General features: G+C 40.0%; 1 protein-coding gene across 1 annotated transcript; it reads right to left on the reverse strand.

The window, feature by feature from the left end:
* Positions 1-1,266: 1,266 nt before the first annotated feature.
* On the reverse strand, positions 1,267-79,542 carry LOC308337828 (uncharacterized protein; the record flags this gene model as incomplete). Its single annotated transcript, XM_080831366.1, is given in 10 exon segments — positions 1,267-1,504; positions 3,897-4,031; positions 10,884-11,012; positions 21,500-21,657; positions 29,442-29,604; positions 30,903-31,025; positions 73,444-73,497; positions 73,499-73,917; positions 79,097-79,109; positions 79,405-79,542. Coding segments are annotated over 10 exon segments (1,570 nt in total), but the record flags the coding sequence as incomplete, so codon positions are not given.
* Between the last annotated feature and the right edge of the window lie 53,939 nt (positions 79,543-133,481).

The raw sequence follows: 133,481 nt of genomic DNA on the forward strand, positions 1-133,481 counted from the left end.
AGCCACTGAGCCACCCAGGTGCCCCGGTTTCCTATCTTCTTAAGACACCAAATCCCAGCAGGAATATATGCCCTCAAGTGCAGAGTTGTTTTTGAGCAGATATTCAATACATGCTGGGACCTCACCACCTCTGCCTCCCAAGATTTTAATGTCAACAAGCAATTCAGGAGGCTTTCATCTCAACAGGCAGCGTGTAGGGCGAGCCTTGCTCTCAGGGCAGGAGTGATCCAGATGCCTCCTGATCCCTTCTCTCTCTCTCTCTCTTTTTTTTAAGGTTTTATTTATTTATTTGATAGAGAGAGACACAGCGAGAGAAGGAACACAAGCAGGGAGAGTGGGAGAGGGAGAAGTAGGCTTCCCACTGAGCAGAGAGCCCAATGTGGGGCTCGATCCCAGGATGTTGGGATCATGACCGGAGCTGAAGGCAGACGCTTAACAACTCAGCCACCCAGGCCCTTCTCTTTTTAATTACACCGGAGAGCAAACTCGGGGCAGGGCCCCAGTGCCCGCTCCCGCCACCTATAGCAAGCACGGGCTCCGTCCCCGGCTACCAAGGAAGCCTAACACTCGGAAACCAAAAGTCAACAGACTTGTTCTTGAAAAGAACGAGAGGCCTAAGCAGACAGTTCAGAACTCCTGTGAAGTGTGTGGCTGGGTAAGCAAATACAACAACGGGGCACTTGGATAAGACACCAGTTTTCTTTAATGGATCAGCATCAAACTTCTTATCGCCACGAGTAAACACGCTTCGTGCTAAATATACCCTTCAAATCAAATCCTCTGGATTAATTCATTTTAAATCCGGAATATGCCTGGCTCAACAGCTGCCACATTTTCCAGAAGGTTTATGTGGTATAGTACACACTTGGATCACTAGCCCTGAAATGAGTAGGTGCATCTGTCTGGCTTTATTTAAATCTGGGAACGCAGGACAGGAGAAGGGCACCCCAATTCAAGAAAGCCCTGCTCATCTTTTCCTTTTCCTGGGCTCCCGCATGTGCCTAAGACGCAGGCATTCCTCAATTCCCCTTGGGTCATGAGGAAATTCCAAACAGCTGCACTTTACTTACATGAAAGGTACAAAGAAGAGGACCCCAAACAGTTGAGGTTAGAAGGGAGGGGCGGCAGTGCGATCAGCCAGAGAGAAGAGCCCACACCCAAAGAGAATGGTCAAGTCACAGGGCTCCTGGTGGCTTTCAAGTGAAAATCCGCCAGCAGAGCAACTTCGTTTTGTTTTTGTTTTGTTTTCCAGCTTGAGATTCTTACCAGTGTGTTTTGTTTTCACATTACTTAAAAGGAAGAGAATCCTCCACGTGTCATCTGCTAGAATGGGCTCTAGCTGGGACATGGGTTTTATCGTTGATCTTGGGACTGATCTGCTGATCTGGTATCTGGGAAGGAGGCCCTCGCCGCCTCCCCGCCCACAGGTATCCCACGGCTGCACTGCCGTCAGGAGCACGGGACCGCTGGAGGTCAAGGGTATGACTAGGGCGCTGATCTTACACTAGGAAAACATCACATTAAGGGAACCAGGCTGAGAATCACAGTATTTGATGAAATGAGGCTTAGAGAAGCATTGAACACTGCCAGGGTCTGAGGGCCTACATAATGGATAATATCCAATTCTCAATTCTCATATGGCCCATGAGTGCAGACTATGTCTATAGTTAGGTATTCTTTTTTTTTTTAATTTTTTTTTTAAGATTTTATTTATTTATTTGACAGACAGAAGTCACAAGTAGGCAGAGACGCAGGCAAAGAGAGTGGGGGAGGCAGGCTCCCTGGCAAGCAGAGAGCCCGATGCGGGGCTCGATCCCAAGACCCTGGGATCATGACCTGAGCGGAGGGCAGAGGCTTTAACCCACTGAGCCACCCAGGCGCTCCTATAATTAGGTATTCTTAACATCTGTGTATATTTTTTAGTGATTGGGGCTTTTGGTCGTACTTCCTGCTTCCTGTTCTGATGTTTTTTGTGTCCTTATGCTCTTTTTAAAAATAGCTTCGTTGACACATAACTCACAGGCCACACAATTCATCTGCTCAACGTGCACGATTCAGTGGTGTTTGGTGTATTTACGGAGTTGTGTAACGATTACCACATTCTATTTCTAGAACACTTTAATTCCCCCCAAATGAAACCCTCTACCCATTAGCTGTCCCCTCCACTTCGTCCAGTCCTCTCAGCCCAAGGCAACCACCAGCCCACCTTCTGCCTCTATGGATCTGTCTGTTCTGGACATTTCACACAAACGGACTCATACGAGGCATGGGCCCCTGTGACGGGCTTCTTTCCCTTAGGGTAATGTTCTCAAGGTCCATCTGTGTTGTAGTATAGGAAGTACTGCTTTCCTTTTTATAGCCAAATAATATTCCACTGAATGGATATACCACATCTTATTAATTCATTCTCAGTGGATGGCCATGTGGTTGTCTCTATTTTTCGGTTATTATTAACTATGAAGAAATAGTCACAGGTAAGTTTTTGGTGGACATATGTTTTCATTTCTCTCAAGTTAGGAGTAGAATTGCTGGCTATGTGTAACTATGTTTAGAATTCATGATTAAAAATATTTTCAGGCTGTAATTATTATAAAGTAAACAATTTCTTAAAATCCTTCTCTTACCCCACAGGAAAAACCACTGTTAGCAGCTTGACATACAACTACGTCACCCCCCCCCCAGATTCTTTCAATGCATAGAGTACTATATAATTTTTATAATTATTATTACATAAATGGGATGACATTATACGTATTTTCTGATTCCCACTCTTGTTGCTCACTAGCTCTTGAGCCGTATTCCATGCCCATGTGGAAAGATGTGCCACATGTACTTCTCCCTTTCTTCAGGCAGAGGTCCAGTCCCGTTTTCATTATTCGCAAGAAATTATCATGCCAGAGATGTTGAATAAGGCCATTTGGATTTGTTACTCATTTTGTCTTACCGATTCCCTGCACTGCTAGGTGATTGGGTTTCTATGTATTCACTGGTCCATCCCTCCGAGGCTTCGTTTTGTTAACTGATCTACAAACAAGTGGGTCTAAACAGTGGAATGGGAAATTAAATTAGACCTAACACTAGCGTCATTTAAAAAAATGGAAGTCAGGATGGGAGATACCCTGCACGATAGACTTGGCTTACCCCTTGACAACCAGATTATTTCCTGTTGACTGTTCTATTAAGTTATAAAATCAGTATATGAATACATGCACAGTTAAAATACTGTTTTCAAATGAGACATGTAGAAAGTTCTCCACCTCTCTAAATCCTCCCTTCTCCACGGAATTTTAACAGGTTGGCATTTATCCTTCCAGATTTTTTTTTTATTTTAACAGAAACTTTTATATGCCAGGAGTTTTATTTGACATCAACACAACAGTATGCATATTGTTTTGTGATTATGTTTTTACTTGACACTGTATATCGTAAATCTTCCCGAGTCACAGATCCAGATCTCTGCAAGTTGAATCTGAAATGGCGTAGCTGAACGCCTCACAAACCCCGAAGTGTGAGAGCGCCACAGTAATTTCTTATTGTCAGAGCAGAAAAGGTCGTTTTAGAAACAGACCAAGAAATAATTTGGTGTATTTAGGAGAGCAAGCTGAAGATCAAACCACACTCTTCCGCTGTGTGAACTGTGTACCCAGCACGATGCTAGGAGCAGGGAAACTCTCCAAAGGACCTGATGTGATGAGGAGCCTAGGACACCCCCCGGAAACTCACAGGTGCAAACACACGTACCCGCGGAGAAACACTCACTGAGCAGGGTGGCCCCATCCGGACTATACAAAGAGAAGCAGCCCCTTGGCCGACGAGGCACCCAGAGCAGGGACGACAGTCCATTCCAGGTCCCTGCTACGGGGCTGCAAAGACACGCAGGGAACAGCAACACTTACTTTAGGCCGCGTGTCCACGACGTAAATGAAGTCGCTCCCCGGATTGGCTTTCCTGATGGCCTGGAGCATCTGTTCATCCTCGAGGCACCGGGCACTGAAGCCGGACAGGGGCTGGCTGCTCCGGCAGATGGAGGCCTGCGGGACACGGCAGCGTCATTGCCCACCAGCACCTCGGGACCCTGTCCCCAACAACGACCCCCTGGCTCCCTGACACCCCCCACCGGCTTGTAGACATGCCTTCCAAAAATCGAGCTTGGTGTCTTCCTAATTCAGGCCAGAGAAACCACCAACAGGGCAAGCAGTGCTAAGTTTCTCCGAGGAAGAAATTAGGAGTGAATTTGGAATATAGATAGGATTTAAGTCATGGAATATAAAGCCATTTAAGTAGCCTACTTTCCCTTTCGCTGGTATTATTTTGTGTTCCGTTGAAGGTAGAAATATAAAGCAAATAACTGTTCTCCTACGATTTACAGGATACTGCTAAAAGCAAGACTAGTAAAAAAAAAAAAAAAAAAGTTATTGTGTAATGCTTTCCATCAGTTTTTACCAGCTCATTTGGAAACATCACAAATACTAAAAACCAGTTCTAATCCTAACTGGGGAAGTTCCCGCTGTGAGAGAGGCCAGGCTACCGCTCCCTCTGCCCCCGGGGCCGGAAGGCACAGCCCCAGGCTGCCCAGGAACAGGGGCTCCTCTGCCATCAGTCTGCGTTCTATCCTGCAATCTCCCTGGTCTGCTGTGCCGACAGACAACATCTACAACAGCACGAACCTTTCCCTGTCGTGAGACCTCCTTGCAGCTCTAGAACTTACAATTTTGTGGGAAAGTACTTTTTAGGGACTTCAGTTTTAACACTTAAAGGAAAGAGTCTTGCCAAGAATCTGCACTGAGGCCGTGAGTCCACTGGACGAGAGGGCGGAGGGAGCAGGGCTCCGTGAGGAAGAGAGGCCTCCGGCTGCAGGCAGGCAGGCGACGCAGGGCAAACTCGCTAAACGTGGGGGTGGCAGAGCCTGCCGGCCTCGTTCCAGGAAGGGACAACCCAGCTCTGAGTCCAAGCACAGCTTAACTGTCCCTAAAGTTCAGCCCAGGATAACTTAGCTCGGGTTTGGGTTTCCTCCGAAGAGAGGAAGCGTTGGTGCTCCTCCCTGGAGAAGGTGGGAATGTCTCTCCCTAACCACCATCCTTCAGCTGAGGACCCGCTGGCAAGTCCGGGAACTGCCGAGCAGCTGGACGCGTAACTGGGCCACTGCCAGAGAGTTCCAGTACGGTTCTGTGACAGCGAGGGCAATCACTGAGGTCGGCCAAGAGCGCTGGCGCGCCTGGGTGCCTCATTCGGTTAAGGGTCCGACTCTTGGCCTCAGCTCAGGTCATGGTCTCAGGGTTGTGGGATCGAGCCCCGTGTCAGGTTCCACACTCACCAAGGGGTCTGCGTGGGATTCTCTTCCTCTGCCCCTCCCCACTCACTCATACTCTCTCTCCCCCTGCCCCCCCAAAATAAACAAATAAATCTTTAAAAACAACAACAACAAAACAAATCTCTGGGCCCTGTAGCCAGGTTTTCAGAGTCCAGGAGGGAAGTCCATGGGAGAGAGGTAGGCAAAGCAAAGAGGCAGCAGAGTTGCTCCAGTGTTGTGGAATTCTTAAATTATTGGCAGAAGTGCAATGCAGCCTGGAGGAGAAAGGGGCTGGGGCTCCTGAACCCAGATGAGGACATCCGCAAGAGAGAGGTTCCAGAGGCAAGGACCAAAGGCAGGCTGGAAAGAGAGGCAAGCAGCTTCAGTGGGTAGAAAGGAAATCGCCCCAGAGGGCTTCTTAGGGCTTCACCTGCGGGTTCTGTTTCTTCAGGCCCTGCCCCCTGCCCCCTGCCCTGAGGGAATTCTGGCCACTGAGACAACAGCTCTGAGCTGGTTCTACCTGAAACTTCATGGGGTTGAAAAGATTCTAGTTAACCCGGTTACCACTGGGTAATTTCTTAGACTATCAGAAGACTTAGACGGGAAGGAAATGCATTTACAGGGTGAGAATTTGAGAATGCACACACGACACCTGCAGTCCCTGGACCATTGGGACTCCAACTAGGAAATGAAGCCAGAGAGCGACAACGGCCATCAGTAATTACCTGCAGGACAAGAGCAGCTAGTCTTAAATGAGGGGTTGAGTCAGAACAGTTCCACGATGAAATGTAGTCAATAAACTAAACCAAATAGATTAAACCAACTACTTTTAATATTTTTGTAGCTATATTTTCTTCATAACCTCTAGATATACTTCACCGGGAATTCTTCATTGCCTTGGGGCTAACATATAGTTACCAATTTCGTGCGGAGCTGTGAGTAGCCTCGAGATGTGTCTGCTCACCTTCGATGTACCTCAGCCAGTCGCGCTGTTGAGAGAATGTCACCCTAACCTGGCAGCCTTGCTCACTGATTTCTGTCACCTGAGAGCAGAGGGAAAGTCTTCAATGGTAAATGGTCATGAGAGGCCCTCATTTACAACACTACTCGTAATTAAAATATCCAACATTTTTTGAATGTTTACTATATGATAAGCACTATTATAAAAACTTTGTGTTATTTTTATTTAATCTTCTCAATTACCATACCCGGGAAGATCTATGATTTGCTCCATTTTATAAATGAGGCAACCAAGGCACAGAGAGGGGAAGTAACTTCCTCAATGTCACACAGCTAATAATTAGGGAAGCCAGAAATTTCATCCAGGCGTAACATTTTCTGATCCTGGATTCTTAACCGAAATAATATAGCACTCACATACAGAAATAAGTCAGGAAGCAGAAATAAGTCGGAAAGAATTAAGATGTGGCATCCAAGAAGGTCTGGCTTTCAATCCACAGTTCGCTCTCCCCTCTTGGGTAACTGACCTATTGTCTTTGAACTTCGGTTTTCTCATCTACAATATGAGGATAATAACCTCAAAACTACAGACTGTGATAAGGTTTATAATTTTCCTAGAACTGTACCTAACACATAGTGAGTTTCCATAAACATTAGTTATAAAAGGAAGAGAAAAGGTCTGTATTTTTCTTAAGGGAAATCCCTCTTTGGAAATCTTACAGAGTTTGGTTTCCCAAAGATTTGTACTGTGAATTTGGGAGATTGTGCTATTAACCGTTTAAAGCAAAACTGCTTTCTTAAAAACAATGAAAACATTAGGACAAAAGGAGAAAGTATACGGCAGTCATAAGGGCTGGTCAATAACAAAAACACACAGGCTTCCAAATGTAAGTGACATTTACAATGTATTCATCTCTAACTGTTACCTACAAAGCTGTTGATAGTTTGCTATCCAAAGGGAGTCTGGATGGCTCTCTATAACCCGGTGCACTTCAAGGCCTATAATTTTTATTCTGGGCTGCCTCCAACATTGGTAAAATTGGGAGGGTCTCAGCTAACCAACAGCAAGTGCCCCTGTATTCCCTGCTCCTGCGGAGAAAGCTCCCTGGCTAACCTTCCCTGCAGACCTGAGGCAGCTCCTACTCATTTCTGAATAGAGGCTTTCAGTGCCCCGCCAGCCCATGGAATTCAACAAGCCAATCACATCCTCCCCTAGGAACCTGACATCACTAGAAAGTCTGCCTCCCCCGGTCCCTGCTGGGACACTCTATGCCTGAGTGCCACCCCGGGGGTGCCCTGCATGACACGCTGTGCACTCCTTCCCTGGGAAGTGAGTCCACACAACTCAGACCGCTGACAACTGCTTCTGCCCCGTGTCAGGTGTCATGTGTGCAGCCTCCCTGGAACCCTGGGGCAGGAATCCTCATCTCACCAACAAGTGACTAGGAAGGGATTACAACACCACGTATCATAAAAGTTGATCCGAAAGGAATGGTGTTTCCTCAGCAGGGACATGTATATCAAAGGATTCTCCCCAGGACTTCTCACTCAAGCAATGATGTGCATTTCAGGTCATAATCTAACACGGATCCTGCTACCACACATGAGCCAAGCCACCTCACCCGCAAAAGGGGCCCTTAAGTAACAGAAGGATACATGAGGAACTAAAAGATAAGATTTTCTTATTCACATGCATTAAGTTTTATTGGGTGAGTGATACATATTCTTTTTTTTTTTTTAAAGATTTTATTTATTTATTTGTCAGAGAGAGAGTTCACACAAGCAGGCAGAGAGGCAGGCAGAGGCAGCGAGAGAAGCAGGCTCCCTGCTGAGCAAGGAGCCCGATGTGGGACTCGATCCCAGGACCCTGGGATCATGACCTGAGCCGAAGGCAGCGGCTTAACCAACTGAGCCACCCAGGCATCCCGAGTGATACATATTCTTAAGTCTAAAATGTCTAAAATCACAAAAGGGAAGAAAGAAAGGTCAGCAAATTTACATAATCCACCCGTTTACTTTCTTTTTTTCTATCTGTTTACTTTTTTATGGAAGACTGCCTGGTTTGTATATGAGTTTTCCGGAGCAATGACAGCATGAACAGCTGCTTTGTTATGTCGCACGTCAACCGTTGAACCCCAGACATCCACCTTTGTCTCTCTTTCCCTTGATAAAAATCCCTAGCTGCACCAGAAGCATTTACATCATGAACCTTGATACTGAGACCTAAATGTTGTTATAAAACACAAAATGGATCATTCTGCTGTGTGCAGGACAGAGTTTAGTTCCTGGGGGTTGGAGGGAGGGGGTCAGCATGTGTGGGCACATGGCACACGGACTATTTTCCTGGGGTGACTGGTTCACCGAGGAACGCTCAGAAACACATCTCTATTTTGTACTTTGTAAGAAGAGCTAAAGCATGAGGCATTGTCCTCCTGAAAGTTCTAACTACAGGAAATCAATTATTTCCCACCATCCCTGAGGGCTGCAAGATTCATTTTCAAGCCTGGAGATCAAGTCAAGAGTGACAGCCAAGAGCAGGAATGGAACGAGGAGAAGCTGAAGCCGGCAGGAGAAGGGCTTCTGGGGTCTTCCTGCCAACACTTCCTTCCTGTTCCGAGACACCCCACACTTAGCCTTGGCAATACTCACACTGACCAAGATAAGAGTCTCTTTTCTCAAGAACATCAGAACAGAAGGAAAAGAAGTAGGACAGACCCTACGCTCACAATACCCAGCCCACCTTCACCTCTTAAACAACAATGAAAGAACAAAAGATCCTCCCTCTCTTACTTCTTTATCAATGAATGAAAGTGTCAGTGCTACCGGCATCCTAATTTCAAATACGATGTCGTGAAATTCCCTATTCGCTCCACTTTTTTTTTTTTTTAAAGGAAATTCACATCATTCTTTCACCACTGCTCTGGCTCTGTGTAGGCTGAAATACAGCTGGAGTCAAGGACTACAGAACATTAATAACATACTTGCCATTTTTAGACCCCAGTGAATGGAACTAAAAGTAAGACAGTTTATATCCTTAACAATTAATGGAACTTACACTGCTCAATGAATATTTGCCGCCAAAGCACATAGCACAGAAGGCTGTAAGCCTACTCAGTGCAGATGGCATTGTTCAAGGTATTTCTGGAAACCTCCTCCTAGAATCAGACACAGACCCGAGCCTACGCCCTCGCCCGCAGGTACACGTGTGTACGTGCACACTCGCACCCCTCTGCTGCAATTGTTTATGGCTATCAATTTGCCTTTGAATCCAAAACTCTATCATCTAGCTTTGAAACCCAACTTTTCACCTGGCTAAAGTCAAATGACTTCTGAAGTGGGTGGCAAAGACCATTCTTGGCTCCCCAAATGCGTTTTCTTGTCCGTCCCAGACACGGAACCCCAATTTTTAGTTGTTTACACAGTTACCCAGGAAAAGTGTATTCTCTCGCCTGCCCTGTGCAGTTCTGACCAAATGGGATGTGAGCAGAAGTGTCTTGTAGCAGTTTTCGGAGGCTTCCTCAGAAAGCCGTGAGGGCCCATGAGCCCCCTCCCCCTGCTGCTCTCTGGAAGTGCTGGCTGGTACCAAAGTCATCTGCTATACCCCTTGATGAGGACCAAAGACAAGGGAAGGCAGAGCAGACACGTGCAGGAGCTCGGGTCTCTGAGGACTGAGTAATGGACAATCAAGACTCCAGGCCTGGACGGCCCACATTTGGAGTTTTTATGTGAGATGAGAGAAAATAAAATTCTATCCTGTTTAAGACACTGTTACTTAGAATCTGTGTTAGTTGCAGACAAATCCTGTCTTGGTTTGTTTTTTTTTTTTTAAATATTTTATTTATTTGACAAAGAGAAATCACAAGTAGGCAGAGAGGCAGGCAGAGAGAGAGGAGGAAGCAGGCTCCCTGCTGAGCAGAGATCCTGATGTGGGGCTCGATCCCAGGACCCTGGGATCATGACCTGAGACGAAGGCAGAGGCCCTAACCCACTGAGCCAGCCAGGCGCCCCCCTAGTCCTGGTTTTTATAAATAATTCTGAGTAGGCTCCATACCCATTGTGGAGCCCAACATGGGGCTTGAACACATGACTCTGAGATCAAGACATGAGCTGAGATCAAGAATCAGATGCTTCACTGACTGAGCCACCCAGGTGCCCCTTATAAGTAATATTCAAAAAAGAAAACCCACTCTCCATAAAGAAAGATTTCTTATACTGAGGATGTTCAAAAGAGTGTGCCATTTAAAAAAAAGAAGAAGGTGCCATGGATTCTGGAAACTTTTCTAAAACAGGCATTTCAAAGGATACCTAGCACTGTTTAAATGAGCACAGAGCTTCCCAAGGTGAAAAGGACGGATACTTTAAAAAGGACAGACATTCGCTTGGATGATTAGCTTTAGGTATTTTCTGACAGTATCCCATCACTTTATTATCAAATAACATGAAAGGTCAACTTCTACCTGAGGTAAGAGTTTAAGCAGAGTTGTGTTGTGTAATACCACTCTCAACAATATCCACATACCTTTAAGAATTCAAACACACACACACACACAGAGCAGAAGGCTGCTAGAAAATGCCTGTTTATGATAAAACAAGAAAAGCAAAGCATAAAACAAAAGCATGCCTTGAGACTTACGTGGTTATCTTTATAGTAGTAAGAAAGGGCAGGAAATCGCCGTCTGCTCCGGAATTTGGAACTCCCCACAATGATGTGTGCCGTGGCCGATTTGGGAACATACAGTTCAGTAGGGTAAGAATCACAAACCTGTCACGGGAAACACATGGGGATTTTGAGGCCATCTCGTAATGCTTTGTGAACTGTCACAAGAAATTCCATTTATCATACTCATAAGTTGCACATTTACCTTTTCTTTCTTTCTTTCTTTCTTTTTAGGTTTTTGTTTATTTATTTGAGAGTGAGCGAGTGAGAGCGAGAGAGAGAGAGAGAGAGCAAAAGCAACAGTGGGGAGGGTCAGAGGTAGAAGCAGACTCCCCACCAAGGAAGGAGCACCATGCGGGGCCCGATACCAGGACCCTGAGATCATGATCGGAGCTGAAGGCAGACACTCAACCGATTGAGCCATCGGGGCGCCCCCATTTAAGTTTTTTTAACCAAGTTACAGAGGAGGCTATTTTGAAGAAACCAACGGCCACCTCAGAGAAAGGAAGACCTGTGGATCCTATGACATCAAAGGGAAGCAAACACTCTTTAGCAACCTGTCCTGGTGCACGGGTCCCTTCTGAGGGCACTGTGAGGGGCAAGACAGTGACGGGGAGCATTTCTTTCATCAGAAAGGGAGAAATCATAATTCGGCATCTTGGTAGCTGAAAAAAATTGACCAGCCTGTTTTGAGTGAAAGACAGCCCACCAGTAGGGGGTAAGCACCAGCCACGTGCCCAAGACAAAGCCCATGCCCTCACTGGGTACTCCCCAACCCCCTTCTTCCCGAATCGTCCCAAATCCCTTCCATTCTTCAAGGACAACCCACTCTGCCTCCTTCAAGAAGCTTCCCCCCCCCGCCCGGGCTTCCAACTCGGGTAACTTTCTAGATCTGTCTTGGTACCGCATAATATAACAGCTTTATTTTTGCTTCCTCCACATGATTTCACAAACGGTAAGAAAGTATTTTACTCTTTCTATGCATCACCAGCAGTGATTCCCACAGTGGAAACTCCAGAGCCTTGGAGCCTTGGAATGGTCTTGTGATTTAATCAGGCATCAGCAGTTTAGAACATGGCTCTGCTTTGCCAACTTCATGACCTTCAAAGAGTCACACTATGCTGACCTCTAAAACTGATAAAACACAGAAATAATATCCCACGGGGTTGAGGGAAGGGTCAAATCAGATAACACCCATGACAAAGCACTTTATAAACCAGTGCATCTGACAGAAATGTGAGTGGGGGCAACAGTAATCACTGACATGTTGCTAGGCCTGCATTTCGTTCTGACATCAGCCAATCAATCTCTTTGTGATGTGAAGATCGCTCAGATAGCTATTCCTGGGTTTCCCCCAAGTAGCCCTCTCTTTCCCAGCAGTCAAGCTTCTTCTTGGCCATTTCAAGACTCCTCCAGGAGCACCAGTGACAGGGCAATCTGTCAGCCGCATGAACTCTGTTCATCTCTGCTCTCACCTACCCCTCTGGAAAGATGGAACTGGACGAAACGAAAACCCACCTCAAGGAAGAGCCCAGCCTCTGCACCACAGCTTCTGACAACTGTCCTGTGAGGATGCCTTCCCACCCCCTTGCCTCCGTCCACTGTCTTGGTCACCAGACTGGTGAACAACATCAAGCAGGAGATAAAAGGGCCACAAAAGTGATGTTCTCAGGCTCAATGTGTAATTTCAGCAATGAGCCAAAGACATTTTAGGGAAGATTAGCAAAGACTTCAGAAATTTCCAGCTTCTGGCACTGACACTCTGATGGAAATCCCAGTCTAGGAACATGGATACTCTGGAGGAAAACCTCATACTGAGAACAGATGGCCCAGCCTAGCTGGACCCAGAGGGCCTGACGGGAATGACTACCACAAGACACCACACCTTCTTCCCCATGCAAATCTGGTGCCCGAACTTCTCTTCCGTCAGTCAGCTAGAACATTACGACACAGACCACACCTGCTTCTCTGAGGTTCAAGAGACATGTAGTCATTGCACCAGGCTTACAACACTTTCTTAAAATAACAGTTTTAAAAAGGAAACTGGGAAGTTTTCGGGAAGGTGGGAATCACCTACTGTCTTCATTAAAACAACACTAACAAACTGCAATGTTATTTATGATGAAATAAAAGAAGAAAGTAATAGGTGAGCTTTCTCAACCTCCCTTACATATAGCCTTTCTAAATAACAGAGGTGAGTTAGGAACTGGGAAGCTCCTGCTGGTTCCTCTTACAGCCTCCCAAGGCCAAACAATGCTCAGCTTGTCTCACACTGTAAACTTTATGGGCACCATACCCAGTATGGGGCAGAGAGAAAGGGAAACACTCAGAGCCCACTCCCCTTAACACTCCTGGCCCCATCCTACTTAAGGACCTGACTGCCATCCACCCTGGGTCCTCCTTCTTCCCCAGGAGAGCAGGGAAGGCTTTCCCACCCTCTAAGAGTACCAGGGCTCTCTGCCTCCAACTGTGTAGGAAAATGTAGACCTTTGAGGTTGGCATGAGCAAGGTCCAAGAGCTCAACACCTCAACCCCGTCAACAGCAGTCAGGCTCACACAGCGGTCATGGGCTCCCCTGCAGGGACACAACAATGCTGGTTACAGGGACTCCTGCTTTCCCTGAGCACTGGGTTTAGGTGAAAAGAGTTCAAGGTTCAAAACTGAAATATGGGCATTCTGATAAGCACTTGCATGGGAAGCTCTAGGAGGAGCTAAAACAGCTTTGGGAAAAGTCAGACTCACTGTGTCAGGGAGCTCAGGCTTCAAGACACAACTTCTTACTCAAGTTGGAAATAGTGACTTCATCCTGCTTTCATGAAAGTGGACAGCGCTTTCATGGAGAAATTTAAAAACAGTCCTGAGGGTGCCTGGGTGGCTTAGTCGGTGAAGCGTCTGCAGTGGGCTCAGGTCATGATCCCAGGGCCCTGGGATCGAGCCCCGTTGGAGGGCCTGCTTCTCCCTCTCCCTCTGCCCCTCCCCCTGCTCAGGCTTTCTTGTGCTCTCTCAAATAAATAAATATCTTAAAAAAAAAAAATTCCTTCAAAACAGTGGCCACTGTCATTTTTGCAACAAGCTCACACACAGTTGTACTCAAAATTCTGACAATGAATAAGGCACAGCACCGTGCCATTCATGCTACCACATTCTTTTTTTTTTTTTAAAGGATTTTATTTATTTATTTGACAGACAGAGATCACAAGTAGGCAGAGAAGCAGACACAGAGAGAGAGGAGGAAGCAGGCTCCCTGGTGAGCAGAGAGCCGGATGTGCGGCTCGATCCCAGGGCCCTGGGATCATGACCTGAGCCGAAGGCAGAGGCCTTAACCCGCTGAGCCACCCAGGCACCCCCTTCCTACCACATTCTGAAACCAATCAATATACTTCCCCAAATTTTGCCTAGTTTGGATAATCACATAAGAAATTCAGAGAGAATGGGAGAAGTTGAGAAAAGTACAAAAGGCTTTTCCTCTGAATTTTCCTTCTTTACATTGACTACCTGAACCAGTGAAAATGGAGTAAGTTAAAATCATTTCTGCATGCTTTTTTTTATTAATGAGGAAATTATTTTCCTTATCCTCCACTAAATAAACTAGTCTGCCTCGAGGGCTTGCCTATCTTGCTTTGGCCTCGCCAAGAAAAATCTCTTTTGATAATTCTTCCACTCATTCAACAAGTATTTTTTTAAATATATTTAACATATACCATTGTACACATGTTAATTTGATACATTTATATACTGTACTATGATTGCCATTGTAGTGATAATCAGCACCCCATCACGTTATACAATTCTCCATTTTTTTCAGTGGCCAGAATCATTAAATTCTAGGCTCTTGGCAAGTTTGATGATTATCGTACAGTATTTTTGTCTATCACCAAGTTTCTATTGAATACTTCCTTTGTGCCAGGCAATATATAAGGTGCTAGGGTAGTAATGTAAAACAAAAGAGTTACTGGCTTCAGGGACTTCACAGTCCCAGTAAAGCTGATCTCTGTTGACCTGATTATAACTTTGCAATCAATGCATTTACCACTGTAGGGTAGTACCCATCTGAGATGCCATCCAAGGCATCTTAATTAAACCTCTGTATTTCTTGAGGACCACTCAACTGAGCACATTGGAGAGTTAGTTGTCAGAGACTGAGATAGATCTACATAGACAACTTTCTTCTTAAACATTTAGGATCTCAAATTTATTTCAAGGAATTTATGATGTAATATTAGGGGAGAAGTAGGGTATGCACCACATAAAATGATTCATATATAAATAAAATAAAATAATACATAATATATAAAATATACTGCAAAAAACTGAAATAGACAATATTTTAAATTACTGGTTTAGATTATTCTTTAAATTTTATTCTAAGAGAAACAGGTTAAAAATTTAACCTAGTAATGAATGACAGTTATTTAAGAAAGACAATTTCAGGAGTTATGTACAGAAGGGAATCTTCACTTTGAGAGTTGGACTATCATAGACAAGTCTTAAGTAGGACTAAGAGTAATGATGATAGAGATGATGATGATGATAATTAGCCTCCCAAGACCACACAAACAGAAAAAAAGCAGCACAGGCTCTGAACTTACGTTTCTTTCTAAGAAGAAAGAAATAGGGGCACCTGGGTTGCTCAGTTGGTTAAGTGTCCCACTTTTGATTTTGGCTCAGATCACGGCCTCAGGGTTGTGAGATCAAGCCCCATGTTGGGCTCCGTGCTGGGTGTAGAGCCTGCTTAAGATTCTCTCTCTCCCTCCTCACCTCCCGCCTCCCACCTTCCTTTAAGAAGAAGATGATGATGATGATAATGAAGAAGAAGAAGAGGAGGAGGGGGAGGAAACTTGTAAAAGAAGGGAGAAAAAAGTAAACATTTTCTCAACCATGAAATGAAAAAGTAATGAAAATGAAAAGCAAAAGTAATGGATGACAATGTAACTTTCTCAAAGGACTATTAGAAAGTTTTTGAGAAAATCAACTTTTATTATAGGTCTAAGTTGGTAATAAATAAGGGTACATATCTTTCTCCCCATTTCAATGGTATTAGTAAAATCAGAAAATCCCCAAGGTTTTCACCTTTTCTGTGTCAAGACACTTTGTTGGTTGTTAGTTTTGGTTTGCTGTATGTACTTTGGAAAAGAAATATTGAGTAACTCATGTTTTGTAGTCTCTACATGTAGGACTTAAGTGACTAAATATGAGTCATGCTTGTGGCACTAATTTGAGAAGGAAATCTCATCAAAAATAGGAACAACCTGTGTTTCCAAGAAAATATTATTCCACAAGATGTAGCTTAGATTCATTTTCTTCCTGACTCAAGGGTGTGTCATATTTTTAAAAAATTTAAAAAGGTACCCAATTTTCTTTGGTAAACTTGGATTTTCCTCCCTTTCATTTCAAGGGTAAAAATTCATTGCCACATAGTTCATAATGATCGAGACAAAGAAGCCCTAAATGTCTACTCACAGTGTACGATTACGGTTGTCAGATTTAAGCATAATTATGGAGAAAATTCAGTATCATGAACATGTCCATTCTATCCCAGAAAAATCTATAAATTCAAGATATCAGAAGAATGATGTGAAAGGAACTGACCTATACAATATCAAACCTTATTATAAAACCATAATAACCATAATTAGTACTAATGTAATTACAGAAATTATATAGTATCAAATTGGGACAGAGTTCATAAGTAGGCCAGGTTTTTTTTTTTTTAACATTATGCTAAAACATGGAACAAAATAGGAAACACTAACAACTCAAAACTTCTGAGGAACCAAAGATTTCCCAGGGACAATATTTAAATATCTCTTTAGACGAGATATTTGCCACAGCTATACATGGTGATATACTATTAGCTAGAATATATAAAGAACTTCTATAAGTCATTAAGAAAAAGACAAATAGGGGTGCCTGGGTGGCTCAGTCATTAAGCATCTGCCTTTGGCTCAGGTCATGATCCCAGGGTCCTGGGATCGAGCCCCGCATCGGGTTCCCTGCTCTGTGGGAAGCCTGCTTCTCCCTCTCCCTCTCGCACTCCCCCTGCTTGTGTTCTCTTGTCTGTCTCTGTGTGTCAAATAAATAAATAAAATCTTAAGTAAATAAACAAACAAAGAAAGAAAGAAAAAAAGAAAAGAAAAAGAACCTTATAGAAAAAAGGATAAAAAATAACCAAGAGGCAAGTCACAGGGAATCAACCTGAATTACCAATGAATACAAACTCCCTTGCCAGTGATGTGCAAGATGCAAATAAATGACACTGAGATCTATTTTGCACCAATAAGACTGGCCTTTTTTTTTCCCTAATTTAACTTTTTGATTTGTTAACAAAATCACATGGTTATAAAAATGAAACAACACCAAAAGTTGCACATTCTCGTCCTTGTGTTCTGTCCATCCCATTCTCATCTACTCTCCAGGTTATCACTTTTGTGCAATTACACACATACTCTCATTTTTTTCCCTTTTTTTCAGATAAAAGAAATCACACTATATTCAATGCACTGCACCTTGACATTTTCTTTTAGGATTTTTTGAAGTAATCTCTACACCCAATGTGGGGTTCAAGATCAAGACTCACATGTTCCACCCACTGAGCCAGCCAGACATCACTCTCCCTTGCTTTTTTGAACTTAAGGATGTACTTTAGTAATCTTTCCTTATCAGTAGATGAAAATCTTCCATATTTTTTAATTTAACACATTAATTTAATTATATGGATAGAGCAAAACTTATCTAACTCATCCCCTATTAAGAAACTTGGGTTTCTTCTAATATATGCTGTTACAAACAATGCTTCAGTAAGTCCACCTTACACATTACTCTGTGTGTGTATGATGTTGACTCTTTAGAATAAATTCCCAAAAGTAGGACTGCTGGGTCCATGAGTAGGTCTATCACCAAACAAAGGCAGGACCAGCTGTCTGTGAGTCTATGGAGTAGGGAGAACTCGTATAACTTGCTATTAGGTCTATCGGTCCATGCATACACTCTGGGAAAGAATTTGGCAATATCTGGTAAGGCTAAAATCCACATACCTCTAACTCAGAAACTCTACTCCTGGATGGAAACTCTCAATATACCATGAGTCATGCATAAGCCAGTTAACAACTTCGTGATGATAAAACAAACAGAGAGCGGGAAAAGGATAAGAATAATTAAAAAAAAAAACCAAAAACTCTGGTCTATCTGTAAAATGCAGTTTAATATAATAGTGAAAAATGAAGGAATGAGAGCTATAGGTCTCAACAGTTTCTTCACTTCTCGATGGCTTAGACAGTTATTAATAAGTCTACGCCTGAGTTTCTCCATTTGTAAAGCAAGGATGCTAACAGCTACCACGTGGGACTGCTAACCTTTGTCAAGTTCTTAGAACAGTGTCTAGCCCATGCCAGATGTTATAGATGTGTTTGCTAAAAGTGACACGAATCTCACAAAAACAATGTTGAACGAAATACCAAGTTTCAGTAAACTATATTCAGCATAATACCATGTATAGAAATTATTAAAAAAAAACACTAAATAATACTACATTTTTACTACTTACATATGTAGAAACATTATAAATAGAGAAGGACAACACCAGATTGCAGTCAGTGACATTGGAGCAGAAGGTGATCTGGAGGGAACATTAGGGTGATTTAATAGCATTGATCTATGTGTCTATTTTTGTTCCAGGACCATATTGCTTTTATTCCTATAGCTAGCAATCAAATATATACATCTGTATAAATATTACATACATTCTACGTGTGTGTGTGTGTATACACATTGTATAATATGTACATTCTATGTGTGTGTATATGTATATATTTATATATAGATAGATATATAGAGAGAGTGTGTGTGTTAATTACTACTATGTGTATATAACAAACTATTGGGACTACATCAAAATAAAAAGTTTTTGCACGACAAAGGAAACTATCAACAAAACAAACTGAATGGAAGAATATCCCAATTATATAAAGGTTAATATCCCAATTATATAAAGAATTTATGCAACCCAACACCAAAAAGTTCAAATAATACCAGAGAAAAACAGGCAGAGGACCTGAATAGCTGTTTTTCCAAAGAAGACATACAAAGGGCCAGCAGACACATGAGAAGATGCTCAGCATCACGCATCATCAGGAAAATGCAGATCAAAACCTCAACGAGGTATCCCCTCACACCAGTCAGGATGGTTAATATTAAGAAGCCAAGAAATAACGAGTGTTGGCAGGATGTGGAAAAAAGGGAACTCCCACGGCACTATCGGTAGGAATGTAAATTGGCGGAGCCACTGTGGCAAACAGTATTAAGATTCCTTAAAAAATTCAAAATAGTGGGAGCCTGGGTGGCTCAGTGAGTTAAAGCCTCTGCCTTCGGCTCAGGTCATGATTCCAGGGTCCTGGGATCGAGCCCTGCATCGGGCTCTCTGCTCAGCAGGGAGCCTGCTTCTACGTCTCTCTCTGCCTGCCTCTGCCTACTTGTGATCTTCGTCTGTCAAATTAAAAAAAAAAAAAAAATCTAAAAAAAATTCAAAATAGAACTACTGTATGATCCAGCAATTCTACTACTGAGTATTGACCCCCAAAAAACACAAAAACACTAATTTGAAAAGATACATGCATCCTCCTATTTATTGCAGCATTATTTACAATAGCCAAGATATGGAAGTAACTTGTGTCCATTGACAGATAAATGAATAAAGAAGATGTGGGGTGTGTGTGTGTGTGTGTGTGTGTGTGTGTCAACCATAAAAAAGAATGAGATCTTGTCATTTCTGACGTGAATGGACTTAGAGGGCATTATGCTAAGTAAAATATGTCATATAGAGAAAGACAAATACCGTATGATTTCACTTCTGTGAAATCACAGAAACAAACAAACAAACAAACAAAAACAGAAAAAGACTCATAAATACAGAGAGCAAACGGGCTGCCAGAGGAGAGAGGTAGAAAGATGGGAAAGGGGATTTACAGGTACAAATTTCCAGTTATAAAATAAATAAGTCACAGGGATGAAGAGTACAGCACGGGACAAGAGTCGATGATATCGTAATAACATTGTGTGGTGACTATGCTTACTGTGGTGGGCATGAGACTATGTACAGACTAGCTCAGTCACTATGCCGTGCACCTGAAACTAATGTAACATTGTACACCAGCTCTACATCGATAATAAAAAACTTTAAAAATGTAACCAGAAATGGTCAAAGAACAGGAGATAAGACATAAATGGTCAATCAGCATATACAAATCTACAAATCAAGAAATCAAAGCATATAGGTTAAATTAAAATGAGAAATCACTTGTCCCACTATCAAGTTGTTAGGAAAAATTTTTTAAGAACCGACGTCTTTCCCAATAAGGGCGCAAAGAATCAAGCATTTCATACACAGCTGCTGAGAATTTATATATATTGGTACAACTTTTCTGCGGTTCTTTTTGACGACATGCAGAAAAATTTGTGTGAACTTTTTGACATAGAAATTTCACCTTTAGGAATCTGTCTTTTAAAAGAATCGTAACATGGTGAAGGTATAGTGACCAGGATGTTCTCACTATGTTTATTTAAAATAGTAAAAAATAGTAATAATCTACATGTCTAAAAATTAGAGATTAGGTAGAAAGAATAGGATATAGCCATACTATGTCATTTTATATTACGTTTTTAAATGATATAAAATTCATTTATTGACAAAAAAAAGTATGATGGGCGAAGAAAAGCAGAACACAAGGCATGTGTAATATGTTACAAATTTGTTATATATATTGGAACAGTTCCTTTTCCTCTGTATTTTCCAATTTCGAATCATTAATTGTATTACTTACATAAGAACAGAGCTATTAAACTATGCAGATAAGAAAAAGAAACAAGAAAAATGTTAAAACCTAATAGAAGAACATTGGGGCACTGAGATGGTGCGTGTTTTTTCTTTCTTCTCACTTTTGTATATTTTCTGCAATGTTCTTGCTTTGCTTTTATTACCTAAAATATTTTAAAAATTAATAGGGAAACCAACATTGATTTGTAAGCCTATCATTAGGGACAATATGAGATTGATTCTGGATCTCCTGCTTCCCTTCCTCTCCATAGGCCTTTCTGGAAGCATAGACACATTTCTCCACATTTCTCTAGGGAAGACTCTTGGTGACCTTGTGTACCAATCAAGAGTTCAGTGAGTACAGAGAGGAGCTGGTGCCAGACTGCCATCACAGTCTCTCTGACTTCCCCACTAATCACTCGGTGCACTATAAAAAGAGCTGATGGGAGAACTTGGCCCTGGCCAGCTCTCCCACCCACTGCCTGGCCATGAGGTCTGCCACTGGGCTTCTCTGGGTTTCCCTCTCCTCAACCATTGGGGGACAGTGTGTATGCGTCGGGGGGCGGTGCGGTTCTCTAAGTTTCCCTTGGCTGAACTTTCTGATTCTGGGTGCAGGTAGGAAATGCAGCTCACAATAACCAAGGAAACTTGCAAATCCAGAGATCTGTATCTACAAAGAGCTGTAAAAACTAAAGGAGATTAAACAGAGGTCATGCTAAGCTATGGGAATCATGAGTTCCCTCGGATTAAGTAACCGGATTTCGCTAGGTGCCCCCACACTCACTCTGTAGTCTCTGTTCACATCGCTGAGCTGCCAATAATTACTAGGGAGGCCCATTCGCTTGTACTCTTCACCGAGATCGATCAGCATCCAGCCCTGTTCTCTTTCTTCTTTGTCCAGCTTGGGGTTGAATGAAAAGCAGTATAACTCCTCATATTTCACTGCAAGATAAAAGAGAATAAAGCCAAATCAAGCCAGGTCAAAACCAGAACAAAATCTCCCCTAAAGCATCCTGTCTCGGCTAGAGTACATCAAGAAGCCAAACCAGCTTCTCGCCTCTCAGGATGCTGCCTGGAGCGCCGCATCTCTGGCCATAGCCAGTTCACCCACCTCCTCCCAGTAATGACACCGAGACCTTGGGAGAAGCAAACTCAACTTTGCAAGAGCTCCTTTCCTTTCAGAAACAAGGTCTGCTCCATTCTGCGCTTTGTTTTTTTTTAAGTGGCTTTTAAAGGAAAACATATTCCCCAGACCATGTAAGAAAGGAAGCTTAAAAATTAATTAAGGGGATGCCTGGGTGGCTCAGTTGGTTAAGCCGCTGCCTTCGGCTCGGGTCATGATCCCAGGGTCCTGGGATCGAGTCCCACATCGGGCTCCTTGCTCAGCAGGGAGCCTGCTTCTCTCGCTGCCTCTGCCTGCCTCTCTGCCTGCTTGTGTGTACTCTCTCTCTGACAAATAAATAAATAAAATCTTTAAAAAAAAATTAATTAAGAATGTATGTATCATTACACACCAAGAACTCAATTTGTTTCAGTATATGGAGCTTGGATTTGGGATGGCCTCTCTGAGGCAGACGGAGGCCCAGGCTGCTGCCCCTTGCTGATACTCACAGTATGAAAAAAAGAAAGAACAACTAAAAAGCTGTGGAATGTATCCAAGTGTTTGCCCTGAAAACATCTGAACTTTTAGCAGATACATCATTGTCGTAATTGCACTGCTTACACAAAATGCATAGGATTCATAAGAAAATCAATTGATAGTGTAAGGGGCAAATTCAAGGAAGTCTGATGAAAGTCTGCTTTCAATTCTGCCAGGACGTCTATGTCTTTACAAACCACTCTCTCTGCTTGTGAGGCCAGGCCCAACAGCCTTCCACATTTGGAGCTAGGATTTGATTTTCCTGCTCTGATCTTGTTATGTTGAAGGAACTGATTAGGCCAGGGCCGTTCAACAAAAATATAAGAATGACACGTGTGTCCCTTAAAATGTCCCTGAAGCCACATTAAAAAACTGAAAAAATAAACAATGAAATTAATTTTACTGGTAAATTTTCTTAGAAACCCAATACAACCAAATATTATCATTTCAACATATGGATAATATAAAACTTATTAATGTTGTCTGTATCTTATTTCATAATGTCTCTGAAATTCCACGTGTATTTCACACTTGACAGCACGTCCTCGTTCGTTCTACCCGGACTTCAAGAGCCCATCAGCCACGTGCAGCCATATTGGATCGTGCAGGCCACCATATTGGATAGAGCAGATCCAAGCACCTCCGGTAAAGATAAATCATGGCTGATACTCACTAAACCCTTATTTCTTTCCAGATTCTGTTCTTAATAAATATATTAACCCATGACGGGCCTCATTTTACAGATGAGAAATCCGAGGCAAAGAGAGCTTAAGGAACATTGCCAGGGCCACTCACCTAGTAAGCGGGGACTCTGGATTTAAGTTAGGCAATCGGGCTGTAGAGCTCATCCCCTTAATCACACACACTACCCCTCGAAGGCAAGTCCTTCTCCCTTCTCCCCAGATGGACCACTTTTGTGTCTATTCTTTCCTTGTTCCATCCCCTGAATCATCATCTTTTTCTCCAACAGATTTCTTTCTCCTCAATTTTCTTAGGTCCCCCCATTTATTCCTTAATCTGTTGATGACATTCAGATGTGGCTAATTTAATGGCTCTCCCATGCGAGTCTGGAGACCCAATAAGGGATCTTACCACCAGCAAAAGGCTACAGTAACACACTGGCAGCCTGAGATCTAAAGTCAGTTTCAGGCTTGTTGTAATTACCACGGAAATGACTCATCGCCAAGGAAGAAGAAAGATAAGGGTCATATTTTAAGGACCAGACTTTTGCATTAGACACGTACTTTTTCTTATAGAAAAAAACCGTAAGTAAGTTTATCAGTTAGATAAACGATGTTCTATTTCAGTTTCTCCTGATATATTTCTAAATGTTGAGCTATAGAACATGGATGATTTCAACCAATAAGAAAGCAAATACCCCCAGGTGTCTGTACATGCAAACATGGAGTAGTGGTTGTCAGTAGGAACCGTCTTTTGTAATCTTAGCTACTGGAGCAGGCAGCCTATGAAACTGAGGTCCTGTTCTGGGAACCATCAGCTGGACACTGACACATCTTTTCCATCTCTCAGGACCATTTCATGACTCAGGCCTCTGATATCATAACGCTAACCGCAAATGCAATTTGTTCAAGAGGCCAAAAGAATCTCTTGAGAAAGCCTCAGTTCCCTCAGTGAAAGAAGAGCTTATGAATACGGGGTTAATAATGGATGTGAAGTTCCCTTTTTCGAAGAGTTACAACTATGTTTAAAGGTAGAAGGAGAAAACCATTCTAGGGCTACACATAGTTTTCTGTGTATGAGCTCATGCCTGCTGTCATTGGGAGAGGCAAACACACGGAACAGAAATTAAAGGAAGAGCAGTTTCTAGCAGACATTAAGAAGATCATTCTCGAACTGGGAGGCATTAGGATTGGTTGCCACTAAAACTGTGAAATGTTTTCTTCGGGTTATTTTTAAGCAAAAGAGTGATCAACCATGGCCCTGGTCCAATTTAAGTAAAATTCTACACAAGGGGAAAGAAACCCACACTTTTGTCAGTCAAAATTCAGTCTACTCATTCTTATTACTGTAGGCAAACTTCTTACCCAAAAGCCAGCCCAGGGGAAGCCTTCAGCAGACAACTGTCCACTCTGAGAAACTAAAAAGTACCATTAACACAGATGTAAATTTTACCGAATAGTTCCCATTCACAATGTTCTGTTCCCCTGACCTGCATCTCCTGCAAAATACGTAGCAGAATTCTTAGTAATCAGCAAGGAGGTGAGTTAAAAACAACACCAGAAGTAGGGCTAGAGAAATCTCTTGTCATTACAGAATCTGAACTGAGAGAACACGCCTGCTTCAGAAAGGTCAGACCCCAGATTCCTCACCCTCATCCCTTAAGACAGACACGTGAAATACTCCACTGGCTTCTCACCCCACGGAGTCTGGGCCATCACACCCAACATCAAATGTCTTTTGTTGTTAGTGAGGGCGGGGTTCAACAGGAGGTGCACAGAAGGCGTCTCCCCCAAAGCTGTTCCCATAAGAAGCAAATACCCCACGTGCCTTTGCACAGTGGGAGTTAGCTGAATGCGCACCTCCAACCTAAAAAAATATTTAGATAAAGTTACGCAGAAATCATTCTAGTATTTACTTTATTTACCTTACTTAAATCTTACAATTGCTAAGCAAAGGCAGACTTGAAGGTTTTTCTATCCAGAAAGAAGTAGAACACTTTCTAAAATACTTCTTGAAATTAAGAAAGGGTAGCATTGGGGGGACATTTCTAGGAAAGTCAAATCAGTGTTTCAGGCCTCAGGAGACGGCCTGAGAGATGCGTGTGTTGACTGACTTGGCGTTCCTTGAGCACTTCCATTCATCTGGACTCATTAACACAGGGAAGCCCTTGGCCCTGTGATGGGTTCCCTACCTAATGCTCTTTTTTTTTTTTTTTTAATTTATTTATTTGTTAGAGAGAGAGAGCGAGCGAGCACAGGCAGAGAGTGGTAGGCAGAGGCAGATGGAGAAGCAGGCTCCCTGCCGAGCAAGGAGCCCGATGTGGGACTCGGGATCCCAGGATGCTGGGATCATGACCTGAACCGAAGGCAGCCGCTTAACCAACTGAGCCACCCAGGCGTCCCCCTACCTAATGCTCTTATCAATGCCTTCGCTCTTGGGCAATCCCATTTCTTACTCCCTGGGGAAGATTTCCACCATGAGGTGGCAATTTTCAACTAGGAATCACCCAGCCTCCAAATGGCCTGATCTCTGCACTGCACCCGTGCTCCTTCTCTCCCATTAAAAAGGAAAGGGTGTTCACTCCACCAGATAAGGCAGCTGTGGGTAAGACAAAGCAATTAGAGAAAAAAAGAAAAACAACCTGGTTTGTTTCCCAGGTATCAGGCTAAATGGTTATGAAAACAGAATATTTTGGAAAAAAAATAGGGGGAGAATCACCATGGGAGAAACATGGGGAGGACTAATTGGGAGAAACAAAAGGTAACTCAATATTATAATTTTAAAAATACTTTAAAAATAAAAAGAAAACTTGCAATGACCCATGTAAAACCTGAATACTACAGTTACGTTACTGATTGCTTTCCTTTTGTAAAAAAAAAAATTTTTTTTAATTGAAAGGAAAGAACAAACACAAATGAGCCTTTGCAGAATGTGGAGGTGGGTCTGGGAAGGGAAAAGTTCCTGGCAGTCAGCAGGGGGACACACATATGTGGGGTTTATTAGAACCAAAAGTAACAACTGAAAACTCAGCTGCTCCCAACCTTCTCCTTAAGTCAGACAACCTAAAATAAATGGAGGTGAAAACCAGTGAAACAGGGGTAAGAAGACAACATGCCTATTACTGGACTTTGCAGATTTAGAATCAAAATAAGGAGATGTCTGCTGTCTATTTTCAACAAGTAAGTGTTTGAATGAAACACCAGGGCTGTGAAGGCTAACTGTCAGTGGGAAAGGACTTCTAGACTCAGATTAGTGTCATCAGTAAAAAAACAAATTTCCACTGCAGACATTGCATAAGCAGCCAAGACTTAGACAAGGATGTCAAAAGTGAAATTAAGCACCCCCCCAAAAAAGTGAAATTGACCAAATGAGGTGATGTCAATCATAAGATTTTTTAAAATCATAATATTTGTGCAGAAGAACAGGGGACTAAGAAGAACTGGGGGGGAAAAAAACTATCATTTAGAAAAAAATGGGAAAATAAATAAAGATGGTTTAAATGTTAAAGGGCCCACGAACACCACAGAGGGAAAGATAATTGATAGAAAAATAAACAACAGAAAGCAAATCAGAGGGAGGAGAATGCACATGGGAAAAATGGAAGCTCTCTGAGAAATAGGGGTCTTTTCATCAGAAAAATATATATCGTAATAAGTACACTGGATCTATTTCTCATTGGGGCCAAAGCTTTACTTTAACATAAATTATTCTTTGTTAAGAATTAAAGAGCTTACTGAATTTGGTTACTTTAATTCTTCATTCTTAACCATTTGAATTCACACAAAAGACCAACCAATAAAATCTCACTAAATGTTTTAGTAGTTTGATGTACCTTATCCCCCAAATCCTAATTCAGTGAAGAGAGAATCTCAAGAGTTCTGAAAATCTCCTTTATAGGACTTGGCTTAAATGGACTCCCAGGCATTTCTTCTTTTGTAAGGGAAAAAAATATATATATATATACATATATATATATATATATATAGAGAGAGAGAGAGAGAGAGAGAGTGTCCTCTATAGGACCTTGCAATTTAGGTATGTCCATAAGGGTAGCTGAAAATAGGTGGTTTGTATTGGTGACTAACCAGAACAACTAGAGAGCTATATCGTGATACTAGAATTCAAAGGTTACCACACACACGCGCGCCCCTTACTCTGATAGACCTAGAGGGGGATGGTGCATTTTGTAAAAGATCTACGGATGGCTCTGATAAGCCACCCCTACTCCCAGCTGGGACCCCCTCCACCTTTCTCTACCTCTATCCAGATTCAAAAGCCTGCTTCCAAGGTTTTAGGCTGTAATGGGTCCTAATTTGAGCATTGCCTCTAACATTAAACTGTGAAACTGTCTGGGTTCTATTTCACCTTCCCACACTCATTAAAGTACTGTGTTTTATGTAAACTGGCATTTCCAATTCCAGTGTTTCAAGGTGCTTGTGGCTTTTTTTTTTTTTCTTTAAGATTTTATTTATTTATTTGACAGAGAGAGACACAGCAAGAGAAGGAACACGAGCAAGGGAGCAGGAGAGGTGGAAGCAAGCTCCCCATTGAGCAGGGAGCCCGATGCAGGGCTCCATCCCAGGACCCTGGGATCATGACCTGAGCCGAAGGCAGCTGCTTAACGACTGAGCCACCCAAGCGTCCAAGATGCTGGTGGCTTTCTAAAAATCTTCTGAAGTAATAGGTTTAATTCAATTAATTACTGTGATTTCTTTTTTTGCTCTATGGCTATGTCTAATACCTACCTCGCCAATGTCACCTTTAAAAAAAAGTGTGTGTTTTACAAAGTGAGAACACAGAGATTTTCCTCCCCAGGGGCCCTCACCATGAGAGTCCCGGCACTCACTGCCCACACCGGCCACAGCCCTCACAGTCACCAGGATCTGCCCTTCCAGCCACTCAGCTCTTTCCCAGTTCTCTGGGCTAGTCCTAAATCCTATTAATCCGGTCAGAGCACATTTATTATCCCGTCCAGCCATTAATCAGTGACACAGAAACTGCTGGCACACAGCTCTCCTCGCATTCCCCACTGCACGCAACCTCACATACATCTTCCCAGAACTTCTGTTCCAATTATAGTGCACCCTCTAAAAAGTTCAACTGCTTTTCTGGCTAACTCTGCACAATTCTGTGCAACACTCGGAGATGAAAAAGCCTCCACCAGCTGCTCTGGGGGGGTGGGGGGAGCAAAGTCAAGTCGAAAGGATCCGATTTAGACAGCTCCCTGGCATCATTTTCAAGAAATAACTTGAGTTCTTTGCTATCTGACAATGATACAGCCACACCGTAAGAAATGGAGGACCCAGCCACACCCCTGGCAGAGGCTACTGTCAAACTTCTTGTCCTGAATCAAAAAGCATTTAGCTCAGGAACTATAAAGCTATATTCCTTCTCCCTTGTCAGCGATTTTGCTGTAATATGACCACGGAGATTACTCTTCTATAAAAGATTTATTTTTACTGAATTCTCCCCAGAAACTCAGGGATCTGTGTCTTTTAAGCAAAAGGACACCACAACCCATACAAGCCGCACAGACAAGAAACACTTCTCTAGAAGTGACAGGAAGCCATAAATCGGAAGCCCCAAGCCGAGGGCTAGAACAGGGGAGTAACTGACAGCATCTATTTTTCAAATCAACCAAACATTCTTCCCATGACACTTAAGAAGGTTTTGTGTAGGAGGACCAACATATCCACACCGTGAATATAACCAATGCTAACCAAGTCTAGTCATACCAACCTTGGGAAACCTCTATCACCATCACAAAGCAATAAAAAACCAAACCTTAGAAGCCCCAAGAGGGGAAAGTGCCCCAGAACCATTTGATATTAATATTTTCCACACACAACAATTTGTCAGTTTTATCTTAGGTTTCAAGCAAGGTGGCTTAATTATCATAGTACGGGAAGGGCATAATTCTTTTTTTTTTTTTTAAGATTTTATTTTTATTTATTTGACAGACAGAGATCACAAGTAGGCAGAGAGGCAGGCAGAGAGAGAGGGGGAAGCAGACTCCCCGCCGAGCAGAGATCCCGATGTGGGGCTCGATCCTAGGACCCTGAGATCATGACCTGAGCCGAAGGCAAAGGCTTTAACCCACTGCGCCACCCAGGCGCCCCGGGAAGGGCATAATTCTAATATGATTTCACTCCAAAAGGAAAAGCTATAAAACTTCCCACCCAACGTAAAGTGAATACTAAGAATAATGAAAAGAGGTTCATACCGTTAACAACTCAGGGAGAGCCCCTTAAAGGCAATGAATCATTCAGAATTCTTGGCCTCACTGGAGGACTGGCGTAACATATTATTGCTAAAACACCATAATTCTTCAACTATGCAGATTTCTTGAACACGGCTTGTGAACTTAAGGGTGTGACATAAGACACGCTGAGCTCTTCTGCCCTACCTGGCCTTGCAAGGCGTATCAGAGAGATGTACACATCGTGGCAGTCTCGCTCCTGCGGGATGATGAGTTGTAACAGCTGGAAGTTCTTGCAGCGAATAAGCAGAGGGCATCCAGTAGCGGTTGTGGCCTGTTTTTCAATGGTGGAAATCTGACTGTGAAGAATCTGCAACCAAAAGTCATGTGGAGAAGCTAAGCCCTGATAACAGATAAACGAGATAAGCACAACCCAGATCTCGGAAGCAACACGGACAAGAAACACTCCTCCACCTCTAGCTGGCTCAGCACCTGCACTCAGATGACAAGAACCAATGTTTGGGGAAAGAAACCATCTAACTCGGTCGTTTTATTTTTCATTACCAAGCCTTCTGGTATCCAGGCTAATTATATACAGAGCACATAATGTTGTCCAAGTCCAGGTAAGGGAACATTTTGGTAGTCAAATGGTGAATGAACTTCATAGCTAAAATTAAATAAGGTCATGAGAAGTTAGTAAAATAAACCTCACAATCAACAAAAGTTAGAGATGGCTCCGCTGGGAGGTGCCACCATGCTCCTTAATTCCACATGGGATGCTCAAGTTCAATAGCAACTTGCAATTGCTGTTTTCTAAGCTGCTGGTGATCAGGCAGGCTGGAGAAGAGATTTATGTTAAAGAAAATCAGGCTGAAGTGCATCTCCCTCGTGCTTCGGTGCGGGGGCGGTGGGGGTGGGGTCTCTGCTCAGTCAATGGGAGCATTTGTTATCTTCTGTTACTGTGGTTATGGTTGCCACACATGGTTACATCAGTTTCAGGTGCACAATATAGTGACTCATCAACTCTATACATTATGCTAAGTGGAGTCACCATCTGTCACCAGTCCTCTCCACCCAGTAATGCCTGTCACCTTCTGCTGAAATGTAACAATATCTACAGAATATAGAAAAGGGAAAAATCTACAATTCAGGGATTCTGGTTCTAGTCAGAGTGTCCCCGTTGGGTGGCTATGGAAAATAAGACGTAGCCAGTGGTCTCATTTCTAAGTAGCAGAAATATCTGACAAAGGGACTCTTCCCTACCTTTTCTTTCCTTCGTTTGCAAATTACCGGAAAAGTGAAGAAAACATAATAAAATAACTAAATGGTCAGCATTATTGGATCCTACAAATATGATGTATTGCAGATAAGGCATGACCGAAGGGCTATATCTGGCACTGATGTTCTCGAATCTCTACTTGACAGCTGTGACATGAAACACTCACATCTCTGGCTATTTCTGGGCCTGTCTTTGATGATGTTTAAATAATGAGTGCTTAAAATGAATAAGTAGATCAAGTGGATTTGATTCTGCAAAAAAAGACAAAGCTGACCTTCCAAAAATAGTCCTCTAAACACGCAAATACCAAAAGCCCACCCACAAGGACAAAACTCATTACTTAAAACAACAGAAAACACATAAAAAGGCCAAGAATAAAGAATGCATACCCATGTTTCTTTTCTTGTGTCAGGTGCATTTTCCACAAATATGACGTGAGTAGCCGTTAAATACAAAGTTCCCAGGGCTGCTTTTTTAGAAGATATTCGATCTACCAAGCGGACATTTTCGACCTAGAGAAATCAGTTTGACAGAGTTATCATAAAGCCAAAGACTATTTGTAAAAATAAATAGTAAGTAGGTAATCTTAGATTTAATCCAAAATTATAAAATTTTGAGGGCTCTTCCAATAATAAAACCCAAACTCAACCTCTTAATTAGATCTCAGCATGTGATTCTGTAGATCAAAATACAAAAATTCACCAGTTACTTAAAATATAATTTTAAATGTATCACAAAAGTTTTATAGACCTATTCTTTAAGAACACCCTCTTTGTATTTTAAATAAGTCAGCATTTTCATATCACTATAATGATATAATTCTAATTTAAGGCAGGAAGTGTATATATCAAAGTACTGAGTTTTAACAATAACCATCTATAAATTATTTCTATTAAAAGGACTATAATGTATTTCTCTATGTATTTCTTGGTAGTAGAAACAGCCTCAAGACAGTTTGCTTCCACATAAACTGGCAGGAAATATAGGAGGGCAAAAAGTATCAGAGAAATGTTCTATATGTTTACAAAGAAAACCTACCAAATTAAGATGCTCACATTCATTTGTAATAAAAGCCCCTTAATAAGTAGAATTTTCACCACTGACCTTGATTGGGATGGTTAAGAGAGATCCCTGGAAATAATTTTCATCAAGAGTACATCTCTTATAAGCAGAGCAGTTTCAAGGATATGTGCACTGGGATCATTCCAATATAAAATATAGTGGAAATTCTAAGACAATCTCTACAGGGCAAATGGAAACTGAGGGAACTATGACTCTAATAAGGCAGGGCCATGACAACTACCAGATGAGCACTCCTGTAACAATGGCAGACTTGGCATTGCTACTTATTATAGTAGAGGAACAACCATCTACAGACAAACATTGGCTCAACCCCCACCCCTCAAGTTAAGATGGCTACTTGCTTCCGTGAGGAAGCTTCAGGGACTAGTGAATCGCATTTGCTCCAATCTTCAGTCTAATATGGAAGCTGTGGCCCTGATGTATTCAGAAGGCACAGGGCTTCCCCCACCCACCTCCCACTCTCTCACCCCCACTCCAGGAAGACCTCAGGGGATAGCAGACCTAATGAGCACCCCTCAGGGTGCTAAGGTCAAACAGCACTCAAGACATTCCATTGCCTCAATCTTCTCTGAGCCTTAGAACCAAAGCAGCCCTCTGAGAAGAGCCCCGGAGGGTCCCATCCCACTTCTGCCCAATTTGCAGGGATCTGATGAAGTTAAAAAAAAAAATTGGTATTTAAAATATGTTTTTATTCATACAATTTAGCCTGAAGCGGTTGTGTAATTCCTGAGGCCCTGTGAATGTCTACGTAAAAGATGCTCATTTAACAGGAGGGTCTTAACCTACCAGCTCATAGTTTTAAAAAAGTGTTCCTTTTGTTACTGATATGTTCCTTCCATATCATTATTCATCATTGCGTCTCTTGTAAATGGTCTTCATGTCACTGATTCACTTTCCTACTAGGTGATCATCATTTCTTATGTATTCACAAGAATTGTTTCTATTAGTAAGGAGAAGAGCCTACAGCTGAATTTTTATTTGTGTGCTTTAAAACTTCCTCTCGACCAAACTCTTTTACTGCCTCTACTAAGTTTTTAAGTGAGGTGTCTTGGATGCTCTGAGAAGATAGGAATATTTTCTATAATATTCTCTTTCTCCTTTTCCAGTATTCATATACCTTTTCCTTTCCTTGTTTACTGGCAGATTAAAGAGCAGCAGCAACAGAACTCATTCATGTTTTCATTTGTTTCTCTTTTTAATAACATATTTTTTGAAATATCTACCCCCGTAGAGCGTACTACTCTGTGGTTTTTAGCATATTCATAGCATTGTGCTTACTGTTCTCATGCATTCATCACCACGATCAATTTTGAAACATGTTGTTTGCCCCACAAAGAAACCTTGTACCCATTAGCATTCACTCGTCACTTCTTCCCCAACCACCTCAGCACGAGGCAACCAGTGGATTTGCCTATTCTGGGCTGGTTTCCTTCACTCAGCATCATGCTTTCAACCCATGTCTCAATCCAAGTTGACCCAATGCGTCAGTACTTCATTGCCTGGTATTGCCAAGTAATACCCCATTATAAAGATACAGATTTATCACATTTTATGTATCCAATTGTCAATGGATGGACGTTTCGACTGTTTCTACTTTCTGGCTATTAGGAATAATGGTGCTATGAACGTTCTGGCACAAGTTGTTGTGAGGACATTCATTTTCATTTCTCTTGGGTATACACATATGTACACACACACACACACACACACACACACACACACATCCAGATATGGAAATGCTGTGTCATACTTTAACTCTGTTTAGCATTGTGAGGAACTTCCACATTATTTTCCAAAGTGGTTGTACCATTTTACAATCCTTCTACCAATGTATGAAATTCCAATTTTCCACGTCTTTTAAAGTTTATTTATTTTTTTAAAAGATTTTATTTATTTATTTAAGAGAGAGAGAGAATATGAGAGAGAGAGCATAAGAGGAGAGAGGTCAGAGGGAGAAGCAGACTCCCCGCCAAGCAGGGAGCTCAATGCAGGACTCTGTCCCAGGATTCCAGGATCACAACCCGGGCCGAAGGCAGTCACCCAACCAACTGAGCCACCCAGGCGCCCATCCACATCTTTGACAACACTTTTTATAATCTCTCCTTCTGATTTCAGCCATCCTAGTAGGTGTAAGAGAGTATCTCACTGTAATTTTGATTTGCATTTCCCCAATGATTAATGATGTTAAGCATCTTTTCATGTGTACCTCTATTTTTAATGGGAACACTCCAATATTTCACCATTGAGTTTGATGTTGATACTTTTTGTAATCACATTGTCGAAGTGACCTATTCTTCATTCACTAAGAATTTTGATTTTTAAAAATCAAGAATGAACACTGTGCTTTTTAAAATATGTATCTGGATGATTATTTGCCTTTTACTTTAGTCCTATATTACAATAGCAATAGAGTTCTTAATCTTTAAACAAGTCTTGGATTCTCAGGATTGGTGTTTTAATATTTCTTATATTTTACCTGTTATAACTGTTCTATTTTCTGTTTTGTTTTTGCATCTATGTTTTTAAGAGAGACTGACATGTACCAGCCTGCTTGTTCTCCTTTTATCAGGCTAATTCATCATGATTATGATGACATTCATTAATCCGAAAGATTTCATCATACACATAATTTTTGAAACAAATATAGGTACTTCTTAATACAGAATTAATTCTTTAATAATTCTTTCCATTTCTGATGTAGTTATGTATCTACTCAATGTTGCCATTTTTTAAAAGATTTTATTTTTTTAAGTGATCTTTACACTCAACATGGGGATTGAACTCACAACTCCAAATTCAAGAGTCACACGCTTCATGGACTGAGCCAGCCAGCTTCCCTTCAATATTACCATTTTTTACTAAATCTCATTTTGATGTGTATTTTCTTTACAAATTATCTTCTAAAGATTTTATTTTATTTATTTGACAGACAGAGATCACAGGAGGCAGAGAGGCAGGCAAAGAGAGAGGAGGAAGCAGACTCCCTGCTGAGCAGAGAGCCCGATGTAGGGCTCGATCCCAGGACCCTGGGATCATGACCTGAGCCGAAGGCAGAGGCTTTAACCCACTGAGCCACCCAGGCGCCCTACAAATTATCTTCTAATGGATGGTTTTCAAATTCTTAGACACTTTTCATTCTTATCTGTGGATTGAATCCCTCCCTCTTTATTCTTTCTCTCATTCCCAAACTGTGAATTACATTTTTACTTTCTTGTGATTAGATAGGCAAAGGGTTTTCTTCAAAGGAACAAGTCCTGGATCTACAGATTTAAGATTTTTTTCCTCTTTTCTAATTGTTTAATTTCTGCTCCTTTGTTAGTAATATTTCAGCTTTCCTTGATATGGCTTTTTTTTTTCTTTGTTCATTTCTGAACTCTCAGGTTTGAGTCAGTCCATTCATTGTCATTCTTTTTGTTTAATAACAAGTTTTAAAGTCCAATCATTTTCCTCCAAGTATATCTTTGGCTGCACCTTATTAGTTATATTTGCAGTATTCTTGCTCCTCTTGCTTTCTAGAAGAATCTATAATTGCATTTTTTATTGCTTCTTTGACCCAGGAGTATTTAAGGAGAATATTTTTCAATTCCCACATGATCAGGTCATTTTATTTAAACTTTTGTCATTAAATGTTCTATTCTGAACTAACACGAGAAAGGTCTTATGAAAGAGAGTTGTGGGAGAAAAAAAGCAAGGGGATATATTATTTTTGGAACATTTCTATGGGAAAATACTTATTTGCATGCTAAGATATAACTACTTAAATTAAGTGGAGGTTCAGGGGTGATACAGTCATTAGCAGTATCTAAAAATGGACTGTAGATGATTTTCCCTGCCCTTAGGACTAAGGAGACAAAACTTTATTGGGATAATCAGATTGAACAAAAGGTAATATTTTGAGGCAAAAAAAAAAAAATTAGTATGGCTTATTCTCTCCATAGAAGTGAAGGAAAACTATACCACTCAGATTATTTTTAGAAAGTCTCAGTGAAACAGAACGAGGTTTGCAGATGGTGGTAGATTAGAATACTTAATGAGATTTTTTTCCATGTCTTTTTGTTAACTTTGGCTGCTGTTGCAGGAAAATTACATTTCAAAATTTGGCAATAGTTCTTATAGGTCCCATTGCTGTTAAAAGTAATTTTGAAATAGAGGGGGAAGAAAAATTAAAAAAAAAACAAAACAAGGGAAACAGAAGAGAATAATTTCCCAGTGATCTGTAATGACAACTTAAATGAGCAATAAAAATTAAAATCTAATTGTCTGAGAAGTTCTGTGGTGATAGGGAGCACTGCTCAGGGGCCACCACATGGTTCCCACTAAGATAGCCAAACATTTGTGACTAGGACTCTAGAATCAGCCAACTGTACATAAAAAGAAACAAATCTCAAGAGTTTGGGCACCATCTTGACGACCCACTGGTTCAATAGTTCTGCCTCATTGTTCCGCTAACTTAATTCTATCTTATTTAGACATACAGTTAAAGCTATATGGTAATAAAGCCTAATTCATGCATGGAGAGACAGGACTCAGGAAACTACCAGCTTCTCTAGACAACGTTATGATGATTCATTTGTGCGTTCCCAGGAACACCATGCTTAAGACACACTAGGTATTTGCGAATAGCAGTTCATTTATGCAAAACATTTTACAGCATATCACTAATTCTTGGGTGTGTCTTTTTCACATTCTGACATTTCTCAAAATGGAATTTGTCTTACAGTTAACTCGTAAGAAGCTGTTACGTCATGTAACTGGCAGTGTTTCTTTCTCTGCAAGATATAGGATCTTCGTGCATCTGACCATCATTGATGTCCTAGATTTGCTAAAATGCAGTTAAATTCGTAGTCAGTGGCACATAAATTATATTTGAAACCATGAGATCCAAAGAGGTTACCCAGGGAGAACATGGAGAGTGAGAAGAGAAGAAATCTGAGGAAATCCGACCTTTAAAGATCTGACAGAAGAAGAGGAATCAGAAAAGCAAACTAGAAAGGAATCTAGGTGAAGGAGAGAAGTCAGGGGAGTGTGCTGTCAAGGAACCATGTGCAGAGGGAGTGGTTAAGAGAATGGGAGGGTCCATTCCCAACGCTGCTGAGAGATCACGTAAAACAATAACTGTAAACTGTGCCCACTGGATTTAGTGACATGGAAGATGCTGGTGACCTTAGTAGGAGCGGTCCTGGGAGCCCAGGGATCAGAAGCCTGAACACAGTAGGAGGAGGCATGAGCTCCACAGAAGTTAAGAAAGCAGAGACTCTTCTCTTTGTAGAAGTTATGGGTGGAACTGGGCAGAAGCCAGAGTGGGAGAGCCTGACCATTGAAACTCCATCCTAGGGCAGCGGAAGACCAAAGAATAAGAGGAGCCTTCCAGAAGCAACTGGCATGTCAAGACATGTTAAAGAAAGAATCCTATTATGCTGCCAACAAGGGGGCATCTGGAGCTATGATACTCACAGAAAATACAACTCCAGTTAGGAGGAACTCATGAGAAATACATTTTAAAGGATCAGAAAAAGGAGATGAGGTTTGCTGGGCAAGGATTTATTTCTCCTGCTAATACCAAAGGCTTCCCCAATCGTATAAATCTTTTCCCCCTGGCCTTAAAAACTGGTCTTTTTTTTTTTTTTTAAATTTAAACATATACTTATTTACATTAGTTTAAAGTTTCAGAAATGTAGAAGGAAAGAAAGAAAATTACCCCTAGTTCCATGATCCAAACATAAGCTCTTCTAATTTTTTAGTATATTTTAGAAAAGATTTATATTTAAGCATTATTTGATTAGGTAGTGAAGTATCAGAAGAAATAATTCCAAGGGTGGGCAGGAAAAGTCTTTTGCTTTACTGAGCCTTGCCTTTGCCCCAGATCTTTAGGACAGTTGCTGTACACCATGATGTCCTGATGGGTTGGATGAGGACAGTGTAGCTAGGTAAGGGGTACTTCTTACTTCTCCACAGCTGGGTCATGGAATACAGACACATGAGTGGACAGTGAGACAACCTCTGACCTGACTACCTCAGTGGGAGCAAAAGATTATGCCAGAGAGGATTGTGGAAATGCAAACTTCCATGGGAATTGGCAGGAATTCCAGAGAGAGTTTTGGATTTCCAAAGGGAAAAGAAAGGGAGTGTTCAAAATAGCCTTCCCGATAGTTCATAGATCAGGCCAATCTCAGCTGTCATTTGGTTTATGTCAAAATTACCAAAATAATAATAATAAAAACAATAACAAATATTTTTAGAGTACTTACTCTATGCCATGAACTGTGCTGTCACTTTGTATTAGTGACCCCAGTTAATCTCCACGATAACCCCATGAGTTAGGTCTTTATATAATCCCCAGTTCACAGTTACTGGGGACCAGCTCCCCCAGCCCACTCAGGCAGTGTGCAGCGAGGCTCAGCCTGGAGCTACGGTCTGCCTAACTCAGAGCCCAAGTTCACCATGCACTGAGGCTGTGGGCATCGCTGAGTGCCTCTGAAGTCATTTTAGTCCTGTTCTTCAAAATCAATACATGCAGGATAATCGATAAACAATTATCTTAACCAGTTTTACACATGAAAGTTAGTATTTGAAAATTGAATGCTTTCAGACAAAATTATACTATAAAACCATATTCACAAACCACTGTCAGCATATTCTTTGAGACTGACCCAAAGACAGAAAGCTTGAGTGTGGAACACAAGAGCCCAAACGCTGGTAGGAGGAGATGTTCAGGGTTCTCAGAACTAACAATAGAGAGCCCACCAAATATCCAGTTCCATTCGACAAAATGCCTATGCGGAGCACCGTGTTAGGTCCAAAGAAGAACAAAAGGGTAAGAGTGAACTTTGTCTAGCTCAAGAATCTTACAGACTCAATGGGAGAGTCTGTGCCCCAGTTTAAGGGCCTTTTCATTCCCATCCCTGCTCTGCTGGCTTTAGATTGAGGCGAAAAAAAGGTTTCATCAGCTTTTCTAGGCCAAGGCTGAAAAGCTTCGGTGAAAACCCTGGGTCCTGCCACGTCACTGCCAGGTCTGAAACAGGACACCCGGCTACAGAACACAAGCCCTGCTCCGTACTTCCCTCACCGCCTGGGAATCAGGGGGACCTTGGAAATCAATGAGACACAGAGCCTCTCTTCAGCAACTCTCCATCACAGCACCTTCTCATTTCAGTCTTAATAGAATATGAGCTTTGCTTGACCTTCTACTCCTATTCTAGGTCGAGTATGGGATTGTGGAACATTCTGGATTCCAGAATCATACCAGACTCTTTACAAAGGTAAAGCTGCTTGGCAGGACAGCAGTCCACAGTGCGGGGTAGGATCACCTTCTACTGAAGAAGAAGAAAGGCAAACATCACTGGCACCAGCTTTGTTGGACCAAAGACCAAGTCCTCAATACCATATAAATGAGGCTGAAGGTCACTGCCAATCATCTGGGGGAAGGGATCCAGAGGCTGCTGGACAGGGAGAAATCAAAATGCCTGCAGTAGCCAAAACCTAGGACAAGTTTATGTTCTAATCTAAGAAAAGCAGCTAGATAAATAGTTTGTCATGCTAAATTTGGTATCATGACATTTTCTAGTTCTACCAACATGAAAAGTAAAGTATTTTCGAGTCAGGAGGCCCGGGCTCTGGTGCCGGTTCTGGTTTTGGAACTGAACTGTGGGGCCCTGAGCAGTTTACTTCCCGTCTCTGGGTTCCCACTTCTGTAAAGAACCCAAAGGATACTTAGTGTCTCTCTCCATGCTACCAGGTTGGGGTTAGAACTTACTGGTCCTTTACAGAGAGGCCAGACAGCACACGCAACAGTAACTGTGAAGATATAAACCATACTGACTCCATATTCAGTTCTCCAGAAATTCAGCCACTCGGTAACACGGTTGGCCAACAGAACTCTTGGGGTCTCCTAAGGAAAGGAAGCACCAGAGTCTGCACCAGCATCCAGCACTTTGTGCATCCAGCACAAAGGAGAGATGAACAGGACAAGCCCCAGCACCCCGCCCAGTAGTCGGGGGAGAAGCCGCTGAGCCAAGACGGGCTCTTTCCCAGTCTCCAGGCTCCCTTGCTCTTTCCCCTTTCTGGAGACTGAGAACCTGGCTTCCCGTGAATCCTGGAGGACTTGGTAAGACTTCCTGGGTTATTTCTACCTCTGATAATTAAGTATCATTTGGTTTTCAGTCTGAATTTATAAAGTACCTTTCTGTAGTGTTTTAAAGAAAGAACTCTGGTTGTCTTTCTTTAACAGATGATACCAGATTGCATCTTGGTTAAAGTATTATATTTGATCTTAATGCTCATAAAATTCTTTAAGATAAAATAAAAGAAAACATCCTATACAACGTATCTGTATGTCATTTCTGAAAACATAATATTTTAAAATCTATCGATGTAGCCATCCACTTTTCTACAGTCTTTAATGGTGACATTCAGGCCACACAGCGTACTGAAACAATCTGGCTTCTAATCGCCCACCCATGACATTCCCACATCCCTGGTCAGAAAGTGGCTAGGTGACAAGGGGGGACTTGAGCAGACCCGAACTTGAGACTATTACAAAAATGAAAAGCTAAAAGTCAAGGCAGACCATTTTTCCTAAAGCATTCTTCCGTCATAAGCAGAATAGGTCCTATGAGCTATGTAATGAGAGAATGGACAATACAAAAATGTGCATTATTAATTCAGTTTGAAATACACGATAGTTAGGGTAGGTCCATTACCTTGCATAGTAATTAGCACAGTGATTAGGAGAGGTGGGACATGGCAGCTCCCGGGCTGGGGAGTCATCCCTGGGCATCCACGGCAGTGCCTACTCCCTCGCATCCCCACAAGCTGACTGCTGAGAATCACAATCAGGCCAATCCAGGACTACTTTTCCAGAAAAGCCAATGGTAAAGAAGGAAGCACAATTATAGCAGATTCCTTTCCACTTCTCCTTTTAGTAGAGGGAGAAAGAAGGAAGGGTAATAAGGACAGCAAGTTTATGATTTACTTAGCAACTAGCAAGTGCCAGGTATTGTACTGAGTGTGGTCCATAAACTATTTCTAACTCAGCTGAAAGGTAGACGTGATTATCCTATTTCAAGGATGATAAAGTAGAAGTGCATGCAGAGTAAACCAATTGCCCATGGAGTCACAGCTAGAGAACAGCAGACTCAGATTTTAAACCGAAATATCTGATGCCCACATCCATTTCCCCAAGCCCCTCCTACACTCTGCCTCTGCAGTCCAGAACTAATATTGCAAATAAGGAAAGGCATCATGGCTGAAAGCCCATCCTCTATTTCCCCAAAAATGTCAATTAGAGAGTTATATAGTTAACAAGTAAAAAGCTGTGGCTAACGCTGAGGCACTGATAATTCAGCAGAACGCAGCTCAGTTGGCCAGTGAGCCCTGCTCACTCCATCTTGTCTGGAAGAGCCAACCCCACGGTACTGAGGTCAGTACAGCCTGGAGAGCCTGGCTCCCCAGATGGCCCCAGGACTAGCTGGACAGTCGTGAATGAGCACCAGCATGCTTCACATCCTACGGTATAATGTCATCCTGCAGCAGCAGGAGAACCATCCAAGAAATCAAGTTCCACTTCTTCTAGCCAGCCATGCATTCATTATAGAAACATCTACCCTATTAGAAATTCTGAATGGTTCTCTTTATGGTAAGTGTCCCTATGTTGCTAAGCAAGATGTTTTCAGTTTGAAGCCAGAGCTCCAGGATAATGAATGATCCCACCTATGAGTAAGTGCATGAGTGAGAGAAAAAGAAAAAAAAAAAAAAAAAAGCACGTACCTTGGTGGATATTAATAATAAACAATAATGGATAAACAGATTCATAAAAAAGACTTCAGAGGTTTAATTCTTGCTCCACTGAATGTTCACCTCATGTCTGTGACTCCATTTTCCCCGTTAAAGTAGTGGGAGCAACAGAACATACAAGGCGGACTATGTGATTACGGTTGCAAAGTTACCTTGATGAAGAAGAACAAGGGAAGCAATAAAACATTCCTCAGACCATTTCGAATCTCTTAAGATAGAAGAAAAGTCATTTGATTTGTCCAACTTAAAAAGAAGCACTTCTAATACCATACTGTAATTTTGAACGTTGCTAAGAGAATAGATCTTAAAAGTTCTCCTCACAAGAAAAAAAATTTGCAACGATATGAGGGGATGGATGTTAACTAGACCTGTTGTGATCATTTTACACTATGAACATACATCAAGTCGTTATGTTGTAGACCTTAAACGAACACAATGTTACATGTCAATTACATTTCAATAAAACTGGAAAAATAAAATCATACTGTATAATATTACATAATAAACATAATAAACTTGTCTTTAAAAAAAAACTAAAAATAGGGCACCTAGGTGGCTCAGCGGGTTAAGCCTCTGCTTTCGGCTCAGGTCATGATCTCAGGGTCCTGGGATCGAGCCCCGCATCAGGCTCCCTGCTCCCTCTCTTTCTTCCTGCCTCTCTGCCTACTTGTGATCTCTCTCTGTCAAATAAATAAATAAAATTTTTTTTTAAAAACCCTAAAAATAAAAAGCACTTTTTGGGGGGGAACCTTCCTACACTGTTGGTGGGAAAGCAAGCTGGTGCAGCCACTCTGGAAAATAGTATGGAGGTTCCCCGAAAAGTTGAAAATAGAGCTACCCTACAACCCAGTAATCGCACTACTGGGTATTGATCCTAAAAATACAAATGTCGTGATCCGAAGGGGCACATGCACCCGAATGTTTATAGCAGCAATGTCCACAATAGCCAAACTATGGAAAGAACCTAGATGTCCATCAACAGATGAATGGATAAAGAGTGGTATATATATACAATGGAATACTATGCAGCCATCAAAAGAAATGAAATCTTGCCATTTTCAATGACGTGGATGGAACTAGAGGGTATTATGCTAAGTGAAATAAGTCAATCAGAGAAAGTCAATTATCATATGATCTCTCTGATATGAGGAATTTGAGAGGCAGGGCAGGGGGCTGTGGGGGGTAGAGAAGGAAAAAATGAAACAAGATGGGATCGGAAGAGAGACAAACCATAAAAGACTCTTAATCTCACAAAACAAACTGAGGGTTGCTGGGGGGTGGGAGGGTAGGGATAGGGTAGTTTGGTTATGGACACTGGGGAAGGTATGTGCTATGGTGAGTGCTGTGAAATGTGTAAGCCTGAGGATTCACAGACCTGTATCCCCGGGGCAAATAATACATTATATGTTAATTAAAATATTTTTTTTTTAAAAAAGCACTTTTTTTTGCCTACTGACATAAAGTTGTTTAAACAAATAATAAGGGGTAGTCATAAGGCTTCAGGAGTTTTCTAATCTAGCCATTTGATAGAATAATCAGGAACACTAATCCTTCTCCCAAAAGGCAGATTTAATCTGTTTAAAACTATAAAACCAATGAAAGTCTTTTCCCAGGACCATTTTATTCAGAGGTCAGATATTGGAGAAGAACTAAGGACAAAAATCACAAAGCACAGTCCAAGAAAATATATGACATGTAACCAGAAGAAATACTTGGACATTCTGTCCTTCATAAAACCCCTATCTTTGATAGAACAGAGACAAATGCTAGTGGGATACATACACATTGAGACTACATAAAAATAATCCTATTTCCAAGCTGCCTCAAAATATATCCTTCTGTGAAACTAAATTGCTTTTTTAAATGGAGTTAATAGAATCAGATATAATACAAAGCAAGCTACCTATGAAAGAACCCCATGAAAATTAGATAGCTGCCATCTATCAGCATTTAATTTAATTAAGCCCTTTTAATTTATTAATGTTATTAATTTGTTGAGTGACTACTCTGTACCAAGCACCCAGACTAGTTATCAAAAGGCTAACTAGTAACAGGGCCTGTAGATTATCTAACTCCACCTCTGTGAGGAATCTTCCAGGAGCAAGAGAGAAAAATCTCAATGTCATGTTGCTTAAGCCAAAAGGGATCTTACTGAAGAATGCATCCATAAACACCTGTGGTGGGGCTGGCTTCAGACTGGCCAGGGCTTCAAAAACACCCAGCTTCTCACCCTCATCTCTCAGGGGCCCCCCTCTGCTGGCTCTTGGCTCTCTGCTCATGGCGGCTCCAGCAACCCAGCCTTACCGCCCACCATACCCATGGCCAGTGAAGAAAAGCACTAAAGGCCCAAGCAAACACTCAGTGCCTTTCACTGGGTCACATGCTTATTCTGAAACCAGCGATGACATGATGGTGGCCAGATGTAAGGTACAAGACACACCACAGACACAGGGACTGAGAACAGAGCAGGCATGCCCCAGAGAGGAAGTGGTGAGAACAGATGGTGACCAGCCCAGGCCAGCACACACCCACCACACAAAGTATTCCCAGGACTGTCACCCAAGCACTCATCCCACCACACACTCCTTTCATGTCACTCCATTCTCAAAACCCCAGGGGCTCCCCATTGCTGCTGGGTTTTCCACAACCTGGTCCCCCCTTTTGCCTTTTCAGCAGGTTCCCTTTTTCATACCCCAAATCACTGCCAGTATCCTATGCCAGATGTCACTGATTATTCTCTGAATATACACTGATCTACCAGAGTCTATGCATGTGATCATACACCTTCATTCCATTTCTTCGTCTCCCACCTAGCCGGTGGAGCTCTCATCTTCAACCTTACCTCCCCACGCACCAACTTCTCGCTGCACAGAAGCAGTTTCAACCAGCTTTACTGAAGTCAGAGGGTTCAAGTTTGGAAAGACGAAAACCCAGTTTGAAACAGACTCATAATCCAAGGGGTTTAGACAGACCCATGGGTAGATATGATTGAAAAGTTCGTTCTAGTCATCTTGATCTAATTTTCAAAAGTAAGGGGGAAAAGGACAGATGAGTCTACCCAAACTATTTTGTTACAGTAGTTGTGCAAAAGGACACTGAAAAACAATAAAGATTCTGGAATTATATACACATTAGAAGGATATTTACTTAGTGTGTCAGCTTCCAAAATGAAGTATCTACATACTTCCCCAATTTGCTGGAAATTTTAAGTCCTTTCTCCACATAGGAAATGGGGTACTTGATAGATAGACATATTTCTTCAGATTTCTAAGCCACCTACACATCTCCAAATAATTTCAACAAATAATATTATACTCTGGGGAAACAAAAACTTTGCAAAACTTGCTTTTAAAAGATAAAAAAAAAAATCAGTCAAGTTTCCTATATAGATAAGGGTATTTTTACCCAGCTTAGGTCAAGGTAAAGGAAACATCTTGTTGATTTCAGATAGCCTTGAATGTCTACAAATGGGTAGGTTGGTTGTTGAGTTCCATCTACCTATACAGTTGTTAAAACAGTAGATATGGCTGAAATTTAAGTTTTAAAAAAATTTCCCGAGAGGGATAATAAAGCTAAAATAGAGACACAGAGCCATGGCCACTTAGCTGCTAGGAATTCTTGGAAAAAGCAGAGACAAGAAAAGGGGAGACCATTTTTGCTCAGGGGAAACTACAAACGTTATGCCAGCAGCCAACTCTCATAAATAAAAAGTCAGGCACTTGAGAGTTTTGTACAGGGTCCATATAATTTATTTTGGTAGGATGACCCTGGATGTGTAGGCTTAAAAGAACATGTGCTGTTAAATAAGAGGACAGTCCCAGAATTTATTTCAACACCACCTTAAAATAACCTCTACCAAAAATACCATTTTCAACAAACTCAAATAAGAGAAAGCAAATGGAGAACAGATGCTAGGCCCATTGTAACTCAAAGAATAAATGTATGGAGTAATCTATTAAAGATTGTTGGTTTAAAAACCATAATCATTTTTAAAAAACAAAAGTCTCAGGAGATTGAGACCTTGCCATGAAGCACTATAGAAAGTCAAAGGCTTATTTTGATGATGATTTTCCTCCAGAAGTATTTCCAAAATTCTAAAATGCTTCTGAAGTTGACATATTTTTGACAAAGGCACTATTAGCAAAGCATAGAGCGTCCACTTATATAGCTCTATGGGAAAACATTTTTCCAAGGGCAAGTTGTGCCATTTGGAACTTAATGCTGATCCAAAGAGAGGAGACAGCCGGTCATGGAGAGAACCAAGTTGTATACACCCCTCCCACCATCTTCTGGCAAGTATCAGTGCCAGAGGACAGAGGGGTACAGCCGTTCCAGCTCATTTACACATTCCCATGCCTCACCCAGGGCTCCCTGCCCCTGAGGACAGATCCATAATCCACACCACATTCTTTTGCTTCTCCTCCTACAGCACAGCCCTCTGGAGGCCATCATTGCCATTCTGGGAAATAAGGATAAAGCAGAATGCCTTGCAGACACAAAGATGTGGTGGCTGCTTCTGGACCCGGGAAGAAAGGGTGCACTGTGGTCCTATCACAATGAGCTGAGGCTACCAAGGACAGTGAGGACCCACTCACCCAGCACAGCATGGCCCCTCCAGCTGAACACTCAAGACCTGCCTCGGTAACCCCACCTTTCCTTGACCACCCCACTGCACACCATTCTCTACACTGTGGATTGCTGGGACCCCTCTGGTCATTGCTATTTGCTTCACGTTTACCCCATGCTGCCTGCTATTTTCACTAGACAACTTGCACTGTTTCTAAGAATAGACACCCTCAAGGAAGGCATGGATTCTTTCATTCCCACTATCCTCTGCAGCACCATGAACAATGCTAGGTCCACACTTACATCAGAAGTGTGGGAAGAAAGAAGGAGGCACAGTCTGTGGCTTATTGGCGTCCTGAACTGAGAGACCACAGAAGTGATCTCAGAGCAATGTCCCAACCTGCGATTGTAGGACCTCAAGGGCAGGCACTATGCCCTTTTCACCTTTCTGCGTCCTGATTCCCAGCACAGGTATGTGCTAACGTATTTTCTGGTGAATCAAAATTAACAACATCATCGTAAAAACAAGTATGTGAGGGCTTGTAGGTAGAATCCGGTATGATTAACTAGGAATGCCTCATACTGAATTTGAATGTTTGGACAAGAAGATAAGAAAGGTTCAAGCATGGACGATGTTGCAAGTGCAAAACTAGAAACAGAGATGGGGAGAAAAAAAAAAACACCCTTCATTTGTGAAAGTGAGAACTAAGTGCCACATAACCAACTTAGAACTAAAACTTGTGACTTTCTTCCACAGCTCGGATATGCAGCTGCCGTTGAGAAATCAGCCTTTAAAAGCTGCTGCGAACACAAACCCACAGGTAAAAATAAAAGCTACGCCATTGAACTAGATTTGAGGGTTGTTGTTTTTTTTTAAGTCCACTAGTCTTCACACAGAGTGAAGGTTACCCCGTGGGTGTAGAATCTGAGAAGTTTCAAGTTAGTTAGTTTACCTCTGCTTGAGGTCCTAAGTTCCTTGCGGGACTGCTATATGTGAATACATGGCTCTTCATAACATCCTTTTCTATCGAGTTGAGATTCCTCAAGACACCAGTGTCATGGGCATCTGGGTGGCTCAGTCATTGGGCATCTGCCTTGGGCTCGGGTCACGATCCCAGGGTCCTGGGATCGAGCCCCACATCAGTCTCCTTGCTCAGCGGGGAGCCTGCTTCTCCCTCTCCCACTGAGGCTCCCCCTGCTTGTTCTCTCTCTCTCTCCCCACCCCGTCAAATAAATAAATAAAATCTTTAAAAAAAAAAAAAAGACCCCAGTGTCCTGCCAGTTTGCCAATACTCTGCAGAGCTGATTCTAGCTACTCCGCAAGACTTTTTTTTCATACTGTTTGTAACATGTTTTGTGAAAATCCTTGGGATTACAGTTTGGGTTACAATGTCAACTTTAAAGCCTGATTTTCCTCCCCAAACTGAAATCTGTGAGGTTGGTACCAAGTCTGGGTACAACATTTTTACTGGAAGCCATTCTTGGATTTTCTTGTAAAGTACTTTTGAATTAATGAAATATTAGCATAATTGTGTAAACAAATAAGAATAAAAATGGTAAGGAACAAGGCTGTTGAAAGGCAGTGAAGCTTGGATACGAGATCCCATTAAGCCATTCCCTTCCTTCGTTCCTTCAGTGACCACTCACTGAGCATCTCTACTCTCTGCCAGGTGCAGAGGGCTCTGGGTTCTGGGGATGCAGCAGTGACAAGACAAAGGCGCTGTGCACATGCAGCTTGCCCTCAGCTCGGGAATGGGCGGGCAGGAAACAGGCAATAAGTAAAATAAATACACATATGCATGCCAGAGGATGCTAGGGAGGAGAGGCAAACAGGGTAAGCAGGTGGGTATAGAGAGACATCAGCAAGTCCAGGGAAGCCCCCTCAAATCAAATGATAGGATATTTCAGTCGAAAACCAAAGTAAGAGAGTGGCCTGTAAGGAAAACTGGAGAAAGAGCATTCCAGGCAAAAGGAACCACAAGTGAACCCCTGAGCTGGAACACTTCGGACATGCTCCAGGGTCTAGAAGGAGTTGATGTCTGACCAGAGTCTGTGAGGGGCGAGGAGCAGGAAAGGAGGGGCGCCAGGGGGACAGGCTGCTCTGTGGCACCTTCCAGGACAATGTGGGGACTCTGGCTTTCATGCTGAGTGGGGTGGGAAACAACCAGGGGTTTCCAGGGGAAGGTTAACAGGATTTGGCAAATCTAAAAAATGGAAGATTTTCTAAAGTCTTGGCTTACAGTGATTACATGATTATACACGTGTTCAGAGAATATGGCAATATTTTTCTATTTAATTTTTTCCTACAACGTAAGTTCCCTGAATCTAGGGGCCCTGTTTGTCTAGTTCACCACTGGATCTCCACGGCCTAAAACAGTACTTGGCATCCAGGAAGCACTCAAGAAATATTTGATGAAGGTACATGTGAACGATTAAATGTATGAATGGGGTCTCTGAATCCACTGACTTAGCTCAAAGAGGCAGAATCCCTTTCTCCCACCTCCACTCCCCAAACTGGCTGAACAGTTCCCTTCAACATGTAAGTCCACTGTTTAAGTGCACCTGGAACGTTCTAAATAAATTATACATTGCTACATGCCCTAGGGGATGACATTTTCTTTCATAGCTTGGCAATAAATTTATTTCTCCGGGAATCTGTGATAAGCAGTGTTTTAACAAATGAGAAAGAGGAGAAAAGTAAACACACAATTTTTATAAAGTTGTCATAGTCTGCCACAAAATTTTAAGCGGGGGTTATTTTTAAACTATTTTAAATGCTTGTGGGAGGAAGGGTTGGGTTTGTGTCCTGGGAAGTACTTTTACTCCCAAAGGCTTCAACTTAGCTGTCCACCAGGGGAAAGGGCACTAAAAAAAAGAAAAAAAAAATTTAGACTGTTCCTGGCCTAAGAAATATGGTACAAAATGAGCTGCTTGGACTCTCTGTGAGTGCAACATAAGAATACAAAAACTGAACCATCACAGGGGAGTCATGGAATCCTGAGTGCTTGGTCAAATGGTTTAATTTCACACATACTTCACAGCTTGTCCTATTCAGAATAGAAAAGCCAATAAAAATAAGCTTTAAATAAGGATGAGAAAACATATGTACATCTGTTCTGTGAAAACAAACATTCCAGACACTGTTTTACTGGTGGGGATAGGACAGAAGTGATAACCAAACAAAATCAGTTAATGATGAAAGTTCAAGGATAAATACTGAAATTTACTAATAACTAAATAAAGCAGACACATATACAATGTTACAATTTCATGTCTGTCATTCCTCACAAGATTTCCAAAGTTTCAAGGTATATAATGCCTCCATTATATCCCTTTGGAAAATTTTAATGTTACCATGTTACTTTCATCCACGAAAAAAAATCAAAGCATGTCTCTCTGCAGGCAGGCCCTCCAAAACATCTCCCTCAGCAATCCAGGGTGACATCACTGAGGCCTTTTTTCAGGGAACATCGGCCACTGCAAAGGCTTCCCGAACAAAACTCGACACTTTCCTAAAATCCATGCTGATCCACATTCATCCATGTTCGATAAATTAATGTTTTTATAAAAGAAAAAAATGCTCTCAAGTATGGGTGTGAGATAGAGTGGGCTAGAGGAAGGCAGTCTTTGTAGAGTGCCTTCAGGGGAAACAATGTTACCCATTTTTTGCAGGGAAGTGGATGAGTAAGTCCAGTGAAATGTTTGGACTAAGAAAACATTTTCTATTATCAAATTTCATATTAGTTCTTTCAGCATACAAACCTGTGGCCACCTCTTTGGGCAGTAAAGATGATAGTAGAAATAACAAAAGCAGCTGTAATGTGCTGAATGCCAAGTTATTATGTGCTTTAAACATATTCTCCGGTTGGGTCTCCTGACTAGTTATAAATGAGGACATCAAGGCTTTAAAAGACCTCAGGTGACTCATTTAAGATCATGTATCTATTACAATAATCAAAACTGTGTGATACAAGTTAAGGGCGGACACGAAGATCAGAGGAATACAGCTGGGATTCCAGTAAGAAACCCATGTACGTATGGTCTATGCAAAATCAGTTCACTGGTGAACGGATATTCGACAAGGGTGCCAAGACAATTAAGAAAAGACTTTTTGATAAATGGTGCTGGGACCACTGGAATTCCACATGAAAACAAATAATTTAGACCTCAAATTCATATCAAATATAAAAATTAATTCAAAATGGATCAAAGACCTAAACAGTGTTAATCTTTCTAACCATGGATTTGGCAATGGTTTCTTAGATAAGGCACCTAAAGTACAAACAACCAAAGAAAAATAGACAAACTTCTATTCATCAAAATTAGAAATGTTTGCACTTCAAAGAAAAAGTGAGGAAAACAACCCATGGAACAGAAGCAAACATTTGCAACTCATATATCTAATAAGAATCTGGTATCTAGAATGTATAAAGTCTAGTATCCAGAATATATAGAGACTTACAACAGTAAAAAGATAATCAATTTAAAATGAACAAAAGACTTAGAACATAATCTATGATCTATTAAACACAATCATAACATAATCTATTAAAAAAGAACTGATAAGCTAGACTGAATTAAAATTTAAAACTTCTCTGTGAAAGATACTGCCAAGAAAATGAAAAGCAAAGCTACAGATTGGGAGAAAATATTTGCAAAAGACATTTCTGATTAAAAAAACAACAACAATAAAACAAACAAACAAACAAACAAAAAAACCACCAAAAAAACCCTGGTTTAAAAAATGGGCCAAAGACTTTGACACCTCACCAAAGGTACACTGATGGCAAATAAGCACATGGAAACATGCTCCTGGTCATAGAACATCAGAGAATTACAAATTAAAACAGCAAAGAGATACTACTACACGCCTATCAGAATGAACAAAACCCAAAACTCTGACAACACCAAATGCTGGTGAGGATGTGGAGCTACAGGAACTCTCATTCCCTGCTGATGGGAATGTAAAATGGTACAGCCAGTTTGGACAACAGTTTGGTGATTTCTTACAAAACGAAGCATCATCTTGCCATACAATCCAGCAACGCACTCTTTGGCATTTACCCAAAGAAGCTGAAAACTCATGTCCCCACAAAAACATGTTACAGCGAAGTTTATAGCAGCTTGATTCACAATTACCAAACGTTAGGAGCAACTAAGATGTCCTTCTAGGTGAACGGATAAGTGCGGTACATCCAGACATAGGAATATTATTTAGCATTAAGAAGAAATGAGCTATCAAGCAACAAAAAGATATGAAGAAAACCTGAATGTGTATTACAAAGTGAAAGAAGCTAATCTGAAAAGCCAACTAATATACGATTCCAACTATATGATATTCTGGAAAAAGGCAAAACTCTGGAGACCCTATAAAGTTCAGTAGTTGCCAGAGATTGGGGCAGGGGGTAAGAGGGATAAACAGATGGAACCCAGAGGATTTTTAGGGCAATGAAACCATTCTATATGATACTATAATGATGGATACGTGTCATCATAAATGTGCTCAAACCCATAAAATGTACAACAGCAAGAACGAACCCTACTGTAAACTATGGACTCTGGGTGACAAACATGTTCATCATTAGTAACAATGTACAACTCAGATGCAGATGTTGATAATGGGAAAAGTCTGTATGTATCAGGGCAGGAGGTATATGGGAACTCTCTATACCTTTTACTCAATACTGCTTTGAACTTAAAACTGCTTTAAAAACACAAAAGTTTCTTAAAAAATAAGCAAAGTGTTTGAATAGATACTTCTCCGAAGAGGGAATAGTTGAATAGATATTTCTCCAAAGAAGATATAGAAATAGCCTCCACACACATTTTAGAAAGGTGTTCGACATCACTTACCATCAGGGAAATGGCAAGCATCACAATGAGTTCTCACTTCACACCCATTAGGATAGTTACAATCAGAAACATGGGCAATAACAAGTGTTGGCCAGAATATGGAGAAATCAGAACCCTCATACGTTGCTGATGCAGACTCGAGAAAACTGAAATCATATGTTCACATGAAAAAACGTGTATGTAAGTACTCAAAGCAGTTTTATTCACAAAAATCAAAATGTGGAAACAACCCAGTATCAACTGATGGATGCATAAACAAATGTGGGTGTTGGGTGTATCCATACAATGGAATATTTTCCAACTATGAAAAGGAACATAGTACTAATATATGCTATACTATAGATGAAACTTGCAAATGAAGTGAACAAAGCCAGTCACAATGGACTACATAGTATATGACTCCATTTATACAAAACGTCCAAACGGGTAAACATATAGAGACAGAAAGCAGACTTATGGTTGCCAGGAATGTGGGCAGAGACACATGGGCAGTGGCTAACGGGTATGAAGCTTCTCTTGAAGGTGGCGGAAATGTTGTGAAATTAGATAGTAATGATTCCGCAAAAGGTAACAAAACACACTGAACTGTACATTTTAAAAGAGTGAATTTTATGGTATGCAAATTATCTCATCTTTATGCCGACCAAAAAAGGGAAAAGATGTATCCAATAAGTTGCAGAACCAGAATTTAAACAATGGCCCCTGACTTCAGAGTCACACTGTCTCCCACTATTAGGCTAAGAGTTGATACACATTTGCCAAATTAAGGATAGCAGAAATTCCTTCCTCCCTTCCTTCCTCCCTCTCTCCCCTCCTTCCTGCAACAAATTTACTCAGTTAATAAATATTTATTGAGTATACGGTATGTGGCAGGCAATGTATTCGTTGGCTTTTTTTTTTTTTACTGTGGCAAAATATACACAACATAAAATTTACCATTTTAACCATTTTTAACTGTGCCATTTGATGACGTTAAGTACATTCTTAGTATATAACCATTTCCACACATTTTCATCTCCTGAAACTCTATAACCATTAAGCAGTTATCTCTTGCTTCCCTTACCCCCGGCCCCTGGTAACTTTTATTCCACTTCTGTCTCTAAGAATTTCTTCATTCTAGATACCTCAAATAAATGGAATTATACAATATCTGTCCTTTTTTGTCTGCCTTACTTCACTCAGCAAAACGTCTTAAGGGTTCATCCATTTTGTACTACATATCAGAACATTCTTTTTACGGCTGAATAATATTCCACTATACATATCAGCAACAATTTGCTCACTCACTCATCTGTTACTGAAACAGGTGGATTGTCTCTACTCTTTGGCTCTTGTGAATAATGCAGTGATGAACACGGGCATACAAGTATCTGTTCATTTTCCTGTTTTTAATTTTTTGGGTGTATAGCTAAAAGCTGAATCGATGGGTGCGAGGGTAATTCTATGTCTAACTTTTTGAGGAACTACCAACCTGTTTTCCACAGCAGCTGCACCATTTTGCATTCCCACCAGCAATGTCTAAAGGTTCCAATTTCTCCACAACCTTGCCAACACTTGTTATTTTCATTATTCTTACAATGGCCATCTTAATGAGTATGAAGTGTCTCTTCGTGGTTTTGATTTGCATTTCCCTAACAGCTAGTGATGTTAGGTATCTTTTCACGTGCTTACTGGTCATTTGTCTATCTTTGGAGAAATGTATATTCAAGTCCTTCACTCTTTTTTTAATTGAGCTGCTTCGTTTCTGCTGTTAGAATCATCCAGCATAACTTTAAATATTATATACCTCGCGTGCTAAGAATGTATTTGTTTATAGTCCATGTTGATGGGTGACTGATGAAGTCAGTAAAGAAGAAAGATTAAGCTACTGAAAATAAATATATTACTTATGTACATGATATATAATAGACTACTCAACATTAAATAGTTCTTAAAAACAATGGAATCCAGAGGGAACTATGATCAAACATACAAACATACATTTTATGAGAAAATTTTCCAAAGTGTATATCTAGTGACTGAATTTACTTCATCAGATTACTTTCAAAAAGATTAGACGCCTTTATAAAATATATATGATAAAAAAAAAAAGCGGTATTAAAAAAAAAAAAAAAGCGTGTCACTCTTGTATTGTCATTCTGTAGTTCCCCAAGGGAGTACTCAAGTTTTCTGAAGGAAATCATCTGTTTGTCTAACTCTCAAACTGGCCTCTGGATTCCTCTTACCCTACCTCCAAATCTTCCTCTCGTAGCTGTTCTAGTCTTGGCAATCCATCTGTTCAGAACTGGGGCCAATAGCCTTGGTGTTATCCTTGACTCCTCTTCCCTCTACTCTCATATCTAATTCCATCAGTAAATCCTCACCACTCTACTTTTAAATTTTTATATCCAGTTTATTCTCACTCCATTCCTATCCCCCGGTTCCCTCTTTCCACTTTTGCTGACCCAACTCCACCCACTTTACTTTTGCCCGAGATCCTGCTAAATATAAGTCAGAGCTTGGGTCCTTTCTTTGGCTCTCCTCACTGAGAGTGAAGGCCTGTACGCTACCTGCACTGCTCGTTCCTTGCCAAATCTCATCTCCCACTACCCCACACCCTGACTGTGACCACACTGTCTCTCGGCTATTCCTGAAGATTCCAAGCACAATCTCTTAAAGACCTTGTCTCCAAATGTACCTTCGCTTTCCTTAGATATGCAGATGGCTTGTTAACTCACTTTCTTAGGTCTCTGCTCTAAAACCATTTTATCAAGAAGGTCGTGATATCATTATATATAAAATAACAATCCTAACTCACTCCAACCAACATCCCTTTTCCACTTATTTCACTATGTTTCTTCATGTCATTTTCTCCATCACACACATACACACACATACATGCATACATGCACAGAGTCTGTATCCCTCTAATTCTAAAGATACCTGGTATCTACTTGCATAGACAGAAACATACATAAACACTGAATGAATGAACATGGATTCTTTTTTTTTTAAAGATTTTATTTATTTATTTGACAGACAGAAATCACAAGTAGGCAGAGGCAGGCAAAGAGAGAGAGGGAGGCAGGCTCCCTGCTGAGCAGAGAGCCCGATGAGGGGCTTGATCCCAGGACCCTGGGATCATGACCCGAGCCGAAGGCAGAGGCTTTAACCCACTGAGCCACCCAGGTGCCCCCGAACATGGATTCTTAAGTTCTGAGACACACTGTGTGTTCTATATACCCAAGTCCCACATGAGACAACCAGATTTCAACTAAACTTTTGCTGAACCTACCAGAAGTGAGGATTTCAAGAAGTACAAGTGGTTTTTAAGGAATGCTTAGCCACAACTCCTGTGGAAATTTGGTTCAGACAATCCATTCTCATTTAGAAAACTAAAGAAAATATAACTGTCACAGCTTTACTTCTCTACTTCTAAGCGGATTGTTTCACTGTAACCTAAGAGCCTTGTGTTTGAAGCATAAGACCATATTTGATGACCGAGACTACCCCCAATACTGTTAAATATTGTGCAATAAAAGAGCCTCTATGGGGGCGCCTGGGTGGCTCAGTGGGTTAAAGCCTCTGCCTTCAGCTCGGGTCATGATCCCAGGGTCCTGGGATCGAGCCTCACATGGGGCCCTCTGCTCCGAGGGGAGCCTGCTTTCTCCTCTCTCTGCCTCCCTCTCTGTCTGCTTGTGATCTCTGTCTGTCAAATAAAATCTTAAAAAAAAAAAAAAAAGACCCTCTATGGGCCACCTGGGTGGCTCACGGGATTAAGCCTCTGCCTTCAGCTCAAGTCATGATCTCAGGGTCCTGGGATCAAGCCCCACATCGGGCTCTCTGCTCAGCGGGAAGCCTGCTTCTCCCTCTCTCTGTCTCATTCTCTGCCTACTTGTGATCTCTGTCTGTCAATAAGTAAGTAAGTAAATAAATAATATAACTTCTAACAATTGGCAATAATCTATCTTTAGACAGATTTGAATCAAAACACAATGTAGGGCTTGATTCTTTTGATAAAATCAAGCTGCAAGACTAAGAAAACTGGAGGGGAACGTTTTATAACACAGGGGCAGCCCATTAACCTCAAGGCAAGAATGCCAGAAAGGACCGCAGAAGTTCCCAGGACTATGATGGAAAAACCACTGAGAACCCAAACTCCATTCTCTCACCTGCTCTCAACAGCAAAACACAAGATTGTATAGTTGTTAAGCGCATATGCTTTTGAAGCCACATTGTCTGGTTTTGAATCCTCACTCTGCCCCTGATAGCTGGCTGACTTATTTACCTCAGTTTCCTCATCTGTGAAATGGGGCTAATAATAGTTATTACCTTATAGCATAGTTTTAGGGCAAATCAATTAATATAGTACCTGGCACATAGCAAGTACTATTTAAAGATTTCCTTTCATCAGTACTACTATTGTATTGCTACTGTTATAAACAGTCACAAAAAATGTATTCCATTTCACCAATAGGCAGAAATACAAATTAATGAGAAGCCATACTTCACATACCATCCTCAAGAATTTTTTTAAAAGTTCCTCTGCTACACTGGTTGCAGAAAATTCTAGAGGAAAATCTAGCAGAAGTCATCAAAAATATTTAAAATATATATAACTAGTAACCAAGTAGCAGAAAGTGACATTAAGAAAACAATCCCGGGGCGCCTGGGTGGCTCAGTGGGTTAAAGCCTCTGCTTTCAGCTCAGGTCATGATCTCAGGGTCCCGGGATAGAGCCCCGCATCGCATCGGGCTCTCTGCTCAGCAGGGAGCCTGCTTCCTCCTCTCTCTGCCTGCCTTTCTGCCTACTTGTGATCTCTGTCAAATAAATAAATAAAATCTTAAAAAAAAAAAAAAAGAAAACAATCCCATTTACAATTTCACCAAAAAGAATGAAATACCTAGGAATACGTTAAAAAAAAAAGAGGTGAGAGACCTGTACTCTGAAAACTGCAAGACGTAGATGAAAGAAATTAAAGATGACAAGAACACCTAGAAAGATACCCCATGCTCATACACTGGAAGAATGAATTATCGTTAAAATGTCCATAGTACGCAAAGCAATCTACAGATTCAATGTAATCTCTATCAAAATGCCAATAGCATTTTTCACAGACCTGGAAAAACAATCCTAAAATTTGTACAGAACCTAAATAGCCAAAGCAATCTGGAGAAAGAACAAAGCTGGAGGTATTATAATACCAGATTTCAAGATATACTACAAATCTACATTAATCAAAACAGTATACTACTGGGACAAAGACAGACACATAGATCATCAGAATGGGATAGAGAGTCCAGAAATAAACCCATGCTTATATAGCCAGTTCATCTATGACAAAGGGGGCAAGAACACACAATGGGGAAGAGAGTCTCTTTAGTAAATGGTGCTGGGGAAACGGAACAGGTATATGCAAAAGGATGAAACCAGACCACTTTCCTACACTGTACTTGAAAATGAACTCAAAATGGATTAAAGAGGTAAGTGTAAGACCTGAGACCATAAAACTACAAAAAGATAACACAGGCGGTAACCTCATGGACATTGGCCTTACCAACATATTTATGGATATACGGATATGTCTCAGGCAAGTAAAACAAAAGCAAAAATAAACTACTGGGACCACTCCAAACTAAAAATCTCCTGCTCAATAAAGGAAACCATTAACAAAACAAAAAGGCAACCTACTGAATAGAAGATATTTGCAAACGATATGTCCAATAAAAGGCTAGTACCCAAAGTACATAAAGAAATTACACAACTCAACACCAACAAAGCAAATTATCTGATTTAAAAGTGGGCAGAGAACCTTAATTAACATTTTTCTAAAGAAGACAAACAGATGGCAAACAGACACACTAGAAGATGCTCAGCATCACTCATCATCATCAGGGAAATGCAAATCAACACCACAATGAGATACTACTTCACACCAGTCAGAAAGGCTAGCATCAAAAAGATAAGAAACAGCAAGTATTGATGAGGATGAGAAAAAAGGAGACTTGTCCACTATCGGTAGGAATATAAATTAGTGCAACCTCAGTGGATCACAGTATGAAAGTTTCTCAAGAAATTAAAAATAGGGGCGGGGTGGCACATGGGTGGCTCAGTGGGTTAAAGCCTCTGCCTTCAGCTCAGGTCATGGTCCCAGGGTCCTGGGATCGAGTCTCGCATCGGGCTCTCTGCTTGGCAGGGAGCCTACTTCCACCACTCTCTCTCTGCCTGCCTCTCTGCCTAGTTGTGATCTCTGTCAAATAAATAAATAAAATCTTTTTTAAAAAAAGAAATTAAAAATAGAAATACCATATGATCTAATAATTCCACTGTTGGGTATTTACTCGAGGAAACTGAATACATAATTTGAAATGATGTATGTGCCCCAATGTTCACTGCAGCATTATTTACAATGGGCAAGATATAGAAGCAACCCAAGTATCCAGCAATAGATGAATGGAGAAAGAAGATGTGGTGTGTATATATATATATATACACACACACACATACATACACATATATGTATATATGATGGAATATTATGCAGTCATAAAGGCAAATGAAATCTCATCATTTGCAATGAACCTAGAAGCTATTATGCTAAGTGAAATAAGTCAGACACAAAGACATATACCCTATGATTTCACTTACACGTGGAATCTAAAAAACAAAACAAATGAACAAACCACACTTGATCTTAGCCAAAAGGCCGAGAAGCGATAAATGAACAAACCAAAGAGCAGAAACAGACTCATAAATACAGAGAACAAAGTGGTGGTTGCCATAGATGAGGGGAGTGGAAGGACAGGCAAAACAGGTGAAGAGGATTAAGAATTATAAGCTTCCAGTTACAAAGTAAATAAATTACAGGGATGAAAAGTACAGCAGATGGAATAGTCAATAATACTTTCCTCACACTGTACGGTGACAGACAGTGACTTATAATGGTGAACACCGAGTAGTGTAGAGAATTGTTGAATCACTATGCTTTACACCTGAAGCTAATATAAGATTGTATGTCAACTATATTTCAGTAATAACAATTAAAAATCAATAAATAAAATATATAGAAAAAGAGCCTGACAATATACTTTAGAAATTTAATCTGAGGCAACAGGGACTGCACAACACTTTAAATACACTGATGTCTATCACTGTTCTTTATTATAGGGACAAAACTGGGGACAAATTAAGTATCAAATACTAGGAGATAAATTGTCAAAAATGATGAAGTGCCTGAGATTTTAACCTCTTGCAACATATAAGTTAGCTTCCCACAGTTTCATGGATGCTGACAGAAGGCACTAGACTCCTGGGTCAGAAACAAAGGACTTTATTACTCACTGCACACCTAGAAGCATGAGTGTTATGTTTCCATCAGATCCCTGGGCCCCTACCCTACATCCAAGTCTAAAGGGCATGATGGAGCCGCCTGCATGGATGTTGCATAGAAAGTAGATCTGTGGGGCGCCTGGGTGGCTCAGTGGGTTAAGCCTCTGCCTTCAGCTCAGGTCATGATCCCAGAGTCCTGAGATCAAGCCCCGTATCGGGCTCTCTGCTCAGTGGGGAGCCTGCTTCCCCCTCTCTCTCTGCCTGCCTCTCTGCCTACTCGTGATCTCTCTCTGTCAAATAAGTAAATAAAATCTTTATTAAAAAAAAAAAAAAAAGTAGATCTGTGTCACAGATGAGGAAACTCGGAGCTTAGAGTTTAAGAAAAGTCAGTCTCTAAAGAGGTATGCCAGCAATCCTAACCAAACTCTGCCTCCAAGGAAAACATAATGTTTATTATCTTGGACCGCAAAAAAATTTTCCCTTTGCCCCTGAGAGAGAAACTATTTCTATCTTCCAAGGCCATTTGCAATAAAATCATTTTTGAGAAGGTAGTTCAGAGCAAAAGTGCAGAAACATTTAAGAGCCATGGAGAATTGCCACCCCATATGAAATAATTTACAATGCATCCAATGTGAGATGCTGTAGTTATCACTGATTTTCCGAAGAATGTTTAATAAAATAAGAAAAAACATTTATAGTGTATTATGACATAAAAAACCAGGTCTCATCCTCCAAAATTATATACACACACAAAGAGAGAAAATAAACTTAACTTTTTATATTACTTTTCTATTTACATGTAAAGCAAGGGCTGATAATCTACACAGAGTTAACAGCAGTTAACATGTTTTGGAATTAGATAATTGTGTTGGTGAGCATACAGAAAAGGAGAGACATATATTTTAAAAGAATTAATTTTATAGTATGTGACTTCTGAGTAAAGTTGTTATTATATATATATTACAATATATATACCACTCACATAATAAAATCACCAATAATTAAAATGTAAAAAGATACAAGTGGAGAACACAGAAAAGTAACAAAATATCAAAAAACATGTTTGAAAAGGCTTCAACATCACTAGTAAAAAAAAAAAAATACAACGAAAGAATGAAGTGCTATTCCCCTTATTTAAATGAGTAAATATTTTTATTTTTATTTATGTTTTTATTTTTTAGGTTGTCTTTGCTTTTTTTTAAATTAACAACATATAATGTATTATTAGTTTCAGAGGAACAGATTTTTAATTCATCAGTCTTATATGATACCCAGTGGCAAATATTTTTTAAATAATAAAGCAATGGCACAGTGAGGACACAATACTCTGTTCCTAAAAATTGATACAACGTTTTTGTAAAGTCATTTGGCAATATATATCAATCGTTCATCTTCTGTGACACAGTAACTCCATCTAGGGATCTATCCTAAGGGAGTAGTTACATAAGCAGATAATAATTAATAAACAAGACTTTCATCATAACATTAGTGTAATAGCTTTATGGGGAAATGTTTAATGTGATAATATTTCTACACTATAAAACATCACACAGTCTTCTAAAAGCATGTTTTCAAAGACCACAATACAGTAAAGGAAACATATGACAAAATTGAACTGGGTGATCCTTAATTTATAAACAAACAAATAAAAGGGTTGAGTATTCATGCAAAGAAAGAACTGGCAGAAGGAAATATATTCAATTATTAACAGTGGTTAATTTCTGTATCAATTCTAATATAGAATCACAAAAATAGTTTTATAACCTGAAAATTATTATTTGTTAAATGAAACTGAAAGAAGAAATAACACTTAGAGCTGATGATATACTGGTGGTGAATGACACAGAAAAAGAATCTTCTCGTGAGTCTATTGATCCCTCTCAATCACATAGAACATTTGCACATCAGATCACTATTTTCAAATGGGGGACATGGAATTTTGTAATTACAAGTTGGTAACTTGGACATTAATTCAAAGCAAGATTCTAAAATCGCTTCTTTAATGGAATTTTGTATGAACCTAGAAAAGGAAACCATCAATCAGCAGGAACATTGTCATCATCATCACAGACAACTTCATTTTTTCCTTCCATAAGCTATTTGGAGAAGTGATGAAGGACAAGTTTCTCAAATGGTAGATGGCACCAAACCGAGAGAACAGGTTAATCTGCTACCAGAATGGAAATCCTGGCAGATGGGGAAAAACAGCTTTGGCTACTAGGAAGTTATAACCACCTAATCTAGTTTCTTTCTTGGACAAGATCATGGATGAGGTAACAGGGGGTGAGCTTGTTAAAATGCCAACGGTACAAACCAAGAGGGGCAGCAGACGTGTACCAGGATCAAAAGACAGAATAAGGGATTAAGCAATAAACCAAACCAATGAGACTGTTCAACAAAGATGAGTGTAAGACACTCTCATTCAAGGAAAAGGCAGGGCAGGTTTGACTTCACAGCACCATGTGTGGAGCTAACTTAACGGTTCTCTTCCACAGTCGGTTTACCAAAAGGCAACTGAGATGTGGCCCTGTGGTATACACAATTTACAACCAAAAAGAGTTATTAAATTTTACTCTCCCAATTCAACAAAGCCTAAAGTAATCATATTTTTGTAACTCACTGAATAAAGTCACCAGGATGGTAAAAGAACTTAAACAAAACTCCTGGTCGGTTACCAGAATAGGCAGCACTAAGCTAACTACTTAGGTAGGAAGGAAACACTAGGAGGATGGCAGCATGAAATGAAACACTTGAAGGGCCATTTCCTGGAAGGAGGGTTGATGCACTGGGCAATATCCCAATGAACAGAACTAGACCTAATTGCTAAAAACTAAAATGAAACAGATTTTTACAAAGTATAAAGAAAACTCCTTAATGATTAGAGCTGTCCATGGTCATTATGGACTGCCAAGGGACATGGTGAGAAGGACACTGTGCATGACAAGTATGGAACTTGGAGGAGATGGGCACTTAGCTTAGAGGAAATTTAAACATGACTCTAGAACAGAGAAGAACTACAAAACCCACCAAAAACAGCTTAAAAAATAGCAACAAATACCTATCAATACTTATTTTTAATGTAAATGGACCAAATGCTCCAAACAAAAGACACAGTCTGGCTGAATGGATAAAAAAAACGAGACCCATATATATACTGCCTCCAAGAGACTCACTTCTGACCTAAAGACACACACAGACTGAAAGTGAAGGGATGGAAAAAGATATTTTAGGCAAATGGAATGAAAAGAAACCTGGAGTAGCAATACTTTAAAGACAAAACAGACTTTAAAGATTTTTTTCAGACTTTAAAGATTTTATTTATTTATTTGACAGACAGAGAGATCACGAATAGGCAGAGAGACAGGCAGAGAGAGAGAGGGGAAAGCAGGCTCCCTGCTGAGCAGAGATTTTCCCCATGTGGGGCTCGATCCCAGGACCCTGAGATCATGACCTGAGCCGGAGGCGGAGGCTTAACCCACTGAGCCACCCAGGTGCCCCCAGACAAAACAGACTTTAAATCAAAGACTGTAACAAAAGACAAAGAAGGTCATTACAAAATGATAAAGGGATCACTCCAACAAAAAGATATAACAGTTGTAAATATTTATACACCCAACATAAGAGCACCTAAATATGTACAGCAAATACTAACAGACTTAAAGGGAGAAATTGACAGCAATACAATAATACTGCAGACTTTCACACCCCATATACATCAATGGATAGGTCATCCAGAGAGAAAATCAATAAGGAAACAGAGTCCTTAAATGATACATTAGACAAAATGGATCAACAGATAAATTAAAAAAAAACAAAATGCCATTCAAACACAGCAGATTCCTTTCACGTGCACATGAAACATTCTCCAGAACAGATCACATGTTAGGCCACAAAACAAGTCTCAATAAATTTAAGAAGACAGAAATCAAGCATTTTTTCCCAACCACAATGATATGAAATTAGACATTAATTATAATTTTAAAAACTGGGAAAAAACCCACATAGAGGTCAAACAACATGCTACTAAACAACCAAGGGGTCAAGAAAGATCAAAGAGGAAACCCAAAAATACCTGGAGACAAATGACAATGGAAAATCAATGGTCCAAAGTCTATGGAACTAGCAAAAGCATTTCTAAGAGGGAAGTTTATATTAAGACAGGCCTACCTCAAAATATAAGGAAAATCTCAAATAAGCAATCTTACTTCCATGCAATGGACTATAAAAAGAACAAACAAAGCCCAAAGTTAGTAGAAGGAAGTAAGTAATAGAAATAAGAAAGGAAATAAATGAAATATAAACTTTAAAAACAACATAAAAGATCAACAAAACTAAGAGCTGGTTCTGTCCAAAGATAACAAAATTGAAAAACCTTTAGTCAGACTCAATAAGAAAAATACAGAGGGCCCAAATAAATAAAATCAAAAATGAAAGAGGAGAAGGTACAACCGACACCACAGAACTACAAAGGATTATAAGAGACTGCTATGGGGGCTCCTGGGTGGCTCAGTGGGTTAAAGCCTCTGCCTTCGGGTCAGGTCATGATCTCAGGGTCCTGGGATTGAGCCCCACATCGGGCTCTCTGCTCAACGGGGAGTCTGCTTCCCTCTTCTCTCTGCCTGCCTGTCTGCCTACTTGTGATCTCTCTGTCTGTCAAATAAATAAATAAAATCTTTATATTAAAAAAAAAGAGATTGCTATGAACAATTACATGCCAACAAACTGGGCCTAGAAAATAATAAATAAACCTAGAAGAAATGGAGAAATTGCTAGAAACATATAATCTTCCAAACTGAACTAGGAAGAAATAGAAAATCTGAACAGGGGGCACCTGGGTGGCTCAGAGGGTTGAGCCTCTGCCTTCGGCTCAGGTCATGATCTCAGAGTCCTGGGATCGAGCCCCACATCGGGCTCTCTGCTCAGCAGGGAGTCTGCTTTCCCCCCACCCCGTCCCCGCCTGCCTCTCTGCCTACTTATGATCTCTCTCTCTCTCTCAAATAAATAAATAAAATTTAAAAAAAAAAGAAAAGAAAATCTGAACAGGCCAAGTATTAAGATAAAATTGAATAGGTAATCAAGAAACTCCCACTAAAGAGAAGTCCGAATGGATGTACCGGTAAATTCTACCATATATTAAGGAAGGGTTAGTATCTGTCTCAAACTATTTCCCAAAAAATAGAAGAGGAAGAAACACTTCCAAATTCTTTCTATGAGCCAGCATTACCCTGATATCAAAACTGACAAAAAAATTAAATTACAGGCCAATATCCCTGATGAACACGAACACAAAATTCCTCAACAAAATATGACCAAACCAAATTCAACAATACATTAAAAGGATCATATATCACAATCAAGTGGGATGTTGAAAGGATGGTTCAATATGAGCAAATCAATGTGTATACTACATTAACAAAATGATAAAATCTCTCAAAAAGTGAGTATAGAGGGAACATACCACAGCATAATAAATACCATATTTATATGGTATATAAATATATGACATATATGGTATATAAATATATGACAAACCCACTATCAGACTCAACAGAGAAAAGCTGAAAGCTTTTCTTCTAAGATCAGGAACAAAGCAAAGATGCTCACTCTCACCACTTTTATTGAACATAGTACTGAAAATCTTAGCCCCAGTAATCAGACAAGCAAAAGAAATGAGGCATCTAAGTTGATAAGGAAGAAGTAAAACTGTCACTATTTGTCAACAAAATGATATAGAAAGCTCTAAAGACACCATAAAAAAAAAACTATTAGAATAAACAAATTCAGTAAAGTTGCAGGACACAAAATTAATACCCAGAAATCTGTTGCTAATAAATCTACACACTAATAACAAACCATCAGAAAAATAAATTAAGAAAACAATCCCATTTATAATTCCATCCAAAAGAATGAAATACCTAGAAATAAAGGTAACTAAGGAGGTTAAAGACTTATAGTCTGAAAACTAGAAGACATGGATGAAAGAAATCGAAGAAAACACAAATAAATGGAAAGATATACTGTTCTCATGAACTGGAAGAATCAATATTGTTAAAATGTCCATACCACCTAAAGCAATCAACAGATTTAATCCAATCCCTATCAAAATACTAATGGTATATTTCACAGAACTAGAATAAATAAACCTAAAATTTGTATGAAACCACAAAAGACCCCAAAGAGCCAAAGCAATCTTGAGAAAGAACAAAACTGGAGGTATTAAGCTCCAGATTTCAAACTATTCTACAAACCTATACTAATCAAAACAGTATGGTACTGGCACTAAAACAGACACATAAATCAATGGAACAGAATGGAGCCCAGAAATAAACCCACATTTATATGGTCAATTAATCTAAAACAAAGGAGGCAAGATGTACAACGGGGGAAAGACGGTGTCTTCAATAAATGGTGCTGGAGAAACTGGACTCCTACACGCAAAAGAATGAAACTGCACCACTCTCTTACATCAGATACTAAGATAAACTCAACACGGATAAAGACTTACATAAAAGACCTGAAAACATAAAGCTCATAAAACTTAACACAGGTAGTAACTTCAATGGCACTGGTCTTAGTAATATTTTTTTGGCTCTATCTTCACAGAGAAGGGCAAAAATATACAAAAACAAAAATAAACAAATAGGGCTACATCAAACTAAAAAGCTTTTTGCCACAGCAAAGGAAACCATGAACAACACAAAAAGACAACCTACTAAACAAAAGAAAATATTTGCTAATGAGGGTTAGCTGGGTGGCTCAGTGGGTTAAAGCCTCTGCCTTCGGCTCACAACATGATGCCAGGAGCCCCTCATCGAGCCCCACATCAAGCCCCACATCAGGCTCTCTGCTCAGTGAGGAGCCTGCTTCCCCCTCTCTCTCTGCCTGCCTGTCTGCCTACTTGTGATCTCTGTCTGTCAAATAAATAAATAAAATCTTTAAAAAAATATTTGCTAATGATCCATCTGATACGGGACTAATGTATAAATTATATAAAGAACTCATATAACCTGACTCTAAAAAACCCCACAACAATCCATTTTAAAAATGGACAGAGGAGCTGAACAGACATTTTCCAAAAAGACATACAGATGGCCAACAGACATGTGAAAAGATGCTCTGCATCACCAACCATCGGGGAAAGGAAAATCACCACCACAAAGAGATATCAGCCCACACCTGTCAGCATAGCTAATATCAAACAGATAAGAAATAACAAATGTTGACAAGGGTGCAGAGAAAAGGAAACCCCCATGCACTGTTGGTGGGAATAACAACCGGTGCAACCACTACGGAAAATAGTATGGAGGATCCTCAAAAAATTAAAAATAGAATTATCACATGACCCAGCAATTCCACTACTGGGTATCTACCCAAAGGAAACAAAAATGCTCATTCAAAATGATAGATGTATGTTGAAGCATTATTTACAATGACCAAGATATGAAAGCACCCAGAGAGTCCTCAATAGATGAACCGGTAAAGAATATTTGGCAAATGGGACGCCTGCGTGGCTCAGTTGGTTGAGCGGCTGCCTTCGGCTCAGGTCATGATCCCAGCATCCTGGGATTGAGTCCCGCATCAGGCTCCTTGCTCAGCAGGGAGCCTGCTTCTCCCCTGCCTCTGCCTGTCACTCTGTCTGCCTGTGCTCACTCTCTCTGACAAATAAATAAATAAAATCTTAAAAAAAAAAAAGAGTATTTGGCATATTTTTGAAATGGACTATCATTCCATCATAAAAAAGGATGAAATCTTGTATCTGCAACCACATGGATAGACCTAGGGGTATGATATTATGCTAAGTGAAGTAAGTCAGACAGAGAAAGACAAACACCATATGATTTCACTTACAGCTGGAATCTAAAAAATAAAAAACAACAACAACAAATAAAACAGGTAGAAACATATTCAAACACAGTCATAAGTACAGAGGACAAATGAGTAGTTGCCAGAGGGGAGGAGTGGTGGATGGACAAAGTAGGTGAAGGGGATTCAGAGGTACAAACTTCCAGTTATAAAATAAGTAAGTTATAGGGATGTAAAGTACAGTACAGGGAACAGTCAATAATATTGTAATAACCATGTAAGGCGACAGATGGTGACTAGGCTTATCATGGTGATTGCTTCGTAATTATGTAGACATTGAATCATAATGTTGTACACCTGAAACTGATAATCCTGTATGCCACGTAAATTAAAAAAAAAAAAAAAACCACATGATTCTAGTCCATTCTCTTCTCAGATGCCTGAAATACCTCCATATCTTCACTATCAGGAGTCATTTTTTATGAATAAATAGGAGAAATATTGCCTCTATTCCACTGAAAGATAAACTAATTTCTTCCATACAAAGAGGTGTAATTGTGGAAAACAACTTCTCTATTATCAAGCAAGATCTTCTCCTCTGTCACCTCTACCCTTTGTTTCTGCTGAAACTATAAAGAATTTGCCTAAACACTGGGCCATATGAGAATCTTTCAAATACTGAAAGATATCATGTGATACCCTCATAAGATTGTTCCTACTCTAACAGCTTTCTACTCTGGACAATATATATTAAGAAAACTATACCAGGGAATTTCAAAGAGGCTCAAAATCTAAATCCCTAATAGTGGAGACAGGTTACACAAACTATAGCCACATGAATAATATGCACTCATTAAAACAATAAATAGGTGAATGAATTCTGAATATTATATATATATACATATATATACAAAATAACAGTGGGCAAAAGTTCAGTAAGGGATAAAAAACACACTGTAACTATGTAAAAAGGGTCACTGTCACAAATCAGAACTGAATTTGGAATGATAGAAATATAACTTCATGTTCACTGGGTTGGTTTCCTAAGAAATTGCTTTAATGTTTAACTAGTAAATTCCATATTCCCTTTTGATGCAAATCTATCTATTCATACCATCTAAACAATTGTTTCCAAAGTATCTAGTTCTCTATACCATACTTGTCATTCTGCAGTGTTGGAATCACATGAAGAAGGTTTTAGTAATATCATACATAAGATGTAATCATAACTTCCCAAAAAAAGTAACATAGACTCACTATATGACCCCGTAATTCCACTTCTAGGGGTATACCTAAGAGAACTAAATACTTATTTTCAGGGGGTGGGGATTGGGAAAAATGAGTGAAGGGGAGAGGGAGATACAGGTCTCCAGTTATGGAATGAGTAAATCATGGGAATAAAGGAGCATAAAGAATACAGTCAATGTTGTGTAATAGCCTTGAAATGGGACAGGTGGCAGCCACACTTGGGGCGAATATAGAATAATGTATAAACTTGTCAAGTCACCAAGTAGTACACCTGAAACTAAGGTAATATTGTGAGTCAACTATACACAAATAAAAAAAAATATTTTCACACACACATACACACAAACAAGTATAGGAGTGTTCGTAGCAGCAGTATGCATAATAATCAAAAAGTGGGAACAACCCAAATGCCCATCAGCTGTTGAATGGATAAGCAGCATGTAGTGGAATATCATCCTGCATAAAAGGGAATGAGGTATCATTACATGCTACGATTTGGATGAACCCAGAAATATTATGCTAAATGAAAGAAGTCACAAGAGGCCATATTTTAGATTATAATATGAGATGTCAACAATAGGCAAACCTAACAGAGACCAAAAGCAGATTGGTGGTTGGCATGGGGGAATAAAGACTGACTACTAATTGGCACTGGGTTTCTTCTGCAGGTGATGAAATGTTCTGAATTAGAGACTGGTGATGGTTGTACAACATTGTAAATGCACTAACAAACACTGAATTGTATAAAATGACTGAAATGGTGAATTTCATGTTAATTTGGATTCTAGCTCATTAAAACTACATATAATCACAAAATACATGATATATATATATATATATATATATATATATAAAACATAATATACTGACCTCTACGAGTATTCAACACTAAATCTATTAGAAGATTCACAATACTATCCCTAGTCATGGGTACAACACACAAGGCCTGGTTCACTAAAGCAAATAGGAAAAATGGAAGAACTGAAATTCAATTGTTGAAAAACAAATTAATTCAATTATTAATTTATTTTCTGATGCTTATGCTTATTTGGGCCAGAAACTGTGTTAGAGTGAATAAGACATGATCCTCACCTTCACAGGGCTCCTAGTCTAGCAGGGGAGCTGGACATTAGCCAATGACTCGAATAAATCTTAAACTTGTAACAAGGAGCCTAAGGTGAAATATTACCTAATATTGCCTAATATTGAAATATTACAATATAACAGGCAAACCTGACTCAGAAGAGGAACTGGGCAACAACCACTCTGAGGAAATTCTATCTAGTCTGTAACTAGAGAGATGAGTTTTAGCCTGATCTGAGGCTAAGAGTCTATCCCCCAGATGTAACGGCAGTGCAAAAGTCCTGGGGTAGAAAAGAACTCACATTAGAGAAACACATGAAGGCTAGTTGTGACCAGACGGTAGTAAATAAGAAACGACTGTCACAGAATGAGGCTGGGGAAGTGAAGAGGGGTTGGCCTATCCAGGGCCTTACGGCTGCTCTGAGCATTCTCACTTTATATACTAGGTACAAAGGGAAACTACCCAGAGGACATCTGACTCCTGATTTTGGCTCAAGTCATGATTTCAGAGCTGTGAGATTGAGCCCTGTGTCAGGCTCTGCACTCAGCACAGAATCTGCTTGAGATGTTCTCTTCCTCTCCCTCTGTCAATCACCCTGCCCTTACACTCTCTCTCTACAATAAATAAATCTTAAAAAATAAAGACCAAAAAAAAGGGGGGGTGGGAAGCCACCCAAGAATTTCAGCGGACAAGTAACATGATCAACTTGTGCCTTAAAAGCATCCCCAGGCTTCCTCTGTGCAGAAGGGGTTATTTAGAGAAGAGTGAAGAGGACAGTTACCAGTTAGTAGGCTAGCCCAGTAATGGCTCAGACGAGGGGGATGAGGTGGAAAAAGAAGACATTTTCAAGGTCATTTTTGCAGTTTGGGAGTCATCACATATTCTATTTTACAACTAAAATTTAGTGATGGCGGGGGAGCCTTCCAGAAAGATCAAAGCATAAAAAGTAGAGATTACTTAGCCAGGATCCTAGACACATTAACTTCAGTCCAGTACCAAACCAAATCCTACAAAACACTTCAAGCTATGTCCAGGAGTCCTGCAGTCTTTTCATATAACTGAACCCACTTCTTGCAGGGTATTTTCTTTCTACCAAGCTTTTAGACTGGTTAAAAAAGAAATCCAGATAGAGAAGTAAAAACCCAAAAGTTCACTATGATGAGTGCAGGTAATGGTTGGTGTCCTCACTTTGATTCAACTACAAACTAGCTTATCCTTAGGACATTTCTTGTCTATAAAGGAACCATTCTGGGAGAGAAACACCCTGCTTAACATATGCTCGGTTAAAGGCTTCAGTTAAACATGCACACACACACAGAGAAAGAAATATGTACAAAGTATTCCAGATTATTCATGTGCATCTGTCTCAAACTGCACTCCAGAGACAGAAGCAGAACACAGAGGCTGTGATGGATATCATACAACTTCTAAAGAGTAAATGAATGACTTTCATTGTAGTAGCAAAGCAACTGTACATTATATACGCATACATGTGTGCACTTCTTTTCCTCTTAAAGTAAAAGCCTGCCATCCACATGGTAAATAATCACTTCAAACCCACAGTGGATCAGAAAAACAAAATTTGTGAATATCCTTATATCCTTGTAGCCCAAGACATGAATCATAAAATCTAAGGCAATCTACCTATCCAGTTCCCCCAGAGCATATTGGAAGAAGAAGGATGGATATAATCACTACTAATGATATACTTCGCAACACATACTCTGTAAGTAGCCGTGTTCTATTTTTCACTTACACTGTGAAAATTAGTTTTGCACCTAAAACTGCAAAATGAAAAGAGATGTTGTTTAGCCTCAAGCAATCACTTCATCATTTCCATCTTTATCACTCATAAGGTTTCAGCGTCTTTGAGGTTGTAATGATATCTTACAATACATCATACGGACACAATTTGCAAGAGAACTGTTTCAAGTGCTCCTGGTGCTCCTTGACTCCTTACATGTTAAGACTCTACTCTTCTTTTTGTTGGTTGAAAATTATTTTTATTAACATATAATGTATTATTTGCCCCAGGGGAACAGATCTCTGAATCATCAGGCTTAACACATTTCACAGCACTCACCATAGCACATACCCTCCCCAATGTCCATCACCCAGCCACCCTATCCCTACCCTCCCACCCCCCGCAACCCTCAGTTTGTTTCCTGAGATTAAGAGTCTCTTATGGTTCGTCTCCCAAGACTCTATTCTTCTTTAGAAGACTTCCTCACCCTTTATGTTTGAGCTCATTCTCATCCATCCTCTCCTCCGTCCACTGTCTCTTGTATGTATCTCTGTCCAGACTTACAACTGCCTCCCCTTCCAGACAAGGAGTTCCCTGAGGCTTCAAGATCCCAGAACCTAACAGAGCCTCACTCATGAAAGGTTCTCAAAGGCTTGTGAAATGATATGAATGAGTAAATTAATCTGATCCACCCAATCTCTGTATTTAATTTTTTCCACCTGCGTTATCCTAAATATTAATAACCCTCAACCCAATGCCATTTCAGACGATTCTCCATGTCCCCCCATTTTTTCCATTTCCTAATAGAAGGGGATTTCTGATTTGAGGTACTAAACTGCTTAGAGGGTGTTCACGAAAACCAATTATAAGAATAAGAAGAATATTGTTTGCTGTTCAGGTTTACACACATGGCTTTGTACAGAGTTTGAACATAGATTAGAAAAGGCCTTCACTCCCCACATTCATATTCTAAGGTGTCAGGTCACTCTATCACTCTTGTTATTGACCTTCACATCAGATATCATTTTTATAAAGGGCCCCCTTTATCATGACAAAGAAAAGATGTCCTTGGCAAGGACGAAGGGAATCCAAGAGTTAAATTTGTCATTCTGGAATAAATTATTTAGCACCACTTACATCCTGAAAGCTCTGAGCCGCCTACCTTGTGGTTTAGGGCACTCTCTTGTATGTTTGCAATTTCCCAATAGTAAAGCAACAATTTAATTCCATAGTGCAAAATCAATACAACTTAAATTAACTATTGGAACTGACACTATCTAGCAAACCGAAAGATTTATTCTTCCACTGACCTGAGATCATAGTAAAGCTGCTTCCACAAAGAGGTGCTTAGGAACCATTCTAGAATTTAGGAATGAATTCTTACTGGACTTAAAGCGATGCCCTCCCTCTCCCCCCTTGCATGAAACCAGTGGGATCCCTGCAGCCCCCTAAATTCTGACCACACAGACCCAGCTTTGACTCAACTCTATCAAGGGCCTAGATTGTGAACGTGAGATCATCCTGGAAACACAAGGAGCTATGGTGGTAGTAACGAGAGACAGCCAACTGGCTTGAAATACATTCTTTCACTAGTTTAGGGTTTTTGGCAGACACGAATGCTGATCATCGTTTTCACTCTAAATTACATTAGTAGTGCAACTATGAGTGGGAAAGTTTGGTGCATCCGTCAACGATTCCAGTGTCATTTATCTGGAATGACCAGGCACCAGCCGCTTTTGTTGAGTGGCAAAAGCTGGTGCTGTTTTCAAACACACCAGTGGATGAATCTGAAAGCGGCACCCTTCTCAGTGAACGAAAACTGGTGGAAACGGCAAGAAGATGGAAGGACTGAGAATAATGTTCACCCCACACCGAATATCGATCATCTGCTCTGTGTAAGGTCCATTGCAGCTGACAGCCTGAGGATGGGAAACTCAAGGGTGAGCTGTGTGGGTCTGAGCCCTTAGATTCAACAAGCTTCCGGAGTGCCCGATTCAGTCCACCGGCACGGAACTCCTTCCCTTGCACCTGTCATCAGGAAGGCTTTTTCTCTTTCAACTGCTCAAAGCAGCCAACAGAAAATGGGGGGGGGGGGGCAGTCAGGGACGGGGGGGGGGGTGCAGCAGACCAGAAGGGAGCGTTTATCAGCTTATCAGCAGCCCTATTACTCAACGGACAATTGGGGTTCCTTCCCATCCACCCTTATGTCCAATGCGCGCTCTCAAGGACAAGAGGTTAGATCCGGCAACAGCCAACGCCAGGCCTGTGAGGCAGCAAGAGAAAGAGCAGCCTCACAGCGAACCGGGAGATGCTCGAGCCCTGCCTCCTCCTCCCTGGCTCGCGATGCCGGCTCGGCCAGCGCCCCGCAGGGAAACCGGGCCTCCCGCCGGCTCAGCATCCCTCCTCCAGCTCCCGCTCTCCCTCTTCCGCCCGCGCCCGTGCCACCAACCTTGGGCGTGCGGATGTGCTCCATGGTGGGCCCACGTCTGCAAGGTCCTGGGCAGGCGCGGCCTCACGCACCTGCGCGCGTCTGCAGCGCGGCGGGAGGGGCGCGGGGAGGGGGCTTCGCGCCCGGGAGCGGGCGGGCCACAGGGCTTGGCTCCGCCTCCAGGTGCGGCGGCGCCCGCGCGAGGCCGGCGTGCGGGCCCGGGGCGCCAGCGCGGCCCTAGAGCGCGCGCGCCCCCGTGTTCCTGCCACCTGCCCTGCGTGCGGCCGCCCGGCCCAGTCCTGGCTGGGGTCGCTGAGAGCCGCTGGCTCCCCTTTAAGAGGGGCAGCCAGCGTAATACTGTGACGCTACGGTTCCCCAAGACACAATGGGGGCCTTGTGTTGGGTGTGGCCTCTTGGAGGATTGCTGGGGAGTACGCGCAGCTCCGCACCGCCCATTGATGGGCTTCCTTCCAGAGCGTCCCGGGATAGGTAGGACTTCAGGGTGGGGCAGGAAAAAGGCTGCCACTTGCACTCCGCATCCTGGACGGCCTAGAAGCCTATGTCTGTATGTTTGAGCGCGTGAGCAGCTGGCATAGCATTTGGGATAAGGGTGGCAATAATAGCAACAGTGTTAGAGCCTTGGGAGGTGTTTTATTAAGTCAGAAACCTCACATCAACCTGCCACTTAACTGTTGGAAGAGATGCCTTCCCCTGGCACCGTGTTGGGTGCTCATCTGCCATCTTCACTTAGCTCTAACTGAACTAGAAAGTAAAGATACAAAACATCCATGATAAGGTGTCATTTTTCTAGTCACGATATTAAGAATAGTTGTTGCTATTGTTAATATCTCGCTATGGCGGGAAAGCCTGAGAAGAAATGCCACCACCACCTCCCCCAACCTTTTTGTCTTGAAACCTTAAGTGCACAACCTTCCATTATAACTAAAATTTCACAAGACTCTACTACTCTAGAATAATGTCCGTTCAATTTTTTTCCTAGTTTTTATCCATCTCTCTTTCCAATTGGATCGTAAATTCTTTAATTGTAGAGATTCTGTTTTCTTAGCTCTTGTTGTTAAGTGCATGGTAGGCACAATGCAGCTTTCTAAATAACTGTTTAATCAATAGGGTGTTACATTTATTTTAAAATTTCCAGATCTTTTTCACATATTTTGTAGCATTTCAACCTCCTACTGTCCTGGGAGACAATTAAAACAAGAGCAATATACCGATGTTTGCATTTGACAAAACTGATCCAGGGTATAATTTCGACCTTAAGAACACCAGGAATAAAGTCAGGAGCATTCTCATCCCAGTTCACTGGCCTCAGCCTCCTCATCTGCCTAAATGATCTTAAAGGGAGCTTCCATCTCCAAGTCCATAAGTACTAGGAATCCTGTATTCGTGTTGGGGTTTGCATTCTGAATGGGATAATAACCTTGGAATTATGTGATTTCAGGGCTCTTCTATCCCGCTACTGGTATGGAAATCAAGAGTTTACCTGGTGAGTAATTTTTGCATATCACTGACCTTCATATTAGCATAGTTTTTTTTAAGTACTCACAACACTAACTGGTACGTGAAAAGACATAAATCTGAATGATATAAATGATCTAATTTTAAGAAAAATTTTCCAGATTAGTTCAAAAATCCATCTTCTATTATCATAGCTATAAAATCAGCATTAGGTTAAAATGAGTCAAAAATTACATTCAAGGGGCGCCTGGGTGGCTCAGTGGGTTAAAGCCTCTGCCTTTGGCTTGGGTCATGATCCCAGGGTTCTGGGATCGAGCTCCGCATCGGGCTCTCTGCTCAGCGGGAAGCCTGCTTCCTCCTCTCTCTGCCTGCCTCTCTGCCTACTTGTGATCTCTGTCTGTCAAATAAATAAACAACAACAACAAAAAATTACATTCAAATTACTGGGGTAAATTAGCACAGAACAAGCTATGTTAATAATAAATTTATAAATTTGTATTTTAAAAAATTTATAAATAAAATAACAGGGAAAGAAATCTCTGTAAGTAGACATTTTAGTCTGCTCTGACAATTCTCGGAAGAACCCAACCTCCCCAACTTGTCCCTCAGCCCCAGTGAGTATTCAGATTATTAGATCACAAACTGTGTTGACCCTGGCCAGCCACTCAGCACTTTCTTCTTACACTGCCTTGTATCTCCAAGTTTCACTGCTTCTCTGAACCACCACTCAGTGCAGCAGAAGAGATTGAACAAAGCAGCAAGGGTTAGAGGGCAATGACTTGAGGGAATGTAGAGTACATCATTGAAATGCTAACTATGCTGCTTCTAAGTAGGGCAAAAAAAGAAACTAGCCACTCATTTATTTAAGAAACATTGACATGAATTGCACTGACATGGATGGAGTTAGAGTATTATGTTAAGTGAAATCAGTCAATCAGAGAAAGACAAATACCATATGATTTCACTCATATGTAGAATTAAAAAAACAAAACAGTGAAGAAAGGGGGAAAAAGAGAGAGAGACAAACCAAGGAACAGCCTCTTGACTATAGAGAACAAAGCGATGGTTACCAGAGGGGAGGTGGGTGGGGGGATAGGGAAACAGGTAATGGGGATTAAGGAGTGCACCTGTTGTGATAAACACCACGTGTTGTATGGAAGTGTTGAATCCCTACATTGTACGTTGAATCTCTACATTGTACACTTGAAACTAATATAACACTATGTTAAACTAACTGGAATTAAAATGAAAACTTAAAAAAAAATGAACACTAATTAACTAATGGTCATATGCAAGTTGCTATAGCAGATGCTGGGAGACTGAAAGGAGATTTAGGGGAGAAGGATTCCAAGTTCCATAATAGTGATGCAAACAACACCAAGGCAATGAAAAGTAGACCAACAAAGATGGCAACAGAGCATGCGGAAATGCCAAAAGGAGCCTCAGGGAGACTGATTCACTTCCTGCATTTTCCATATTAAGTATACAGAAAATAACGGGTATCATAGACTTAGTTCTTGAAGTTTGATATTTGGTGTGTCTAGAACCATGGGAAATTTGGTGAATGCTGCATCTGTGGGTCTTCAAGAAGCAGAAACCTCTCCCCCTGGCCCCAGAACCAAGAAGTGAGAAAGGGAGAAAAAACTTACTTTTAAAACCCTATGTAATTACAGATGGATGAACACCTAGATTTGTACTACATCAGCCTTTGTCCAATGGGTTGACCAATGGCGATTTTTCCCCAGTATTTGTGAGTCCTTGATGGAAAATGAGTAGAAGAGCAAAACTCTGGTCATCATCAAGCAAAATATCAGACAGTAGGGTTAAGATCTAGTGACCTGCATATTCATCGGTCTCCTTCTTCCCTTGCTAAGGCACAATATAGTTATCCTCATTTTATCATTAGTGTCTCATTTTTCAGGGGCTTTTACCTTGTAAAAATGGGAGATATGACTGTATGCATCATTATTTAATTCTCCTCTTCTTCATGGGGACACAGGAGATTGTACTTTTCAACCCCGTTTACTGTTGGTTGGGTCCATGTGGCTATTTCTGTCCAGTGGGTTGTGAGAAGTAACATGTATCATTTTGGGGATGAGGTCTTTCAGCTTCCTCTGTCCTGTCTTTTTTTTTTTTTTTTGAGCTTTATTTATTTTAGAGAGCTAGAGCATGCACAAGTAGGGGGTGGGGCCAAGGGAAAAGGACAGAGAAAATCTCAAGTAGACTCCCCACTGAGCATGGAACCCTATGCAGGGCTCGAACCCATGACCCTGAGATCCTGACCTGAGCTGAAATCAAAAGGTGGACACTTAACCGACTGAGCCTCCCAGATGCCTCTTCTTCCCTGTCTTGATATTTGGGGATCACATCTTAAGATTATAGAGAAAATTATGATGGAAAATTCACTCTAAATATATGATGTGACTGAGACCTGAAACTGTTCAGCATTAGATTGAAATGAAGAGAGAGACTGTTTGCCCAAGTCATTACTCGGAAAGCAGTTACTCTGAAGAGCCACAGCTAATACTTTTGAGTGAAAAGAACACATTTTTTTGGTGGTCATGGTTGTTGCATGAAGCCTTGGAGATTTAAGCATTTATGTTTTGTACCTAGACTAGCCTATCCTGACATTACAGAGAGAGTCAGCATAATATCCTGTCTCCACCTTCTGTGTTTCCAATTTTTTTTTAAAGATTTTATTTATTTATTTGACAGACAAAGATCACAAGTAGGCAGAGAGGCAGGCAGAGAGAGAGGAGGAAGCAGGCTCCCTGCTGAGCAGAGAGCCCGATGTGGGGCTGGATCCCAGGACCCTGGGATCATGACCTGAGCTGAAGGCAGAGGCCCTAACCCACTGAGCCACCCAGGCGCCCCTGTTTCTGATATTTTTAAAGGGGGTTGAAAACGTCCTTAAAGAGCTCTAAAGACATATGTCAGATGCCAAGACCTAAAGTATGCTACTATATATTACCAAACTTCTGGGGAACATCTTCAGAAATCTTTGTCACATAGATATTCTAATTGTAAATAATATGGCTATAGGAATTTTTAAACAAAAACTTGATATTAACTGGGAACTTTCCCAAAATCTTGTGATCTTCAGTGGCCTGAGGAGATTTGGCTACTTATCAAATAATTGCAAGACTTTTTTTTTTTTTCCAGAATACTTACATTTCTCCTGAGGCAACTAAAACTTCTGATTTGACAGTGAAAACCAAAAAAATGTTTCCTCAGGGGGTAGTATTGTTAATGATTACAAACTCAATGCAGTCCTCTTCAGCACTATCAGACCTCCATGGTCCGTGTTATGTGTGGAGGAGGGCAGAGTCTCAGAGAGACACGTATTCGATACCCAGTGTAACAGAAACAGAGCTGTAGTGGGGGTTTCTACCTGCAGAAAAAAACATAGCGTCCTCCCCTTCCAAATTTTGATCCACTGGATGATGCAAACTATTGACGCCTTCTTTGGCCTCGCCCTGTGCCAGGTAAAGAGGATGAGCGCTCTGTGGATGGCAGGCAGCTCTGCCCTTTCTCTAGGAACTAAGAAGGAAACTGGAGAGCTCATAAAAACAGCACCTACTCTGTGAACAGGCAAGGTTTTAAAATAGTCTCTTACATTTTGTTCTCCTTCCAAGAAGGCACATGGCTCAAATCCAAGTCTGTCCTCGGACCACTTAGGCCTGTGTATTGCCTTTCCACGGCCATCCCTTTGACTGTCACTTTGATGCGAGTAATTCCCATATCAGTATTTTTAAACCTCAATTCTCTCTCTGCCTCGTGTATGATGTTTCTACCCACTCACGGAGTGCCTCCACCCAGCGGTTTCACCAATGCCACAAACTAGATGTGGTTGAGAACGTGGACTCTCGAGGTGGACAGGCCTATTTTCCTTTCGCAGCTCTGGCTTGTATAGGCTGTGTGACCTTAAGTCAGTTTTCTAAACACTCTGGGCCTCAGGCTTCTCAGCTGTAAGATGGGCATAATAATAAAACCTGTATTACTTTGTGTCTCAGGCTAAGGAGTAGATCTCTCTCTATATGGATGTTTATGTATCCACTATATCTTTGTATGCCTTAAATGGTTCAAAATAAAAAAAAAATTGTAAAAAAATAGATAATTAACCTCCTTCTCAGGATGAATGTGACAATTCAATGAGATCAGGCACATTTTTTGCAACAAATACTTTTCGAGTGCTTACCTTGTGCCAAGAACTGGGGATAAAAATGTGAACCAAAGCAGTTAGAGCCCCTGCCCTCAAGATGCTTCAGCTTAATGATACCAGCTATTTTATTACCTTCTACCTAATACCAGGCCCACCTCTTGACCTCAGAATTTCTCATGTTGGTCCCAATCACTCAAGCTCAAAATCTCGGGGTTGTTTTGGCTTATGCCTGTCTCTGACCCTCATGTGCAGACCTATGGAGATTCCCTCCCCTGCAGGCATTTCTTCAGTGGATCCCTCCACCGTCCTTGAATCTCCAGTCATGACTCTAATTCAGGTCTCACTGCTTCGTCCTGGCTGGAATGGTAGGCTCTACTGCCGGATTCCTCTTTGTAAAAAGCCACTTCAATCATGGCCCTCGTCAGCTGACAAGCCTTCAAGGGGTTTCCAGCTGCCTTCCGTCGTTTCAGGCCTCCCCACATCCTGCCCTTCTCTTGTACAAACTCAGCGGAGCCAGTCTCTGGCACTAAGGTGCTCCACAGATCTTTTTTTGAGTGTGTCAATTAAGGGACCAATCACCTTCTGTATCTTGTACCGGCTTATCTCGATGTCTTTGCTCCTACGGTCCCTATCTGTCCAATTCTTTCAGGTTTCAAAATGCACTTCAGTTTTCCCTCCAGAGGCAGCTCTTCCAAAATAGCTCTTGTCTTTTCAGTCCAATAAGCAGAGATTGTCATAAGCGGTTTGTTTTTATCTAAAAGCGTGCTCCTATGCGTCTCTGTCACAACTTGTCCACAGGGGACCTTGACTGTCCCGCTCTCCCAGGAGTACCATGCTGGCCTACTGCACTGACAACATCGTGCTGATTAGACCCGGTAAGCAGAGAATAGCAGGTGCCCTAGATGCCCAAGTAAGAAACTCACGTGTGAGGGTAGGCGTACGATCTAGGAAAATTCAGGGGCCTGCCTCCTCAGTGACGTTTCCGGAGAGAAGCCATAGTCTGGGACATAGCTTTAACTTTCCACAAGTTGAAATAGCTTCTCCGGTGTGAAAGGCATCTTGCTTTACTTTGCACCCTGAACACTTCTCGCTCTAACCTGTTACTGACCTGCCAGCTCTGAGTGGGGCCATCCTGCTGGTTTGGGTTGTAGTGGAAACACATCCACCGTGGTGGCCTTTGACCCCAGCAGATACAGATGTGATCAAGGCATCTGCAGCAGCAGATGGGGGTTGGTACGGAGCCTCTGCAAGCTGCAGTTGAGGACCCACATGTGGTCCCTTGCATGGCCCACCACAGTGCCTTTGTGCTCATTTTAAAAAGTTTCATTTATTTTTAATTCTGGTAAAATATGCATAACTCAAAATTTGCAATCTTAACCGTTTTTAAGTGTACAGTTTAGTGGGTTAAGTGCATCCACATTGTTGTACAATCATCACTACTATCCATTTCTAGAACTCTTTATCTGTGACACTAAAACCCTGTACCCATAAAACAGTAACTTCCTGTCCAGTTCCCAGGTTTCCAGCCACAAAGGGTGGAGTGGAGACACTTGTTCCAGTGGGCAGAGCTCTGTGCAGTTTTCCTGGGAACTTCATATGATTCGAAGGATAGATGGCTAGGTGTACAGATCTATGCCAGTTTAAGGCCTGTGACCACCAATTTGCTCAAATGTCAGGAACTTGAAAAAAAAAATGAAGACTGGCAATGAGAACTAAGGAAATATTTATGGACTGGTGTCTCAGAATGAGCCCAAAGTATGAAAATATTACTGTTCTATATAAATAATATAGGACATCTGATACAGTGACACTGTGACATTGTCAATATTTATATGGACAGGATGATCCATTTCATTTGTTGTCAGTCATTCAAGACCTTCCCAACCTCGGCAGAGCCCACTGTACAGACTCCTGTATGAGTGACTGTCATGGTAGGGTTCAAGGTTGTGTATGAATTCCGCAGTGTGGCCTTCCTTCACTGAGTCTGATGTGCGTACCACCATCGCTGAGTGCCCAATCTGTCCACAGGAGAGACCGAGACTCAGCCCCTCCCTTCCATCACCCTATGTGACACCATCCCTAGTGGCACAGCCTGCCACCTGTGGTAGGTTGATTATAGTGAACCCCTCCCACTACGGAAGGAGCAGGTATTTTTTCTCAATAGAATAAACTTACTTTAAATATGAATTCGTCTTTCCTCCCCCTAATACCTCTGTCAACACCTCATCATTGGGCTTACTTCATGCTTATTCACTCTCACAATATCCCGCAAAATATCTCTTTGCACCAAAAAAAAAAAAAGTGTTATGCAAAAATAAGAAATGGGTGAAAGTCCACAGGATTCATTCGTCTTGTCATAGATGCACTTACTCAGAAGCTGTTAGTCTCATAAATCCATAGAATGACCTATTAAAGACTCTGTTATGACACCAACTAAGAGGTAGACACCTTCAAATACTGGGGGGATGTCCTACAAGATGGAGTGTATGCTCTGAATGAATTTCCAGTATTATAGTCTGTTTCCTATAGGTAGACGATATGAGTCCAGGAAACCTGGGTGGAAATGGGAATAGCGCCTCTTATTATGAAACCTCTTCAAGCACTTACTATTTGTTGCTCCCTGACTCTAAATGCTTCCACTGGGGGACACAACAATGGTTTTATTGAACTGCAAATTGAGATTACTGTGATACTTCTCATGCCAATAAACCAAGAGCAAACCAAAAAAGAGATATGTCATTAGCCATGGAGATTGGCCCAAAGTATCCAGAGGGAAACAGGGTTGCTGTGGTTGGGGGATATGCTTTTCATTTTTACCCCATTTTCAGTTGTACACTCAGTTGGGTGCCTTTGTGGGGTAGGCTGGTACTCAGCCTGCATCACAGGCTTCCCTAATTCTTCAGACATTAGCAAATATCTGTCCAAGGTTCAAGTTTTTGTAAATCCAGGAAGCTCTTCAGCTCCTATGGAAAAAATCATATCCCAGTGGAACCCTACGGGACCAGATTTGCCTTACCTAACAGTCTGGAAGCATCCGGGCCCCAGTTCCAGTCCAGCCAGAATTCCTGGTCACATTTTGATTAGTGAAACATTAGAAACAACAAATAACAAGAATAAATAGAATTATTAAATAAAATGTTGTGTGGCCATATATTAAATACTGTATGAGCTTTAAATTTTTTTTCAAAGAATACCTAATGACAGAAAAATGCTTCTGGCAAAATTTTAAACCTAGAAACCAGCTACAAAACTATATATACAGTATGATCTGAGTTGTGCTTCAAAATCCATGTGTGCCTGTGTGTGTATGTGTGAAAGTAAAGAGAAAGAAAATGGAAAAAAGGAATATACAGATAAAGCAATTCCATCTGGGTAGTGGGTTTGTGGGTGATCCTAATTTTTAAAAAATATTTTATAAAACTGTTGCAGCCACTATGGAGAACTGTTCGGAGGTTCTTTAAAAAGTTAAAAATAGAGCTCTCCCACAATCCAGCAAATGCACTATTATGTATTTACACAAAGGCTACAAAAATATAGATTAAAAGGGATACATGCATGCTGATGTTTATAGCAGCATTATCAACAATAGCCAAACTACGGAGGGAGCCCAAATGTCTATCAACTGATGAATGGATAAAGAGGTGGCATATATATATATATGTGTGTGTGTGTGTGTGTGTATATATATATATATAGTATGAAATATTGCTCAGCCATCAAAAAATTGAAATCTTGCTATTGCAATGAGTGGATGCAGCTAGACCGTATAATGCTAAGTGAAATAAGTCAGAGAAAGAAAAATACCATATGATCTCACTCATATGTGGAATTTAAGAAAGAAAACAGATGAACATATGGGAAGGGGTGGGAAGAAAGGAGAGAGGAAACAAGCCATAAGAGACTCTTAATGATAGAGAACAGACTAAGGGTTGATGGAGGGAGATTGGTGGGGGATGGGCTAGATGGGTGATGTATGATATTAAGGAGGGTACTTGTTGTGATGAGCACTAGGTGTTGTCTGTAAGTGATGAATCACTGAATTCTACTGAAACCAATATTCTACTGTATGTTAACTAAAATTTAAATTTTAAAAAATATTTTACAAATATTCATAGTGCATATTTTCATAATTGTAAGGAACGTGATCTTTAAAAGGCCATTTCAAATCAATAATCAATAATTGTGACATAGTGTCGTGACTCAAAGCAAATATTTTTGTGGAGAATAAGCTCTATTTTGTTTTTTCAAAAGAAAACATAAGTTGGATATTAAGAAGTTGAGAGAACTTCTAAGTATATACTTCCTAAAATTTCAATTCAAAAATAATCTTTCGGAAAAGTAATCCTTTTTTCCAGATAAAAGCAGGCTTATTCTCCATGAGGAAACAATAAAAGCAAAGATCCCAAATGTAAAACAATAGCTGGAAAAAGAGGAGGGTACTCCCTCTTGAGTTGTCAGGATCTTGGCAGTGTGTTTTTACAACCAAAAAAAAAAAAAGAAAGAAAAAAAATTTTTCTATGAAGTACATTCAAGTTTGTAGGAATGTTCTGTGGTGCTTTAAAGCCAAGGTTCTGTAAAAATGACTTAATTGATCTCTAACTTTCAGTAAAAATCTGAAATGCACCTTTGATGTTTGGGTCATGGGATTTACATAATTAATACAACTGACCTTAATCTCCCTCTTCTTTTTATTTAGCTACAGATGCTAAATATTGGCAAAGTGTGTATGAACTGGGAACTTACAACCAGGCCCACTCAAGATTGTTAATAAACAAATGTAAGAGTTGTTCTTGGGCTGCCTTACAGTTTCTTCTGCAGATGATGAGTAATTTTGAATGATGGCTCTGCAAGGAAATTCTTCTCTTCTTTGGCAGAGAGAACATTTTTGTAAACAAAAGCAGTGGATTTGTTCAAAATGATGAACTAACAAGGATTTGATCTGTACCTGCCTTGCTGAGAACCATCTATGTTCCCATTTAGATCTGGCAGTTATTACAGACTGCCTCGCCACTGCACAAAACAGCTTGAACACAGCACAGGACAGGAATCCCATTATTTTCAGGTAGAACCACAGATCAAGTTTATTTTCAGTGTTTTGTCTGTGGGTCATTCTACCCTTTTGCAGGGAGTCTCCTTGGATAGTCGCTGATTGATAAATGAATTCTAGTCCAGAAGTCATGTGGTAGGTTGGCTGGGTAGTGCTCAGTCTTCACAAATAATGACTAAATTTCTGGGCCATCCCTTAGAAGGTGATACCAACAATGGTGCTAATTATGTTTACACTGTATTGAGCTTCTATATCTAACATGATGTCTACATCATGGCTTGACCATGCAATTTAGAAACAGGCCTCCCTTAGAAGCAGAAGGGGGCACCTCACAAGCCAGGAATAGTAGTGCCGGCAGCCTTCAGTGAGAGGGGTGTCAACACAAGTCACTTCTCCTGAGGACCAGTATCTCAACTCTTTCTCATTTAGCTTGCTAGGTTAAAGAGTACCTGGAGAGTCCATGGTCTTGCAGACTATGAAACAATATTCTAAAAGGATATAAGGTTACATATACATAACCATGTATGTGACTATTTTTGCAGTCACATGTAGAATATTTCAACCCAATAAAGTGTCAATAAAAGATCCACTTCATAGCTTCAGTTCGCCCATATCTGAATTTTATGGTAATATTAATAAATTCATTTTGGTCTTGGGAACAGTAAACAGAAAATTTATAGAGGGAGATGTTTGAATAGAGATAGTTCTATTTATTTTTTTTTGAAAGTTGAGAAAAACTGATCTTAATCTATTTTAACCAACAATATCCTGGACCAGCTTTGAAAGCATTGCTTAAACTCTAAAAGTTTTGCATTAAAGAACGCAAGAGAGAAGGGAGGGGTGGGGGTGTCTAAACAATGACTCCCCGTGACCTTCTATTTAGAGACCCATCTTGGTATGTCCACTATCCCTGAAAACCAAAGCAGGACAATAGGCTCACAAGAAACTAAAAATAGAGCTTCCATCACTACAAAGCCTAAAAATATTACAAAATGTAGGGTGCCTAGATGGCTCGGTCAGTTAAGCATCCAACTCTTGGTTTTGGCTCAGGTTGTGACCTCAGGGTCATGAGATAGAGCCCCACCTGGGGCTCCTGGCTCTGCGGGGAGTCTGCTTGAGATTCTTTCTCTCCCTTTCCCTCTTCCCCTCCCCGCCACTTGTGTGTGCAAGCATGCTCTCTCCCTCTCAAATAAATAAAAAATACATTAAAAAAAATTACAAAATCCCCAGTAGTGCTATAAATTGATATTATTTGTCTCTTTGAAGGAGATACAATGCATACCCTAAACACCAAAAAATAGGGCAAATACATAGAGACAAAAGAAGACTTTTCTAAAGTAATTTTATATCTCAGTTCTCTGAGGTAAGTTACCTGAGGTGGCGTTGACATGAAACGAAGCATTTGTTTTAATGTTAGGAGGAGAAGCTGACTAGAAAACAAATTGCCTAGGATCCAGCAGAAGAATGTGACAGTGTTCACTGACTGCATTAAAATATTCATTGCGTGAAAACTGGACACCTGAAGCCTTTGTGCTTTGGAAGAGGAAGCTGCCACAAGCCATAGGGCCGGCAGCGGCTCTGGGAACTTCCCTGAGCCTTTGGATCCCTGCAGTGTTTTTGATGTTAATTCCCAATCCTTACGTTTAAAGATTTTTCCATTGCCACCATTAGTACACTTCAACTATCAGTCGTGAACGTCAACAATCTATTTCTAGCATTTTGTACATTTCGAGAAATTTTCCCTCATAATTTAATACATACCTGACAGACTTTGTTCAAAAATACTTGTTTATAATGAAAGCTAAACGCCTGATCATGGCTCATTATTTACATCTGCTACAATTGTCATGTCACTGGTGTCCTATTACCAATTATTTATAATAATGGCAAGATATAATAAAACAGTCAATTCAAGTAGTCTTACGGCAAAAACAAACAAACAAGAAAGCAGCTTAGCTTAAAATAGTGTGTTGACTGCCCAGTACTTCATGAGACACCTCTGAATGTGTGTTCACCTGTTCATAAGTAGAAGTTCAGAGTCTGAAAATTGGGGTCATCATTATGGACTAGATAAAAGTGCACATTGTTTTAAAGTCACGTAGGTTATTTGTTAGTCAAGGTATTACCTTTACTCCTTACCCTCATCCTTCAAGCAACACCTTTTCTGAAAAAAAATTAATATCAAATGATTAGAATACTATGGAGAGTGAAAAACCTTTTTATATAAATTTATCTCTATCAATGGAAGCTATAAAAATACATACACACACACACATGCACATACAATGTTCATTGCACCCAAAAGGGTCATTTCCTACAAACCAGATTGTAGCTAAGTATGCATAGTACCCCTGAGATGAATACTTTCCTCAAGTTGTCTCTCCCATGACATAATGAGAGACACTACCCAGGAAAATGGCTTTATTTTCATCTTTTTTCACTTAGAAAAAAACGATGAACTTTCGGGGCGCCTGGGTGGCTCAGTGGGTTAAAGCCTCTGCCTTCAGCTCAGGTCATGATTCCAAGGGTTCTGGAATCGAGCTCCGCATCAGGCTCTCTGCTCAGCAGGGAGCCTGCTCCCCACTCTCTCTGCCTGCCTCCTCTGCCTACTTGTGATCTCTGTCTGTCAAATAAATAAAATCTTAAAAAAAAAAAAAAGATGAACTTACATTTATCATTGGAAACTCTAAACCCAAAGCTCATGGTGAGTGCTTTGTGTTAATTATTTTTGCTTAATTTAGTTTTGCTTCATTTCACTGTGTTGAGAGGCATGCTACATTTCTCGTTGGGTGGGACAATTAATTCAGAGTGCAAAACTGACCCACAAATTGCAGGATATGTATTGTCCTTGATCTCTGGACACCAAATGCCAGTGGAATCCCCCTTATGACAAGCAAAAATAGTCCCTCCCTCAAGCCATCCTCAAATGCCCCTGGGTCCAAAGGCCCATCCAGGTTAAGAACCGCAGTAGGGAATTCACACTTACTTTCACAGACGTCAGCTGAAGTTGAAGGGGAAAAACATGGAATTGGTGATAGACAAAGTAGAAAAGTAATAAGACTAACAACTACTCTTTATTGAATCCTTTCTGCATGCCAGAGCTCATAACAGACCTATAAGGAGAGGAAGAAACAAAACTTAAACATTAAACAACTAGTTCAAATCACAGAAGTGTCAGGGTGGTGCCAAAACCTGAATTCATGATTATCTTACCCCATATCTTAAGCTCTTGTTCAGCAAACCAGCTGGCTTACTCTTTTAAGTTCATTAAACTAAGTCAACTGACCTTCAGACGGCTCCATCAGTTTGACCAAAAACCAGATTTTGTGAAAAGTTAATACACTCATTTATACATCTACACAGTATACCTTGAGTAAAGCTGGTTTTTCTCAGCCTGAGCCACAGACTTGTTTTTAATAATTAGATAAGAGTTCATATAGTTTGTAGGTAGATATGGATGGCAATACCTGTGAAAATTCTTATGAAATCGTCAAAATTAATATTGAGATGAAATGAATTCATCGTCTATAAAGTAACAATAGTATAACCAAGAAGTCTCTGGATCTTTCTAGCTTATGGATTTGTCTTCCACTGGCTCATTGTCTCTACTTGCTCAGACAGAAATTCCTGTCTCCAGAAATGTTCCTGTCAGGCATGTGAAGGCATTCCTAGAGGCTTGCTCAGATATGCCCAGGAACACCTGTTCTCCTCAAGCTGGTCTCCAGTCTCTGTCATGAAAACACCAGCTGGGGGTACCTCATCCATTGCTACTGAAGCTTTCAATGAGGGGGTGAACATCCATGCCAAGAGAGTTGTTTCCTGACACCTCCAGGCTGACTGTTTTGACCTCTCAGAGCCATACTGGATTTCCCACAGAGGTAGGGAGGATACTTTTCTTCTCAACTCTGGACCACATTTTCCTGAGCTACAGAGCGCCTCTGCTTGGGCCCAGAGTCCACAGTATTTCTCATGAATTTCTTTAGTGTGGGGCTCACCCATTTTTACATTGGTGCTCAAACCTGATAGAGTGCAAACACTATTACGGCAGTTATGCTTCCCACAGTCCTTATCTCTAAAGAAGATATAAGCAAAACTCCTAATTTTGGCAGTTAATTGTATGTGTCAACTTAACTAGGCTAAGGTGCCCAGTTGTTTGGTGAAAAATCAGTCTCAATGTTGCTGCGAAGGTAATTTTGAGATGTGATTAACCTTTACATAAGTAGGTTTTGATTAAAGCAGATTATTCTCCATAATGTGGGTGGGCCTCATCCAATCAGTTGAAGGCCTTGGGAGAAAAGACAGGGATCCCTGAAGAGGAAGGAATTCTGCCTCCAGACTTTGCAATCAAGAATGCAACATTTACTCCTGCTGGAATTTACAGCCTTCTGGCCTGCTCTGCAAATTTTGGACTTGCCAGCTCTGACAATCACATGAGCCAATTCCTCAAAACAAATCTATCTAGATCTAGACCTAAATGTAAAGAGTAGATAGGTATAGATATATAGATTTATAGATGTAGAATAGATATATAGAATATATATAGGATAACAGGATAATACAATTATATATATATACACACACATATATAGATATGTATATAGGATATATATACTATATTTACTATAATCTTATATATATTATATACAACATATTATATATAATATAACCTATCTTCTAATACATTATATATATAATAATATTATATATACATATATTCTATATCTCCTATTGGTCATATTATATAATATACATATTATATACATTATAATATATTTCCTACTGGTTCTGTTTCTCAGGAGAACCCTGACTAATACACTTATCACATCCTCTTTCAGACAATCCAAAAGTACTCAATTGTAGCGATTCATATAAACAGATGCTCAGAGACTCGACCTGCTTGCAAGGTCAGCAACCAGACATTGATCGATTACCCTTTTGAGGTCCTCTGGAACACCACTTTTTATTGTCAATAATGATTTATACAAGATATAAGGTGGGTTAGAATATCAGTCTCAGTATCTCTCACTTAGGACTTGAATAAGTGTTGCCGAGGGAATACCCACCACGCTGGTCTCATCTTGTGTTCCTTCCTTAGATAGTTGGCACCAGGACGTCTGCTTCAACAACATTCCCACCACCACAATTTCTACTTCTACCACTACTACTACAATTAGCTAACATTCAATGACCATTTCCTCTTTAACCCAGATGTCAGCTGCATTATACTCGCTCTGTGAGATAAAATTGGCTTGAATCCACAGTCAATACCTCATGAAAATCCAAAGTTATGCAGATGTTTAGATGAGAAGGAAAGTCAACACAGGCTCTGGGGTCCTGTTGCCTTTCTTCCATGGTGTGTCCTCTTAGACTTACAACTCAGCTTTTTTCTCTATTTCTACCTAAAACAACCAGACCAGTATTATATATAATGCTGATCATTTTTAAGGATTTTTGCAGTTGCTTAATGTCACAGCACTCAATAGTACTACCAATCTGAAAGAGCACATTAGTGTAGTGGATAATACTTGAAGTATTAATTGAAGTTCCCTCTCCTTACATTTTCTTTTATCATTATCTTTCCTCTACTACTCAAGTGAATTATAACATCTTTCATTTACACTTCAGAGGTCTAGTATAAACTAGAACCAAAAAGCCTTTGAGTAGCAGAAGCCTGAGCTGAGAGCCACAAACCTGAAAAAAAAAAAAAATCTTCTGAGTTTAAAATTTAGCTTTAATTATCAAAAGTCAAAGCCAGAAGGAAGAAGACACCAGGTTTATCCTCAAACAATAAACAGGGAAAAGAAAGATGAAGAGCCCATTTCCAGCCACACAAGAAGAGGATAAAAGACTTTTCTTGGCTGGGGGAACGGAATTCAAAGAGGAGAGAAAGCAAGACAGGGAATTTGTGTCTTTGGCCCCTGGCCCTACTCCTGACCCGGGCTGAGTCCAGGTAGGGAAGGCAACTGGAAATCCAAAGCAGGAAAGGACCTAGGCCTTTGTTCTTAGAGCCTCGCCTGGGAAAGCTGTGAGTCTCTGCATCCATCCTGGCACCAGGAAAATCTGAGAGCTGTGCCCAGACATCTGGTCTAAGGCAACCTCATGCATCCTGATGGTGATATGGGAAGAGCAGCAGAAAGTTACTGTGGCCCCGACAGGGTGATGGAGATGGTACCCAGGTCAGTGGACCTGGAGGGAACTGGGATCTATGCCCTACTAACCAGGACCAAGAGTGACCTGCAACGAACAGATAATCAGAAGGTTTATCAGGAGGACAGGGCTTCTTTTGGGACATGGGGCAGGACACGCATCGAGACGCTGGTGGGGTAAGCAGCAGCTCAGCAGCTGAGTACCTGGCACCCTCTTCCCCTGATCAGGATGATAGTTAAATTCCCTTCTTTCAGGGAACCTGGGTGGCTCAGTGGGTTAAAGCCTCTGCCTTCGGCTCAGGTCATGATCCCAGCGTCCTGGGATCGAGCCCCACATCGGGCTCTCTGCTCAGCGGGGCGCCTGCTTCCTCCCTTCTCTCTCTGCCTGCCTCTCTGCCTACTTGTGATCTGTCTGTCAAATAAATAAATAAAATCTTTAAAAAAAAAATTCCCTTCTTTCTGGGACTTATGTCACCTGCTGGGCAGAAAGGAAGAGAGGGTTGAGGAACAATGAGAATGATTGAGAAGGTAATAGTCATAATCCACAGAGTTTCAAACCCTGTGGATCTGAGCTAACCTTGAATCAAGATTGCTCTTGTCACCACCCATTACATTGAGTTTAATATTAGAGAAATGAAGAAAGATACAATTATGCCTGCCTGTTCAATATATGGGGAAGGTCTATAAATTTTCCGTTTAAAACATCTGTCCTTTCTGCTGTTGAAGTGCTGCTGCACTCCTTCTCTCGGGTTTTCTCCACTAGCACACACTTCTCTGTGCCTTTTCCACCATGATCGCCTTGTGAACGTCAAACTCTGTTTCTGTAACCTGCAAAGCAATTCAGCCCTCCCCAACTCTGACTCTAACCACATACGAACCAGTTAGATCTTCAGCAGCTCGAGGCACCTTTCCATTGAACAGAATCTGACCTTAGAAGTCACTTTGGGTTAGGTATGGCATCTTTCTCCTTTCACATCTATGTACCAGTTGTGTTTTCTACTTCACTTTACACTAATGCATATAGGAAAACTGATAGAGGCTCAGAAAGAAAATGAAAAGAGGCATAGATCAGAAATTTTGCAGGTAGTACTCAGACCCCAGGTTCCCTAACCCCAATTCATATACTAATAGACACTGTCTTGCAAAAATTCCTAGTTTTGCTTGTGGGCTTGCATGTCCTTGAAAGCTACATCTTGATCATTTTCTTTTGAGGGTTTGGATTCCTTCCAATCTACTTCTCTGGGTTTACTGGTTAATAAAATGGCTGATGGCTGATGGCTCTGTCTCTCCAACTCAAGACCTCATTATCTGCCTTCTCACTTTGGCAAGTTGCTCCGTAGTAGAATCAGCTGCACTGCCTTCTGAGGCCTGAGGGAATCTTTTAAATCCCCTTTGATGAGAATAGTCATTTCCTGCCCTGAGTTTCAACTGAAATTTGATCATGAACATTTCCTGTATATCTCTTGGGAAACAGTAGCTAATGGGTGGTATTATTGCTCAATCCCTTTATGTCTCCTCTGTGGACTACCAAGATCAGGCAGAGCAGTGTTCCTGTCACCTCCTTTGGGGAAAATGACTCCAAAGGGGAATTGATTTACACTAGTTCCCAACCACTGTTCTCACAAAATGCAGTGGGAGAAAGAGAACTGTGTATACAGGTGGAGCCACGCAAAATACTTTGCCCTAAACTGAAAATGTATGTGATTGGAAATGCCTAACAGCTCATGAAAAGTAGACACTTCAGACATTTTTGCATCTCTAGAGGACTGAAGAAAAGAACACATTGCATATAACCTTAGCAAACCAATTATCATTACAAATTTTGTCTGCTTTAAGGTTATTTCATTCCAAAACAGTAACAGTTTTTGAGATTTATTGAAAAGAATCATAGCTGGAAAAACAACTAATCTTTCGTGAGTTAGTAAACTGTGCTACAATCACTAAGTAGTCCCATAAATTAAACTCAAATCCAAATTGATACATTTCTCGGTTTTAAAAGCCCTATTTTTCCCAGGTAGGCAGGTTGGTTTAACAATCCAAAATCAATGTAACTCACCATATTAATAGACAAAAAACTCTACTATATTATTGTGTCAACAGATGAAGAAAAATTATTTGGCAAAATCTGACATCTATTCCTAATTAAAAGAACAAGATACAAGGAAACTTCCTCCACATGAAAAAGGGCATTTACAAAAACAAACAAACAGACAAACAAACGAGCAAAATAAAACCCAAAAACTATGGCTAACATCAAACTCAAAGATGAAAGAGTGAAAGCTTTCTCTTTAAGATCAGAAGAAGTCAAGGATGTCCACCCACCACTGTTACTCAACATTATACTAGAGTTTCTAGCTAGAGCTTTATGGCAAGGACAGGAATTTAAAGATTGAAAAGGAAGAACTAAATCGATCTTTATTTGCAATCAATATGATTTTATACACAGAAAATCCCATGGAATCTACAAAAAAGCTATTAGGCTAACGAACTTATCAAAGATAGAGGATGCAGAGTGTTTGCCTCACTCACTTGGAAGAGCATCTGACTCTTGATCTTGGGGCCGTGAGTTCAAGCCCCACACTGAGTGTAGATATTACTTAGATAATTAAAAAAAAAGAATATAGGATGCAAGATCAATACAAAAATTAATTATATTTCTATGTCAGCAACTAATAATAGGAAACTTAATACCATTTACAATAAAATTTTAAAATGTGAAATAAGCATAAATCTAACAACAACAAAAAAGTGTAACCCCTGTACACTGTAAAGTTCAAACATTGCTGAGAGAAATTAAAGAAAACCTAACTAAATGTTTGGGAAGACGTCATGTTCTGGAGGACTCAATATTATTACTATGCTGCTTCCCAAATTTATTTATAGATTTGGTGCGATCCCAGTCAAAATTCCAGCAGGTTGTTTTTGTATAACTGACAAACTGATTTTATAATTCATAGCAAAAGACCTAGAATTGCCAAAACAATTTTGAAAACTAAGAACCAGTTTGGAGGACTTACAGTATCTAACTTGCAAATTGTGAAACTGTAGTCATCAAGACAATGTGATATTGGCTTAAGAATAGACAAATACAGTAAACAAAATATGGAGTCCAGAAATAAACCCACACATGTATGGTCCATTGACTTTCAACAAAAGTATAAAAGCAATTCAGTGGAGAAAGATTTGTATTTTCAACAAATGGTGCTAGGAAAATTGGATATCCATGTGCAAAGAAAAAAAAAACACAAAATAAAAGCAAACAAAATAAAACTGTGATCCTTACTTCTCACCATTCAACTCAAAATGGATCATAGATCTACATAAAAAACCTAAAGCTATAAAGCTTCTAAAAGAAATCGTAGGAGAAAACCTTTGTGACATTGGGCTAAGCAAAGTTTTCTTATATAAAACACCAAAAACACAATCCATTAGAAAAAACATCATAAGAGCATCTGGGTGGCTCAGTAATTAGGCACCTGCCTTTAGTTCAGGTCATGATCCTGGGGTCCTGGGTTCAAGCCTGGTGTTGGGCTCCCTGCTTAGTGGTGAGTCTGTTTCTCCCTCTCCTTCCACCCTTCGACCTGCATGTTCACACTCTCTCTCTGTCAAATAATTAAATAAAATCTTTAAAAACAAATCATAAACTGGGCTTTCTTAAAATCAAGCAACTTTTGCTCTTTGAAGGATGTCATAAGACAATAAAAAAGCAAGTCACTGACTGAAAGAAAATATTTACAAGTCACATACCTGACCTGTATTCAGGACTTGTATGTAAAGTACTCTCTCAAAACTCTATAATATGAAAACCATCCCTGCAATTGAAAACAAAAACAGGGGGCACCTGGGTGGCTCAGTGGGTTAAAGCCTCTGCCTTCGGCTCAGGTCATGATCTCAGGGTCCTGGGATCAAGCCCCGCATCGGACTTTCTGCTCAGCAGGGAGCCTGCTTTCCCCTCTCTCTCTCTGCCTCCCTCTCTGCCTCCTTGTGATCTCTGTCTGTCAATAAATAAAATATTAAAAAAAAAAAGAAAGAAAACAAAAACAGACAAACAAGACCAGAAGCAACTTAAGTGTCCACCAACAGGTGACTATATGTAACATAATATATAATATATACACATACATATACATATGCAATGGAATATTATTCAGCCACAAAAGGAAGGAAATCCTGCCATTTGTGACATGGATAGACCTAAAAGGCATTATGCTCAGTGAAATAAGTCAGAGAAAGACAAATACTGCATGATGTCATTTTATGTGGAATCTAAAAACATGGAACTCATTGAAACAGACAGTAGGATGGTGATTGCCAGGGACTGAGGAGTGGGGGAAATGGGGAGATGTTGGTCAAAGAGTTTAAACTTTTCAGTTCTAAATTCGGGGGGATGTAAATGAACAATACTGTATTGTATAATCAAAAGTTGCTGTGAGAGTAGATCTTAATGTTCTCATCATAACAACACAACAAAATGGTAATTATGTGAAGTAAGGAATGTGTTAACTAACCTTATTGTGGTAAACATTTCACAGTATACACACGTATCAAATCATTACATTGCACACACCTTAAACTTACACAATGTTGTCTGCCAGTTACATTTTTTTTTAAGATTTTATTTATTTATTTGACAGAGAGAGATCACAAGTAGGCAGAGAGGCAGACAGAGAGAGAGGAGGAAGCAGGCTCTCCACTGAGCAGAGAGCCCGATGCGGGACTCGATCCCAGGACCCTGAGATGGTGACCTGAGCTGAAGGCAGAAGTTAACCCACTGAGCCACCCAGGTGCCCCTGCCAGTTACATTTTAATAAAGCTGGAAAACATTTAAAAATTAAAAATAGACAAAAAATTTAAACAGTTTAACCACAGAAGCTATGGAAGGCAAAAAAGCACATGACAGTATGCTAACATGATCACTCAAGAGGGAAATGCAAGTTAAAACATAATGAAATGCCGCCTCATACCTATAAGAATGGTTAAAATGATAAAGATTAATTCTCCTACCTTTTGACAAAGTTGTTGAACAAATCAAACTCTCATAAGGCTGCTGGAGGTAATGAGAAATGATGCAAACACCTTGGGAAACAGTTCGGCAATTTTTCCAGTAGTTAAACATATATGTACCCTGTGATTCAGCCATTCCACTCCTAGGTATTTAAAAGAAAGAAACAAAAGCATATGTCCACAGAAAGACTTGTACATGAATGCTCACAGCACACTTCTTTGTAATATTCCCAAACTGGAAACAACTCAAAATGTTTATTACCAGATAAATAAATATATATATAAGTTATGGCGTATCCATATAATGAGTGATGTTCAGCAGTAGAAAACAAGAGAGAGCTATGAGAGCATAGACAAATGTCAAAATACTTAGGCTGGGGGCGCGTGGGTGGCTCAGTGGGTTAAGCCTTTGCTTCAGCTCAGGTCATGATCTCAGGGTCCTGGGATTGAGCCCCGCCTCAAGTTCTCTGCTCAGCAGGTAGCCTGCTTCCTCCCCACCCCTCTCTGCCTACTTGTGATCTCTCTCTCTCTGTCAAATAAATAAATAAAATCTTTAAAAAAAAAAAAAAGACACTTAGGCTGAATAAAAGAAGCCAGACTTCCCCCACCCCCACACAGACATACTGTATAATTCTATTTATATAAAATTCTAGGGAATATGAAGTAATTTATAATGACAGAAAGCAGATCAGTGGTTGTCTGGGGTTTGGGAGAAGGCTATTTGGAAGGTGTAGAGAGAGGGGAGTAAGGACTGCCAAGAGCACAAGGAAACTTTTGGTGGTAAGTCATTATCTTGATTGTGGTGGTTTCATACATGTCAAAACCTATCAAATTGGATATTTGAACACATAGTAGTAGTGCATGTCAGCTATGCCTCAGTAAAGATGTTGTACAAAAAACCTTTTTAAGGATTATAATTTATTCAATTAAGGAAATCTGAATTATTTCTATATCCTATAATTTGAAATAAAAAATTAAGTGATTTTTGGAAACGCTCCAAACAATCACTTCATAAGAACTTTTACACCTCTGAACTGCATGGCCGAAAAAGTGAAGCTGTACAGTAAAATCTGTAAAAGGCTCATTGTGTGATCAAATGAGCTGACGTCATTCAGTGTCGCCTGAATGTGGAGTGTCACCTATGTAGAGTGCTGTTGGTGAAGTGTGCAAAGGCCTTGTCTCTAGGGACTCTGATTTGTATGAGCCAGAGTGATTGGGATCCTAGGAGAAACTGATAGAAAAGAACACGGGCTTGGTTAGCTTGGATTATCAGGATGGGGAATGTCTAGGCACAAGGCTGTCAGTAGAAATGTGCCACAGCAGTCTTTGCTCCGAGTGCTCTAGGGGTTGGCTGCCGTCCTCACCTGCCCCCCTCCCTGCCTCTGCACAGAGCAAGGGGCTCTCTCTAACAAAGTGTGTGTTTGCTCGGCTCTTCTTTCTAACTTGTGGGAAGGCAACCACAGAGCTCTGTACTGGGGACTGAAAAGGCCGTAACGCAGAGATCCCTGTTGTTCTCCTTTACCTGAGTAGCCAAGAAGGACAAAGGGGACCAAGGTATATGCTCTGGGCCTGATTTTTGTGTATCTGCCAACTTCAGTAAGAGATTCACTGTGCTATAGTCAGTGGTACTGTATTATAAACTTCAAAGCTGCTAAGAGATGAGATCTTAATTGTTCTCACCACCAAAAAAGAAATAATAATTAAGTAACCTGACGGAGGTATCAGCTAAGGCTAAGGTAGTAATCATATTACAATATATAAATGTGTATCAATCAGCATACTGCATACCTTAAATTTATACAAGTTTATATGTTATTTATATCTCAATTAAAAAAAAAAAGATGAAGATTCAGTGTGGTCCCAGCAGAAGTGACCAGGAGCAAATGACTTTGGTTCCAACCAGGCATGCACATAGGGGCTGCATACAGGGAGAGGCGGTTGGCCAGCGATCAAGATGATGTTGAGAGGAAACCTTCCACTCAAGAAGGGGAGGAAGCTGACTGTTCACTAGAGAGAGACACTCTGGGGTCTGGCCATGGAAGACTCAAATGTCCCACCTAGATGGGAGAGTTACCAGTACCTGCTAAAGGGTATCCAGCTGAGCTCATAAAACTGGATATTAAGTACAGGAAGGTAAGGAATTGTGAGCCTTTCTCTGTAGCCTTTTCAGAATGACCTTTTGTCCGTGTAATTAAGTTGTCTTATTGGAGATGTTGTTAGGAATCTGATCTGCCGTGCAATTCTAGAAATAAATATAATAGCTGAAACCATCACGGCACTCTAGAATGACCAGCCATGTGGAAAATCGTTTTTAATAGTATCGTCCAACGTCTTAGCCGCTACACAGTCACGTGGGAGAACTGAACACCTGAAACAGAGCTAATGGAACTTATTCCTGGATTTTTAGTTGTATTTAGTTTTAACTAATTTTAATCTGTACCTGAAACAGTGACTTGTGGCTTTTGGCCCTGGTACCGAAGAGTTTTCTCCAAGTCTGAAACAGTTTGCATTTTAGTTGATGGTATATAATGTTGCCCTGAGTGAAGTTGAAGAACCTAATTAAATTGCTATAAAGGAAAGTCACGAGCATTTTTGTCCTTTGCATTCGAGACCATCTCAAAAACAGGCACAATTTTTTCTTATTCTTGTGGGGTTTTGTGGTAAATACTAAGTAACATTTAAAGAAGACAGCACAGATATTTCTTTTCCTTTTTTATGGGAAACCCATTCATTTCTTCAAGACAAAGATTATTTTCTATCAACTTCTATGTAGAGAACAGGAAAGTTACAGCAGATATACGTGACTGTACTTGTCAGTGTTCATTTACATATGCCCTGGTACCGCTGTACGGTTGTTTTTCTAAGTAACTATGACCACTACCCAAACCAGCGCACCCCTTTCATCCCTGCTCCATCCCACCAACACAGAGGGAGTGTGGTTTAAGAACTTTCTCATCATCCAGTTAGAACCAACAAAGTGAAATGAGATTTTTGTGGAGACCGTAGGGGGAAAGATGGCTCTTGTCGCCAGGACTGCTGGGAAGTGAGCACGATGTGAACTGGAAGATTCCGTGTAGAGCCTGGGGGAGTCACCAACAAAAAGGAAGGCAGAACCAAGAAATGGAGAAAAACTGATAATGATAAAAAATAATAAGTTTTGAACCCCAATATCCAGTCACAGATGAAGGCTCCCATGGAGATTTCTTTTAATAACATTTTAATGAGGTATAACTCATGTATCATACAATTCACGGACTTAAAGTAACAATTTAATGGTTTTTAGTGTATTCACAGAGTTGTATAACCATCACCACAACCAATTTTAGAATATTGCTTCCCCCCACACCTGCCCCAGAGACATAGGCCATCATTACCTGTTATTCCTCCTCCTCTTCGCTCCCCAGCCCCTGGCAACCACTAATCTACTTTCTGTCTCTATGAGTCTGTGTCTTCTGGATAGTTCAGACAAATATAATCATGCATACAAACATACAGCCTTTTGTGACTGCTTTTTTTCACTTAGCGTAATGTTTCCAAGGTTCATCCAGATTGTAGCATGCATCAATACCTCCGTCTTTTTTTATTTACAAATAGGAGGTTTTTTAAAACAGACTTTTTATTTTGGCATAATTTTAGATTTACAGAAAAGTTGCAAAGATAGGAGACAGTAGATATCACTTACCCCTTCTCCTAGTCTCTCCTAATGTTAACCTATTATGTAACCATGTACATTTTAAGAAATAAACTGTTAAATATAGACTCTATTTTGATTTCACTTCTTTTTAACAAAATTCCTTTTTTTCCCTGTTTCAGGAAACCAAATTGTATTAAACTGTCACATCTCCTTAGTTATTCCTCTGGTCTGTAACAATTTTTCCTTGTTTATCATTATTTTGACACTTTGGAAGTCAGGCATTTTGTAGACTTTGCCTTATTTTGGGCTAGCCCCATGTTTGTTTGTTTGTTTGTTTTTTCCTTCTTTTTCATGATCACACTTGGGTTATAGGTTTTTGGTAAGAATGCCACGGAAGACAGGCAATGTTCTCTTCACATGGTATTAGGGGATGGGTGATATCCACATGGTGAGATTAACCTTGATCACTTAGTTAAGATGTCTAACAAGTTTCTCCTCCATAAATTTACTATTTTTCCCTTTCCATTCTCTACTTTTTAGTAATAAGTCACTAAATCCAGCCCTCACTCGGAAGTAGGAGAATTAAACTCTACCTTCTAGAGTTGGGAACAGCTACATATATTATTTGACATTCTTATGTAAGGAAGATTTATCCCTTCTCATTCCACTTTTTCATTTATTTACTTTATCATTTATAACAGTATGGACTCATCAGTACATACTATAACCCAATACTGACATTGTTTATTTGTTCAAATTTTTCCAGTTTTGTCCCTAGGGAGCCCTTGCAGATTGGTTCCTGTTTCCGTTGATATGCCCTTTCTCTTCCTCCTCTTCCTTCTCTTCCTCGTTTCCTCTTCCTCTTCATCCTTCTTCCTTAGCATTTCCTTCCTTCCTGGCACTACAGGATACTCCAGCCTTAGAATAAGCCATTTCTCCGAGGAGCCTGTTTTGTTTTTTTGAAGAATGATAGAAATCAAAATCTGGGCACCGAGTGTGCTTATACTATTGGGGTGTTACTGTTGCTGAGCCAATATATGTATGTGCATTAATTCATATATACACACATATTTAAAATTACTTTTAGTTGTATTTGTATATTTATTTATTTTTTTAAAGATTTATTTATTTATTTATTTGACAGACAGAGATTACAAGTAGGCAGAGAGAGGAGGAAGCAGGCTCCCTGCTGAGCAGAGAGCCCGATGCGGGGCTCAATCCCAGGACCCTGGGATCATGACCTGAGCCGAAGGCAGAGGCTTTAACGCACTGAGCCACCCAGGTGCCCCTGTATTTGTATATTTATTAAGATAAACTAGAATTCACACTGATATCTCTGGCTTTAATCCAGAACCACAGGGTTCACTCTAAATTCTCTTCTCACTTATTTTTAACTTCTTATGTGACAGAAACCTAGCTCCCACTATCTGTAATTTATTTCCTTCATTGTTCAACCCTAGTATGCATGTAAAGTAATTTTAGAACTTCTAATTTCCGCTCTGGTGATAAATAAATTTACCTACTTGAGCATAGTGCTTAGTTTCAGTTCTTTTTGTTTCCAGCCTTTTATTACCAAATAAATAAATTCTTTTTTTTTTTTTGACTGTACAGGTTGGCATTGGCTGGTCTTATACCTCAGTCTCTTATACCATAATTTGCAGACATTTAAAAACTCTTATTATTTTCAAAATATAGTAAATGTCCTCTGTTTTATAATGAATGTTTTGCAGTATATTTTATGCTGATGTTTGAAATCAATTATAAGGAATGTAAGTCCATGATTAAATACTTACTACCTTACTTAAAATATGAGGAAATGAAGAGCCAGAGCTCCAGATGCACAACTTTAAAAAAGAATCCATTTAAAAGTGAACAAAAAATGATGTGGCAGTGTCATTTAATTGCCATGATTAGTTGAGTTTCAGAATCCTAATATATGTAACAGGAAAATATCTGATTACTGGTTCATAATATGAATTAATATTTGTTGAATGAATTGTGGAGGGTTGATGGGTCAACATGACATCTATAATCATACCCAAAAGTACTCTCACCTACACTTATCTCCTTAATTTTTTATATATTTATAAATTATAATTCAGGGTTCAGATAATTATAAATAATTATAATTATTATAATTATAAATTCAGGGTTCAGTTTTAACAACTGAAGCTGAGTACCTTCGTTAAGCAACATAGCTAGATTCAAAAGCAGGTGATCTAACTGAAATTTCCATGTTCTGTCCTTTCTACTAGGTTATTGATTAGGTCATCATGTTATTGGGGATATCAACATATTGACGTCCTAAATCACCAGGCTTTTTCCGTCAGAGGTTCACATTTCGTTCATCTGCGCTATGAGGAGTCCTTGAGCCTGAGTTCAGAGCAGTAATTTGTATCCCTTTTGTCATCACATCATCAGCCATAAATCTATGATCTACTAGTAATGATGTTGAAAAGACGGAAAAGAATATTCATATTTAGATTTTTAATCTAAAAATTTTCAATGTCTCTAAAATTTTCTATTTCTCCTATTTCTTCTCCTCCTATTTGCAAAATAAAAATTCTCAAATTACCTGCTTATAAAAATAAGAAGATTTTTACATTTAACTGACTCTGGGTTTACTGTCAGCTTCTACGACAGACCTAGAAAAAGACATAGGGTCTATGTTAGTTCATTTCATGGCAGCTGCCTGGTAAATGTTTGTTGAGTTAATCAATTATTCAGATCACCAAATATTTACTGAACTAAACTCTGCAAAGGCACCAAGAAGAAAAGTTCTCTGTCTTCAAGGAGCAATGACCTTGTTGAGGAGACAAGGCACAAACACCTGCTCATGTTGAAAGTTCACAGTATAAGAGTTCCAGGATAATAGAAGAACTGACATGGGACTTACTGCCAGTTAAATTACGGGTAGTGGATCCTGAAGAATTTCTGTGCAGAAAGCAATTTTGCAAGCAGACATGATCAAGTGGACATTTCACAGGGAGATGGTTTGAAGTCCGTCATAAAGGGTGGCTAAGCTTTGGATGGATGAAGGTGTGGAGGTCGGCTGTAGAGAGTCAGGGAACAGGGAAATGCAAAGATTTTTGATCTGAGAGCTTATTTTTCCACTAAAGATAGAGTGCAAGGGTGTTGGATTGAAGTTGCTTATGTCAGAGCAGTCAGTCAGTGGTCTTTATCGATCTCAAAAAAGCAAAATGTATCAAGTACTATTTAGGAGTATGGGACTAAAATAAAAGAAATTAACTAAAATCCAAGTTTCAAAAGATCAGATAACTACTTTGTTCTGGTTTTCTTTAACTACTTGTATGACTACACTATAAAAAAAATATCATTTGAAAAAGTGATTGTTTTTAGAGTCTAAATTTAAAGTTTAGCTACAGTCTCTGTGGTTTTGAGTTAAAGTTTAATTATTTAAGTAACCAACAGACTCCTTCACTCCCCCATGAATGTGACTCACAGTAATTTTCAGTATGTTGTGTTAAAAAAAAAACTCAAGTGATTTTGTCTTTCATAAGCCACTTTATTTTTTATTTTTCCAATTTCCACACTTTTAATCGAGATTAGGTGCCATGTGGGGAATATTTTTTGTTTTCTCTTGATTTTCTGTCACTCGTTAGCAGGATATCAATTTTACAAGTCATTCCTCTCATCCCAATAACTTAAGGTTCAGTTTGGTTTCTGAAAAAAATCTCGTTATGGGGCAGCTTCACCTAGTAGTTGGCCTCTAAGTTTCCTGCATATGTACCTATCTAAAAAAGACAACAGATTGGTTCTTAGAGGTAGATTGCGTGGTTTTCAAATACACACTTGTCCAAAAATGAGACCAAGACAAAAACTTTCCTTTTGCTGAGGGGATTCTAATAATAATAATAATAATAAAAAAACTAAGAGGAAACATATCTAGTATTGCAGGAAAAAATTGTAATTTTCCTTCCAAATAGTGCTAGAGGCACATGTCAAAACATACTAACAATAGAAAAAAAAAGTTCTATTTGTTTTTTTTTTCTTTTTACTGTTAATGTAACTTGTGTGAGGCAGCTGCAAATCTTCATTTTCATGGAAACAATCCCACACCCTTGTTCACCCCAAAGAGCTCTTTCCTTCCAACTAAGAACAGAATTTTTTTTTCCTTTCATAGGATTTTAGAGTTTTGAAACTTAGAGATCACTGAGTCTAATTTTATAAACCAAATGAACAGACACAGATAAAGTGAGAAAATAATGGGAGAATCTACCCACATATCCCATCTCCCACCCTGTACTCACTTATAAGCAAACTATACTCCAACAACATTAAGTTTTTTAAAAAGATCTGGTGATTTTAGGGTTCCAAAAGTTGGCACAGGAAGTTCCCTTGCCTGGAATGGCAGCTCCTCCTTCATTAGGTACAGCCCTTCTCATCCTCCAAGACTTAATTCAAAAGTTGCCTCAACTATGGAGCCTTTCCCCATACTCTGAGCGAAATGCTCTCTTCTGACCCTGTCTTCCTAGAGTACCCAGTTGATAACTCTGGCTCTCGTGGTATATTTCAATAATCGGTTACTTATTTAGACACTCACTGGACCGTAAGTGATTAAGTTTCAGTTCTTCATCTTTATAGATCTATTGCCTAGCACAACACTTGCCACATAAATTCATAACTGGTGATTGAGTGATTGGCTGGAACTTGCCTGCAGTTCTCTTCATGCCTCTAGCAGATTGATTACACATTCTCAAATCTGATTCTTGTCTGAATTGAAATCACTACTTGGATAATTACTCTGAGCCCCATTACCTTTTTGGATAATGCACTAAGTTAGCATGGTTGCTCATTTTCAAAATTCTTTGATATGTGTTTGAATATGTTAATAACTGCAATCTACCATTCATTAAATTCAAGGAGTAGAGGGTCACTTAGACTTCACCTTGGAAAAAATTAATCGCTGGACTCAGCGAATTTAGAACAAAATAAAATTAGAGTTTGATTATCTTTGCCTTCTTTTTAATTAAAAATGCCTTTGTCTTTTATTAACTAGATTTGATTAGGCTTCATAATCAAGTTTTTGTGCTTCTTATCCTCATGGTTAGCCCTGGGGAGTTTTCCTTCACTGGTAAGTTCTCCTCTACCCATGTATTTTAGGAATGAGGAGGGATACTGTTTAAGATATATGTATTTCTAGAAGATTCCCAAATATAAGATGTCAAAATGTTAAAACTTCATTTTGAGAGTCAGCTCTATCCCAATCATCCCGTCTAGTGGTATAATGGAAATTAATGACTCTGGGAATTCTGACTACCTTACCGATGAATCACGTGAGGCCTATAACAGAGGCCCAGAGCTGTGTTTCTGTGTAGTTTCCCCATTGCCATCATAGGTTTTATATGTTTATTTAAAATGAGCCAAACTGCCACAAACATTTTAGTCCCTATGCAAAGGCCACTAACCTGTCTGAAAGGGGCGCTCATTAAGAACGTCAGACAAAACTTTTGGACAAAAATCAAAGGCTACATAAAGCTCGGTATAATCAAACTCTGTGAACCCACACGGAACCAAAAATAAATGTTGTGTATTGGCAAAGGCTCAGGGCTCAGAAGTTAGGCTTTGAAACTTTAAATAAGTTTTTTCAGACTTTCCCTGTAAGCTGAGAATATGAATATTTGCCATTCTTCATAGTACTAAGTAGTTATTGCTTCTTGGAGAAAAATACAGACATTCTAAATGTTATTATTATCTGTTTTTCCTCTGTTAAGCCAGTTACTGTATAAGTTCTTCAGAAATATGGGAAAAGGTCTTTCACATGTGCCTTATCATTTCCTATAGGGAATTTGACTAAAGGTAAAAGTGGTCTCTTCAAATATGTTACCACACTTTTCCTCCCTGAAACACGAAAAGATTATGGCATTTTTATGTCCGTGTCTCTGGACACCAGAATGTTTTGCCCTTTTCTTAATTTTTCATAAATAAGCATATATGTACATAAATAAATATGGGGGAGAGAGAGAATGAGCTCTATTAAAATTACATTTTAAATAAATTACCAGATAGATATTATTGACTACTTAAGGCTTACCATGGAAGCTATGGAAATAATTGTGTAATAATGATATGTGAAATATGTTGTCTCATTCTACATCCTAATCATACCTACACATTCCATTTCACCTGGAAGTATAATTGAAGACATATTGGTAGAATGAATATATATATATAATCTGAATTGATATATTCTACCAATATTGAAGACATATTGGTAGAAAAAAATATATATATATATAACCTGATTAGAGTAGGAAGTAACTGAAAAATCTTATGATTGTCTTTCTTGTGACCATGCCAGGCAGGTTTGGGGATTCCAGATATTTATGAATTTATTATAAACTTTGAATTGCTATCTGCACCCTGAGAGTCACCATTGACTAGCCGTTATTTCATCCCACCCCCTAACTTCATCCACTAAGATTTGAGGTGATATGGCTTTATACCTGGGGCTTAAAAATGGGGGGTTTGGGGGAATCCCAAAGCACCTGTTATCTTGGCAAAATCCTTAACCCTCCTATCTCCTCACCATCTCCTTAAACCAACAAAGAAATGCACCAGATCACTTTCTAAAGCTTTCCAAATGTAAACCCTGATATTCAAATATTATGTACGCTCTTTTGGGAATCCCCTTTAATATTAGAGCACTGATTTACTTTCTCTCCAAGAAAGAACACCAAGGCTGAGTGAAAACAACCAGGAGCCACATTCTGTGAAATCTCATCAACTTCCCAGCCTTCCGCTGCTCGCCCCTGGGAATCCAAGCCACCACAGTGTGGAATAGCAATTAAATATCTTCCAAATTATCTGAATAAGTTATGGGACTTTATATTTTTTTCTTTTTCTGGTCTTGCAAATAAAGGAGAAGTTCTTTTTTCAATCCAGTGTTCTCTCTACAGCTTTAAATACAATGAAAGACAAGAAGACAGGAAAACAATGGTGGGAGGCAGAAGAGCATTTGGCAGTTTGCCTGAGTCTGTTGCCTTCCTCTTACTCTGTGATGTTACCCCTTGAGCTGGTGTGTCGTTCTGGTCACATGAGTCAGTCACTACAGCGGGTAGAACCTTGACTAGTTTCGGGTGGTTCTGTTCCAAGGGGAGACTCACTTTAATTCTAAGAGCTTGTTTTCACTCACTGATTTCTGTAATCAAGGCCTGGCTACTGAAAGCACATCAGTTAGCAAAACATTTAGGATACCTGTGTCACAAGATATTTGACATCACCAAGTAACATCGGCAAGGATGACTCAAGCACAGTGAAGTTAGGTGGGACCCATAGTCATCCACCCATTACACAGTTTTCTCAGAAAATTCAAGGGGGGAAAATTGCTTTAGGAGACTAAAGTCTCATTTTGTATTATCGAAGAAAACAGTGTACCTCATTAATGACACTTAATAAACAAAATGTGTGTCCTTTCCCTTTCAGAAATGGTCATTTTCCTACTGACCACAGACCAATAATAAATCATCACTGGAGCCAATCTCATGACAAGATAACAGCTTTTAGAGAGAACCAATTGGTTGCAACTGTAGGGTGGGTTGGTTTGTTCTTTTTTTCGTCTCCTAACAAACGATTTCCCAAAACTGAGGCTCTTTTATACCTTGGAAAGCTATTTAAGAATATTATAAAACAAAATAAACAAAACAAAACAGAAGCCGATTCATAGGTACAGAGAACAATCTGGTAGAGATTCTGTCAGAAGGAAAAGCGATGGGGGGGATGGGTGAAGAAGGGAAAGGGGATGAACGGTACAAACTTGCAGTTATAAAATAAAATATATGTATAAAGTATATATAAAATAAATAAGACAGAAGCCATGTAATGTACAGCATACATGTAGTTAATAAGATTGAATGTAGTTAATAAGATTATAATGACTTCATGTGGTGGCAGATGGTAGCTAGATTTCTTGTGATCACTTTGTAGTATATACAAACATCAAATCACTATGTTGTACAGCTGAAATTGGTATAATATTGTATGTCAACTATACATCAGTAAAAATTTTTAAATAAAAATAAAAAAAGATAAAAGATTATTTTTGATCTTCAGTGATGTTATTTATGACTCTTGTTATGCGAAGCTTAGCAAAACCACATTAAAGATTGGTTCCTCTCATAAGGGAAATGTCTTCCTTTTCAGACATGTCTAATAGAATCCTCTGAACTCTGGAGCAGGAAGAGCCTGGTTACAACCTGCAGGAACAGCAGCAGTAATGGATACAGAGAAGTAATCTGAGAATAGGGAAGGCATCCCTTGCTGTGTCTCAAAGAGGGTAGACTTACTAGCCCTTATGGACATTCTCTGCTTTGGAAGACAGGTGTTGGGAAAAAAATTCAGATAAAGATTCAAAAGGAATTTCTAAGATGAGAAAATATTCTCAAAAAGAAGGAAGCAGAGCTTTTTCTTTTGTCCCAATAGGCCCAATAATTTAATTTTACTTTTGTTTCTCTTGTTTGAGGAGACCAATCTAGAAAAATGCCTCTATGGCCAACATCAAAGAAATGATTGCCTATGTTTTCTTCTAGGAGTTTAATGGTTTGGGGCCTCACATTTAGGTCTTTTTCTACTTTGACTTTATTTCTGTGTATATTGTAAGAAAGTGGTCCAGTTTCATTGTGTTGCATGTAGCTGTCCAGTTTTCTCAGCATCATTTGTAGAAGAGATGGTCTTTTTGCCATTGCATATTCTTGCCTCCTTTGTCATAGATTAACTGACCATATAAGCGTGGGTTTATTTCTGGACTCTCTATTCTGTATTACTGACCTATGTGTCTATTTTGTGCTAGTACCATCTGTTTTGATTAATACAGCTTGATAGAATATCTTGAAATCTGGGATTGTGATACCTTTACCTTTGTTCTTCTTTTTCAAGATTGAATTGATCATTTGGAATCTTTTGTGGTTCCACACAAATTTTAGGATTACTTGTTCTTGTTCTGTGAAAAATGTTGTTGGTATTTTGATAAGGATTACGCTGAATCTGTAGATTGCTTTGGGTTGTATGGGAATTTTAACAATATTAATTCTTCCAATCCATGAGCATGGAAAATCTTGCCATTTGTTTGTTTCATTTTCAATTTCTTTCATCAGTATTTTACAGTTTTCAGAGTATGGATCTTTCACCTCTTCAGTTAAATTTATTCCTAATTATTTAATTCTTTTTGATGCAATTGTAAATGGGATTGTTTTCTTAATTTCACTTTCTGCTACTTCATTATTAGTGTATAGAAATAAAACAGATTTCTTCATGTTTTGTATCCAGAGATCTTAACTGAACTCATTTATCAGTTCTAATAGTTTTTTGGTGGAGCCTTTAGGATTTTCTATGTATAGTATCATGTCATTGCCAGTGTTTAAATCACTATGTCTCGTTCACAGATAAACATGAAGTGCATTTGCTTAAGTTTTTTTCAGTTTCATTGAGATATAATTGGCATGCAGCACTTATAAGTTTAAGATGTACAACATAATGACATATATGTATCATGAAATGATTACTACAGTAAGTTCAGTGAGTATAATCCATCATTTCACATAATTACAAAAAGTTTATTTTCCTTGTTATGAGAAATTTAAGGATGTCTCTTAGCAACTCTTAAGTACCCCATAGAGCAGTGCTAACTATAGATGGAACTTGGGAGCATTATGCTAAGTAATATTAAGCTCAAGTCAGACTGAGAAAGACAAAAACTGTATTATCTCGATTATGTGGAATCTTAAAAACAACACAGAAAAAGAGATCATTTTTATGGTCAGCAGAGGTGGGGGGGGGTTAGGAGGTAGGGGAATTGGGTGAATGTGGTCAAAAGGTACAAAATTCTCATTTTAAGATAAATAAACCCTGGGAAAGTTCCCTACATTTTTTGTGTTTATGTAAATTCTGGTTAGTTAACAAGTAGTGTACTATTGATTTCAGGAGTAGAATTTAGTGATTCATCACTTGTATAGAATACCTGGTGCTCAATGATTCACAGACCTGTACCCTGGGACAAATAATATATTATATGTTAATTTAAAAAAAAAGAATACCCAGTGTACACCACAAGTGTTTGGTGGTGACTCTCCATTTTGCTCTTTCTCCTGTGTCTCATTTCACTGGGCTTCAAATCACACTGCCTCATGAAATGTGTTGGACTTGCATTAATGCAACAAGAGCCGAGTGATAGAACTAAATGAGAAGGTAAGTTAAAATCTATTCTAGAATATCTGCTCCCAGATATCTGAGCCTGAGGGGCCCCTGCACGGCTTCATAGATTGTGAGTATCCAAAGAAGATGTTTGTTCTGTCCCACCAGAAGGAAAGCAGCATCCCTACTGCCTAGGTTACATGAGGCTGAGCCCTGTGGGTGGATTGCAGCCAGCTGGTGGTGAGAAGGGAGCGGGATGAGGAGAAAGGGCTGCAGAGAGAATCAGTGATTGGGAGGCAATGTGGCAGGAATGAGTCGAACTGTCGGAGAAGGTTGGGTCAAGGACCTTAAGAGACAGACTTTGAAAGGAGTGGCTGTACCATGGGAACCTGAGGATTAGAATCTAGTGAAGTGTGGAAACTGAGAGGAAAATGAGGGAGACAGAGGTGCTGGGCTGATGCAGCAATGCAGGTCAGCATGGTGTAGGTTGAGGTCCAATAGGAGTCACAATTTGGGTATGCAGTGTTTATTGTAACTAGGCTCCAGATCCAAAGATATTAGGAACTGATGAAGTGCCTTTGGAGTCAAGGACCAGAGGACAAATGAACTCTGGTTTTTCAAGTTGTGCTCTTAGCATGCTAGAGTCCCAGAAACCTTTCTAATTTCTCTTCAGTGTCACCCGCAACTTCTGATGTTAGTCCTCAAAGATGAGAGATGAAAAGAATACAGAGCCACATCTATCAAAGAGATTACATTTGAAGGGTTAGGATCTAAATTGTTGGTAGTTCTCCAAACTTCATACATATTAGAGTCACAGTGGTGGGAAGTCGGGGAGCTTGTTTAAAATGCAACTCAACCTGGAAACCCTTTTTCAATAGACTTGGAGTAACAATCCAGAAATCTATATATAAAACCAGCATTTTAGGTCATTCTTATCTGGGGTGGCTGCTAGCATGTGTGCAATATGGTATCAATTAGAAAAAAGTGCCTCCTTTGAGAAGACCAATTTAAAAAGCTCTCCTTCCTTAGGTCCTGCACACTCCTGCCAGTGAGCACATTCTAACCAGCAGCGCTGGTGAACTTCAGCCCCACCCCTGCCTGCTTGGCTGGGCCCAATACAACCTTAACAGTTTCTTTCTCTCGCCCTTTTTTTTTTCTTTTTAGAGACAGAGAGTTTGGTGGAGAGAGGAGGGAAAGAGAGAATTTCAAGCAGGCTCCATGCCCAGCATGGAGCCTGAGACTGGGCTCGATCTCACAACCCTGAGATCATGACCTAAGCCGAAATCAAGAGTAGTCAGAGTCTTAACTGAATGAGCCACCCAGGTGTCCCTAACCTTCACAATCTCTTCCAGTGGTTCTGATTCTTTAAACATGGTTTTTGAAATACAATGTGAGAAAACATAGTTTAATTCAACATTTTCCAAACTGTCCTGATAACCATATCCTAGCAACTTATTAAAATTTAAAAAAAGCTTGGGTCCCATGCTAAGCTTACTGAATCAGACTCTTCAAAGGCACAGACTAGGAATTAGTGTTTTTAACACATGCCTTGGTCATTCTTTTCCTCAGAGAAGGGAAACACTGACTTAAGGGATGATAAAACTCTGGTGCAAACTTTGACCTTGGTGTGTTCTCCCATCTGGGGAAATCAGAGGCATCTTTTCACTCCAGATCTCATTACCTCTCAGAACAGAACAGAAAGGCAAACTAATATGGACAGAAGAGCAGACTCGAAAAACATTCAGGAAGTACAAAATGCAGGGAAGAATGATAACTTGAAACAAGCTGTATGTTTGCATAGAAGAAGAAATTGGGAACATTGCCTTGCAACTTTAAGCGTGAGCAGCTCTCATTACAGAGTTTCTGACTACAGTGCCTATTTCCAGTTGTCATACTCTCCAAGATGATATATGAAGTACATTCAGTTTTTCATCTCAGCACTTCTACATATTGTGAACACTTTAAGATATTGCTGCCAGCTTTCTTGACAATGAAATTTGTTCATAAAGTTAGAGGACATAGGTTTCACTGTTTTCACTTCCATCGTATAAAACAACACCAAATAATCTGTCCAAGAAAAAATAAAAGATTGAATGAAAATGTTAGAAGTGGGTCTCTGATTTAAGTATTTTTATTTCTTAATTATCTTAAATACAACAGCAGAAACATGAATAAACCACATGTTTTAGGAGTCTGATAACTTTCGTATGCTGACCAAATCCTTATAATGTACAATGTTAGAGGATCAAATCCTACAATGTGTGCAGTTGTTGTGTAGCTTGAAGTTATAGTACTCATCAGTGTCTTAATCTTCCAAAACTAAACAACACACACACAAATAATCCCCATTATGGTGTCCTATGAAATTCAGATTCTATTCTTAAAGTCATTCTGGCCAAGAACTGTATTAGTAATGGGTATATAGTTTTAATATGTGTCAGGATAACATTTAGATGTTCCTGGCTGGTATTTGCGACCAGTTGGGTCCTTGATTATTTGATGGTCTAATGACCACTCAGACCTAGGCTTGGAGATTTGGTTGACATCCTCAAATCTTGTGTTCTTCCAGCAGGCTTAACAAAATTGATTCCTTATGATGTTCAGACTTATTTCTGAAGAGGGGATAATCATGAAGTGAATATTTGCTAGAAAGAGACCAACAGGAAAACCCAACACAAAAATACCATTCTAAGTCAAAAGGTGTGCTTTTCAAAAACCAGAATTTTTTGTGAGCAGCCAATAGCAACCTTGCCAACTATATGATTAAACAGCCAAAGGTTTGTGCAACTAAACTCTGTTTATAGAATATGGATCCCGTAGAGGCTGGAGACATTGGAACAGTCTCCAACCATGGTTCCAAGGGTGTGGTGCTAAGAAACTCTTGGCCACGATACTCAGCCACTTCTGAGAGGAAGAAATGGATGGGGACTTGCTGCTTCTGATAATCAACAACAGTTTTATTAACATTGAGATCAATTTCTCTGAGAAATAAATTTTAGCCTTTTTTTCTTTTTGCAATAAATATTCTCAAATTAAAATTAAAGAGCATATTTTCTAGAGTTGGGTTTTAAGGCATTTATTTGTTTCTAAGGCATTTGGTGTTATTCCTACTTAGTTCATCATGTGGCAGATGCTTGGGTTTTCTGTCACCACCCATTCCTGCACCTAAGTTTACATGTACCTTGAAGTGGGTACTGCTCAAAACTGGTAGTGAGCCTATATCATCACTTGTTATAACTGAAAATAGGTACTGACTTCTGAACCACACATATAGACTAATAGCTATGCCACAGTGACCCACTCTAGTCCTATGTGCTCTTGAAAACAAAATACCAAAAGTAGATCCTTTAGAAAATCTGAGTATGGAATCTCTGTTAGTGAGAAATGTAACAAGTTGTATCTATTAGGAAGTTAACTTGAGGCTGACTTCCAGGTATAGTTTGCTTAATTTAACACTGTGGTAGTATTGCTTTCACCCAAATGCTTTTTCCCTCTCCCCTTTCCTGCACTTGACAAACTACCAAAATTCAGACAAGATTAAATAGATAACTGAATAGTTTTATAAGTATTCAAAAAGTTAAAATTGTAATTTTAGAGCTCCCAAGAAAGAAGTATCCAGGCCCAGATGTTTTCACTGGAAATTTTTACCAAACATTCAAATAATTAACACCAGTTTTATACAAGATCTTTCAGAAAGAGGAGGGAATATTTCCCAGTTTCTTTTACAAGGCTATAATAACCCTGGTACCAAAACCAGACAACAACACAGAAAAAAAACTATAGACTATAGTTCTCGTGAACTTAGATGCAAAAATCCCCAACAAAATTTTAGTAATCCAATAATATATAAAAGGAATAATATACCATGACTACGTAAAATTAATTCCAGGTATAGAGAGTTGGTTCAATATTCAAAAATCAATCTATGTAACCCACCAATTATATCAACAAACTCAAGAAGAAAAATCATGATCATATCAATTTATGTGAAAAAGCACATGACAAAATTCAACATTGATTCATGATATTTAAAAAAAAAAACTCAGAACAGTGAGAATCAAAGCAAACTTCTTAAAAGCAAACTTCATAAAAATCATCTGCAAAAAACCTACAGCTAACATTGTACTTAAGAATGTAAGAATGAATGATTGCTTCCCCTATAAGATCAGGAGCAAGGCTCACCATTGTGAGCCTCATATGAGAAATAAAAGGCATGAAATTTTAAAAGGAAGAAATAAAACTGTATTTATTTGCAGACAATTAGATTAAGATGAGGTACATTAAAATAACAAGTAATCTACAAAAAAAAACCCAAAAAACAAAAAACCCCACAAAAAACCCTCCTAGATCTTAAAAGTGAGTTTGGTAAGGTTGTATGACACAAATCAACACCCAGAAATTAAGTATCTATGTACTGGCAATGAACACTGGAAATCAAACTAAAAAATGCAATACCTTTTATAAAGAAAATGAAATACCTAGGTATAAATCTAACAAAACAGATGCTAGATCTAGTTAATGAAAATTACAATATGCTGATTAAAGAAATCCAAGATGACTTCAATCATTAGAAAGACATACCATGTTCATGGATTGGAAGACACCACATAATAAAGATGTCAATTCTCTCTACATTGATCTATAGGTTAAACACAATTCCAGGGGCACCTGAGTAGCTCAGTGGGTTAAAGCCTCTGCCTTCGGCTCAGGTCATGATCCCAGGGTCCTCGGATCTAGCCCCGCATTGGGCTCTTTGCTCAGCAGGGAGCCTGCTTCCTTCTCTCTCTCTGCCTGTTTCTCTGCCTACTTGTGATCTCTGTCTGTCAAATAAATAAATAAATAAATAAATCTTAAACACAATTCCTATCAAAATCTCAGCACGTTTTCTTGTTAACATAGACAAGCTTATTCTAAAATCTATACATAAAAGGAAAAATCACAGAAAAACTGAAACAATTTTGAGAAAGAATACATTGGGAGGAATCACACTTCTCAAGTTTAACTCTTAATAAATAGCTACAGTAAATCAAAACTGTGGTACTGGCGGAGAGATAGACACATAAATAAGGGGAACACAGTAGAGACCCAGATATAGATCCACACAAATATGGATTCAATTTATTTTTCACAAGGGGGCAAAAGCAATTCAATAAAGGAGATATAGCCTTTTCAATAAATGGTGCTAGAGTAATTGGACATCCATAGGCATCTATAACCTAAACCTCACACCTTATGCAAAGTTTAAGTTAGTATGGATCACAGAGTTAAATAATATGTAAAAATATAAAACTTCTAGGAAAAAAATAGGAAACAGTCTTTGGGAATGAAGACTAGACAGAGGTCTGGACTTGACAATAAATGTTCATTCATAAAAGGAAAATTGATAACTCAGACTTTATCAAAATTATAAACTTTTCCTTTGTGAAAGACCCTGTTAAAAAGATGAAAAATAGAAGTTACTAACTTGGAGTAAATATTTGGAAATCACTTGTCCAACAAAGGTCTTATACACAGAACATGTAAAAAGCTTCTCAAAACTGAACATTAAGAAAATTCAGTTAGAAAATGGGCAAAAGACATGAATAGACCAAAGAGGATACATGGACATCAAATAAGCACACAAAAAATGTTCAGTATCATTACCCATTAGAGAAATAAAATTAAAACCATAATGAGAGGGGTCCTGGGTGGCTCAGTGGGTTAAAGCCTCTGCCTTCGGCTCAGTTCATGATCCTGGGGTCCTGGGATCAAGCCCCGCATCGAGCTCTCGGCTTGGCAGGGAGCCTGCTTCCCCCACTCCCCCGCCTGCCTCTCTGCCTACTGGTGATCTCTGTCTGTCAAAAATAAATAAATAAATAAATAAATAAATCTCAAAGAAAAAACCCCATAATGAGATAAAACCATAATGAGATATCATTACACAAATTTTAGCCTCAGAAAGGCTAAAATTTAAAAAGAAAGTGATAATAACAGAAAAGGCTGGCAGGGATGCAGGGAAACTCATCACTTCTTCATTGCTGATAGAATTGTTAAATGTCACAGCCACTTTGGAAAACAGTCCGACAGTGTTTCATAAAACTGATCATGCAATTACCCTACAACCCAGCGATTGCACTTGTTAGCATTTATTCCCAAGAAATGAAAACTTCTTCGTAGGAAGAAACTGGTACATAACTGTTTACAGTAGCTTTATTCCTAGCAGTCACAAGCTAGCAATTAAGCAAACGTGCTTTACTGAGTACATGACTGAACAAACTATGGTACATGCATACCATGGACTACTGCTCAGCCATCAAAGGTACCAACTGCTGTCTGCAGCAACTTGGATGAACTTCAAGGAAATTACGAAGAGGGAAAAGAATCTCCAAAGGATACATATTGGAAGATTCCATTTATGTGACATTAGTGAAACAACATAGTTGCAGAGATGGAGAACAGATTAGTAGTCACCAGAGGTTCAGGATGGGGAGAAAAGGTGGGTGTGGCTATAAAAAGGTGATGGGGGGAGTCTTGCAGAGATAATAATGTATCTTGATTGTGGTGGTAGCTTCGTGAAGCTACACATGTGATAAAATTACAAAGTTGTGGGCACCTGTGTGGCTCAGTTGGTTAAGCATCTGCCTGCAGGTCGGGTCATGATCTCAGGGTCTTGGGATCAAGCCCCCTCCCCCATCCTTGCTCAGCAGAGAGCCTACTTCTTCCTCTCCCTCTGCTCTTCCCCACTGCTAGTATGCTCTCTCTTTTTTTGCTATCACTCTCTTTCAAATAAACTCTTTAAAAAAATTGCACAGCTGGACACACCCACACCCACACACACACATAAAGTAACTACAAGTTTAAGTGGTGAATAAGCCATTGGGATATGCCAATGTCAATTTCCTGGTTTAGATATTATACTTCTATATAAATGTGCAATAGTTATTCATGATGTCACATTGGAGGAGGCAGGGTGAAGGTGCACAGAACTTCTTTTTACATTTCCTTGCAGGTGTCTGTGAGTGTAAGTATTTCAAAATCAAAAGTTTTTGAAAAGCCAGGTAGTAGGCAAGATGGGCAATAAAAAAGTGTAGTTGGTGCTTTCTACGGGCACTTCAAAGAGATAGTCTTTTTGGGAAATAACCCGACACACATTTTTTTCCCAAGGCTTTTACCTAGAAGTCTCCCTTTGAGGATCTCTAGAGAGAGCATCCTTAATAAGAGAAAACTATATGCAGGAAGAAATTTTTCATGGTGTTATTTGTAGTAACAAAAAATGTGGATGCAATTTAACTTTGTAGCACAAGTGGGAGGATTAATGACATAAGTCATGCATCTATCCAGTGAAATACCAGCTGTCATTAAATGTGATGGTTAAAAATATAAAGTAGCAAACAGAAAAATGCATATTAGTTAATAAAAAGGACAAAATGAGGATGTCAAATAGTTTGTATTACATTTATGCAAAAAGGGAGGAACAGAAATATATAAGAATAGGTGTGTTGGTGTGATGAATATTTGGATTTCTTGCTTCTCTGAACTTTCTATGCTTTGTAAATATAGTTTTACTTTTTCATACTCAAAACAAATGAATAAAATCTCCCACCTACCAATTTTTACATTTATTACCTTGAACAGGCAAAAGTACTTAGCTCTTGGATAACACCATGGCTCTGGGTGTTTGGTGTGAGGAGTAAGAAGGACAAGCTAGAAACAGATCACACTTGCCTGTTTTTAAATTTGGCTCAGAATCAGCCTTGTATCAGGAAGAAGATAGTCTCTGCATTCTACTTTCTGTTTCACATGGCCCAGAACTCAGTTCAGCACTATTAACAATAATGATTTAGCTCTGCTATGGGTATTCTATGGCATGTGAGCTGGGCTGGGCTCCTGTTTTTCACTCATTAACATTATTTCTGAATTCTCAATCACTGTCAACAAAATTGAAAAGAGCCATTGTACAATGTTGGTGGGAAGTAAATTGGTGTAGCTACTGTGGAAAACAGTGCAGAGGTTCCTTAAGAAATTAAAATAGAAATACCATGTGATCCAGCAATCCCATTTCTGGATATATATCCAAAGGAGATGAAAACTCTCTCAAAGAGGTATCTACATCCTCATATTCATTGCAGCGTTATTTACAATAGCCAAAATATGAAAACAACTCAAATGCCGTCAACAAACGGATGGGTAAAGAAAATGTGGTCTATACATACAATGCAATATTATTCAGGATTAAAAAAAGAAATCCTACCATTTTCAACAACATGGAGGACATTAAGTTGAGTGAAATAAGTTAGTCACAGGAAGACAAATACTGTATAATGCCACTTACATGAGGTATCTAAGGAGTCAAACTCATAGAAGCAGAGAACAGAAGGCTAATTGGTGGTTGCCAGATGAGTGGGATGGGCTGGCGTAAGACAGGAAGTTTTTCAATGGGTATAAAGTTTCAGTTATGTAAGATGAATAAATTCTAGAGATCTGCTATACAACATAATGCCTATAATTAACAGGACAGTGTTGTACACTTAAAAATGTGTTAAGATAGATCTTACATTAAATGCTCTTATCATACCCACAAAAAACCAAAGGGACACGTGACATCTCTTGGAAGTCAGGGCTATGTTTATTACCTTAATTGTGATGATGGTATCACAAGTGTAGGAATATGTCCAAACTCATTAACATGCATACAGTAAATACTTGCAATTTTTTCAATATAGAGAGAAATCTCAATGAAATTTAAAAAAAATAAAAAAGAACACCACCTTTCCTGGGAAATATGATGGCTACTCTTTTTTCAATTGACAGCCTATAGGGTATAGGATGCCCTATAGGATACCCTTATGGCAAGCAGATGAGAATATAGTCTTGTAGGTGCAAATCTGTTAGTAATTTGGCGGTTTATAATAAACAAACATTAATGATAGTCTCTCCTTATAATAATGTTTTAATATGGATCCCACATTCTCTATGTGTTTATGCATGATGATCACAAGTATCTTATCTCTCCCTACTTCATAAAAATCTAATGTGATTTGCAAGTGTTGCATGTGACTGTGGCTAGGACCATGAAAATGCATTGGGTGCTAGGAATCCTGATATTTGCCTGGAAATGGGCCAGCTGACCAGGAGAGGCATCTGGTAATAACAGTGCTTACAGAGCTCTAACTTTCCTCCACACTGTGGTGTAACTTGTAAATACATAATCATTTGTATAATTTTTTAAAATTTACTTATTTATTTTTATTAGTTTCAGAGGTAGAATCTAGTGATTCATCGGTTACATATAATACCGAGTGCTCATTACATCATGTACCCTCCTCAGTGCCCATCACCCAGTTACCACTTGCTCCGCCACCCACCACCCCTCCAGCAACCCTCAGTTTGTTTCCCAGAGTTCAGCATCTCTTATGGTTTGCCTCCCTTTCAATTTTCATCTTATTTTATTTTTCTATCCTTTCCCCTATGTTCATCTGTTTTGTTTCTTAAATTCCACATATGAGTGAATCATTTGTATAGTTTTTTTATTAACATGTAATGTATTATTTGTTTCAGGGATACAGGTCTATGAATTATCAGTCTTACACAATTCAGAGCATTCACCATAGCACATACCCTCCCCAGTGTCCATCACCCAGCCACCTTATCACTCCCACCCCTCTCCCCTCCAGCAACCCTCAGTCTTTTTCCTGAGATTAAGAGTCTCTTATGGTTTGTCTCCTTTCCAGGTCCTATCTTGTTTCATTTTTCCCTCCCTTCCCCCATGACCCCCAGTCCTGCCTCTCAAATTCTTCATATCAGTGAGATCATGTGATAATTGTCTTTCTCAGATTGATTTATTTCGCTTAACATAATACCCTCTTATTTCATCCACATTGTTGCAAATGGCAAGATTTCTGGGGTTTTTGATGGCTACATAATGTTCCATTGTATATATACATACCACATCTTCTTTTTTTTTTTTTTTTTTTTTTTTTTTTTAAATATTTTATTTATTTATTTGACACAGAGAGAGAGAGAGAGATCACAAGTAGGCAGAGAGATAGGCAGTGAGAGGGGGAAAGTTGGCTCCCCGCTGAGCAGGGAGCCCGATGTGGGGCTCGATCCCAGGACCCTGAGATCATGACCTGAGCTGAAGGCAGAGGATTAACCCACTGAGCCACCCAGGTGCCCCCATACCACATCTTCTTTAACCATTCATCTGTTGATGGGCATCTAGATTCCTTCCCTAGTTTGACTATTGTGGACATTGCTGCTATAAACATTCGGGTGCACGTGCCCCTTCAGATCACTGCATTTGTATCTTTAGGGTCAATACCCAGTAGTGCGATTGCTGGGTTGTAGGGTAGCTATACTTTCAACTTTTTGAGGAAACTCCACACTGTTTTCCAGAGTGGCTGCACCAGCTTGCATTCCCACCAAGAGTGTAGGAGGGTTCCCCTTTCTCAATATCTTTGCCAACACCTGTCTTTTCCTGACTGGTTAATTTTAGCCATTCTGACTGGTGTGAGGGGGTATCTCACTGTGGTTTTGATTTGTATTTCCCTGATGCCAAGGGGTGTTGAACACTTTTTCATGTGTCTGTTGGCCATTTGGATGTCTTCTTTGCGGAAATGTCTGTTTATGTCTTCTGCCCATTTCTTGATTGGATTATTTGTTCTTTGGGTGTTGACTTTGATAAGTTCTTTATAGATTTTGGATACCAGCCCTTTATCTGTATGTCATTTGCAAATGTCTTTTCCCATTCTGTCATCTGTCTTTTGGTTTTGTTGACTGTGTCCTTTGCTGTGGAAAAGCTTTTGATCTTGATAAAGTCTCAATAGTTCATTTTTGCCCTTGCTTCCCTTGCCTTTGGCGATGTTTCTAGGAAGAAGTTGCTGCAGCTGAGGTCGAAGAGGTTGCTGCCTGTGTTCTCCTCAAGGATTTTGATGGATTCCTGTCTCACAATGCGGTCTTTCATCCATTTTGAGTCTATTTTTGTGTATGGTGTAAGGAAATAGTCCAGTTTCATTCTTCTGCATGTGGCTGTCCCAATTTTCCCAACACCATTTGTTGAAGAGACTATCTTTTTTTCCACTGGACATTCTTTCCTGTTTTGTTGAAGATTAGTTGACCATAGAGTTGAGAGTCCATTTCTAGGCTCTCTATTCTTTTCCATTGATCTGTGTGTCTGTTTTTGTGCCAGTACCATACTGTCTTGATGATGACAGCTTTGCAATAGAGCTTGAAGTCTGGAATTGAGATGCCACCAACTTTGTTTTTGTTTTTGTTTTTTAACATTTCTCCAGCTATTCTGGGTCTTTTCTGGTTCCATATAAATTTTAGGATTATTTGCTCCATTTCTTTGAAAAAACTGGATGGGATTTTGATAGGGATTGCATTAAATGTATAGATTGCTTTAGGTAACATAGACATTTTCACAATATTTGTTCTTCCAATCCATGAGCATGGAACATTTTTTCATTTCTTTGTGTCTTCCTCAATTTCTTTCATGAGTACTTTATAGTTTTCTATCTGTACAGTGTTTTAAATGTCTCTCTCTTACTCAGTTTGAAACCCCAAAAGAACATGGTCATGTCCCTTATCTGCACTCCAGGGTCCAAGTCATTGGCAGACTGCCTAGCTCATAATTGGTACATGACAAGTATGCACTGAAATAGTAAATATAAGGGTGGAGGTGGATATGCTGTTCTTTAGGGTATTGGAATGGAGAGAAAATAAACCTAAAATTTTGAAAGTCGATTATGTGCTAGGCACTGTGTATATTTTCTTCTCTTTTTTTTGTTAATATTTTATTTATTTATTTAACAGAGAGAGAGAGAGATCACAAGTAGGCAGAGAGGCAGGCAGGATGGGGGGAGCAGGCTCCCTGCTGAGCAGAGAGTCTGATGCAGGGTTTGATCCCAGGACCCTGGGATCATGACCTGAGCCACCCAGGGGCCCCATATATTTTCTTATTTAATTTGCATTACAGTCCTCAAGCTAGTTATTATAATTGCATTTGAAATAACCAAGTAGAAGTTCAGAGGTTGAATCATTGACCCATCATTATAATCTTTCTTTGGGACCCCAGGTCTATGTGACCACAAATACTTTGTTTTTGTCTACATGTCACTGCCACCTTAAGCCCTACTGAGAGGAGAGAATTTCATGATAAAATCTCCTTTAGACCGGACTGCAAAATAATGGTGGGGTCATCTGTGGAATAAGGTTATGGGGGAAAAGGGGCCAAATTGGGGCTGAACTCCAGCCACCAGCAGTCAGGTGAAGAAGTGACAGAGAAACCCCTTGTCCTAGAAGCATAGTATTTGGAGAAGAACTTCTCTCACAGGGTTGTGTGGAATGCTAACTGATGCCAGAGTAGAGATATCCTATGGATTTTTTTTTTTTTGGAACTCTCCTAAATCTCATTTCTGTTATAATACTTCAGCTTTGAAAGGCTGCCTGAGGAATTTTTGATGATGTAATGACCTGAGCAGTTAAGGTATTTTAAGTCTTCTGCAAAACCCAGTAACAGAATTACTGTTACGTCTTTCTATTATCTCCAAAGCATGTCTACTATAATTAAATATAGTCCTGCTTGCCCTCTACTGAAGCTCAAAGAACAAAAAGTGGATTCCAGTCACCTTGACAACACCAAGTACACCCATTCCTTCAACCAATTTGTGCCCGAAGTGGGAATGCAAGGCTGAAGAACACAGTCACTGGCTTCATGGCTTCATGGAGCTAACACTTTAAGTTTATTATAAACCATAAGCAAATTCTGACCACAATTTCCTAAATAAAAGTCCAATGAAGAACAAGAAATGAGAATTACTTGACTCCACAACTGACAAGCATTGTCATTTATAAGAAGAATTAGAAAAGCGATTGAATATATTATATTCCTTGAGGAGAGAAGAGATTTCTCTTTGCAGGCCAGATTCCTTCTGTTTCCCTTGAAAAACAATGCAAGCAAAAAGGCAGCAGGCTGAAGGGTTAGTGAGGATTTATTTGGCTAAACATTTTGTACTGCTTGCCCATTTCCAAAAGATAGCATAATAATGTATATTAAGCTAGATGAGGTCAGTGGAATTCCTCAGATAGTTTAAAATAAGTATATAGTTAAATACAACCCAATTCTGCCTTTGATTTCTATTTCACAAGGGTAAGTGTGGTTTAGAAGCTGCTCAGACTTCAAGAAGCTTCTACAACTATATTTTGATGAGTGAGTGTAAGTGAATCAGAAACATATGGATTTCATTTGCTTTGAAATACATATAAGCCTAAAAATCAAGCAGAACAGTGGTTGTCAAAACATGTTCTGGGAAAAGTGTGGTAGAGTGTTTTCCTCAACCAGACTCAGTGGAATTCTGTTCATTTGTATCCCTTAATGAATTCTAGTCAAAACTTGGCAAGGTGTTGAATTTTAGTTTTCCATGTTTTAATGTCTCACTTGAGGATATGCCTTATTTTAAATTTCAATCTCTATGGATCACCACTGCATAGTTTATGATGTTCTATTGAATACATGAAACTAAACAAAGAAAAGAAAGTTCTGTGTTCATATTTACTAATTTAAGAGGAAGTGAAGTTGACTCTATCTCTTACCTTTAGGAGTTAATGAGCAGATAGGAAAAAACAGTTTATATAAAATCAACTATTGTATTTGAAAGGAGGTTCAGGAATGTGGATCTTGCCTTATTATCTCTATTTTGCTGTAATGTTTCATATTCAAATTTTTCTTCTGACACATGGATTATTATTTTCAACTGAAAGCTCTTGGAAAGTAGGCTATGAAGTTTTCTCTGCTTGGATGGTGTTTTCTCTTAAAAGCCCCATATTTCTCTCTGAACCAGATAATGATTAATGGAATTGCCTTGAAGAATTTTCAAAGCATCGTGAGACCTCAAGCTTATTGACAAAGAAACTCAAAACCCTAGTAACTCCTTATTCCTTTAATATGAAGGTTAGTTTTTAAGTGACAGCCATATATCAGTTGTACTTCAGAATTACACAGCAGTACCTTTTTTTTATTAAGCAAAAGTTTATTTGTACCTCTAAGGGGAAAAATTATCTACATATATATTCTCTATAATTTTTTAGAAGGGTCTTCTTTATTTTTTTTTCAGAGCAGTCTAAAAATGCAAGATCCCTGAAATGATTTTTTAATAGCCAACTCTGTGGTCACAACAGATTAAGCATAATTTTTAAATTCAAACCCCTGCAGAGGTGTTGTAGTATTCCTTTTTATACTCACAAAATCAGGTGACCACTGTTACATACTTCCCTAAAAACATTATCTCATGTTAGCCCAACATTTATTTTCATGATCACATGAAACCACAGAGTGTAGAAAGCAGGGAATTTGTCATTGGTGGGTCTCTGAACAAGAAAGCATATATTCCCTTGCACCGCCCCAGTCTGACCACTGGCTGAGATCGAATGTACATTACACATGGAGTAAAACCTGAGTAGTCTCTAGGTCTTCAAGCTGGTGGATATTTACAGTCTGTTTTTCACTTAGGTGTTTGCCTAAGAGCAGAAGCTTGAACTAAGTTATCACAAGAATTGCCCAATATCAAGCTTGTCAGCTGGTTTTTTACACCTACGTCAACACCAGATAGAAAGCAGTGATTGCAGCTCTCCAGCTACACCCCTCCACACACCCCCTCCACACACCCCCTGAGATCACTAATCACAAGGCTGCCAGAAGGGACAATAAAATAATTTAGCCTTACTTTTTTTTCCCCCGAAGTTTGGTTTAAAGGTTTGCCTTTTGTATAATATTCTCTTCTAACTTCACCTAACCATAGAGACATAGCCTAACCTCTCCTGACCATTAAAAAGACATAGTTTTAATCCTTAAGGAGAAAAATCAAGCAATTTCTTAGAGATGAATACAGCAACATTAGAAAATTTGCATTTTCTTGTAATTTACCCCAGGTCCTCTATTTTTTGTGTTTGTACAGGCTTGTGGCACATTTCAACCTATCGTCAAATGGTTTTGACAAATGCCTAGTCATTGTCTTGCTGTCTCTCCACCAACATTTCCACTTACATCTCTGTTTGAAATCACAAGGTTAAAGGACAAGTTGTCCTAAGTATTGAAATCCCATATTTGTCTAGTGGTGAAGCATGTTTGAGGCAGGTACTCCTCTCCTGCCAACTGCTTCAACCTTGACCCACAGGACACCTACCACCTTCATTACAAGAGCAGTGATGTACTGGTGGTGCATCTCTCCTGACATTTACATTCCTCCCTGGAGTCAAGGCATCCAGTTGACTGAAGAAATTCCAGAGACTTTTCCTACATCACATATAGGCAATGTCATGAAACTTGCTTTGAGAAGTAAAATGATACTTTGAGGAACAAAATGGTAGTGGAAAACTCATAACATCCAGTTTGGGTCCCCCCTCCTTAGCTTCCACCACTATCTAAGGGTATGGTCTTGGGAAAGACAATTTAAATTACCCTGGCCTCTATTTCCTTCTATGACAAATGAGATAGATACACCGGGTCATGCCAGAGACCCACTGAAACTCTAGCTTTCAATGGCTCTACAGTGACAACATGGTTTACCAATGAACAGGAAGAACACTGAACAGCAAGAATACAAATACCAGGTTCTCTTCTGCCCTATGAAAGCTTGGGTGGCAACTTGCCTCATTTTCTTGGAGGTAATAGTGAACCATAGTATAAAAAATAATCTTAAGAAGTTATCTAATCCAAGCTTGAAAATATTAACTGATCTGCTCACATAGGCACATACTTGTTTGAATGTTGAAAATGTTGAAGATTTCATTTTTCTATCACCAGTAAAGTTCAGTGGAGAGTATGGGCCAGAGAAAAATGTGTGGCTAGGTTTTTTTCTTTGATGATGTGATTTCTTTTTTTCCATCAGTCATGGTAGTGAAGACACCAGGGAGATATAGGTCATTCCTGACTTCACTCTGCCTCGTAAGAAAAACAATTAACAGTTATTCAAGAATGAGTCACCACTGAGAGAATCCTAGAACAAGGGGTGAGGCCAAGCATCCCCTGAACCACAGGCCCAAGGCAGACTGCATGAGGAGAGGAGAAGCAGCTCAATGTTGACCACGTTGTCCCTCCCCCAGGCCAGCACAGCACTACATGAGCAAGCCTCTCCTGAGATTCTGGTTCCTACAGTAGGAAAAGGAGACCCAAAGGATACAACCAGCCCTCTCCAGCATTGGGGGGTCACTTTGTGGGAGCCCCTCCTCTGATCTCGCACCATGGCAATTGCAGAGGAATCTGGTTATTTTCCCTTGTTGGACCAACTGAAGGCTATATTCAGTGATTAGCAGGTCTAGGGATTCAATCCCCTGTCCAAACACAGTGGAAAAGCAGCACTAAACCTAGTAAAGCTCTTTGTTGTCTTTTCTCAAGCCACCCTGCACCCCAAGTTCCCTGGCCAAACAAGGTCACTGACTTTGCCCGCCTTTCTCTAGCCTTGAGCACCACTGAGCTACACAGCTTCCCAAGAGTTGTTATCAGCCCTTCTGGTCAGATAGGACAGAAGACACCCTCCACAGTGGGTGGGGTTGTAACTTCACTTCTTGCCTGGGCCTGGGAAAACCAGGTTCTAAGGACGGCAAAACTCCTTATCTGAGAACCTGAAGCAGACAGATGTGCACTCTGCCTAGTTCCCTGGTCAGAATGAACCTCTGATTTAGTTGTGTAGATGGGTCCTGTCCTTCTGCCCTACCGTGGTAGGGAAGCTAATTCCTAACCTCATCTAATACTAAATATAGTTCCCAGTCCTGAACATCTAGTAAACCTAACCAGAGAATCCAGCCAACCACAGGGCCCATCATTCAGCCTCACTTGGGTAGGGAACCAAGCTAGCAGTCTTAGGCAACAGTTCTCAGCCAGTGGCACGCCCCCACCCTGCACCAACCCATTCCTGTCCTCAGAGCTCAAACAGTTTTCTTGTCTAAAAATAGCCCATAATAGTAGGTCATAGGTCCCACCTGCCCAAGGACATTACCAGTAGACACACCCAGAAACCCAAACTGAGCTGTTGACTGTTGAAGAATGGTCTCTGCTAAACTAAATCTGTCAAGCATGGAAGAGGGAGCCCCATTATCCAATTGTGTAGGCACCAATGTAAGAAATTAAGAACCAACAAAAAATCAGATAAATATGACACCATCAAAGGAAACTAATGAAGTTCCAATTACTAACCCTACAAAATGGAGATTTATGAACTGTCGACGAGTTTGGAGTAATGCTCTTAAAAAGTTTAATGAAATACAGGAAAACACAGACAGATAACAAAACAAAATTAGGAAAATAAACTATGAACAAAAGAAGAAGTTTGAAAAAGAAATAGCCACCATTAAAAAAAAAAAAAAGCAAAACATGGGTCACCCAGGTGGCAGAGTTGGATGGGCATCTGACTCTTGGTTTCAGCTTAGGTTGCAATCTTAGGGATGTGAGATCAAGCCCCATGTGGGGTTCCTTGCTCAGTGTGGAGTCTGCTTGGGATTCCTGCTCTCCCACTGCTCCCTCCCAAACTTCCTCTTTCTGTCTTTCTCTGTCTCATTCTCTCAAGCAAATAAATAAATCTTTTTTAAAAAAAAGAAAAATAAGAAAAGCAGTGGGTGGGGTTGTAACTTCACTTCTTGCCTGGGCCTGGGAAAACCAGGTTCTAAGGACGGCAAAACTCCTTATCTGAGAACCTGAAGCAGACAGATGTGCACTCTGCCTAGTTCCCTGGTCAGAATGAACCTCTGATTTAGTTGTGTAGATGGGTCCTGTCCTTCTGCCCTACCGTGGTAGGGAAGCTAATTCCTAACCTCATCTAATACTAAATATAGTTCCCAGTCCTGAACATCTAGTAAACCTAACCAGAGAATCCAGCCAACCACAGGGCCCATCATTCAGCCTCACTTGGGTAGGGAACCAAGCTAGCAGTCTTAGGCAACAGTTCTCAGCCAGTGGCACGCCCCCACCCTGCACCAACCCATTCCTGTCCTCAGAGCTCAAACAGTTTTCTTGTCTAAAAATAGCCCATAATAGTAGGTCATAGGTCCCACCTGCCCAAGGACATTACCAGTAGACACACCCAGAAACCCAAACTGAGCTGTTGACTGTTGAAGAATGGTCTCTGCTAAACTAAATCTGTCAAGCATGGAAGAGGGAGCCCCATTATCCAATTGTGTAGGCACCAATGTAAGAAATTAAGAACCAACAAAAAATCAGATAAATATGACACCATCAAAGGAAACTAATGAAGTTCCAATTACTAACCCTACAAAATGGAGATTTATGAACTGTCGACGAGTTTGGAGTAATGCTCTTAAAAAGTTTAATGAAATACAGGAAAACACAGACAGATAACAAAACAAAATTAGGAAAATAAACTATGAACAAAAGAAGAAGTTTGAAAAAGAAATAGCCACCATTAAAAAAAAAAAAAAGCAAAACATGGGTCACCCAGGTGGCAGAGTTGGATGGGCATCTGACTCTTGGTTTCAGCTTAGGTTGCAATCTTAGGGATGTGAGATCAAGCCCCATGTGGGGTTCCTTGCTCAGTGTGGAGTCTGCTTGGGATTCCTGCTCTCCCACTGCTCCCTCCCAAACTTCCTCTTTCTGTCTTTCTCTGTCTCATTCTCTCAAGCAAATAAATAAATCTTTTTTAAAAAAAAGAAAAATAAGAAAAGCAGAAACCCTGGAGTTGAAAAATACAGTAACTGAACTGAAGAATTCAACAAAGTGTTTCAAAAGTAGACTGAGCCATGCAGAAGAAAGAACCGGCAACTTAGAGTTTAGGATTTTAGATATTATCCAGTCAGAGGACCAAAAGAAAAAAAAAAAAAATGAAGAGTGAAGAAAGCCTATGGGACCTATAGGACACAATGAAAAGAAACGGTATTCACATTATGGGAATTCCAGTAGAAGAGAAAGGCATAGAAAGTATATTTAAAGCAATAATGATTAAAAATTCCCAAAACCTGGGAGGAGAAGTGGACATCCAGATCCATGAGGTCCTAAGGATTTCAAATAGATTGAATCCAAATAGAGTTACAGTGAGACACATTATAATTAAATTGTCAAAAATCAAAGGCCAAAAAAAGAATTATAAGAGCAGCAAGAGAAAAAAGAGAAGTTAGATACAAGGGAACCCCATAAGACTACTGGCAGATTTCTCAACAGAAACTTTTCAGGCCAGGAAGGAATGGGACATCATATTCAAAATACTGAAGGGAAATAACCATCAGCCAAGAATCCTATACGCCGGGAAGCTGTCCTTCAGAAACAAAGGTGGGATGCAGACATTCCTCAGCAATCAAAGGCTGAGGAAGTTCATTATCATCAGACCTGCCTTACAAGAAGTGCTTAAGGAAGTCTTTGAGTGGAAGTAAAAGAACATTAATTCACATCATAAAAACATAAAAAGTTAGTATAAATCTCACTGGTAATGGTAAATAAGTAAACACATAGTCATAGATTCTGCAAAATAGTAACAGAGGTGCATAATTCACTTACAACTCTAGTTTAAAAGGTAAAAAAAAAAAGAATGTAGCAAAAACAATCATAACTACAATATTCTGTTACCAGATACGCAATATAAAAAATGCATTTATTGTGACAGTAATAACCTCAAACGTGAGGGGGAGAAGCAGTAGAAGTATAAAGTTATACATTCTACTGAAGTTATGTTGTTATTAGTTTAATCAATCAAAAATAGATCACCCAAGAGTGAGTTATTAAAAATAAATAATACTTTTAACATCTAATTCCAAGTCAAGTCATCACTGTAAATAGAAAACACAGCACACCAGCATGAATATAGAATACCAGTTGAGTCCATTGGGACAAAGGAATATGAAAGATGATCTTGTGTAAACAGCTACAAAAGATCAGTAAATAAGAAGGCTATTGAAGAATATCTAAAACTTTTTTTTTTAAGATTTTATTCATTTATTTGACAGACAGAGGTCACAAGTAGGCAGAGAGGCAGGCAGAGAGAGAGGGGGAAGCAGGCTCCCCGCTGAGCAGAGAGCCCGATGAGGGGCTCGATCCCAGGACCCTGAGATCATGACCTGAGCCAAAGGCGGAGGCTTAACCCACTGAGCCACCCAGGTGCCCCTAAAACCTTTTTTATTAGACTAACAACCCTGCCTGTCATCCCCAGGTCACCGTTTATTTTCAAACCTTGTCAAGGAGTGGCAAAAAGCCATGGAACCTCTCATATCATTAAAACAGAAAGTGCAATGACCCCTCCGGTGAACCCACAAAGGAACAAGTACAAAATAATACCGTCTAGTATAAATGGGATGTGAGACACAGGGGATCTGAGAGCAGCTAAGGAGGGCAGAGCAGACTCACAACCCCCATCACATACTCGATTAGGGGAATAAAGACTGAGTAGCAGAGGAGGTGAGCTGTGCTATTTGAATTGTTCCCCTCTTTCTCATGTTCTCTCTGTAATAGAGTTGCGTACACCTAGATTAAATGAGCAAATGATGCAACCCTTTTGCTTCAATCAGTGTGTTGCAAAGTGAAAGAGCAAATCCTGTGTATGTCCTCGTATCTATCATATTTTAGTTTATCCTTAGACGAGTGATGCGGAGTTCTTGACCTATATGTGAAGGAAAGGTATTATTAGACAACTTTGCTACGGGAAGAGATCCATTTCAGCTAAAGACTCTTTTGTAAACTAGATCTCCACTGGAAAAAAATAATGTACTGAGATTAATGTTGATACTAGCAATGTGTGCAAAAAGTTAAAAAAAATAGCAAAAAAATAAAAATAAAAACCTCATAGCACCTCAATGCCAATCCACTTATTTTTTTTACAGAGGACAGCTGGTCAGCTTGATGCTCGTAATGACATTTAACTCCTGCTGTGACTCCAAACATTTTCTCAGGCAGCTCCTCCCAGTGCCACATTAGTGCCTGAACAGACTGAATCTTTCTCTCTTTCTCTGCACCTGCTTCCTTATGTAAATCTATTACAATTGTCTCATCCTTGGCAGTGGGGAGGCATGGGGAGAAGAGCAAGGAAGAAATGAAGAAAGGCAGCTGTCCAGGTGTTGGTAAAATAAATTCAAATCATGGGTCGCCTGGGTGGCTCAGTCGGTTAGGCATGGGACTCTTGATTTCTGCTCAGATCATGATCTCAGGGTCATGAGATAGAACCTGCGTTGAGCCCCATGTTCAGTGGGGAGTCTGCTTGATGTTCTCTCTCTCTCCCTCTCCCTCTTCTCCCCGCCCCCGTCTGTGTCTCTCTGTCTCTAAAAATAAATAAATAAATTCAAATCATAAGTGAAGGTGTAGAACCTTAGGTCCAAGCTGATTCACTGATCCATTATAATAAATCAAAGATAATATTTTGATCCCATTTTCTGTGTCTGTTTCTTGATTGGCTCAGAACCCAAGGGGGGAAAGAAATGAGATTAATTTTCTCAAGCTTAAGCACATGACACATTGGCCAACAAGTCCTAAAAATGCACCAGCAGAACTAACACTGCATTATCAAGAGAGCATAGGATAATGAGGCTCTGGGGTTGGCTGCAGCATTGGGCGACTGCAAGTGAATGGCTGGTTTTGTAACTAATATATTGCCAAATTCCAACAAACTAGAATATAAAAGATAGCAGTCCCCCTCAGCCCCGTGTGTTAAGCTGTTCCATTTCTGCCCGAGGAAATTCACTCTCAGTCTGATTCCATAACTTTTCAGTGCCTCTGATGATTACATCAGTCTCACTTTAGTTCCTATAGTCACATTACAGTTCCTTACTTTTTATCAGCTTTATTGAGGCGTTATTGGCATCGATTGAGCCAAACATGTTTCAAGTGTACAATTCAATACATTCTGATGCATATAAGCGTCAGCGAAACTGTCACCATGGTCCAGATGGTGAATACAACCATCACTCCCCAGTTTCCTCTTGCCCTTTGGAATCTCTCCCTCCTACCCCTTCTTATCTCCCCTTTCCCTTAAAGAGCAGGCAGTCATTTTGTTGTCTAATGTCCTTCGCTCAGCATTAATATTTTGAGGTTTATCCATGCTTATGTGTCCTAGTCGTTGATGTCTTTTTCTTGTTGCATTGTATTCAATTATATGATTATACCACAATTTGTATATCCATTCAGCTGTTGATGGATATTTGAGTTGTTCCCAGTTTGGGATTATTACCAATAAAGCTGCTGTGAAGATTTGTGTACAAGTTTTTGTATGGACATCTGTGCTTTTAAAATTTTCGATAAACACCTAATCAAGGAATGGCTGGGTCATATGATAGGCACATGCTTAATATTTTTTAAAACTGCCGAACTGTTTTCGAAAGTAGTCGTACAACCCTATCAAAAGTGGTTGAGAGTTGCAGTCTTTGCCAACATGTGAAATTGCCCATTTTTTAAATTTTGGCTCTTCTCTCTCATTTTGGCTTTAATTTTCACTTTCATAATAGCCAACAATGTTGAGCACCTTTTCAAGTGCTTAACTGCATGTCTTAAAAAGCATTGTTTCATATATCTTATCTGGGGTGTGTGTGCGTGCGTTTGTGCACGCGCGCATGCGCACCCGCACGTGTAGTTTCAGAAATGAAGGTAATCTGATCCCGCTGACTCCATCTTGACCAGAAGTCCCCAACCAGTTCATTTCAAACTTTAATCTCCCATCTATTTCAAAGCTAGCCCCCTCCTTTCACCTCACCAGGGTAGCCAATCTAAGAAACAGAGAGGGAGGCGTGAGATGGACTTCTGGTTTTGGAGAATCAGAGACAGACAAATATTGCATCCTACATTATATCCTACAAGGTTAGAGTCCTTTTTTCTCAACAACTTCTCTGCTGTTCTAGCTCACTGTCTTGATGTGAATGGTTGAAGAGAGGTCACTTTGGAGCAGCTTCCTTAGTCACTGGGAGCCCCTTCGAAGAGCTGATAATTTCCAACCAGCTGGTAACCTCATATCAAGTTGCTCTAATGCATCCACCTCCTTGTCCCCCACACTGCCGTGCAACGTCTCCAGTCTACCCTGTGAGGTGGTTCTCTGGGCCGTGGGCACAAGTAGGTCAAGTGCTGTTCTCTTCTTCACTGAAGAACTCAGCCAGGGTTCTGGTGGGATTTGAGCCCTGAGCATCTCAGTCCCACACCAACATTTCTTCTCTGACCTCTGTCACATCACCCAGTCTGTTGATCCAATGTATGTCAAATGGCAAACGTCAATGCTAACCTCTCCGTTCAATCTTTAGAAATGATTCTCCTGGAGTGTCCCCATCCTCGGCTCTAGAGGAGGATGGGAATTAACTCCTTCTCATGAGTAGCACATTCTCCCAAAGCCCACATCCCTCACCCAGGCTCCCGGATAGAGAGGTACAGGCCCCGGATGCTGTGTCTCTCTGAGCTTAGCATAGAGGGTGCTCACTCAGTCCCTTTTTCCCTCAGGCTTAGGTCTTCACAGCAATTCTGAGACAACAAGAAAAATGCCACTTTATATCTGTTACTCTGACACAGCAGCAGCACCTGGGAATTCCAGGCATAGCACTGTTTTTTGTTTTTTGTTTTTTTTAAAGATTTTATTTATTTATTTGACAGACAGAGATCACAAGTAGGCAGAGAGGCAGGCAGAGTGAGAGGAGAAGACAGGCTCCCCACTGAGCAGGGAGCCCGATGCGGGGCTCGATCCCAGGACCCTGAGACCATGACCTGAGCCGAAGGCAGAGGCTTTAACCCACTGAGCCACCCAGGTGCCCCCATAGCACTGTTTTTAATAGACGTGAGTCCTTGTACGCTCTGACATGTGAACGTTGGGGCTGAATTTAACCTCAGTTGAACTGGGGAGAATTTACTGTTGTAGCTGAGGCCAGTATTAGATTTCAAGTAAAATAGTATCTTTGTTGTAAGGACTTTCTAGATTCTTGTTTCTTGCTGGCTACTTATCAGCAAGGAATGTTAAGTTAGGACATTAAATTTCAAATACACTTAATCGTCCATGGGATAGATGACATTCATGTCTGAGGTTTGAATTCATATTTACCCTAAAACTGCCTTTTCCCTTTATATGGTTTTGATTTCCATCCTGTTCCATCTCAAGAACTATACGGGGATTAACCATTCCATTTCCTGTGGCTCCTGGAGGATCACTGTGACACACGGTCACATTTGCTCAGGTTTGTTAATTCTATAAGCTCTCATCATAGCAATAGATTTCAGGGGCTTGAAACTATGGGTTCAGGCACAGAGGAGTGGCAGATTTTAACCATAACTAGATAAAGAATAAGAAATCTTTTCCATTTCTTTGGGCTGAAGAGATGCATCTCAATTAATTAAAACCCCAAAGCTGAAAAGAACTGTTAAAAAATTAAATATAATATTGTGCCTGGACCACTTGACCTCCAGAAGTTAGGTTGGTATATAATGGGGATTGGTTTAAAAATATGTCTTGATCTTTAGATTAGTACAGAAGCTACGACATAATTTAAAATAATGGCAATCAAGGTTGA

The sequence above is a fragment of the Martes martes genome (assembly GCF_963455335.1).
Source record: "Martes martes genome assembly, contig: scaffold_159, whole genome shotgun sequence".
Lineage (NCBI taxonomy): Eukaryota > Metazoa > Chordata > Mammalia > Carnivora > Mustelidae > Martes > Martes martes.